Source organism: Rattus norvegicus, chromosome 1 (genome assembly GCF_021556685.1).
Source record: "Rattus norvegicus strain SHRSP/BbbUtx chromosome 1, alternate assembly SHRSP_T2T, whole genome shotgun sequence".
Taxonomy (NCBI): Eukaryota; Metazoa; Chordata; class Mammalia; order Rodentia; family Muridae; genus Rattus; species Rattus norvegicus.
The window spans coordinates 211,706,164-211,847,146 of NC_141534.1; the positions used below are offsets into that span (position 1 = coordinate 211,706,164).

The window sequence follows — 140,983 nt, forward strand, 5'->3', positions numbered from 1 at the left end:
AGAACCTGTCTTTAAAATAATAAAGAAAAGAAAAAAGAAAATGGTTCATCAGAAGCTCAATGAATGAGCAGGCCCAATCGGCAGTCACAGGTGCTGGGTGGAGGGGCTGCTGGGAAGTCATGAGTCACCAAAGTTACTGGAATTGACATCAGCTAGGTTTCTGGTACTTTCAAGAGAGCCACAGAGGGGCATACAGTGTCTGGAGACAAATAACTGGTTAGTTCTCAGCCATCCCAGAGAAGCTGCTTTTTATTCAGGTTATGTGAGAACCAGAGTTATGCTTTAAGTTTTTATTACTGTGCTGAAGAGACCTATGAAACAAAAATGCCTCTAACCTCTAAGGCCCACCCTGCCCAGGGACAGATACCTCCTGAAGTCCTGGAAGCTAATATTTATGGAAGATGGTTGTGTTTATAAAAAGATAAGGAGAGGAGGAATATGTTTTGGTGGATGTATAATGAGGTGTGGGGGAAGCAGGTACCTCCGCAGGCCCACGCTAAGGCATCCCATCCCACTGAGGGACCAGCCACAGGATGGTATAGTATAGAATAGAGTTTATTCAGGGCATGGGGATGGGAGTTGAGAAGACAGTATAGACAGAGAAAGGCAGATGGGGAGGGAGAGTAGAGGAGTAGAGGCTGGCCATGAGCATGTGGAGAGAGAGAGAGGGAGGGGAATGGGGAGAGAGGGGCTCGAGGACAGAGCAGGGGCAAGAAGGCAAGAGCAAGAGAGAGCAGAGGGGGCAAGCAGCCCCTTTTATAGTGAGTCAGGTATACCTTGCCTGTTGCCAGATAACTGTGGGGGTGGAGCTTAGACAACATGCTAACAAAGATAACAAGTCATATGTTTTGCACCCCTAAACAAGTTTGACTTAACTGCACCCGGTGTGCTTGATCACACATGTAGGTGGGAGGTATGCAGGGGGAAATACGTCAGGATGTATGCTTGTCCCTGATTGGATGTAGACAAAAGAGGTACACAGGCAGGAAGTTCATCTGATGTATACTTAGCCCTGATTGAACCTGATGGGAAATAATGTAGCCTATGGCTTTTGGGTTTGCCGCCGCCTCCTCCTCCTCCTCCTCCTCCTCCTCCTCTTCTCCTTCTTCCTCCTCCTCCTCCTCCTCTTCTCCTTCTTCTCCTTCCTCTTCTCCTTCTTCTTCCTCCTCCTCTTCTTCTCCTTCTTCCTCCTCCTCCTCTTCCTCTTCTTCTTCTTTTCCTCCTTCTCCTCCTCTTCCTCCTCCTCTTCCTCCTCCTCTTCCTCCTCCTCCTCTCCTCCTCCTCCTCTTCCTCTTCCTCTTCCTCTTCTTCTCCTCCTCCTTCTCCTCCTCTTCCTCCTCCTCCTCCTCCCCCTTCTTCTTCTTCTTCTTCTTCTTCTTCTTCTTCTTCTTCTTCTTCTTCTTCTTCTTCTTCTTCTTCTCCTTCTTCTCTCTCTCTCTCTCTCTCTCTCATTGATTCTTTGTGAACTTCACATCATGTACTCCAATCCTACCCCTTCATATATGCCCTCCTCCCCTGTAACCTTCACCCCAAAAGAAAATTAAAAAAACCAAAAACCTTCATCTTGTTGTGGAAACTGTAATGTGTCACAGAGTATATACCCTTTTGCCAAAAAACATCTTCATCTGCAAATGTTCATTACAATGATTGGTTGGTCTGGTCCAAGGCCTCTGGTTTCTGTTACACCATCAATACTGAATCCTCACTGGGACTCCTCTCTGATATCCTGTTGCCTTGTGTCCTGGGTATCCTGCAGCTTCGTATCTGTAAGACTGGCCCCTTCACACACTCTAACAGTTAATAGATGGGGGTAGATGTTGGGGTGGGTCAACTCAGGGCCTTGAATCTGGGTCAGTTAGCTAAGTTGGTAAGTCACCAGCTCTTCCACTTCCATACTGCCAAGCCAAGCTCTCCAGTACTACCCCAGCTAGGTCACCTAATGCCACAGCTGGCAAGGGGCAGGGCCAGCTCTCCAGCTCCCACTTCAACAGGGCCAGCTCTATTGTGCTGCCCAGGTGAGGTACAGGACCTGCTCTTCCAAGTGCTGTAGCCAGTGAGAGGCAGCAATAGCCCTCCTGCTCTCACGACGCCAGAGGCAGCTCTCCTGCCTGCCCTAGGTGGCAAGGGGCCATAGGGGAAGGACATCTTTCCCTCACCCACAATACCACACAGTACATGGGTGGCAAGGGCAGTTTTTCCATGCCCCTGCCACCAGGGCCAACTCAACTGTGCTGCCCAGGTAAGATCCAGGGCCTGCTCTCTTGAGTGTTGCAGCCAGTGAAAGACAGGAAATGCTCTGGCTCAGGCCTTGGACATCAATGTGGTTCCAGGTACCAGCCTAGACCAGGGACATCTGCATGATCTTTGGTGGTAACATGAGCCACAGACATCGACACAGACCTGCCTGTGCTATTTCATGGTTACAGACCAAAGCATAGCCCTTAGCAGCAGCACTGGCCAGGACTTCACCGTGGCCTCAGGTGGCAGGGCAGGCTGCTCACATCAGACTATTCCTCTCCACCTGAAAGACCCTCAGACAGAGGAGACTCTCGCTCCAGTCCTGAGGACACCCACTACTGCACAAACACACGGGACTCAGTCTTGATGTAAAAACAAGAGGTTTACTTTGGGATACCAATGCATTGGGGCTCGACACGGTCCTCACACAGGAGGGATGTGAAGAGCCTCGAACAACGGAAATGTACAGCTTAAACAGTCAGTTAAGGTTACACAGTTTCATTAGCTCAGCTATTTCGGTGCCAAGGATAACTAGGCAGATGTTTCTCATCCTGGAATTCCTGGGACAAGGCCGCACCCATGTCAGCACAGCTATGTCAGTACCAAGGACATCTAACTAGATGTAGGTTTTTTCATCCTGGGGCACAATCTATAGTGGTCAGTCAGTTTCCCGGAGATGTTTCCTGCCTTGTAAATGCCCTGCTGTAAATATGTTCTATACCACCTGTTCTTATGGTCGGGCAGCTTCCTAGAGAGTGGGTGGGAATGTGCTTTCTGTACTTTCTGGTCTATTGTCTAACGTCTAGGGGCTAAGCAAGGGCCAGCTTAAAAGATTCCCATTCTTAAGAAATGGCTGCATTAATATCAAATGGGGATCCTTCACGCCTCTTGTCATAGTTCTTCCCCGTCTCTCCTATCCCTCCACCACATACTTGGAGGTGGCTCCCACTGCAGGGGGCGGTGGGCTCTGTCTTAGTTAGGGTTTTACTGCTGTGAACAGACACCATGACCAAGGCAACTCTTATAAAGACAACATTTAATTGGGGCTGGCTTACAGGTTCAGAGGTTCAGTCCATTATCAAGGGGGGAGCATGGCAGTGCCCAGGCAGACATGGAGCTGGAGTAGCTGAGATTTCTACATCTTCATCTGAAGGCTGCTAGCAGAGTACTGGCTTCCAGGAAGCTAGGATGAGGGTCTTAAAGCCCACACCCACAGTGACACACCTACTCCAACAGGGCCATGACTTCTAATAGTGCCACTCCCTCAGCCGAGCATATATGAACCATCATAGAAGGTCATACGGCTCAGTCCACACTTGAGTTTGCTTTTGTAAGCTTCTGCAAATTGTGCATTTTCTGGTAGCCCTGGTATGGACCTGACCAGTGTCCATCATCCTGGCCAGTATTTAATAAAACTTGATTCAAATTCGGCTCAAAAATTGTGGGAGTGGTCTTATTCTTGCCTGGTGGGATTAACACAGACACAAAACTATAATCGGAAAAGCACAAACTCAAACTGTAAGTTGCCTTGAAACTTAAAATTCACGCTACAAAGTTTTGCCTCCTCACTTGGGCCCATGGGAAACTAAAAGAGGATCCAAGCCAGGTACCACCTCCCACATTCGCTGCTAAGCCAGATGACCCGAGTTCAGAATCCCTGGTACCCACATAACGGAAGGAGAGAACTAATTCCCACAGCTTGCTGTCCTCTGACATCCTCACACAGGTACATGCACACCACTCAAGTGAATACGTAATATGAAATGAAGACTTTAAATTGTGGCTTTCTTAAGTAGTATCAGTTCCTTTGAGGCAGGCGTGACTTGGATATCATATTCTTTCACTTAATATACCCAGGGGGTCTTCCTGTTTCTGTTTTACTTGGTGCTGGGGTTGTGGCCCTGAGAGGGAACCCCCGTACAGGATGATGCCTGGGGTGCAGATGAAGGCGCTCAGTGTGGCAGGAAGCAAGAGCTCTTAACCACTGTGTCATCTCTCTCCGGCTTAGCAGTTTACAGTCTGACACACCTGTGACCTTCATGTTTGTTTGAGTCTATCTTTTCTTTTTCATTTTCGCTTTTGAGATTGGGTTCCTTCTATGCCCAGGCTGGCCTGGAACTCAATATGTAGCATAAATTGGCCTGGAATTCGCAGGAAGTCACAGGTTTCATCTTCAGGGTTGCATGATCAACCAGTTTCTTTCCAGACTCTATCATAGCCTCTGTAAAAAAAAAAAAAATTTGTTGTTGTTTTAAGCCACCAAATCTGTCAGTACGGGTGTAAAGCAGGTAAAGGAGAGTAAAGTGAGCTTTACTCATGAACCTAGCAGCCCCTTAAGAAATATCCTGCCTGGATCACAAATAAGTCAACTGGTGGACCTCTAGAGGAAGCAAGCGTTGTACCCTGCTGCTTCTGGAGATGACTCATGCCCCAAGACCAACACTTTTTCCAGGGCAGGAAGAGGATATGGGGTGGAGGTGGGGGAAGTGGGGAGGGTTAAGACAACAAGTTTCCCAATGTAAGGCCAGTAAGAATATGCCTGCTCCAAGGTATGTTTGAGGGGAAGGATTTATTATAGATGTGAGGGAGCCAGAGGTATCTGGAAGTGTCCGGAGCAGAGAGATAAAGTAGTAGACTAAGTATGACCAGCAGACTGACCCAGATCGCTGCTGGAGGGGTGCGATTTACAGAGGGGTGTTGGCCGACAGACAATTCCACTAGTCTCCACCTAACAGCCAGCTAGTAACAGCTTGCTAGCCTCTCCCTCCTGCCAGGTGTGAACCAGGCCTATAAGACTTCTTGCTATCCCACTCTCTTCCCCCTTTTCACTTTCTTTCTCTGTTCCCACATGTTCCCAGCTGGCCTCTTCTCTCTCTCTCTCTCTCTCTCTCTCTCTCTCTCTCTCTCTCTCTCTTGCTCTCTGCTGTCCTTCTCTGTATCATTTCCTTCCCTTTCTCTCTTTCTCTCTACCTTCTTTCCAGGTCCCTGCTCACCCTCCCTTCCTCCGATAAATTTCCCTTTATACTAGGCATATTGCACGAAGTGATTCCTCAGCATGGGCCCTCTAGGGTATTCCTGCAGCTGCTGTAATTATACTGCTTTATAAATAATAATAAGGACCAAGAGAGTTGGGGCTAAGAGAACACAAGGGGTGGGAAGTTGGGGGTGGGCCAAGAGGGTGAATGGCCAAAATGTCAGGGCTATATAGGAATGAGAAAATGGAGGAAGGAAAGCCTATGAGTCTGAGAAGTTTAGGGTAGGGGTGGGGTGAGAAGAGCTGCAGGTACTGAGTGAGACTGGGGGCCAGCATGCTGTTTGGTGTGCTAATAGAAACCACAGTTTGCCATTTATCCTGAGTTTCTTTTAAACCCACTATTCCAACTTGTTGTGACAAAGGCCTACACAATCTCATTTGTAACTGCTTCTTGACTGAAATCATGATTGTCAGGACACAGGAAGGCTAGAATGTTGGTCAAAGACTGGGAAGAGAGAGTGCAGGCCTGGGGGGCGGGGGGGGTTCTGGTTCTCTCCTACTCAGGTTCTATGGAACCACTTTGGACTAGAGCAGGTAGCTTTGGATCAGTCTGGAAATGTTGGTTCAAGCCAAGGGCTCAGGCTGGTTGGAAATTTTGTCAGATTTGAAGCATCTATCCAGTTTACATCAGTTTTTAACAAGTCTGGGGCTAACTGGCTTTGGTTTGGAGCAGTTTCAGTCTTCAGTTGATTGGAAATCTGGACAGATATAGACTAGGGTCAGAAACTAAAATTAAGGACCTTAGGGGGGAAATCTTTATCTTGGAAGTACACTTAAAATTTCCAGGTCTGTGGTCCTAGAAGTTGGAGGTATGGGGAGGAGAGGGAGGGACAGACGGAAGGAGGGAGACAGGGAGGGATGGAGGGAAGGAGGGAGGGAGGGAGGGAGAGAGAGAGAGAGAGAGAGAGAGAGAGAGAGAGAGAGAGAGAGAGAGAGAGAGAACGCCTACTCTTAAGGGAGTAGGTGGAGAAGCATAGGCTATTGGTTGATAGGAGTATTTTTCAGGAACCTGTTTGACCTATGACAGGTGGATTCAAGTTATGACTCATTGAAGCTTACATGATTTTTTTCAAAAGTTTACAAAAAGAGATAAAAGTTTTAGATATGTTAGCATTACCATTGTTTGTAATCTGTACTGAAATTCACATAGTAAAAATCAGCAGACTTGCGCTTTTAAAAATTTGAGCTTGTGACTATGATAATAGCGATAGGTTTTCTCCAAGGATGAAATGAGCCAATTCAAGTCAAAATAAAGCATAAAGGAAGGTTTATCAGGGGCAGCTCTTGAGCAGGTACTCTGGTCCCAAGTAAGGAGGCCAGGGAAGACCACATGTATGCAGGGAGACGGGGGGGGGGGGGAGAGAGAGAGAGAGAGAGAGAGAGAGAGAGAGAGAGAGAGAGAGAGAGAGAGCCAAAAATATATAGATTATGTAGTGAAGATCAGCTGGTTGGAGAGGAAGCCTAGTCTCTAGACTGGAAAGTTACAATAGGAACTGAGGGATGCTGGGAGAACCTGGAGGCTGGGTCCACTTTGGTATGTTAGGTAGTCATTCAGCTGATTGTTCTGGGCTTGAAACCCAACAAAAAGTAGTCAATACTTTACCAGGGACAGATAAATAGTTTATCAGAAATCCATTGTCGAATGTAAAACTCTGATGGGGGCTAGAGAAATGGCTTAGCAGTTAAGAGCACTGACTGCTCTTCCAGAGGCCCCGAATTCAATTCCCAGCAACCACATAGCGGCTCTCAACCATCTATAGGGGGATCTGATGCCCTCTTCTGGTGTGCCTGAAGGCAGCTATAGTGAACACATATAAAACAAACAAACAAACAAACAAACAAACAAACCTGAAAACTCTGAACTTGGAAGTCTTAAGAATAAAACTAGCATAGCAAGAAGGAATGTGGAACATTTCTCTTTTTTCACATACCTTAAATCACCTCCTCAGACATTTATAACTCATATTCACGTGCCTACCATCACTTTCATAGACCCTCATCACTTATTTAAGCTTTCGCATCCGTAGACCTTTACAACTTGCATTTACATACCTTAAATTACTTTCTTAGACCCTCACAACTTACATAAACATCAAAGATTGTCTTTTCCCATTCCGTAATTCGCTATGAGGCCTAAGTGATTAATTAGTGACAGCAGTCCTTGCAGAGCAAGTTCCTTTAACTAAATGAATAGCAAAAAGTTACATTGAAACCTGTTTTGTGAGTTTGTCTCTTCCAGTGTGAAGTCCAGCAGAGGAAACTGTCTAGTCTTATTTTTACACACAAAATGGAATGACCAGGGAGCTGCAGCCTTGGGAGAGGAGCTGGCTGGTTGCAGCTGTTAAAGGATAAAGCTTCAGTTAGCCGTCAACAGCATCAGAGAGCTGAGAAAGATACATTAGAGTAGGAGGTATAACCCAGTGGCCTCTGGGCAGTTATCCTAAGTCCCCCCCCGCCCCCCATGGCACACAGGACAGCATTAAGTCCTCAGCTGTAAGACCCAGATCTGAGAGATTTTCCTGTGGAGGAGGAACTTGGGAAAACTGACCTATCTTGGTGAGACAGAGGAGGGTAGTCAACCTAGCAGTGGATACGGTTTAGGCACATCCCTGGTGGGGGGCAAAACATGAAACAGTTCTTTGCCCAACAGTTAGTGTTCAGAATACAGGTAAAGTTGTCTATGCCCCATCTTCTTTGGAGACCTTAGGGTTGATGCTAGTAGCTGGAATTTCTGTTTATCACGGGAAGCCTTTTCATTAAATACTTTAAATGTCATATTCAGCAGATCTCTGAGGAGTCTGAGCACCATCTATTAAGTACATTTAATTTTAGTTTCTGTTGCTTAGGTTCCTGTGCTTGCCTCTTGCCATCTGGTTATCTCTGGTGTTAGCTGGTCTTGCTGTCTCTAACAGTGGTTTGACCCTCCTGTAAGCCTGTGTGTCAGCAGTCCTGGAGACCAGCTTTCTCCCAGCAGGATCTGTGTACAGAGAGCTATGTCACAGGGTCAACCAGAAGGACCCTGTCTCAGACTCTTCCTCAGCTCCTGTGTCCTGAGAGCTCCAAGTGGAGCAGGCTCCTCTTGGGCCAGGAATGAGCAGAAGTGGTGGTCTCCCCTGTGCTCTCAGGATTGGCCACACTTCTGAGATCCCTGCTCTCTGTACATTTAATTTTAAGCAAACTTTTAGTTACCTGCTTTGGACTTAACCTTGAAAACATATAGCAAGCTAAATAAAGCTTGTTCCTGTAAATAAATTACATCTATGCTTAGCATGACTATGAGAATAGTTCTGAGATCATTAAAGAATTTGTCTTAATCATTCTTAACAGTTTACAACAAGTTAGTAGCTGATACAAGATTAAGATTTTACGATTTTTATCTCAGTTAAATTTGGGCCTTTAAAGTGAAGACTTAATTGAAGATCCTTTAGCACCAAAACAAAACTTTAGACTATAAATACAGTCGCAAAGACAAAGGGTAGACTTATGTTTTCAAGTCAGTTTATGAATAGACCGTAGTAAAAGGATGAAGCTTGGTTTGAGTACTGCATCCGAAGTCAGCCAGACACCCATTGGCTGAGACTTGAGTATCATTTAACATCAAGCCAAGGCTACACATATGTTTTCTTTCTTTCTTTCCATTTTTTTTCCATTCTAACCTCAAAACCCATGAGACAGAAACCTATTATTAAGAAGCCAGTCTGCCATTATTTCCTCTTGTGTAATCTTAGAGACCACTTGCTTTTGGGTTTCGATCTTGTGATTCTATCTTACACATGTTGCTTGTGGTTTTCTAGGTAAAACCTGCTTACCCAGAAGTGTCAGGGTCTCAGTATCAGCTCGAAAGTCTGTGCTGTGCCTCTGGCCAGTTAGGTTGCTGTTCAAACCGATAAAGTTGCTCTGGTTAAGAAAACGTGGTGTGTCTCAGGTATTGGATTTTTACCTGACTTCACAACAATTGGGAGCTCATCTGTGATTCCCAAAAATTGCTACCCAAGGGCAATTTTTTGAGTTGGAGGCTTCAAGGAAACCTCTGTATTTATGTCTGATTTTCTGGTTCTTGCTTTGTTTGTTTCTGGTCATTCTTGAGAGAAACTCAACATGGTGCTGCTTTCTGAGTCTAGGGAGGATGAAAAACCTTTGGCCCCCTTAGGCCCCCTCTGGTCCCTTTTGATGAGGGATCTGGTTTGTCTGTGTCTCTTGTCAGTCTTTTTGTAGGGCTAGACTGTCTACATTTGTTAGGTCTTACTTTTGCTTTCCGTTTGGTGTTGGAGTTTGTCCTTGATGCTAAGATGGGAATCAGCCATCCAGTTCTCTTTTGAACTTGTTCTTCATTTTAAGGATTTTCAAAGCTTCTCAGTCTACCCTGGCAAACTTGAGACCCTCTGACATTGTAAATGGCCCACCTTCAGGATAGATTGGCTCTCTGAGGGAACTTTCAATTTAACTGTAATTTACTCCACATAGGCCATTATCTTTGGACAACTTTTGACAAATTTGTAGGCCATCTGGTGGCCATTCAGAAACCTCCCAAGAGAGTCTGGCAAAAGCCTTAAGGGACTCCTTACCTGCTGCCTCATTAGGGTCCAAATCTGGGTGTGTGGGTGGAAAAGCAGTCCCAATGGCTTTGGTAGATCCCTTTTGGGTACATTATCCCAGTATCCCATGAAGCCCAGAAGCCCAACATGGAATCCAAATTTATACTGATAGAGGGAGAGAATTGGGAATCCTAGTATCTCGTAGGTGATCATGGAACAATCTACTACTTCTCATAAAGAAAGCAGGGACAAAGTACTATCAGCCAGTATTATGAGGTCCGAATTGAACCTCTTCCAGGACCTCTTGAGTGAGACTCACAGAGGTGGTGATTCATGCAATAGCAAGAGGAGTTTAATCATGTCGGGGTCCTCCCACTTCAAGGGGAGACAACCCTGAGCAGACTCTAACAGGGAGTTATATGCTATGTAAACAACTGGGGCATAATTCAAACAGTTGGGGCAGAATTTGTACAATGTTAACCAGGGTACTATGTGGTTATCCACATTTGGTGGATTGAAACAACTTTCAGATTGACTCAGTGTATTGTTCAAGACTTTCCCCAGGGTGGGGGTCGGTTGGAAGCCACAGGTGGCTTGTTTGACTTGTTCTAGGAACTAAACTAGCTTTTTTTTTCTTCCTGTGAGGGGGCCCTGTACTCAGAGGTTTTTGGTGGGAATTTTTCCATTGGCCCCAGATTGGCCCCAACTCTTGCTCTTTCAGTATAAAATTAAAGGAAAGTCAACAAAAGGGTGGAGGACATTCACTCCACAGTTCCTAACCTCCTGTATACACTGTTGACTATGCTATCACTAGAAACACACACACACACACACACACACACACACACACACACACACACACACACACACACAGTCTTGTACTTAAAAGATGCTTTCTTCAGTATACCTCTGACCTGTAAAAGTCAATCCCTGTTGGCCTATTTAAGTCCCTGTTGGACTGATCTGGGTAATGGTTTAAGCAGACAACTAACTTGGACCTGGCTACTGCAGGGTTTCAAAAACTCTCCTACCATCATTGATGAGATTTCCCCAGTTGAATCTGAGTGAGTACTGACTGAAGTTTCCCCAGGTAACGTTATTCCAATATGTGGATGATCTAATACTGATTGCTGCCACCACATAGACTGGTCACTGAAGGGCTCCTAGGAGCTCTCCAATGGCTGGGATGCAGGGTGTCTGCCAAGAAGTTCCAATTCTGCAGTAGGAAGGCCATGTACCTGGCATTTGACCTCTAGGAAGGTAGGAGGTCCTTGTCCATGTCACATAAACAGACAATCTTAGGAATTCCTATCCCATCAATGAAAAGTCAAGTCAGAATTTTTGGGGTCAACAGGATAAGCAAGGCTCTGGATTACTGGATTTGCTGAATTAGCTAGATCTTTATATGAAGTCACCAAAGGGTCTGAGGGTACCATGCAAAGAGTCTCCAACACCTCTGCCAAGGAAGGATGGCACTTCACCACTGATGGGAGATGAATCTTTCCCTAGATCCGGGAAGGATGTTGGTACAACGATTACATAATTGGATTCATCCAGGTATGACTAAATTGACCAGTTTACTCAACAGGGACTACTGTATCCCTGGCCTGGAGCGGATTCTGAAAGATGCAGTCTCCAGATGTCTTGACTCATGGGTGACTGACCCTATTGGGAGTTCTTGTGCCAAGGGCAAAAGAGAATGGGAAACTGCCTCGGGATGTATTGGGAATTGGACTTCACTGAGATCCAACCAAGTTGATATGGATACAGATATTTTCAGTTTTTGTAAATATCTTTTCAGGGTGGACTGAAGTATTCCTGATTTAAAAAAAAAAGAGAGAGAGAAAACTTTACATAGAGTGACAAAGAAACTGTTAGAAGAACTCATCCCCAGGTGTGGTGTTCCTTAGGATTTGATGATGCACCAGCATGTGTAACTTAGGATGTGCAAGATATAGCTAGAACCTTGGGAGTTAAATGGAAATTACACTGTGCATATCACCCTCAGAGTTCAGGACAGATTGAAAGAATGAGTTTGACCTTAAAGGAGACCTTAACTAAATTAACCATAGAAACTAGTGAGAACTGAACTGCACTCCTCTTTGCCCTTTTAAGAGTTAGAAATACTCCCTGCTGATAAGTTATTTCTCCATCGGTGAAATGAGCCAATTCAAGTCAGATTAGGTTATATTAAACACAGGTTTATTGGGAAGTTGTTCTCAGTGAATTCACCGATTCCAGGAAAGGAGGCCAGGGAAGTCACCATAGGAATGGGAAGAAAGGAGAAGAGAAAGTGTGCATGTGCAGGGGGGGGTGGGGAGCAAGGGAGACCAAAACATCTGGATTATATAGGGAAGAGCCTTTTGGGTTAGAGCAGCCCAGCCCCTGGGGTGGAAAGTTTGGGATTAGGGGCAGAGTATGCCAAGAAGGGACTGGGAGAACCCGAAGGCCAGGTCTGCTTTGGTATGTAAAATATGCACCCCAGCAACTTGTCCAGGGGTCTGAAACCAAACATCCCAGCCTTTTGTTGATGATAAACAAGGGGGATATAATCATCTATGACTTCTTCCTGCTGACACTGGAGCATCGTTATAGGGGTTGAGCCAATAATCTGGATTGTTTGCCACACCTGGGAGGAGCTGGTTGTTTCCCTGCTGTCCAGGCTGTGGGAGCATCTGGAGGTAGGAGTGTGCATGCCCAGTTGAAACAGTCTGTGAGGCCGAGCTAGAGTACCTGTATGTAACTGTTTTGGTCCTGCAGCAACAGGGCTCTCCTACCTGTTGCTGTAAAATTATAAAAAATAGAAGGCCGTCTTTCGCCCCCACTAGGTCTGGCACCACAGCACCCCAGGATATCTGGTAGATATCTTGCCAGAAACACACATCCCAATTCCGTGGTGGCTTCGTGTCTCTAGCTGCCACACACTCTCTTAAACTTAAATTGCTACATGAAAGAAGACACAACAAGCACAATAATTTTTGATCCAATTGATAAGATATTAATTGCCCACCTAAACATATGAGGCCCTATACACATCCACCCCTTAAGAATATTCATAACATCCTGTAAATATACAGAGTGGAATCTTAACGTCAGCCTCCATGTCCTCTCTGAGGTGCCTCCCCCGCCCCGTCTCTCTCTCCCTCCCTCCCTCCTTCCCTCACTCACTCCCCCCACCCCTTCTGTCATTCTAGTTTCCTCCTCTTCCCTCAAACTTTTCCTTCAAACTATCATCCTTCCTTCTCGTCCAACAACAGGCCTCGTTCTATCTTGTACCTGCCTTCACCTGTGTAATGAAATAATCTCACACCTACCAAAGTCCAGGTGGACATCCCTGGGCTGGGCTTCTTCTTGGGGACACAAATGTCTGAGGGCTGTGCAGAACTGACCCCACCCCTCATCTGGAAATCAGAGGAGAGCTGGTACTGGCATGAGAGCAAGAGCTCTGACCCCACCCTTAGCCAAGAGGAAATTTTCTGAGTAGGTGAGGAAAAACAAATGGTTAGAGCAGGAAGAGGGGAGAAGCAGCTGAAGAGGTGAACTCTAGGTTTGGAGTCAAGTATGGTTGGTGGCAGAAGCCTGCAGGAACAAATGATCCATACATGTGTATCTTAGGAGACTATGTAGGAAGTCATCAAACCATCAGCATGGTTTGGCTAGGAGAGGCTGAACCCCAAAGGGGCTCATATATATTCCTCCCTGGTTTCAGGCACCAGATATATAAAATGAGGCAAGACTGCTCCAATTATGGTTAGGGGGAAGGTTTTTATTGTAGATAGGAGGGAGAACACCGCCAGAGGCATCTGGAAGAATCCAGAGTGGAAAGACAGTAGGAAATTAAACATGGCCAGAAGACTGATGGGGGGGTTGGAGAGTGAGAGAGGAAGAGAAGTAAGGACCAAAAGAGAGGGGGAAAGGGAGGGAGAATCAAGAAAGCACATGGCCGGCCGAAATGGTAGTGTTATTACATTACAAGAATGAGAAGCTGGGGGAAGGAAAGCCAATGAGCTGGAGAAGTTTAGGGTAGAGGTGAGGTGAGAAGAGCCACAGGTGCTGAGTGAGCCTAGAGGCCAGCATGCTCTTTGGTATGCTAATAGGAACCACAGTTCACCATTTGTTCTGAGTTTCTTTTGAACCAGACACCCAGGACTTGCCTTCCTCTAAACCGTCACTTATTCTCAAGGAGGGCCTCTACCAGAGCGCTTCACTCAGCAAATGACATCTGTGTTGGGCTGAATAGGTTTGGCCCCCATAGATTCATGTGTTTGAATGCTTGGCCCGTAAGGAAGGGCACTATTAGTTGTTATGACCTTGTTGGAGCAGGTGTGCCCTTGTTAAAGGAAGTGTGTCACTGTGGGGACAGGCTTTGAGGTCTCCTATGCTCAAGTTTTGCCCGGTATGGCACACAGTCTCCCTTTGCTACCTGTAGATCAAGATGCAGAACCCTCAGCTCCTTCTCCAGCACCATGTGTGCCTGGACGCTGCCATGCTCCCCATTATAATAATGGACTGAGTCTCTGAAACTGTAAGCCAGTCCCAATTAGATGTTTTCCTTTATTAGAGTTGCCTTAGTCTGGATCTCTGTGAGGATGAGGCCAGCCTGGTCTACAAATGAGTCAAAGACAATGAGAGCCAGGGCTGGTTACACAGAGAAACTCTGTCTCTCTCTCAAAAAAAAAAAAAAAAAAAAAAGAGTTGCCTCCATGGTGTTTCTTCATGCAATAAAACGATAGCCAAGACAACATCTGTAGAACCATTATCGTCTTATGATACAGCAGACAACAACATCAGACAAATGCCCAGCAATAGGGAAATTGGTAGGAATACCCGGTCTCTGGAATCTAAAAGTGAGAAAAACAAGAAGTTGGTCAGCTCAAGAATAGAATGCTGAAATTATAAGCCATGACCAGTGTGCCCTAGTTGAATTTATTGTATTTTTTTTTAGCAGTGCTGGGGATTGAATTTAGGTTTTCATGCATGCCAGGAAAATACCCTGCCACTGAGGTTCACTCCAAGCCCTCATTTTTGCATATGTTGTTAAACAGGGTTCCAGTTTCATTCTTTCACAGGTATAGGTTCTTTTGCTAGAATTATTTATTGAAAAGGCTGCCCTTTCCCCCACTGAATGTTTGGCGCAAGGGTCTATGTATTATAAAGAATTATTAAAAAATCCCATCAACATAGGAACAAGACAATGTGTGTACAGGATGATTCAGCCACGAAAAGGTATGAGGCCCTGACAGAGCTTCAGTCTAGATCAGCCTCCATACATGATGCTTGGGTATCTCAGTGGTTAAGGCGCTCTTGCAGAAGACCCAGGTTCAGTTCCCAGCATGCACATGGTGGCTTACAACCATCTGTAACTCCAGTCCTAGGTAATTTGACACCTCTTACACACACATGGCACAGGCATACATGCAGCAAAACACCCATATGTGTAAAATATTTTAAAAGAAAACATGATGTTCAGAGACCCAGACACTAAAGTGACATATGGTGACTCTACCTCTGTGAAGAATTCAGATAGGCCAGGCCACTGAGGTAGATCATCCTGGGAGGGTCAGGGTCTAACAGAGATATACTTTTGGGGGACATTCAGTGTCACTTTGATATTCACTTTGAAACAGTTAATGCTATGGTATGTAAATTTTCATTCAGTAAGAAGATAGTCATAGTAATTAAAAACAAACCTGTCTTACTTGAAGCAGACTGACGGCACACTGTGTCGTTGGTGGGGTTGCATTCCTGAAGGGCAGGGATTCCTTGGGGGCACCTGCAGAGAGACACCCTCAGTTCTTCCTGCCAGAACCCTCCTGCCATCAGCAGCACAAGATGTCCAGCAGGCCATGATGCCACTCCATACCACATCACGCAGCAGCGTTATGATCCAAGATCTGAAGCAGTGTTCTGGCCACACTTCTTTGGTGGCCTTGGAGGGATGATGTGCCTTGTACTGGCGCCCTCTAGTGGTCTGAGGACTCAACAACTCCATCTGACTGGAGTGACACTCTTTTTTAAAAGTCTTTTAAAAGATTACTTATTTATTTATGTATGTATATGAGTACACTGTCGCTGTCTTCAGATACACCAGAAGAAGGCATCTGATCGCATTACAGATGGTCATGAGCCACCATGTGGTTGCTGGGAATTGAACTCAGGACCTCTAGAAGAGGAGTTGGTGCTCTTAACCACAGAGCCATCTTTCTAGTCCCAGACACTGTCTCTCTTATTGAGGGGCAAAACCACAGGATTTCCTCAAACCTTGCCCAGCAGTTTTTTTCCCTCACACAGTTTAACCCGGTCCTACCTTCCCAAACCAGCCTTTCCAAAGCCAAACACACCCAAGAGCCCTCTGGAAGACATCACTTAGGAAAACCTAGTCCCTTGCCAGGTGCTGTCTACTTTGTCTCAAGGGACATTAGGCATGGAGATCTCCAGCAAGACGTCCTGTACCACCCAGACCACAAAGTATCCACCGCACAATGTCGCCTGACAAAGTATAATGCAGACTGTCCCTCTCCCTGGACATAAGAGGCTATTCAGGCAACCTACAAAGCTACCACCTACCCAGGCCACAGTGGTACTTACGTGGTACATGGGCAGCAAAACTCTGGAACTTCCGGGTCATAGTAGTAATGACCTGTTTGGCACTGACATACCCGGTCACTGGTGGCAGAGCAGTCGGCCACCATTTCCTGCTCTGCAATCAAGGGAAGAATAGGGCCAGGTTGAGGTGAGAACCCTCACATATGAACACAGACCCCACCGTCACCTGAAAGGCACACAGCGTGTCCTGGTAAAAGCTTCACATCCTCATCACAGATGTACTGAGTGATAAACAGCTCTGCTGTGAGCATCCTCATCCTCGGGCCTCCAGGGTGGTACCCAGACCCGAGATGATGGCTTAGGAGGTCCATTGTTCAGCATCCTGTGTAAGAGCATCCAACTGTCCTGAGGACTCCGTCACTGGTGGTCCTGCTCTGTAGGCCCACTGCTGCCCCACAAGGTTCCCCGTCAGACGTCTCCGAAGGTGCTTTATTTAATGGCCTTATTATTTGCTGAAGAACACCTCGCGACCATGTGAGCAGACCCCTGGAGGGTCCTTGGGCTCTGGGCGTACACCTCTCTCAATTGAGACTTACTCAATGGCTTATAAAAGAAGATAGTTTCCCATTGGGGTATTCCACTTTAACCTTGTGCCTATAGTTCAGTGCACCACAAACACTCAAGCTATAAACGTTACCTCTCACCATTCTCTGAAGCTACGCAGTGTCCTTTCTCAGAGTACAGCAGGGAATATAGGCGGAGAGGGCTCTCAGCCCAGCTCTCTGCAGATGTCTTACAGCATCAGGGGAATCTGTGACTGTGGAATATGGTTCTGTCTTTTTGCTTTGTTTGAGACAATATTTCTCTGGGTAGCCCTGGATGTCCTAGAACTCACGACATAGATCAGGCTGTGTAGAGAGAATGTCTTATGCCTAGATGGATGTGGCACCTGTCAATAATAAGTCTGATGGCCCATGGCTTAGGCAGGAAATAGGAGGTGGAACAACCGGGAGAGAGAAAGAATTCTGGGATAGAGCCAGGAAGGAGATTGGTCCGGAAAGATGTGAGGAGACAGACACACGGTACCTGAGTACAGGTAACCAGCCATGTGGTAGAGTGTAGATTAAGACGAATGGGTTATTTAAAGTTATGATCTAGCTAGAAAAGAGCCTAGCTATATGGCCAAGGTATTTGAAAATATATTTTGAGTCTGAGTCTTATTTCTGGGAGCATGGAGCTGGGAGGAAGAACTGGATCCTAATTTCTCCAATGAGGCTCCACACTGAAGTGACCGAGCTCTGGGGAGCAGAGCTATGTGCCCCTCCCTACACTCAGCCTGCTTCCATCTCTGTGCTTAGTAGATGCAAACGACAGGGATGAAGCATGGGATATTGTAGTATTTGTCACTTAGTTTAACATGATTCGGTGCCATAGGAGTGTGTACACAGACACGCATGCATGCACCCACAGAACAGAATCCTCCCCAAAATGCCAGAGAACAAACCCAGGTCTTTTGCACACTAGGCAAGCGCTCTATCACTAAGCTGCACCGATCCCACCAGCCATTGCTTAAAGTCTGTTTGTTTGTTTTGTTTTGTTTGAGGCAGAGTCTCACATGTAGCTCTGGATGTCTTTAAACTCACTATATTGGTCAGGCTGGCCTTGAACTCACAGAGATCTGCCTTCAGAGTGCTGGGATTAAAGGCATATACCACCATGCTCAGCCTGCTTCAAGTTTCTGAAAAATGTTTTATTACATTTCTGTATCCTGTCAAGACTTCTGCAGGTGTAGGCCTCTTCCCTCCACTGCTTTCCCAGATCCCTGTGCCCTCTGGCCTATTCTTTAAGCCCTTCTCTGTGTCTGAGAACTTACACACATGACTGCTAATTCATGGAGGGGTTATTTTTCTAGGTACCTGCATGTGTTTCCCTACGTTCTGCATTCAATTGATAATTAGGAGGAAAATTATCTTAAAAAAATGGCAGAAGGCTGTGATAATGATTTTTCTGACATTGTTTTTTACTGAGTCCCTCTTACTCATGATGAATAATTTTTGCCTTGGTTTGATTTTGAGACAGGGTCTCACTGTGTAACCTTTAGAACTGCCCTGGTACTGACTGTATAAACAGGGTAGCCTCCAACTCAGAGACCAGCCTCCTGTGTGCTGGGATTAAATGTTGCACAACCGTGCCCATCTGTAAGAAATAAGTTTTCTGCCAGTGGGGACTCTCTGGCTGTATCCTGGCATCCATCAGTCATAAATATTCCATCCCAGTACCAGACTAACATGCTTCTGACGCTATTGCTGGCTTTCACAGCTAGTCCAGCATCTGCTCAGTCATATACTCACCTTTAGTACAGGTGGAGCAAGGTATACAAGAGTTGAGGTCATTAGCACTCCTTGAGAACGATCCTGGGGGACACGTCTCACACCGTCCTTGGGTATGAGGAATCGTGCAGGGCTCCTGGACAAACATACCTGGGGATCAGGACAAATGAGGTAAGCCTTGCTCCAGGTACACAGGGATAAGGGGCTAGGTGGCTTTAGGTAGGCTTAGCGTCTTTAGCACAAGTTCAAAATAATCTCTGGGCTGTCACACACTGCTTGAGGATCTTCTGTAAGGGCTGCTGGCTCCCTGAGCTGTACTCAGTCCTGTGGATATCTGACCCTCAGGGGACTAGGAACCAAGCTAACCTGGGGTGAGTAGAATGACCTCCTGGTTCCCTAGGAGCTCAGCGTCTAAGGCACAAGTAACTGACTTGGGGAACCTCAAGCCCCACGTTCTCCCTTTGAGTAGCAGTCCCAGTGTTCCCAGAGGCAGTTGAGACCTAAGTAAAGTCAGGTCACTTCCATTTACTGCCCCATAAACTTGTCACTTACCAGGAACTTTCTTTCTCAGGCCTCTTTTTGCTCTTGTTGTTGGGATTAATCATTAATATAGGCTTTCACAGTATGGCTCCAGTTGGCTAGGAGCTCATAGCAATCCTCCTGCATTAGCCTCCTGAGTGCTGGGGCAATTTGTCTGAGCTACCATGCCTAGATTTTTTTTTCCTACTTTTTTTTTAAGACAAAGGCTCAATCAAGAGTCCTGGCTGGCCTTGAACTCACAATAACACCATTGCCTCGGTTCCTCATGCCTTTCCTAAAGGCAGGACAGTTTTTCATTGTTGTTGTTGTCCTAGCAGGTTCTCCTGGGACCATTTTGTACCTCTTGGTTCAGGCTCTGCTGTCAAGCTACACGTGTTCAACTGAAGCCAGGCATGGTGGCACATACCCGTAATCCAAGCACGTGGGAGGCAGAGGCAGGCAGATATCTGTGAGCTATAGGGTAGCTTGGTCTACAAAGCCAGGACAGCCAGGGCTACATGAAGGAACCAAGTTTCTAAAAACCAAAGAAGAAGGAGGAGGAGGAGGAGGAAGAGGAGGAAGATGCAGAAGGAAGAAGGAAGAGGAGGAAGAGGATGATGATGAAGAGAAGTAGGGAGAGGAAAGAATGAAGAGAATGAAGAAAAGGAGGAAATGGAAGAAAGGAGGAAGAGAAAGAAGAGGAAGAGGAAGAAAAGGGAAGAAGAGGAAGAAAAGAGGGAGGAGCAAAAGGAAGAGGAGGAGGGGAGGAAGAGGAGGAGAAGGTGATGGTAGTGGTGTTTAGGTGGCTCTGGAATTTCTTTCCTATTAATTGTAAAGAAAACAATAAACTATGGGGAAACGATCAGGCCCAGCAAACATGTGACTCTTATGTGTTCCCTGAAAGACAATCCCAGACACTAGCACACGGTGAGAGACATACAGAATCCACTGGAGAGGAGACTTAGACATGATGGGGTCAGAGCTGCCAGCGGTGGGATGCAGCAGAGTCAGTCCAGGTCTTCAGCTAGGCCTGCGGTGGGTCAAGCCGGGTGGACATCTTGTGTTTGACTCTATTTGGTCATCAGTAAATCTTCATTTACAGAAGTCGATTGTAATTTTAAAGATTTATTTTTATTGTTTGTGTTTGTGTGTGTTATCTGTCTGCACCTATATGTGTAGGTACCCATAGAGAGAAAAGAAGGCACTGGAACTTCTGGAGCTGGAGTTACAGGGGGTTGTAAGATGCCTGATGTGGGTACTGGGAAACAAGCTCTTTTCACTGCTGAGCCACCCCTCCAGCCCTGTTTTCTTCTTGAAACGAACCAACTTGAAACAAGAACATGAGTGACCATAAAAGAATGTTAAAATCAAGCACTAAATTTTGGGATTGAGGCCGACGTGAGTGGCCAGTTTTGGGGACAGAGTACAGTGCCCCTGTAGTGCCTGTCACTGTCTGCAGCACTGGCTTCAAACCTACTTGTCTTCTGGTATCAGGAGATGGCCTTCTCCTGAAGGACTGTCAGGAGGTAGCAGGGGATAGGCTGACTCTGACTGGCAAGGGCTGCCATGCTGTCCCTGCAGAGGATCCAGACTGAGACTGGACTTGGCAAGACTAGTGCACATCTTTATTTACCACACATCTATGTTCTGTATCCAGAGGAACCCCTCTGCTCTGCTCCAGGAAGGAGGGGAGAAACTGAGGCTTACAGCTAGCTATAAGTAGTTGCCCTCAGGCCCTACATGACTCTCCCTACATTGGACACAGACTTGCTCAGCTCTCTCAACAGCTGGGAATTAGACTTTGCAAGGAGAGCTCTGCTATGCACAGGAGCCTAAGGAACAAAAAGCTAAAGGATTTATCTGGGGTGGCAGACCAGGACAGCTTCACTTCAGTGGGCTTGCGTGTCCCATGGGCCTTCAGTCACCATGGCAATCTGGGGCATGACAAGATTTCTGGAACATTTGTATTGACAGATGACAGATTTGGCTACTTGGTGGATTCTTTTCTCTTCTTCCCTTCTGTACCCCTTTTCTTCCACCCTTTCTACCCCCTAACACTAGATGAGAGAGAAAACAGGACGGAGGGGAAAGAGATCCCTGAATAAAGTCAGGGGTCAGAAAGGGGTGACATCATCACTAGACTACTTCCTAAAGATTAGGGGGGTGGGGTTCCTTGGGGCATGTTTGATCTTTGCCATCAGGAAGTCTAATTTCTTCTTGTTGTGGTGGTCATTTTAACCTTTGGTCGCAATGAGTTCTAACTAGGAAGGTGGCAGCTTTTCTGCATATTCTGGGTCCTTAGAGAAAACTCCTGAGCTTAGAGGCTCTTGTGGAGTTACTTCTCTAAATGGGGCCTCCTGAAGAGAGGACTCCGGAAGCCACTCAAGCTTAGGAGGCTCTGAAGCTCGTGAAGTTACCAGAGTCACAAGGCCTCTGCCCAGGGTTATAGAAGCACTAAGTGTGGGGGGTTTGACTAAGAATGGCTCCCATAGGCTCATATGTTTGAATGCTTGGTCACCAGGGAGTGACACTATTTGAAAGGATGAAGAATGTGGCCTTGTTGGAGGAAGTGTGTCACTAGGGCTGGTCTTTGCAGTTTCAGGGGTCCAAATGTTTGCCTTTTTCTGCTGCCTTTGGACACAAACATAGAACTCTCAGCTACTTTTCCAACACCATTTTATCTATTTCAAGCCTACCTGCAGTCAGGCTTCCAGCCCTTGTGATGATGGGCTAAACCTTTCAATCTGTAATTCAGCCCCAAATAAATCCATTCCTATATAAAAGTTGTGGTCATGGTGTTTTCTCACAGCCACAGGACACTTTAAACAATCTCTAGAAAAGAGACTCTGGCAATAAGTTGTCACCTATGCTGGGGTATGGTTACAATATGCAGTTACCTTAGTCACCCTAAGCAACCCCAATAAACTCAATGGCTCACCAAACCATACTCGGGTAAATCACTTCTCTGCTCTGTTCTCAGTGATTATGATCACTTCCTGTTATCCGGAGTGAACAGTTGGGGTTCACATCTCCCCAGAAAAACAAAATTACACAACCACGGTTCCTAATACAGAACACATGCTGTGTTGGCAGGGAGCGAAAGAACAAGGACAGACATTGCCACCAGGACAGAGTGTGACCACAGCAAGCTACTTAAGATGTTCCAGCTCTACTTTCCCTATTGGAAGTGGTGGCAGTGGGGGTTGGAGGTATCCTGGCAGCCATGGCAAGTACAGGTAGATGACATTCACCCTCCAGGCTCCCTTTTCTGAACCTTCCTCTCAGCTGGGTGCCTTTGGATACGAACATAGAACTCATGCCTCGCAGGGTGGATAGTTGGGTGACCCTACACCAGTGAGGCTTTGCTATGACTACTCATACCAATGCTCTTGAGCACAGAGGGCCTCCTTTGTGGGTGTGGGTGTGTGGCTCTGTGTACTTGGGTTAGGAGGCACTTCCTAGAGTTTGAAAGAGTAGGCAGTGGCTGAGTTGAGCTCCCTGATCGACACCCTCCTCATCTTGTATAGCTTCTGGTGTGTTTCAAAGGTCACCCACATCTATGCTCCAGCATTGGGTTCCAGTGAAGAACTCACCTGCAGGACATAACTTGCAGCACAGGTCACTAGACCTGTATTCACCAAGGGCGCAGTTGAAGGAGTTCAGGCTCTGTCTGGAGTGTGATTGTAGCATAGCCATTACCTGTGGGTGGGAGAGGACAAGGGGCAGCTTATATTTATTGGTACCTGCAGAGGATGGTTTGCATGATGGTGAAAAAGGAAGCACTAAGATGGGGCCTCCTTGTGCAGAGCACAGCAGGGACTATCTGATGCTATGCTGTAGCTGATGCTATGCTACAAAACTCTGAAGCTGGGCTGGAGAGATGGCTCAGTGGTTAAGAGCATTGACTGCTCTTCCAGAGGTCCTGAGTTCAATTCCCAGCAACCACATGGTGGCTCACAACCATCTGTAATGGGATCCGATGCCCTCTCCTGGTGTATGAAGACAGTGACAGTGTACTTATGTATAATAAATAAATAAATCTTAAAAAACAAACAAACCAAATTCTGAGGCTTGAAGTTGCCCAGAGAAGGTTGCACAATACATCACTGCCAAGCCTGGTGGCTCTTGGCTGCTTGCACAGCAGTATCACGCCCCCCCACTCCATCCCTAGATCACTTTTAGAAGCTAGCGACTCATGTTCTAGCACAGCTTGTGATCTTCTAGGATCCTGTCATCCGAACCTCAAGCTTTGATGGCTGCTTCCTATGGTGGGGCTGCTTCCAGGTGAGGCACCAGCTGGAACAACTTGCCAAGGGACAAAAAAGTGAGAACCCTGCTTTGTTTTCTGTTTTTTCTCCTTCCTTCCTTCCTTCCTTCCTTCCTTCCTTCCTTCCTTCCTTCCTTCCTTCCTTCCCTCCCTCCCTCCCTCCCTCCCTCCCTCCCTCCCTCTCTCTCTCTCTCTCTCTCTCTCTCTCTCTCTCTCTCTCTCTCTCTCTCTTTCTCCTTAGAACTGTTTATTATTTCATGTATGTGAGTACACTGTAGCTGTCTTCAGACACACCGGAAGAGGGAATTGGATCCCATTACAGATGGTTGTGAGCCACCGTGTGGTTGCTGGTGTCGTCCTCACAAGCTTCATCTTCCTCGCAGCTCTGAGCTACAGGATTTTCTGGTTCATAGATTAGGATGGATCCCCCCCCTCTCTCCCCTCCTCTCTCTCTCTCTCCCCTCCTCTCTCTCTCTCCCTTTCTCTCTCTCTCTCTCTCTCTCTCTCTCTCTCTCTCTCTCTCTCTCTCCCCTCTCTCTGTGTCTCTGTCTCACTCTGTCTCTGTCTCACTTTGTTTCTGTCTCATTCTCTCTCTCTCTCTCTCTCTCTCCCTCTCCCTCTCCCTCTCCCTCTCCCCCCCCCCCACCTCTTTCTGGTAGTCTCCGTCCATTTATTCTGCTGGAATTCTGCCCTTAAATCGTCAGGCAGGATTTTTCTTTTTAGGGTTCCTAGGTTCAATACCTACATCCTGGCATCATATTCACCATCATTTTATGTCAAATCTGACACTTCTCAGCACTGCCCTGAAGGAAATACTATTTTCCCCCTTGAAGATTGCCTGCTTCATCTGTATTTTCATGTAAGAAGGACATGACCACAGGTCAGACAGTGGATTTGTTAGGATGTCTTTATAGTCCATGTCTTTAATCCCAGCAGGTGGATCTCTGAGTTCAAGGCCAGCCTGGTCTATAGAACAAGTTCCATGATACTCAGGGCTACACAGTCCTCAAAAGACAAAAACAGAACAAACAAACAAACAAACAAACAAACAAACAAAAAACAAAAAACCCCAAAACAAGGCCCCCGAACACAGCCCCTAGTTTTTTAAATTTCAATATTCTTTTTTTTTCTTTCTTTCTTTTTTTTTTTTTTTTTTTTTTGGAGCTGGGGACCAAACCCAGGGCCTTGCGCTTGCTTGGCAAGTGCTCTACCACTGAACTAAATCCCCAACCCCTCAATATTCTTTTTTTTTTTAAGATTATTTATTTAATGCATATAGTACATTGTAGCTGTCCTCAGACACACCGTAAAGGGCATCAGATCCCATTACAGATGGTTGTGAGCCACCATGTGGTTGCTGGGAGTTGAACTCAGGACCTCTGGAAGAGAACTCAGTGCCCTTAACCGCTAAGCCATCTCTCCAGTCCTCAATATTCTTTAAGAATAGTCTTTTCTTTATTATTCTTTAAAGAGATGCTATCTTCAATCTTTTTATTTTTGACTTTTTTTTTTTTTTGGTTCTTTTTTTCGGAGCTGGGGACCGAACCCAGGGCCTTGCGCTTCCTAGGTAAGCGCTCTACCACTGAGCTAAATCCCCAGCCCCTATTTTTGACTTTTACAGGACAGTGTCTCATACACAGTTCTGGCTGTTCTAAAACTCACTATGAAGACCAGGCTAGCCCCAAATTCACAAACATCTGTCTACTTCTTTCAATTACTAGAATTAAGGGCATGCACTACCACACACAGCTCACCCTCAAACTTTCTTTTAAGTACCTTCTTTTTGTGGCATTATTTGAGTCAACCATCACGTTTTCTTTACAACAACCTTAAAAAAAATCTAATATCGTCTAGATTGTTTCTGGGGATTTCTGGAGGACAAAATGCAGGACCAAGACTTCTCAGGCAGTGCCATGGAGTTCCAGAGTCCTAGTAGGGAGGGGCAAAGATTTCAGAGTCAAGGGCTATCCCATGTGAAACCTGGATCCCATCCCTGATGCTGACGGATGTGTGCAATCTCTTCGCAGCCCTCAAAGCGCTGTGAACTTGGGCTTTGATTTTTTTTTTTTTTAATCGGAGCTGAGGACCGAACCCAGGGCCTTGAGTTTGCTAGGCAAGCGCTCTACCACTGAGCTAAATCCCCAACCCGCGCTGTGAACTTGGAAACCACCTGAGTAGCATATCTGCTGCTGGCTTGCCCAAGAGATTCAAACGGAGGTTTGATCCCGCGCTGCATCCGTTTTTGCGAAAGCCGCTCAGCAAGAGCGAGCAAGAAGTACTGTTAACCAGTAAAAATCATAAATTGACAGAAAATTAAGTTGGTTGTAACCAAAATGTCATTTACAGGATTGTCTAGTTTTGTTTGTTCGTTTTTCAGCCTTTCTGTGTGACGTGAAACTCGTTATGTAGATCAGGCTGCCCACTAACTTAGGTTTCACTCAAGTTTACTATTAAAGAGACAAGGAGCGATCTCAGGACGAACTTAACAGAGATCAGAAAGGCCCACGAAAGGCACAGCCATCCCTTCCACACAGGTACTTTTGTACTAGTTAGTATTATACTCCAAGACCAGCCGGGCTGGACCCACCCGAGGCTCATAGACGACTGAGACTAGAGCGCAACAGGTCAAGCACAGGAGAAAGTTTTCCCGGCTTTCCGGAAGAGAGGGGCAAAAAAAAGGAGGCGTGTTCCTCTTATCCCGGGGTTCCGGAGCCGACTCGACACGGTTCTCCTGGCTGCCCGCTAGCCCATTTCCCTGCCTCTGCTCCACCCACCCCCCAACCTTCTCCTGACCTCTTAAAAGGCAAGGTTATAGAGGTGTTGATTAGCGGTGCCCAGGCTGACCCTGGCTCTGGCTCACCGCACAGCGCGGTGGCTTTCCTCTGCAACTCGGGGATCCGGTCCCCAGACGCGAATCTCAGCCCCCCCAGGACCGTATCTACTCACTTGCAAAAACCGATTCAGCAGCAGCAGTAGCAGTAGCAGTAGCAAAAAGGACCGGCGACTCCGTTTCAGAGAGAAGACCAAGAAGCCCAATGCGCAGAAGCCAATCATTGCTCTCAGCAACCACAGCACTAGTCCGGCTGCTCAGCCGCGGGACCTTTTATAGAACGCTGGTGTGGCCACGCCTCTCAGCCCCTTGCCATGTCCGGTTGACTAATATCCTGAGCCGGCCCAGCCCACCGCTCACGCCTCCCATCGCTATCGGTGCTTATAGATAACGTTTTCTATAAATACAGATGTAATTTTAAACACCTATGAGGTTAACAGAATCCTACTTGTAAGCAGCAAGCTGAAGTCGGATTCTCGGCTTTCGTTTTTTTCGTTACGCTATACAGCTCTTTATTATAAGTTAATGAAAAAGTTTCACGTGACCTGAGTGGAGGGAGAGGCACGAACTAGAGTTGGGAAAAGACAGACTGCGGAGGATTGTAAAGCTTCTCAAACGCAACAAACAAGAAGAGAGAGAGAAAAGTCACAACAACACACCGGGAAGTTTTTTTTTTTTTTTATTAACTTGAGTATTTCTTATATACATTTCAAGTGTTATTCCCTTTCCCGGTTTCCGGACAAACATCACCCTCCCCCCTCCCCTTCCTTATGGGTGTTCCCCTCCCAAACCTCCCCCCATTGCCACCCTCCCCGCATAGTCTAGTTCACTGGGGGTTCAGTCTTAGCAGGACCCAGGGCTTCCCCTTCCACTGGTGCTCTTACTAGGATATTCATTGCTACCTATGGGGACAGAGTCCAGGGTCAGTCCATGTATAGTCTTTAGGTAGTGGCTTAGTCCCTGGAAGCTCTGGTTGCTTGACATTGTTGTACTTTTGGGGTCTCGAGCACCTTCAAGCTCTTCCAGTTCTTTCTCTGATTCCTTCAACGGGGGACCTATTCTCAGTTCAGTGGTTTGCTGCTGGCATTCGCCTCTGTATTTGCTGTATTCTGGCTGTGTCTCTCAGGAGCGATCTACATCCGGCTCCTGTCGGTCTGCACTTCTTTGCTTCATCCATCTTGTCTAATTGGGTGGCTGTATATGTATGGGCCACCTGTGGGGCAGGCTCTGAATGGGTGTTCCTTCAGTCTCTGTTTTAATCTTTGCCTCTCCCTTCCCTGCCAAGGGCATTCTTTTTCCTCATTTAAAGAAGGAGTGAAGCATTCACATTTTGATCATCCGTCTTGAGTTTCCTTTGTTCTAGGGATCTAGGGTAATTCAAGCATTTGGGCTAATAGCCACTTATCAATGAGTGCATACCATGTATGTCTTTCTGTGAGTGGGTTAGCTCACTCAGGATGATATTTTCCAGTTCCAACCATTTGCCTACGAATTTCATAAACTCGTTGTTTTTGATAGCTGAGTAATATTCCATTGTGTAGATGTACCACATTTTCTGTATCCATTCCTCTGTTGAAGGGCATCTGGGTTCTTTCCAGTTTCTGGCTATTATAAATAAGGCTGCGATGAACATAGTGGAGCACGTGTCTCTTTTATATGTTGAGGCATCTTTTGGGTATATGCCCAAGAGAGGTATGGCTGGATCCTCAGGCAGTTCAATGTCCAATTTTCTGAGGAACCTCCAGACTGATTTCCAGAATGGTTTTACCAGTCTGCAATCCCACCAACAATGGAGGAGTGTTCCTCTTTCTCCACATCCTCGCCAGCATCTGCTGTCACCTGAGTTTTTGATCTTAGCCATTCTCACTGGTGTGAGGTGGAATCTCAGGGTTGTTTTGATTTGCATTTCCCTTATGACTAAAGATGTTGAACATTTCTTTAGGTGTTTCTCAGCCATTCGGCATTCCTCAGCTGTGAATTCTTTGTTTAGCTCTGAACCCCATTTTTTAATAGGGTTATTTGTTTCCCTGCGGTCTAACTTCTTGAGTTCTTTGTATATTTTGGATATAAGGCCTCTATCTGTTATAGGATTGGTAAAGATCTTTTCCCAATCTGTTGGTTGCCGTTTTGTCCTAACCACAGTGTCCTTTGCCTTACAGAAGCTTTGCAGTTTTATGAGATCCCATTTGTCGATTCTTGATCTTAGAGCATAAGCCATTGGTGTTTTGTTCAGGAAATTTTTTCCAGTGCCCATGTGTTCCAGATGCTTCCCTAGTTTTTCTTCTATTAGTGTGAGTGTGTCTGGTTTGATGTGGAGGTCCTTGATCCACTTGGACTTAAGCTTTGTACAGGGTGATAAGCATGGATCGATCTGCATTCTTCTACATGTTGCCCTCCAGTTGAACCAGCACCATTTGCTGAAAATGCTATCTTTTTTCCATTGGATGGTTTTGGCTCCTTTGTCAAAAATCAAGTGACCATAGGTGTGTGGGTTCATTTCTGGGTCTTCAATTCTATTCCATTGGTCTATCTGTCTGTCTCTGTACCAATACCATGCAGTTTTTATCACTATTGCTCTGTAATACTGCTTGAGTTCAGGGATAGTGATTCCCCCTGAAGTCCTCTTATTGTTGAGGATAGCTTTAGCTATCCTGGGTTTTTTGTTATTCCAGATGAATTTGCAAATTGTTCTGTCTAACTCTTTGAAGAATTGGATTGGTATTTTGATGGGGATTGCATTGAATCTGTAGATTGCTTTTGGTAAAATGGCCATTTTTATTATATTAATCCTGCCAATCCATGAGCATGGGAGATCTTTCCATCTTCTGAGGTCTTCTTCAATTTCTTTCCTCAGTGTCTTGAAGTTCTTATTGTACAGATCTTTTACTTGCTTGGTTAAAGTCACACCGAGGTACTTTATATTATTTGGGTCTATTATGAAGCACACCGGGAAGTTTGAAGTAATTCGACCGCTGTGAGTCATCACTGGAGCAGCTGAGGGCTTCTGTCAGGGTCTGGGCGTCTTTGTGGGACCTGCTGACTCAGGACCTCAAAGTACCCAGGACTGGTTGACACTCTCCCAGTGCTGAGGGGAGGGGGAATCCCTGAATGAACTTCCCTGGACTGTGAGTGAGCCCCTCACCCCTTCTTCCTTTCACTGTATTTAGCTCTTAGTACTAATCCGAACTCATGGGACACAGGATATTTAAGGCAACTCTCCTAGCCCGACACAGGAAGTAGAACTCTCATTTCTTTCAGGAACTCAGATCTAAGATGGGAAGCAGAGGGAAAGTGGAGGAATGGAAGTGGAATGTCCACTTGTGGATGCTGTTGTCCCACCGGCCTCTGAGTAGCTTGGGAGCAGGAGGACTTCCTTTTCTGCTCATGTCTCCCCCACTCTACAGGGGGAGGGGAGGTGAAAGGAAGAGGCTTGTCTACCTCGGGCTAGATATTTGTGCCCCAGGTCCTTCTCTGACCCCTGCGCTTTGCTCCTTTAAAACATTTATTATTTTTTAAAGTGTGTGTGTGTGTGTGTGCACGCGCGTTTGTGTGTGCGCATGTGTGTGTGCGTGTGTAGGTGCCTCCAGAGATCTAGAGGTGACAGATCTCCAATAGCTGGTGTTGCACGTGGTTGTAAGCTGCCTGGTGTGAGTCTGGAAATTAAGCCGGGGTCCTCTGCAAGAGCAGCACATCCTTTTAAGAGCTGAGTCAACTCTCCAGCCATCTCTACCCTTGCTCCTTAAAGTGTGATGGTGGGATGTCATACTGCTCCAGGAACTCCCTAACGGGTCAAGGCAGTTGGGAGACCTTCTCATGAGCCCAGTGGCCCTGATGGTCTTCCTGCAGAGATGAAGGGTGCGCGCAATGGAAGTGGGGCTGGTTCAATACCAGGGAGATCTTCTCACCCCTAGAACAGATGCTATCTATTGTAATGTGTATATGCGATATCTCTCCTTGTACTATCTCTTGCCCAGGCTGCCGCTGGGCAGCTTGCTGTTTGGGAATATGTGAGGATTCTGTTTTTGCTCTGCTATTTCTGCAGTGATGATTTAGTAATGTTTAATCACAGCATTTAAGGCTAGAAGGCAAAAGAAAGGCCTTGGGAGGGGAGGGTGGCTCTTGAGCTGGGACAAGAACTCCAGGAATGATATGGAGAGGCCATACCATATGCCAGGCAGTGGTGGCTGGTGGTGCACACCTTAGTCCCAACACTACTTGGGAGGCAGAAGATCACTGAGTTCCAGGCCAGCCTAGTCTACAGATCATGTTCAGCCTGCCTCTACCTACTGAACCCAGTATGAGGAATAAAGGCATGTGCTACCACACCCAGAGCCACAAGTATTCTCACTTACACCCCCAACATTCCTACCTGGATCTCAGGCCAGCCTGAACCAAGACCAGCCACACAGTAGCTCTCAGGAAAACTACCATGCTTCAGCTCCTTGCCCCAGACTCCTTTTCCTCTTCACGAATGCTTGGGCATTCTGCTGCAGCCACTACAGGTGTCTAGGGATTCAGGCTCAGCTCACAGGGTCCTCCCTCCCAGTGTTGTCCTCCAGGAGTTCCAGCCCCAATCCTCCCTCTCTCCTAGCTCCAGCCTCATAGGCAAGATCACCTTCCTGCAGTAGCAGCAGAACCCATCGGCCACAGAGTGGAGACACGCCTTGGGCATGTCAAAAGGAACTGGTCTTTGCCAGCAGATGGGCCTTTTGAAAGCTTGGCTGGATGCCCTGCCTGGACTCAACCATCACCCTGGAGGTGCCTCTGCCAGAGGAACTCGCTTGCCTCAACACCACCCTGTTTTTTCCTAAATCCTTTGCTGTACCAAATCCATGGTGCAAATGACTTCTTATCTAGCAGTCAAGGCAGTTACTTGCTTATTGGAGTGTCTTTTTCTAGGTTTTTAAGATGGACACAGAGAGATATTCCACAACCATTTTATGAAGGTCTGCAAGAAAAACAAAAGAGCAGGCGAGGTTTAAGTCTTGGCAGCTGCCAGAGGAAGGCAATGAAGGAGAGATATAGCCACGTCCTTTCGGTTAGTGTGCAAGAAAGTAGTGGAGGTCTGCAAGGGGCCATGGAGTGTGTGTGTGTGTGTGTGTGTGTGTGTGTGTGTGTGTGTGTGTGTGTGAGAGAGAGAGAGAGAGAGAGAGAGAGAGAGAGAGAGAGAGAGAGGGAATATGAGAATGAGAATTCAGGAGGACATTCCAAATTTCCAGATATATGATGGTGTTGTGAGGGACAGGACCTAGTTCTGCATGGGCTCAAGGTGCCAGAGAGAAGGTCAGGGGTTCAGAGCTCCCTGCCTACACTGGAGACAGAGATGTCTGAGGTGTAAAATGACCACTTGCAGGCATCCATGCTCCAGGATGACTGGCTGCTTTATGGAGGCCCCAGGAGCAGGGTCCTCTAGGGGAGTCCTGGGATGGGCAGATGCAAAGCCACTTGGCTCTTCTTTGATTTACCTCCTGGCACCGGAGGTAGCGAGGCATCCTTAGGGTCCCCTGTCATGGGTATTGTTTGGCCACCTTCATTCCCTCTGGTCTGTTACCTTCCATGTGTTAAGGGGGGGCTACAGCTTCCCTTTGAGGTGGTGTGGGGTGTGTTGTCAGATGCCAAGGGCTACTCTGGATGCCTCAGAACTATCTCAGAATACAGAAGCTTAAGCATTTCAGTAAGGCCATGAGGACTACAGCAGGCTGCCCAGTCTGAGTGTCTCCCTTTCTTAAAGGAATGGGCCCCATCCTTCCCCTCCCTTTCCCAGCCCTAGTAGGTCCCTGGAATGCCCTGGCGGGCCACATCTCTCCCATGCCCACAGTTGCTCCCCGGTTGGCTGATGGGACTCCAGCTCCCAATGGCTCCAGGTGGACTATTTTCTCACTCAACATTGTGAACCTGCATCCACCTTCTGGACCCCTCACTTGGTACCTCAAGACAGCCCTATTACACTGCTTTTTCCATCTCCCCAGAATTTCTCCTTGTTCCCAAGGACCCCACACAAGAGAATATACATGTATTTCCATTTATTTCAAGGCATGGAGCAGACATACCCCCAGGCTGAGGAAGGAGAGAGACAAATGGATACAAAACTCAGAAATGAAGGATCAGATACAGTGGAGATGGCACCAACTAGGTATTAAGGCTCTGAATGTGAGTATGCATAGGTGCCCACATACACACACACACACACACACACACACACACACACACGTATACACAGAGCATCATCCACATAGGGTCAGGGTCTGGATGCAGAGGCTGCTCACTGCACAGAGCTGCCTCAAATATTGCAATTTATATGTAGTCAGAATGTCAACAGGATGGGAAGACTGTATTGGTCAGGGAAAGTGGCAAGCTCGAGCCTTCCTGGCCTTTGGGGTCAGCTCCTGGGCACTTCTGTTGCTTACAAGCTCACACTGCAGTTAGCCAGGGCACTCCTCTGGCTATAGGGCCAATGTGGGTGAAGTAACTACCTGAACGGGCTTCTGTGGAAACAGCTTAACAACAGGATAAAAGTCCCAGTGTCCTGTCCATGCTTGTGTGAGCACAAGGTGGGCAGACTCTCCAGAAGTCAACATTACCACTCAAAGAGCCCTGGGGAATTCTGGGGTCTTCCTTCCTGCTGCTCCTGGAAACCTCACTCTCTCCTCTGCTGTGGCAAGTGGCTGTCCAAAGCCTGCACAGGCCCTCCTGACCCCCAGATATGATGCCATATGGCCAGTGGGGGCTGGCTTGGGAGTGGCAACTCGAGATTACCAGGGGCACGCTGCAGGGCAGAAACCACATTTGGCTTTAGCATTAAGGCCGGTGCTAGGTGGAGGACTCTGTAGGAGAGGCCAGTGCTTCCTGGAGGGTCCTACAGCAGGAGTCACAGCACCCTCATAGCCCCAGGCCCCACCTGTCATCCTCTTGTATGAGGACCCTTCTGTCCCAGTGGCCCTGCCTGTGGGCCCCACTGTCTCTGCAGGCCGGTGTAAAGTGCTGGGTGCCTAGGAGGGAGTTCTTCAGGCATCACCTTGCTGATTCCAAGGGCTCTTATTTGAGGATATAGTTAATGAATAGCTGACATGTCAGGAAGATGCAAAGCAGGAACCAGGAGCGGGGATTCTGCAGGAGGCCGGGGGCCGGCGCCTGCCCAGCACGCACTGTGGATCTCAACATGGCTGAAAGGTGCCTGAAACAAAGGGGCTGTGTCAACACCAGCATGACCACCCTCCCAGCTAATAGGATCGTCTGGTACAAGATGGCGTGTCTGCCAGCTGGGACATGGCTACAAGTGTGGGTGAGAGCTGTTTAGGGAGAGGGGTCCCAGGGCTGTTCTTCCTGGATGTCCATTGTGAGACAGGAGGATCTGGGCTTGGAGACTAAGCTTTTAGCATCCTTCCTGCCAGTCCTGGAGTGGTGGTGAATGGTGTGTACTTCCTCAAACCTGTGTTGAAATCCTGGCCACTGGACTATTTGGAGATAAGATCTCTGAAGAGGTGACTCATTAGGGTGGGCCCTTAATTTAGACTGGGATTCTAAGAAGAGGGTTAAAATCAAGACAAAGGCACACAGGAAATGACTTTGTCTGCAAGCCAAGGACAGGGCACTGGGAAGAACCAGGCCTGAAACTTTCACCTTAGACTTGCAGCTTCCAGAATGTGATACGCTTAGTGTCTTGTTGGCATCCTCAGCTGTGTGTCGACCAGGGACATAGGAACAAGCCCATCAAGCCTGGACTCTGATGTCTGTTCTCTCTGTTTCCTGGGTGCAGAAGTCCTTTTTTTGGGGAGTGGGGAGGTACCAGGTTTCTTTTTCTTTGTCCCCACAGCTTGGGAAAGGAGCAGTTTGAAAGACTGTATTGTTGAGACACTAGCTAGAGGAGTCAACCTGGATTGACTTAAGGATTCCTAGAAACCTGGGCTAGCATCTCCAGGGAGCTCCCTCCTCAGCAGGCACAGCCCACTTCACACTTCCTTAGCCCCGGGTCAGCCTTCTGAGTCTGAGGCTCCCCACTGTGGCATTAGAAGAACTCCAGAGACCCTAGAATCCCCTTTCTCATTAGCTGATTGATATATATTTATGTGACCGCAGTAGGGAAAGCAAACGGGGCCAGCAGTGTTGAGACTCAAGGCTTCACTGATGGCCATCTGCAAGCAAACCACGAGACAAGTACAGTCCACAGAAAAAGAGATGTCGTGTTTGACTCATCTCTCCACCCCTTGTCTCTGACTGTAAGTCAATTTTCCATACACTCTCCTGTGAATTAATAAGGCTATCTTTAGACCTCTAGGGGACTCTGTGACGTGGGAAAACAGGAAAAACTGGCACTTGGCATGGGGTTGCTGCAAAGTTGGCAGAGTCATCACCCTTCCAGGGGCCAGAACATCATCTCTGGCTTCATACACTGACTCCAGGTTCTCTTGTCATTCCACCTCCTCACTTCAGGCCATTGCAGACAAAGGGCCTCTAGGTAGCAGACTTCCCAACGTCCAAACCTACAGCAGTGGACTTCAGCCAATGCACAGATATTTATATCTCCACCCTCCTGCGTGTCCCAGCTCTGACTCATTCCCTTCCAGTTCCATGTCTCTGTCAGCCGATCCTCTAGGTAAGAACAGCAAGTACCATGCCAGTGATGGGGTGTCTGGAAGATAGGCACAAAGCTTGGTCGCCATTCTGCTCCCTCGATCTCTTGTTGGCTCTGCTAGTGACCCATTTTACAGAGGAGCAAGTGGGTTGGCCTCTGACACCCTCACTTGATACCGTGTGCTGATTGGAAATCCACTGAGGTCACTTAGTGGGGTTTCCAGACACTCCCTTTGCTTTGAGGAGCCTCTATACGGGGTGCTGGTGAGCTACAGGGAGCTTGAGGTGTCCGGGAGGGCTGCTATCTGCTTTCACACACCTGGGAGGTTTCTCTGGCCCTGAGGAGCTCCTTGCCCACGCTCAACAGCACCTTCACCAGGGCTGTGCTCTCTCTCCTACGCTGGCAGCTCCCTCCACCTCCCGTGTTCTTACCGATGCAGCTCTTGCTGAGCTTCCTGAATGGACAGCACTGCCTCTTGTAGCATCCTTAGCCGGTGTACCTCTCGCCTGCACCGAGGACACGGGCTCTCATTACCTAAATGTCCAGGATGGAGATAGCAGGGAGAAACACACCAGGGTAAGCTGAGATGTCCCGTTTGACCTAGCTCCTGATTTACCAACCTCAGGAGCCAGACATTGACACAAGAGAGACAGGGAGGAGTTGGGGATTTAGCTCAGTGGTAGAGCGCTTGCCTAGGAAGCGCAAGGCCCTGGGTTCAGTCCCCAGCTCCGGAAAAAAAAGAACCAAAAAAAAAAAAAGAGAGAGAGAGAGAGAGAGAGAGAGAGAGAGACGGGGAAAGGTTAGGAGGGGATGTAGGCTCAGCTAGATGATGATCCACTGCAGATGTGGGGACAATGTTGGGAGACATAGACTTCTCAGTAAGGGCAAAGGAGAAAAGAATCTCACTGGGGCAGAGGTAGAGGCAGTACCAGGGGCTGGACAATGGACAGTGCCCAACCAATCTCTCCAGTATCCTTGCAGCTCAGGAAGATCCTAGCCTTAGACCACTTCCTCCCCATCCCATTTCTGAGAGTAGGTTTCAAGTATGTGAGGCTGGCCTTGAACTTAATGTAGCAGGAGATGACCTTAGCTCTTGATCTCTCACGTGACCTCTAGAGTGTTGGATTATAGCTGTGTACTGCCATGCTGGGTTTATGCTACGCTGGGACTGAAGCCAGGCCTTCATATGTGCTAGACAGGCATTCTACCACTGAGCAACATGCCTAGTAGTCTCTTTTCTCCTTCTAAGTCCTGGCTACAGCCCTCATCGGTCCTGACTGCCTCCTCTGGGAAGGAAGATCTCTGAGGGAGAGGGCAGGGTAGGATGAGCACAGATCTACTATGAGAATGCCTGCCCCTATGTACTCATCTCTGAAAGGCGCTTCCTGGCCCTTCCTATCCTGCAGAGGGGCTGCAGGTAGGGACCAGCTCTCTCCTTCTGCCTTCCCTGGTAGTCAAGGTCCAAGGTGTTCACTAGACAGGGCCAGGACTTACCTAGTGTGTATAAAACTTGAGGAGCCACTTACCAGGAACAAAGTCCTCATCAGAGAGGTCTGGGCAGGACTCAGGTGTGGAGCCGCTGCTCTCAGTGACCTGGCTATGGCCAGAGGGCTGGTCACTGGCTTTGCGGAGCCGCCGGTCAGAGCTAGGCCTCTGTAAAGAGATGATGTTATTATATGTAGTGTCTTCTCCCACGGGCCCTTTGGGGACATGGTGTCCCGTTAATGTCAGGATGCACTAGAGTAGGGCAGTGTGCAGAGAACGGAGTTGAGACTTCGCAGTTGGACACAGATGGTTTGAACCTCCACCTGGCCTGAACTGCAGCCATTCCATCTCGGGGGCCTTGGTTTCCTAACGGGAACATAAAACCGTTTGACTTCCTCTGGAGGAATGAGGGCCAGCCAGCTCTGCCACCATGTTGGCACATGGCCAGTGCTAGCACACCTGGAACCCAGAGCATGCAGCTAGGCCTACCTGGTAGAGCAATTCATAATCTCATCTTATGTAAGGGCATCTCCCTCTCTCTGTTTCCTGGGACTCTCTTAACCCTTTGACATCCCTCCTGCTTTTCCCAGGCTCTGTGCAGGTATGGATGCTGGCTTTTCCTCCTCTTCCCTGGGCTAGTTTGAGCCTGGGTTTCTTTAGCTGTAGAATGGGACAAAGTGACTTCAGGAGGCTGGCACAGAGTCTTGAACTGTGAGGCCCAGGATGCCCATGAACCAAGTATTTTGCATCTCAGATCCCCCCAGTGAAAAGGAAAAAGGAACAATGAGGAGCCTGGCAACAGTGAAGTCCCACTGCCAGGTAGGGTTTGAGCTATCACAGAGATGGGCACTGAGGGAGGAGGGCCAGGTGGAGGGTATGAGGCTCTCAAGGGCAGCCACACCTACAGTTGAGATCAAGCCTGGGCTGGAGCCTTGGTGAGGGGTACTGACCTTGTGCCTGGACTCTGGACTTCCCAGGAAGGCTGTCTGTCCAGACATAGTCTCCCTCTGTAGAGTGTGAAGAATCCCATCTTGCTCATATTGGGCAATGTCCTTTAGCGGGTCCCAAGGGCTGTAGCTGGAGAGTCCAGATGGCGTCCATCAGTAGAGGTGATGACCCTTATGGGAGAGGGTTCTGTCCTAGCCTAGACCTCAGCTTCTCATGGTGACCCAGGGGATGACCACTATTCAGGGGTTACAAGGAAGGCTTCAGGGGGTCTATCTGACCATCCCTCCTTATACCTCATCCCTAAGGTACTACTGAAGGCAGGTAGGGAAAGGAGATTAGAGATTTCAAATCGAGACATGCACACTGGACTCAGTCTGCAGGCTCCTACCCCACCACACAGGCCCCAGGCCATTGTGCTACTCACTCCTCATATTGGTAGTGCCATTCCTGAGTGAGTGGGTCCAGGGTGAACAACTGTGGCTTCCATGGAGTGAGGCTCTGCTGGTGCTCACGGGCACGCTGCCGCTGCGCCTCTTCCAGCACAGACTTCTCCTGGGTGGCTTTGTGCTGGTCACCCTCATGGATGGCCCTGGTGACATGCTGCCAGAGCCTGCAGGTCAGAGGACCAATGAGCTCAGAGTAGGGCAGCTCCATTCCTCGGCAGCTCAGAATCAATCACCCCCTACATCGGAAGGGAGCTTAGAGTGTCCCCTGCTTGGTTGCCTTCAGCGACAAGGGGCTGGCTATCTTGCAGGAAGCCTGTGTCTCCCCGCTTTTGATTCTACAGTATGAGCTGTATTTTCCCTAAGCTGGGCTCCTGCCTGCCACCTGCAGGGATCTTCTTGTTGGCAGCAATGATGGGGCCCTCTCCCACCAGCTGTCCCCAGCAGGATAGGTGATTTAGCATGAGGGGTCTATTCTGGGGCTGCTCTTGCCAAAAGACATCCTAGAATGTGCTACCAGCATTGTGACCCTGACAACCCTCCATCTGGCTATCCCTGTCTGTGGTCAGCAGAGGCCTTACCTCTCAGACTCCAGTTCACTCTGCTCTTCCAACAGCACCGTGTGCCGCTTCAGCCGCTGCCTGCGGACCTCCTCACTAGGAGTCCAGAAGAGCTTGGTGCCTCCACTGGCCTCTTCCTTGATAAATACATCTCTGTCCTGCCCCAGATGGCATAGCAGCATCAGAGCTGCTGGCCTGGTTGGTGATCACCCTAGGGCCTATCCAGGCTTGCCCTAAGGGCTGACATCTTACCCAGTGTCCAGTGAGGCGGGCCAGGACTTCCTCCCCTGATGTGATCTTCCCAGAAATCTGGTTGATGCTGGTGCTGCTCCCAAAGAAAGGCTGCAGGAACAGATAGGTTCCCCATGAGTGGGGAGGAGGGGAGGGCCCTACCCAGAGGCACATCCTCAGGGGTACAGAGTGGTCATTCTCATGACTATGGCTCAGACGAGGCTAAGACCAGAGAAAGATGCCCTCACTCCAGTGCCGTGATCTGGACTCAAATCTATAGAGTCTGACACCCTTAGGATAGAACAATGGGACTTAGGCCTGCAGGCTGTTCTGTGTGGCCTGTGGGCAACTCCATTCTCTCTCTGGGCCCTGTCTGTCCTATGGGGATGCAAAGCATCCTACTCCACTTGTACTTGTCCGGGGCTCTTTGCCTGATGCGGCCGGAGGGGATCCCCACCTGAGCTCACACACTCTGTCCCACCGGCTGCATACATTACCTTGAGTTTGAAGTCCAGTTCAGCTTGGAGATTGTTCTTCTCACACTGTATGGTCACTTTACCTCCCAGCTCCATGGTCATGGTGCCGTACAGGAGCCCTGAAATGCAACTGGTGTTGGGATTCAACCCCGAAAGTCTGTGTCACCGGGCAGGCAAGGAAAGGGTTTGTTAAGAAGGAGACCCTGCCTGTTCCTCAGTACTGTGTCCCAGGAAGGGGCCTCTGCTCTGGTTTGGAGATGCCACACCCTTTGCTGGGTCAGCTTCTTCAGGAGCCCCGATCCCGGGGTCTGACTAATCATATCTGTGGCTGGATTCTGCACCAACCCTGGAACTAGGTTGCATCTGCTCCCTACTGCACCTCAGGATTGTGCAGCGTGCATCTGAAAACCCTTTTCCCTCAGTTCTCCTGTGGTCCTATGGAAAACATAATCTAATATTGAAAATAACCATAATTGTGGTTTGAATGGGAACAGTCCCCGTAGGTTCATATATTTGGATACTTATTCATTATGCTACCTGACAGGGATTGGGAGGTGTGGCCCTGTTGGAATAGGTGCAACTTTGTTGGAAGAAGTGTGTCACTAGGGGTGGGCTTTGGGGTTTCAAATGTCCAAGCCAGGCCACAGGTCACTCTTTTTTTTTTTTTTTTTTTGGTTCTTTTTTTTTCGGAGCTGGGGACCGAACCCAGGGCCTTGTGCTTCCTAGGTAAGCGCTCTACCACTGAGCTAAATCCCCAGCCCCTCACAGGTCACTCTTTCTGCCTGAAGATTAGTTCCAGATGTAGAACTCTCAGCTATTTCTCCCACACCGTATCTGCCTGCATGCCACCATGCTTCCTGCTATGATGACAATGGACTAAACCTCTGAACTGGAGAGCTGGCTGCCCTTCCAGAGGACTGGAGATAGAGTCTCAGGACCTATGTGGCGGCCCACGGCCATCTAAATTCAGTTCTAGGGGAATCTGATGATCTGATGCCCCCTTCTGACCTCTGTAGGTACTGCAAGCATCTGACATTTATACAAAACACAGACAGAAATAAAAGAGACAGCCAGGTGGTGGTCGAGGCACACACCTTTAATCCCAGCACTTGGAGGGCAGAGAATGGGGGATCTCTATGAGTTTGAGGCCAGCGTGGTCTACAGAGTTAGTTTCAAGACTGACTCAGAAAACAAACAAAGAAAAAGGATTACAAGATGGTAAAGAAGAGGAACGGGAAGAAGACAAATGGGGAGAGGGCTTAAGAGATCAGACGGAGGAAGAGGCAGACCTGAGGATCGGAGACCTTGGCAGGTCTTGGTCCTGACAGCTAACAGTTTGTCCCCAGAGGTTTCCACACCACAGGGACTCTTGTAAAACATCTCCTGTCATAAGAGATTGCTGCAGAAGGCCTTCCATGGCCAAGGAAGCATTAAGGACCAACAGCATGGCTCTGGGGGTTCAATGGACACCTCCTGTGTGGTCCCAAACATTCTGCTTCGTGGGGCTGGCAGACTCCCAGCAAAATTACATCGTATCTAGGGCCACAAGCAGTCATTGTTGGCTCCTGGGTTTTGTCTACCCTTTAGATCTCTGTTTCCTTCTGTGGCAAGACTACGATACTCACATTGTTCTCTAGACCTTAGACCCCAGAACCATCCACTGAACTACAACAACACAATTTTTTTGGTTTTGTTTCTTTTCTTTCTTTCTTTCTTTCTTTTTTTTCTTTTCTTCGGAGCTGGGGAACGAACGCAGGCCTTGTGCTTGCTAGGCAAGCGCTCTACCACTGAGCTAAATCCCCAACCCCTCGCTGAACAAGTTTTACTGAGCCTCTCTAAGGCACTGCTGTTGGCCGTGGAGATGTATGTAACTCATGCACAGGGTACGAGGCTCCCAGACAGGGAAGATAAAACAGCCACACTTAAAACCATGGTGGGGATAGTTCTTCAAATCCTACCAGAGTAGCTGTCTCACAGCGAGCTGATGCTTAGCTGCTGCGAGTGCCAGAACCGCAGCAAAACACATGGGCGGAGTCCCGGTAAGATCAGGGAAGCAGCACACACAGCCGAGTGCCTTTCTGGAGCCTGGCATTTCTGTGCTGCTTTCTCTGAGTGCACATCACCCCGCTGCTTTAATTCACTTGTCTCTCTCAGGCCAGGTCCTCATCAGCTCTGCCATAGACTTAGAGACACTCAGCACAGGAACTTGGCAGGTAGGGTGTGGAGACAGAGGCATAAGCCAATCACTGCTCCCCAGATCAAACTGCACTTGTCCAGGTCATACTTTGGGTTGTCAGAGCTATGTATGCCCAGTCAAAGATGAGTATTTTATTACTTACTTACTTACTTACTTACTTACTTACTTACTTACTTACTTACTTAATCTTTTAAGATGTGGTCTCATTATGTGGCTCTGGTCTTGAACTCACAGAGACCTGCGGCCTCTGCTTCCCAAGTGCAGGGATTAAAAGGTATGGGACATTCTATCAGACTCTCTGTGTTTCTTTGATTCTTTGTTTCAAGTTCTGGGGCTTGAACACCAGCCTCAGCACGCTCAGTCGGTGTAGTAGCTCAGCCTTAGCTTCAGCCCACACCAGAGGGATTTCTGGGGTGGGAAAGCTCTTCCCTTTGACATGACAGTGGTAACTCTATGTCTCCGGACCTGGAGGTGGGTAGGAGTCCACTGGTATTATAGTTCTGCGTGTCTGGTTTGGGGTGTGTGTGTGTGTGTGTGTGTGTGTGTGTGTGTGTGTGTGTGTGGTGCTGGGATTGTACCCAGTGCTTCTTCTTTTTTTTTTTTTTTTTTTTTTTTGGTCTTTTTTTCGGAGCTGGGGACCGAACCCAGGGCCTTGTGCTTCCTAGGCAAGCGCTCTACCACTGAGCTAAATCCCCAGCCCCCGTACCCAGTGCTTCTTACATACTAGGCAAGTGCTCTACCACTGATCCACTGCCCCAGCTCCTTTCCTATCTTTTAATTTCAAGACATTGTCATACTTAGTTATCCATCTGGCTTTGAACTCACTCTGCTGCTCAGGCAGGCCCTGAAGTTTGCCTCCACCTCCTCAATAGCTGGGATTGATCACTAGTACAAGAGGAGCCAGATGCAAAATCAAAGAGGAGAAACTAGCAAGCCACCTAGAGTTACACACTCAGCTCTGAAAAGTCACCCATGAGGTGGGGACATCTTTGAATAAGCAGACAGTGTTTAGCATCTGCTGGGGTTGGCCTTAATTGTCAGCTCCACCTGACTTTGGAATCACCTAGGAGACACACCTTGGAGTGTACCTATGTGAGTGCTTCCATGGAGGTTTAACTGAGGAAGGAAGACCCACCCTGGATATGGGTGGCATTCCCTGACATCCTTGGCTGAATACAAAGGAGAAATGAGCCAAGCCCCAGCATTCAACTCTCTGCTTCCGGACTGTGGATTCAGTACAACCAATGGAGTCACCTACCCGTCCCATGGCGATCCAAAATAAACTCATTTCTTCCTTCTTTAGTTTTTTCCAACACATTACAGTAACCAGAAAAGTAACTAATACCATGACCGAGGGCCATCCTGGGCTATTGGTGGGGCACGGGGAATGGCACAGTTGCTCACCTCGGCAGTGGGCATAGGGCATGGTGAGGGTGTACTCCTCCTTGCGGTTCAAAAAGGTGAGCTTAGCCTTGCCATCCAGAAGCGCTGACAGAGAGTTCCCTGCAAAGAAGGTCAGGGACCCGATTAGGACACAGACTCTTAGCATCAGGCCTCTGCAGGACCCCAAAGTCTGAATGTCCTTACAACATATCCCAGAGTTCCCAGCATCTTCAGCTGGGGCACTGAGGGAGAGACACACAACATCTGGGCCTTGGGTATCATAAAACTGTCTAGTTTGCACCCGTTATGCATCCTGAGAAGTCATCTGACTTGTTAGTGGTCTATCTCACTCCACCATGAAATTTCAGGGAAGACACTATGAACCTTTTAGAGCCAGCTTGAGACCAGAGCATAGGTGATAAAGGTGAATGGAACCTGGGTGCAGATGCCACATGCTACCTTTTGCTGCTGCCAGGCATACAGAGGCCCTCAGCACACACCTGCACACTAGTGATGAGGGCAAATAGGGTCTGCTGGGGAAGTGTCAGTGAGGTTCCTGGGCACTGCCAATCCCAGACTCAGAGCAGCACAGGGCAGAGCGTGGCTTCTTTGGCCTGCTTGGGACACTCAAGTGCTTACTACCAGCCAGGTGTGGCTACCAAAACACTTGATGGAGCCCATGCAATGGGACACTGCACTTTGATTTCACTTCTATATATCTACCTTCTGTCTGTCTGTCTGTCTGTCTGTCTCTTCTCTACCTTCCACTTCCATTTACCCACCTTCCCTCTATCTGCCTATTACCTATCTGTCTACTTTCTGTCCATCTACCTATTATCTATCTATTATCTACCTACCTATTACCTATCTGTTTTCTACCCACCAACTTATTACCTAACTTTCTGTTTGTCTATTATCTACCTACCTACCTACCCACCTTCTATCTACCGACTTTCTGACTTTTTAATCTATCACTCTATCCAGCTACCTACCTACCTTCTGTCTGTCTATCTGTCATACATCCACCATCATCCATTTTCGGTACTAGGGATGGAACACCGGCTGTGCGGGCTAGGCGTGCATTCCCACTGATCTGCAGTCCAACCTGCCTTTAATCAGTACAAATAGCCACTCATGGCTCATGGCTACGGAGCTGGGCAGCTCTGTCGGAGCAAGCCCTCCCCCCACCCCAAGCTTCTTCTTTGTTTCCTGGCTCCCCTACTGGTGTCTGCTTTCAACAGAGTTAGGGCCACCCACATGGTCCCACCAGCGGGATTCTGGGGTTCACTGCTTATGGGGTGAAGTCCTCTCCTCACTTCCACAGGCCCAGGCTCCTCCATCCCGTCCCCATCCCCTGGAGCCTCCTCACCGTAGAACTTCGACTTGGCTGTGATGCTGCCGCTCATGCAGAAGCCATCTTTCCTGTTGCTGACGTAGAAGGCAGACACTGGAGGATGGTGAGACACCTATGTAAGAGAGACAGGTCTAGAGATGGCTCCAGAAATTATTATACCATAAAGGATATCTGGGTCCCATGGGCAAGTGGAAGGTAAGGGACACATTCCTATAAGTACCAGGGCAGGGCCTGGATCCCGGTGTCTGGGAACCTGTTCAAGTTTCTGAGTCATCTAAGGGAGCCCAGCACAGGGAAGTCAGGCTGCCCACCCTCTTTCAGGTGATCCTGTCACACCATCATGCCTGCCCTTCTGGGAGAATCCCCATGGATGGTGACCAGGTGCGAAGCCTGTCCTGTGGCAGGGTACAGGCCATGGACAACCCCACTCTCAGTCCCACAAGCCCCCGCCCCCCGCCCACTGCACATACTGAGCTGGGCAGTGGAGTCTTGCCTGTTCTGCTATGTAGAAGGTGTGACTGTTGGTCTGAGGGTGCAGCCAGCAGCAGCGAAAAGTCTCCCCCAGAATGGGATTATAGGGTTTCTTGATGCCCTGTGGGGATCACAAAGACATGCTGGAGGAGCCAAGAGGAGAGAGACGCTTCTGGGGGGGGGGCCCTGGTGGGGTTGTTCCTGCCTCTAGAAGAGGTTTTGGCACCCTTATTCTGCTTAGGGGAGACTATGTTTTGCTGGTGGCTTACAGTTGTGTGGGGGGGGGGGCTGCCTTAGGAATCCCTATCTTCTATTCATCTCGGAGGGGCCTCAAGACCACAGCTAGATCTGACTGTCTCTGACTCGGGCACAGACCATACATAGCTGGGTGAAAGCTTGGGAGGTGGGAGGCTTCCAGGAGACCTTGGTCTAGCCTAGTTTACTGTATGACTCTAGGTTGGTTTCTTCTCTCTGGGCTCACCTGTCTACAACGAGACGCAGGTCTGGAATCAAACTCACTGTAACCTTTCTTGCCTCTACCTCCTATGTGCTAGCATTATATGTGTGAATCCCTGTGTGTGTGTGTGTGTGTGTGTGTGTGTGTGTGTGTGGAGGCTGGCAGTCAACCTTGAATACTGTTCCATCTTGTCTTTGAGGTAGGGACTCTCACTAGCCTAGAAGTTGCTAAGCAGGCTAGGCTGGCTGACCAGGGAGTCCTGGGAATCCTCCTGTCTCTGCTTCCTCTGCATTAGGATCATGGATCCCAAGCACACACTGCCACACCCAGCCCCTGTGAGTCTCAGTAAGGAAATCCGGGTCTTCACACTTGCATGGCAAGCACTTTGCTACTGACTCAGCTCTTCCCGACTCCCCCATCCCCTTTTAAGATGGGGTCTCACTTATGTAGCCCAGGCTAGCCTCGAACCTCAGGAAATCTTCCTGTCTGTGCTTCCCTGGTGCTGGGATTACAGGCGTGCACCCCCCATGCCTGGCCAGAATCTTGGTTGCCAGGTTTATGGACTATGGAAGCCCAGTTCCACCTGGCCCTGCAGGCCTCTCCATAACCAGGGGCAGCTCTGTTACCAGCAAGGTTCTCAAGAGGGGTTTCTCGACAAATCCCATAGCTTTGTAGTTAGGGTCAAGTGCTCCTTTCCTGACACCGTTGTGGTGCTTAGGCTGTTTCCTCAAACACCGAGCAAGGGTCGAGCTAATGAGGACCAGTATTGGGCTCTGAGCTTGAGAAGTCCAGAGGACTGCCCTCCACCTCTCTGGATCTGGGGCCATGGTGGGGATAGCTGGTTTTCTCCCATGCCATGGAGGAGCTGGTCCCACTCATAGTGGGCTGACAAACCCTTTGGCTGAGACCCTGCCCTTTCCACAGGCCCTTCTCACCTTGGGCTTTTTGTAGAAGCCAGACAGGTACCACCGTAGCACAAGCTTGATGCGGCAGTAGGGGTCATCCTCTGCTGCTGCCCTGTGATGGGGTAGAGAGCTCTGGCTCAGGCTGGGGTCCCTGGCTACCCTCCTCAACACCCACCCCTTTCTCCAACCATCCCAACCTCCATCTACTTGGCTAAAAGAGGCAGCCTCATCCCAGCTGACCTGGGCACCCTGCTCCATCCTCCCAGGTAGGCCAGAAGTCGGCAAGTGGGTTTACCACATAGCTAGAACAGTGCTGAGGCCAACTCCACACCAGCCCAGAGGGGACTCTGCACGCTCCGGGCTGTTTGGTGCCCTCACCTCTAGGAAGAACCCTAGATGCTCACACCTTTATTTCCCTCTTCCTGGCTCCATCCCATCCCCTGCCTCTGTGGTCCACAGGGGTGTGGGGCCCCCTCCTATTGGAGGTGCACCTGGAGAGCAGGTCTCCATGGTAGTAGTAATCAGAGAGCTTGCTGAGGAAGGACCGAGGCTCCAACACGAAGGTCGGCAGCACCACACGTGACAGGTCCATGCCCGGCCGCAGCTGTCGCAGCAGCACCCACATCAGGCTCTTGTTCTCCTCTGACACTGTCTCCACCTGGGACGTCTCGTCCAGCTGTGGCAGAGGGACATGACCAGGCCCCATGAGCTGGGCTGTGAAGTCTCTGCTCTGAGCTGCCTAAGAGAGCTGAGGGACAGGGATCCAGAACAGCTCATCTGACCCTTGCCCACTGGATACCATTGGTTGCATGTCCACTCTGTGTGAACGGGTGTCACCGCCCACCCTGGGCGGTGAGCATGCTCCTTGGTAGAATGGGTGCCAGCACCCACCCACACTGGGCTTAGGGGTGAGCAGGTTCTTCAGCAGGTCTGGGAACAAGCCAGCTTTTCTACTCTGGTATCCTTGTCTCCCTCTCACATGTACAACTGCCATAGTACCATTCACCGCATGGCACATCCACAAGACCCTCACCAGAGGCTAAATCCACAGGGTTGCCTGATCTTGTATGTCTGGCCTCCAAAAACCCCAGTTAATAACCCCCTTTTGTCTAGAATTTCCAGCCTCAGGAATCCGGTTTCCCAGTCCTCTGTGTTTGTAGGTGTGCTAGACAACTTTCTGCTACTGTAAGAAAATACCTGGGGCAGTCAAGTTTAAAAATGGAAAGGTTTGGGCTAATCTCAGCACTATGGAGGCTGATGAAGGAGGTGGTATATATGGCCAGCCTCAGCTGCAGAGTGAGTTTTAGGCCAATCAGGGCTACACAAGATTGTTGGGCCTCAGTGCTTTGGGCCTCATCATGGAGGCAGTAAATCATGGAGGAAATACTTGGCAGTTCAAGTGCTCATGGTCAGGACACAAAAGAGAAAAATGTCTGCCTATCAGAGGCCACAGCCCCAGTGACCTAACATTCTCCTGCTAGGCCCCACCTCCCCAAGGTTTTATCACCTCCCAGCTGTGACAAGCTGGCAACTGGACGGTCAACATTCACTATGCAGATGACAGTACAGGTGCCTGACCGGGGTGAGGGGATCCCAGGGGCTGGGTCATGCTAGGTGTATGTAGGTCCCCAGAGTGTCTAGGGGCCAGGCTGGGATCTTTCCTAAGCTGCCTGACTACTCTGGCCACAGGCCATCCCAGCCCAGAGAGGCTGTCTATTTGGGGCTGGACCTCACATCACCCCTGCATCTCATGTTAGGTGGGCAGGGGAGGGTTGAGCGGGTGTCACTCAGAGCCCTGCCGTGTCCCGTTTCCACTTTGAGTTGACAGGGCTCTCACCTCTCCCAGCTCCTCCTGGACCTGCTCTACATACGTGGTTCCCCTCCGTGGCCCACCAGGGCTGTCCAGCAGGTCACTCCCACTCTCATTGGTCTTGCGGCTGTGATCCTGGGTCTCAGCATCTGAGTCGTCAGCATTCTCTCTCTCTGACTTGTCTGAGAACGCGTCATTCTCCAAGGCTGACCCATTCAACCTGAAGGGCGGAAATGCCCGTGGGCCCCCAATTCCAGGCAACACCCAGAACCTCAAACACCCACCTGGGTACCCAGCCTCTTTCACTGCAGGGACATCACACACTGCCTTATACCGAGTGACCTGTATTTGTACTACTGTTCCTGTTTCGTCAGTAAGGATGCAAAGACTGGTACCCACAGGAGAGAACAAGTCTGTCACCCCAGCTGACCCATCTCCTGCTGCTTAGGGAACACCACGCAGATCACCTCTCACCCAGCTCACTCACGGGAACAGGTCTTGGTCTGGGATGGTGGCCGAGGTGGGCAGTCCGTAGAGGGAAGAGGGAGAGGCATCAGGTGAAGACCCCTGCTCCCCATCTCGGCCCTGCTTGCATGTGCTCAGTCGAAGCAGGCTGGAGCAGCGAAGGGCCAGCTCCAGGGCATCTAGCCAGCAGCGGCCTAAGGGACACAGAGGGAGTCTAGTGAATGGCTTCCCTTCTACTTCCCCACCAAGGAACCTTAATCTGCCTGTTGTCTGAAATAAGCCTTCCGAAACTAATCTCCAGACTGTCTTTTAGGCATGAAACTTCTAGTCCCACGCCTCACTCCACCTCACTGGGGTCTAGATAAAGATCTGCCTCCCTCACAGACCCCAGCCTTGCTTGTAGCCATCCTAGCAGGAATGAATATATACTAAAGAGACAGTTGTGCCCTCCCTTCAGCCATTAGATTATTGAAACAGCAGACCCTAAGGCACTGAGATTTTCTCAGGAGTCTCACACTGAGGAAGAGAAAGGCTGAAGTCTGGTGTCAGACAGAGGGCAGTTTGTCTCCCAGAGACCTCGCACAGGTCTGAGAACTTGTCAGACCACCTTGCAGGAGAGACTGGAGCTGAGACAGGGATGGTCAGCGACGGGCAGGACCACACCCCGATCAGGACTCTCAGCTCTGCACTCCTCCTGCCCTCTGTTGAAGCCTAAATTTCACATCAGGACCCCGAAGATAGACTTGGGGGTCTTGGGTGAATATATCTTGGAGTTGCCAGGCCTCTGGCTGAATCAACAGCTCTGGGAACATGTGCACACATGAATCCTGTGTTGACTTGAGAGCAGAGGCTGGGCAGGGGTCTTACAGGCTAGTGAGGAGTCACTGACCAGGTAACTTCAAGTGGTAACAAAAGACAGGACTGAGGGGTGGCAGGGGTGAGGCAGGGTCTCTGTTTTGGCCCCGAGGTCCTGCTTTCTTCATCACAGTGTGTGTGCACCTGGGTGTAGAACTTGGGTTAGACCGGTATCATACCACTGTTCTCAGGGGTGAGGCGGGGTAATGGGAGGGGCTGTTAAGAGATATGGGGAGAGGGACCCATGCAGGTGACACCAATGTCTCAGTGTGATTACTAACAGCAGCGCTTCCTCCCACACCTCAGAGTCGTCTATAAATGATATCATGCATGCCCAAGGGACTCATGAGTGAAGGTCCCAGCTCAAGACAAGATGGAGTTCTTGATTCCTAAGCTTGCATGCTGGGTGGCCCTGGGAACTGTGGGCTTCTTTCCCTAACTTAAAGCTACAGAGCCTTTTGTTTGAGACCTCAGAGGCTCAAGGGGACACCTGGTACTCTGGAGCTGCCCTTCTTGCTGAGGGATATCTGAGATCCTGCTGGGCTTGGCTTGGTTTGAGCACAGTGCTACCACCAGTGACGCTGGGCATTTGTAGGGACAAGGAGGGGGTCATGGGAAGTTACACAACCCAGGATGAGAGCTGGTTGTAGAATTGGACTTAGGACCCAAATGCACATTTTGTGGCTGCCACAAAAGACTTGACGTCCTGAACGTTGCACAGCCTTTGAGAGCCATTCGAAAGCCTCTGCCTCTGCTTGCAGGAAGCAAGCATCCTGAGATACATGAGATTGCAGATAACGTTCTTTTTGACTGTGGCCCCTGACAATCAGGGCTTCAGTTCAGACTTGTCATCTGGTGGCTGGCTTACTGGTCACAGACCCCCAAGGTGTGCAGGCTCTGTGAGGGCATAGGTTGCCTGTTTACCCCAGAGCCCAGCAGGTTCAATGACAGAGTGAACAAGAGTTAAAAAAAACCAAAAACCAAAAACAAACAAACAAACAAAAAACCCCAAAACAAAACAAACAAACAACAACAACAAAAACCTGGGAGGGAGCGCAGATATAACTTTTGACCACCAGGAGGCATTATAGCACCAGCAGTTAAGCCATCTGCTGGATTCCAAGCCTGGATAACTGGGCCCTAGATCTCAGGGCCTTCAACCTCCAGCAGGGGGTGCAGCCCTGAGGCTTTGTTAAGGAGCCACAGCCTGGCTAGAAGCTGTCACTTGAAGGACTTCTGATAATGGGGCTACTGCTTGGAATCTGTTACCTAGTTCAGAGAATCTGGGACTCGGGGAAGCCCACATTAATATCTGTAACCTATTTTTGACAGAATACCTCTAGGCTGCCTGTGACTTAATTTACCCATCAAATTCACAACTGTCACTTGATTACTTCCATGTAGCCCTAGGGTTCCCACAGCACTGGGCTGACAAGTACAGCTAGTTCCTTTTAATCTGTGGGAAATCTGAGGCTTAGCTGTGAGAGGGGTATCACTGTAAGGTAGGCTCAGTCTATGTCTGACTTTAGGACCCCGGGGAAGCAGAAACAGGGCAGGTGGCACTCACCGTCTGATTCAGAAGCTGCCCTGAAGATCAGGTAGCTGCTCGGGAGAGGCTGTGTGATGGAGCCCACAGTCTCGCCCTTGGGGCCCTGGAGGAACAGAGACAGGGTCAGGCACTGGGGACAGGAGGGCTATGAGGAAAGGGGTAGCTCACTCCTCATCACCAGCAGCCAGGCATTGTGATTTATACCTGCATTCTCAGCAACTGAAAGGGCTGCCACAAGTTTAGATTAGTCTGAGCCTCAGAATGGGCTATGAGTCAGGATGAGCCATAGAGTAAGATAAACCCTGTCTCAAAACCAAACCAAACCAAACCAAACCAAATCAAACCAAAACAACAACAACCCAAACTGCGCAAGGCACTACATTCCTTTATTCCCAGGCTCAGGAGGCAGAGGCAGGTAGATCTCTATGAGTTTGAGGCTAGCCTGGTCTATGGACTATGTACATTTTAAGCCTGCCAAAGCTATATAGTGAGACCTTTTTTCACCCCATCCCCAAATCCAAAACAACCCTAAACTCTGTCATTTCTCTGAAACCCATGTATAACCAAGTTTTCACTGGGGACCCATCCCCATTCCGATCAGCTCTTCCTGAGCGATCCTGGTGATGACAGATGAGGTCTGAGCCTGGGACAGTCCCTCCTTCCCCTCCAGACATGTATACCCCACTCTGCTTCATCCCTACTTCCTGAAGCCTGTCAGAGGACAGCCAATCCTCCAGGGATCCCATGCTAGGGCTCCCATTTTGGAATTGTGGTCTCAGGAGAGCTCTTCAGTGTCCCTGAATCCCCACCAGGATGCCCTGTGACTCAACTCACCTTCACAGCCCACACAGACTGGTCCAGCGGGTGGAAGAGTTTGAAGCAGAAGCCATCCTTCTTGGAGGGGCGCTCGATAAGCTCACAACAGTGCAGCAGCACCGTGCCCACCCACTGGCCCACCTTGGGTGTCTTGTAGATGAGCAGCACCCCAGGCTTCAGCACACACCACAGCTTCGTCCAGCTCTTCAGGGTCCCCCGGATCTGCAGAGGAATTCACAGTCAGGGTCACCCAGGGAAGCTGCTCCCTGGGCCATCTATGCTGCCCAGTGGTTGACGATCAGAGGCAGGGACTGGGGTGATGGATTCCTGAAGGCCCCAAGAACTAGGAAGAGGATCCCGGAGTTCTGAGGGTAGTGTGGTCCTCACGGCACCTTAATTTTGGACTACGGCCTGCAGATCTCTGAGGAACGAGCTCCGCTTTGGGGTCATTTGTTACAGTAGTCAGGGGCCACTTAGACAACTTCACAGTGGCAAACACTTAGACTTGTCTCCCAAGCATCATGAATGCCCCAGTCAATAGGAGTCTCTGGGAGTGGCGGCAGCCTACCTTCAGACTGTCAGCCATGATGACCACGCTGGGGTCAGTCAGGGCACTGAAAAGCTGCTTTGTGGCCCGCTTCTTCTCCTGCCGGTAATTCTCCTTCTGTGCCTGCAACCAGAGCAGATGTGGGTCGTGAAGTGCATGGGCTGCCCCAGCTCTCCCACCCTGGCAGGGCACAGAAGGGGGACATAGGGGGTGTGGGTGTCCCCTCTCTCCTCGCCCTAGGCCAGGCCCACCTTGAGCGTGTCCTTCTTGGAGACCCTGGTCGTTGGAGAGGTACATTCCTTGTCAGATCCATTGCATAGCCTGTACTCGGCCTGCAAGAGAGAGAGAGCATGGTGCTGGGGTTATCAGGGTACAATTGGAGCTGCCAGGACAAGGGCAGCAGAAGGCAGGGGTCCCAGAATGGCCCAAAACGAGGCAGTGACCTAACACCAGCATTCATCTCTGCCTCCTGATTGTGGGGGCAATAAGAACGACAGCCTCATCGCCGGCAGCCATGCCTTCCCCACCCCGACCGTGATGGACTGTACTCCTGAACTATGAGCCAAAATAAGTTCTTCTTCCCTTAAGGAACCTTTATTAGCATTTTATCTCAGCAATGAGAAAAGTAATAGGGTGGGGTTTGTAAACCAGAGTTTTGGTGGCAGCTAGGACATGATGGTGTCAAGCTCCTGGGCTATATGAGCCGTATCTCCTACAATGCCCAGGATGGCCACTCCTCTCATCATCAGGGGCTCATCTCTGGGCAAGGGCAACAAGGAGACTGTGGTAAGGATGCTCACTGGCTCTGGGGAGGTATGTTTTGAGGGTCACTGTATAGGCCTTGCTTGAAGCTACAGCTAGGAGCCAAGCATCTGTACCTGGGCCCACAGCTCACTTCCTGGACCCAGAATGGTAATCTACAAATTATGGAGCTGGGAGAAGCCACAACCCCACAGATGGAGAAACTGAGGGCCGGGGTGCAGAGCCAGAACTGTTTGGGGATGGCAAACTGTGCCCTGAACCCCACGTGCCACCTGTTGATGTACGTGGTCCTGGCAGGCGATGTTTGAACTCACTGAGAAGCTGGCCCTGGGAATAAGGCTGCACACGACCCCCATTTCAGACCATGTGTTTGCCTCAGTGTCCCCCAAGGCCTCTGGTCTACAGATGGCCGCCCCTCCCCGACTCTGTGACGGGGAGGGAAGACAGGAGTCCTAAAGAATTCAAGTGCTGTGCTCTTGAGAACAGCTGGAAGGTGACCATTTCTCATGGAGGCAGTTACTGTTGTTCAGTGTAATAAGTGTCTACAGTGGGAACAAGGAGCCAGAACTCAGCTATGGACAGAAGGCACAGTTGGGAACTGCAGTTGACTGCCTCCACATCCCCAGGCGGTCACACTGGCCGTGTGAGCCCGGTGGTCCCTTTGTTCACTCTATCCTGCTACCCCAATCACTCCTGCTGAGCGTCGAAAACTCCTGATTTGATATTTTTCTGCCTGCTGCTTCTGTCTATCGGCTACCTCCATGTGTTCTTGGACTTGAGCTTGCTAAATACTTAATAAATGCCCTCATTTAAAGCCCAAACAATGGCCATCGGCTGACACGGCCCATTCTTCTGCACGGAACAAGCTGATGTGTCTGGAAAAAGAAAATCAAATGACTGTTTTGTGATGTGAAAATTAGAGCTCGAGAGTTAGTCTTAATCGTCAACTTGACAGAACGTAGAAGTGCCTGGGAAGAGTCTCCGTAAGGACTCCATGGATGGGGCTGGCCCATGATTTTCTTAGTTGGCTTAGCTGAGGTGGGAAGGCCCACCCTGAATATGAATGGCACTGTTTCATGGGCCGGGCTCTGGACGGAACAGAAAGAACACAGTAAGCTAAGCTTGAGCCCACGGACTCGTCAGTGGCTCTCTGCCCTTGACCATGGGTAAAGGTGACTAGTGTTTCGGGTTTCTCCTGCCTCATCTTCCCCAAAGTGACGGACTCTGACCTAAGGAAGGAAGGATGATGTACTTGGCTCTGAGGGCTGGCTGGGAGTCTGTAGGTTAAAGACAACTTGCAGGAGTAAGTTTTCTCTTACAGTGCAGATCCCAGGGATCGAACTGAGGTCCTTGGGCATGGTGGCAAGTGCCTTACCTGCTGAGCCGTCTCATTGGCTTATATATGCATATTAAACAGAACAGATCAGCTGGGTGTGGTCTTACACACCTCTAATCCTAGCACTCAGGAAGCAAGAGAGGCTGACCTCTATGAGCTGGAGGCCAGCCTGGTCTGCATAATGAATTCCAGACTAGCCAAGGCTACCCAGTGAGAGCCAGTGTCTGTCTTGAAGACAAACAAACCAATCACAACAGCTCAGGTCACTAGTATTACCCGCCCCACAGCAAGGCTCAAAAGCAATGTTGTAGCCAATAAGAAGACAAACTTGGATTGAGCATGGCAGTCCCTCTTGTTCAGAGGAGCATCCTCTTAGCCACAAAGAACATTCCAGATGGCCAAAGGGAGTGCAGTCTTTGATCTGAGGAGGACGATGATGCCTGTGCCAGGTAGCAGGCCTCTAGGGACAGCCGTGTTGGGACTCTGCAGACCGCTCCCCAGCCTGGCCTCTCCTCTCCACACTTCTCTTTCTCAGTCCCTGAATGGCCTGCCCAGAATGAGGACAGCTCTGACCACAAGGGTGTCAATGTGCAGGGCTTGACTTGCACAGGGCTTAGACAGTTCCAGCTTGCAGACAGTTCTGTGGTGAGCTGTTTGTCCGAGCACCCTTGTGGGGCAGCTAACTCAGTCCCTGCTCAGACTAGCAGCTGGTGTTTCTCAAGAACTATGAAGAGATGGACGAATAACACAATGGTTTAGCTTAAAGCACTATTCTGATTGTGAGCCTATCCTTTAATGACTGAGCCATGTCTCCAGCCCAGCAATACTATTCACAGGAAGATATGGTTCAGTGGTTAAGAGCCCTTTAGAGGACCCTGGTTCGACTGCCAGCATCTGAAATTCTCTCTGGCCTCCTAGGACACCAGGCATGAAACATCCACACATAAAAATAAGTCAATCTAAAAACCAAAAATACCCACTGTTTAGAGTCAAGAGATTGACCTCTGCCATCAGCTTTTCACCAGACTGGGCTGAACCAGCTGTGCTTGTTTTAGGCCAGAGGAAGAAGGAAGGCAGGCCGGGGGCCTGGGGCAGAGCAGCCACTGCATCCTGGGAGGCAAGGCGGAGGCCACTCTGAGGGAGTAGTCGAGTCGGCACAGAGCCTGCTGGGCATTGCAGAAGGGATTCTCCCAGGAGGCCATGCTTGGCATACTGCCTCCACACCAGAGACCCCCAGTCACACTTGTGTCCTCATGTATACAAGGTAAACAGGAACACCTAGGAAATGGGACGGTCCCCCAGAATTGGGGCTTTTGAAATCTTCCTGGGACTCTGCAGCCTACCTATAAAAATGACTTAAAACCTGGAACTGGAGGCTCAGTGGGTAGAGCTCCCACCATACATATATATGCAGGCTAGAGTCTGAATCCCCAGAAAGAAGCCATGTAAAAGCAGGACAGATGTTGTGACCACTTGAAATCCCAACAATTGAGGGATAGAGTCAGGATCCTGGAGCAGGCTGGCTAGCAAGACAAGCCAGAACTGTTATCAGGAGAGACTGTGCCTCAATAAATAAAGTGGAAAGCAACAGAGGACACCTGATATTAGCTTCAGGCCTCCACATACATGCAAACACACACCCCATATACCATATAAATTACACATTCCACACACATATATACATGCAATAAAATAGGACAAACTGTAACAGAAACAGCCTCCAAATGAGAGACTGTTTACAAACAACACATCTGAGAAGGGCTGAGCAGCCGGAATATATAAAGAATGCTTAGGGCTGAGCAGCCGGAATATATAAAGAATGCTTGGGGCTGGAGAGATGGCTCAGCGGGTAAGAGCACCCGACTGCTCTTCCAGAGGTCATGAGTTCAATTCCCAGCAACCACATGGTGGCTCACAACCACCTGTAAAGAGATCTGATGCCCTCTTCTGGTGTATCTGAAGACAGCTACCGTGTACTTATATATAATAAATAAATAAATCTTAAAAAAAAAAAAAAAAGAATACTTGCAATGCAACAACCCGATCAGGAGATAGGTGGAAGACTCACAGATGCATGTGATGCCATGCTGATCTGAGTCAACACGGAAACCAAGCCATACTGAGATGCCAATCAGAAAGGCTAGAGTCAGAAACAGAATAGAAACCACCAGTGCTGGCTGGGGAGGACTGAGGGAGGGCAACTGTGGCGTGCCGGTGCTCGACAAGTGCATGGGAGTTCCGCAGTTCTTCAAAAGTTAAACACAGAATGTGTTAGAGGTTCATAGTTGCCTTAGCATTTGGCAAGTTCACAGATGACTGTAGCCCAGATACATACGCGCATGGGTACCCACGGCAGCTGTTAATACAGCTGAAGAGTGTGGACTCCACCAGGAAGTGGCCGCAGAGAGGACAGTAGAGTGTAGAAGGAAGAACGGAGCCTAATAGCTTGGAAGGTCTCCCTTAGCCGAGCTTCCTACTCCCCAAATAGTCCTGGCTGGCAGGAATCCCATTTTCAGGTTCACTGGGCTATGCTAAGCACCTAATAAGACAAGAGACACAGCTGACTGAACCTCATGCAAATAGGGCGCAGCCTGAGAGCTGAGGCTTTTCCTCATGTAAGTAAGGGGACCTCAGGTTCAGCCAACACCCTGCCATCCCTTGACCTAGGCTCCCTGCCTCCCGGTCCTCCCTCAGCCAGACTCTTACCAGTGGCACCTTCGTGGCGGAGCCTGGTGTCAGGGGCTCTTCATCTCTGGGTTGTGATGGGCCGTTGGACTCCATGTCCCTTCCTGGAAGACAGTGGATAGGCAGGACTCCTTAGAGAGCAAGAGTGCCCTAAACCCTGCCTGGGAGGGGCAGGAAGCCAGTAAAGTGGTGTGGCCCTGAGAGGTGGAGTGAGCTTCAGTAAAGGGTCCCAGGGGCTCTGGTCAGCCCACACAACCGCAGAGAGGAAACAGGGGAGGAGCTAGAGGAAACGAGAGCAGTTGAGTGTGTGTGTGTGTGTGTGTGTGTGTGTGTGTGTGTGTGTGTGAGACACTTAGGCTCTTGGATCACCAAGGAAGCATGGCACCTAGGTTCAGAGGCACAAAATACAGAACTCTGGTAGTCCTGTATGTAGTCTTGCTCCAGATTAGCTGAAGAGGTGGGAGGGAGGCTTGGCACCCAGACCCCTGCCCAGCCTCTCTGTACTCTGCAGCTTGAAAGGAGAGAGATGATAGTGGGGTGTCCTGAAGCCAGCCAGGGGTGTGATTTGACCTCTCTCACTTGCTACCTGGGGGAGGAGGGCCCGTGGGTTAGAACAGAGGCCATGAATCTGTGGTGAGGTGAAACTCTCCCTGTTGGAGCCACAAACCAGGGATGGGTATGAGGGGAAGGAACAGCTAGGAGACTAGGGGCTCTTCAGACCACCTCCCAAGGGTGCTAGGAAGGGCTGGGCAGAGCTGAGCAATAGAGATATTCTTTCCGGAAAAGCCAAGGCAGTGACAAGAGAAAGTATTTCTACTTATAGGTCAGAGAGCAGCAGCCACTTGAGGTCACCTAACATCCCAGTTTGGTGACTGCCTCTCCCCCATGTGACTGAGCCCCAGGAACTCCTACTCTCTGCCCATACAGTCCCCTAACTCAGGCCTTGGGGCTGGGTGGGGGATGGGCAGTTGCCCACTCTCAGAGGCCACATGTGGGAAGGTGCACTCTGAGCAGGGAGGAGGAGTTATGATCCAAGCACCGAAGAGAGCAGAGGTTTCACGTCAGGGGAGGCAGGTCAGCAGTAGCTCTGCTCTTTGCTGCCACACATATCCTGTCCACACCCCTGCTCCTGAAACCTGTCATCTCTTCCATTCCTTGAAGAGGGCCTGGAGCCTCCCAGTTCCTATGCAGCCCAGTCTGTTGTTCCACAGCTCAAGTTTCCAGAAAGTGATCACCAGCTGAGGCTTGCCACTACCCGCTTACCTTCCCACCTCCCCTACTGAAACGGATTGGTCCTCTCCTCTCCTTCCTGTTCCTGCAGCCTAGGTGAATGAGGGCTATGAGCTACCAGGCATCAACCTTCCCTGTATCCCAGTGACTGTCTAGAGTGCTCTCCCCATTTGGCCTCAGTTTCCCTTTCGGGTGGCTAAGATTGTTGATGATTTCTAGATCTCCTTCCTTGTCATGGCTTTCTACTTGTCCTCAGGGAAGGCTGGTGTCTTCTCCTCACTCTGTATCCAGCAGTGGGAGGTAAAGGAGGAAGAGGGGAGAGGGGAGAGGGGAGAGGGGAGAGGGGAGAGGGGAGAGGGGAGAGGGGACAGGGGACAGGGGAGAGGGGAGGGGAGAGGGGAGAGGGGAGATAGAAGAGAAGAGAGGGGAGAGGGGAGAGGAGAGAGGGGACAGGGGAGAGGGGAGGGGAGAGGGGAGAGGGGAGATAGAAGAGAAGAGAGGGGAGAGGGGAGGGGAGAGAGGGGACAGGGGAGAGGGGAGGGGAGAGGGGAGAGGGGAGATAGAAGAGAAGAGAGGGGAGAGGGGAGAGGAGAGAGGGGACAGGGGAGAGGGGAGGGGAGAGGGGAGAGGAGAGAGGGGATGGGGGGGGGAGGCTGAAGTCCTCTGGAGCAGTATATAATTCTACCTCTCACTCCTTAGAGGCCTCTGAAAGGAAGGGCTAAATTCTCTAATGCCAGCTGCCACCCACAGGTTAGAGAGGGCTCTAACCTGGGTGGATGGGCACAGAGGCCATCAGTTTAGCAGCCATGAGAACTTTCTTTGTGGTGGGGCCCAGATTCCAGGAGCCAGAACTTTATCTGCAAGTGGCATGGAGGTAGCAAGGTCTGAAATGTTCTCTCCTGGGATTCAGAACCTCTTGGAAGGGGGACATAGGTGCTAATGTTGTCCTCATTTTATTAACTAGTAAACTGAGCCCCAGTACGTGGTCTGCAGGCACTCAGCCAGATCAGCAGGGCTAGGGTAGGTGCCTGTCTCCACAGCCAGTGTTTGAGGTAACTGCTCTTTACCATCCCTAAGCTAGAACCTCACCAGCAAACTTGGTCCTTCGGTGTGCTGTGAGCCTTCGGTGTGCTGTGAGCCTTTTACCCACAGTGACCAGCGACCATTCGTATGGGAGTCTTTCTCACTGGCCATGAAGGTACTGGATGGGGTGGGACACTGGCTGAGTTCTCAAACTGCAGAGTCAGGGGGACCCCAGCTCCCCATGGCTTGTACCAACCTGGGGTGATGGGACCAAGCTCATTTTCACAGCCCAGAAGCAGGTTCCGTGGGAGTTTCCGGGGGTCAGTCTTCTGCGGAGTAGAAGCTGGCGGACATAGCGAGAAACGGCGCCGGAGAAAGGCCTCCTCCTTCATGGTGTGGGTGCTGGGGGGCTTCTGAAAGGAAGGAGCAGGGGCATGTGGTCAGGCCTCATCTAAGACCAGGGGGAATGTTCTGGTGTGTCCACAGAGAGGTCAAGGAAGAGCAGACCAGGGCTGGAGAGATGGCTCAGCCATTAAAGGCTAGGCTCACAACCAAAATTATAAGGAAGAGCAGACCAGGTGGCCCCAAAGTGTGAGTAGGCAAACTAACAGGAGACTGGGGTGTCCCTGGGTCTGCTTATTTAGGACATATGAGGTCCCTGGCTCTGCCTGAGTGTCCCTGGTCTTGTGTGGTCCCAGGACTCAAAGTACTGAACACTGAGAAGGTACAGGTGTGCTCCCACAGGTTCACACTAGCCCATGACATCACCTCCCTGCTAGAAGCAGTCCTGGGACCAGGAGAGGCCACAGAGGAGGAACTACAGGCAGCCTCACTACACTCTTAGCCACTGGCAATGTCTTCAGCAGGTCACGGGTCCTCACAGCCTCACCCTAAACATGGCCTGCCAGCTGAGAACAGCTGGTCAGCCACTTCCCAAGCCTTTCCCTGTCGGCTGAGCAGAAGGCATCCGATGTCGGCTACTCTTATAAGTAAGAAAATCCAAGCTCTGCTCCGGAGTCTCCTGACAGGGGCTGCCAAGCAGAGACGTTTTGTCCTGCTTCATCTGTCTGCTTCCAAAGACAGGTTCTTCAACAGACCCTGACAGGCTCCCCACTTGCCCAGCTTTCTAGGGACATGGCCTGAGCCTCCTTTGTTGGCTAATAGCTTCCCCTTTTCCAATGGCCTGATCCCAAATACACATAGCCTTTCCTGCCAATCTTGGGGACCAGGTGGGATTCAGGAATGGGCAGGTACCTGGGGTGCCAATAGTTCCAGACGTTTCTGTCCACAGACCAAAGCCCATCTTTGTTCTCTGCACATTTCATTACTCAGCTAAGATCTTAGATAGGTAGTTCCAGGCCCAGGGCAACTAAGGCAAGCTGGGCCCTTGGGGACCTGCAGGAGGAAAGGGGTTCATGCCCGGCAGTGTGACAAGGAGTGCCGACATAACTGGTCTGTCCTTCTGGAAGCTTCACTTTCTTTAGGGATTGAATGACACAGGCTTGGGGAAAGGTTCACAGCCTAACTCCACCATTCTTCTTTGTGCCCCACCCAGCCCTTTAGAAATGCCTGCCGTCTGAAGGCCACTGTCACACACTAAGTGTGATGGAGGTGCACCTCACAGGCCAGCCAGGTCTCCTAGTCCCAAGCTCTGTCCACCCTGTGCTACTCACCCTTTCACCTACTGCGTTACAGCCACAGCCCTGGCAAACGCTGAGCCCAAGCCTGAAGGACCTCTGTGTGGCTCTGCTCTGCTCTCGTCTTGCATCCCCACCCCTACTGCACAGGCTGGGTTTTGTCACATTCCACTCAGAAGTGTCCTCCGGGTGACCACTCTTTGGCTGCAACTCTGCACATTCTCCGCATAGCACCGGAGGCTCCTAGAAACCCTCCCTGGCAATGCTTTACTCTTTGTTAAACTCCTGGGCAGGAGAGATGCTGTTTGAGCCTGAGCTCACTCCTCAGAGCCTATAATCCCAGGTCTGAGGACGCAGTGGACCCCTGGGGTGTGTTGGCCAGCCATCTAGTCAAATCTATAAGGCCCTAAGCTAAGGAGAGCCCCTGACTCAAGATTAAGGTGGATGGCTCCTGAGAACGGCACAAGGTTGACCTCTGGCTTCCCTATGCATGGAGACACATATGTATACACATACATGCATACCCTGTGCTCAACTGCACACTGGTTCTGTCTTGTCCACCACCCGATCCCACCACCCAGGGCAGCAACAAGTAAGGAAGCTCCCGGATGGGGACCTAGGACCATGGAGGGCTATAGATGACGCTGGCTGAAAGTACCAGAGTAAGGCTGGGTTCCCTGACTAGCATGCTCCCTACACTGGGCCCTGCTTATGGAAGAGCTGCAGAGAGGTAGTCAAGACAAAGCTTCCTTGGAATGACTGAAGAATAGGTTGAGAGGCAGGGACCGTCCTATAGACAGGTGGCCAGGTTGGGGGCTGTCATACACACTGGGCCAATGTCCTCCTCCCAATAGAAGATCAAGGTTGACAGGTCTTAGGATCTCAGCCCCCATGTATGCCCACCCACGAAAGCTTCAGGGAAAGAGAAGGGCTAGGAGAGGAGAGAAAGAGAATACATGGGAGGGAAGGAAGAAAGGATGCATGAGGAAACACTATGCTGGCTACAGCAACAGAGCTCTGGGGCTGCGGGGTAACTCGGGAGGGCTGTGCTGCCCACCTCTGGCCCGTTTGACCCACTGGGAGGTCTCCTGGACTTTGACTCTAGATACCAGGGGCTCCAGCCAGACTCTATGGCTCTTGAATTCTGCTTACCCAATACCATAAGAACCCAAAGTGTGCTTGCCCCCACCATCATCAGTGACTGAGGTCAGCAATGCTACCTTTTAGACCTTACAGTCACTCGGAGTCATCTGAGCCTAGTTAGTCCCTGCCCATAGCTGCTAAAGCCCCTCCTTGCTCTGCAAAAGATGCCATTTCTACATTCAGTTGTGCCATCCTCTTGCCTTCAAGACCCTGAAGTCCAAGTGCAAAGGGGGGCTCATGAGACCCAAGAGCAAGAAGCCCAAGGCAAACTATCTGCACAGGCCTGGGGTCATGGTCAGAGGGAGCCCCGTGTGACTCAAGAGGAAGGAGCCCAAGGCAGGCATACAACATACATGCAGTTGGATGAGGTCATGGGCAGAGAGGGCCCTGTGGGACCTAGGAAGAAGGAGCCCAAGGCAAGGATATAACGTACTCATATGTGCGCATGGAATTATGGGATGGAAGTCTAGAGTGGTATCCACTTCTGCCCACTTCCCTAACCTAGAGACTCTGATCCCCCAAAATGAGATTACACAGAAGGCCAGGCAAAAAGACAGAGGACAGAGCAGTGGCTAGGGAATGGGGTGTTAGGCATATATGGCCAGCATCTAGTTCTGGCCCAGGCCTGAGAAAAAGACAGCAAGCCAGGAACACAAGGAAAGCCCAACAGGTCAAGGGCAGGTCTTCTCCTTGCACAGTCTAAGCCAGTCACCCCCAGAGTTAAGGCCATAAACCTTCATTATGCAATAAAGTGTGGCTGGAAGGCCTATCTGGCAGACAGGCATGGAACCCGCTACCCAACACCTCTGCTTTGTGAGTGAAAGCTTTACCTCAGCTTGGGATAGACTCTGTGCCTACAATAGATGGCCTTCCTGTTCAGCGTCAGCCGGACCTTAGCCTACAAAGGCTGCAGGTGAAGCAGCCACCTATCTTCCTCCTGCTGGTGTTGGCAGAATGGCTTTGACGACCACACTCACATGGCCACCTGGCCTGGCCATCCAGCTACCTTTCTGTCTTTGCTCTGTCTATAGTCAGAGTTCACAGAAGACAGGGACATACACACGTCAGAAAGAACTTGGCTTCGGAATGGAGACATGGGACTCTTAGAACAATGTTCTGAATGGAGGATGGGCTGGGTGTGCCTGGAACCCTGAGGTTTGATGGGAGAAGTAGGGGGAACGGGGGTGAACTCCTGATCCACAGAGAATCAAAGCTCAGTGTCTAGTTAGAGACTGTGGATGCCATGAGGCCCAGGTAGGGCCTGTTTGCTGGCCACGCCCAGGCAAATGGGGTGAGTGTAGGCTTGCAGGCTCTGCATCTTGCTAGGGAAGGAAGAGAAAGGGGTGTGTGGTGGGTGTTACCATAGCCACCCTAGTTGGTTTATGTCTGTTCTTCTCTCTACCTAGGTAGCTGAAGTGTGCCTTTGCCTCCCCAGGATCCTCTATGGGTCTCTCTTCTTCCTTAGAGAATTAGCTCTTCCACAGAACACTTCCTCAGGCCACTGTTCTGGTTCCTGTGTTTTCCTACAGTTCATACAGGATCTGTGCTAGGCTGCATTGGGCTTGTCTGAGGGGCGCCTCCTGTGCTGGTTTGACTACATAACCCTTCTGTGCTCCACGAGCTGGGTTCGCTCATGGCCATGCAATACTGCAGAGAGCTAGCTCATGGATGGAAAGTGGGCTCAGGAGAAGCTGGAGTGGCTTTTATAAGGAAGGTTCCTGAAGTTCTCTAGCAGGTCGGCAGACCCATCCCCGAGGCTGTGGGGAAGTGATCCTTCTTGCTTCTCCCAGTGAGGCAGTGCTCCCCCCTCCTAACAGGGATAGACACACTGCTGAGACCCAGACATCCCATTCCAGACCCTCTCTGGATCCTTCCCTATCTGTACCCTGGACTCACAGGCCTGGAGCTTTTTGGGATCCTTGGTGTTATGACAGTGTCTGTAGCTTCCACTGTGCTGCCACAGCCACAACTAAAGTACATCCATGTGTCTGAGCCTGGGAGCAGCAGAGGCTTAGCCAGAAGACTTAGAGCTCCCAGTGGGTGGCCATCTGTCCTTGACCTCAGGCACCTCCTGGTCCCTTTTCTCAGGGCTCTCTCCTCCCCAGCTGAGTATCATAGGCCACCTGGGACTCAGGAAGGTGACAGGGCAAGAGCAAGGGGAGGAGTCAGTTCCAACTCCTACCTTGGCTCTGCCTTCCACATGGGGCCAGATAGGCTCCTCTGACTCAGTTTCCCATCTAGAACATAGAAACCTGATTGGTACCAGGGGTGGTGTTGCCTCCCAGAGCAGACAAGACAGAGCCAGCACTGTCTCTGCTCCGTTAAGCCCAGGCCCCTGTGGACAAAGATCTGGAAAGTGGGCAAAACCTCTGTGAGCTGGACACCTCTCACAGAGTGGAGACACTTTGACCCAGGCTATCTACTTAGTGAGCATACTCCTCCATCTGAGCCACTTAGTCCCCAAGGAGGATACCCCTCCCAGCTGGGTCACCCTACCAAGAACGAACTAGCTCACTGCCCTCCGGCTAGCTTCCAAATGGGAATCTGGCCCCGATGCACCACTCCCTCCATTGCTAACAGACGCCCACCTTTGTCCAAAACAATGGGATCTTTGTGGAGAAAGGTCAAGGCCACACAGAAGGAGGCAGAGATTTGAAATCTGGGCCCAGGCTTGTCTGAGCCTCAGAGAAGGAATTGATGAAGTCGTCCAGTCCCACACCCCTTTCCCATTCCACCTGCACGAAGATGGGACGGTTCTGACCTGAGTCCGTTCTGCCATCCTGCAGAGGACTGGGGACCATGAGAAGGACCACATACATTCATTCTGCAGCCATGTGTGGAGCGTCTTTCTCTGAGTGGGGCCATGAGGCACCTGCAGCAGCCAAGTGCACCATGGATGTCTCTGTGGTCTCAGGGTAGCTTCCTTAGTCATAGGCTATGAGGACCTGCTGGGGGCAGTCAGGCTAGGGTCCCTGGAGAGAAGTAAGGCTTTAGCTGCTGGGATTCTATCATTGGTAGAGGTCTTCCTCTCTGTGTATGCGCTGATGTTTTTGTCTGAACTCATTAACAGCTGTTGGGATGCAAACCCTTGGAACCAGTTCAGAAATGAAGGAATGTGGCCTGCAAGCCCAGCTTTACTGCAGATTCACTGGAGAGTTCTCCAGACTCTATAGAATGACTGAAAAGCCCTGTCCATACCATGTCCTACCCAGTCTCTTCTGGCCCCATCCAACTGAGAGGAATCTTTGATTTTGTATACAAACTGCGATCGGGACGATGCTCTCGGTGGTTATGTAAGCTGGCATGGGGCACTATGGAGGATTAGAGGAAGGACACGGGAGAGTCCAGCCAGGAAGAGGGGCCAACCAGGGGTCAAGAACTCTGCCCCACTTTCAGCCCAGACTTGCTGTGAGCCTCCACACATGGATGGGAGGAGGACCTGTTTCTGGGGTAGGCTCCACTGCAGTCAAGACCAGTCCTGTACTAACTGGGCATGCCCAAGAGGCGCTCACAGGGGTCCCGGTGTTGCATAGACACCCCGAGTTTAGCTCAGCATGCTTCCCCCAGTGGGATGGCTCTGAAGAAGGTCACTTCTACCCTGTGTGGGGGCTGATTGAGAGACAAGAGTCTGCCATTGGGTCACCCAGCAGAAAAGCTGAGTGCTACCTGCAGTTACCTGCTTACCTGGTCTAGCCCCTCACTTTTCTCATGTAGGTTATACTACCTGGATAGACCGCAAGAAGACTGGAGGAGACAAGATAGCCTTAGCCTCTCTTGCTTCCTTCCTAATAGCACCAGGGACCCAATGTCCACAGGACACCGACTGCCATTGTACGGGATGACTGCCTGTACATCCCCACTAGGGACTTCTGCCCCAGAGAGGCTCATGCTTCCTGGATATGGTGGGTCTCTCTGGACTCTGGACATGGCTTCTACCTCTCAATCAGAAAGAAGGATAGATACTAAAGACCCAGCAAGCCACAATCTCTAAGATGGTAGGTTGTCTGGCTGGCTGTGTGAATCTGGTGTCTGAGCCCCACCCCATGATCTAAGGCTCCCTGGCTGCCCCACATGGCCAGAAGCTACCCCACCAGTGGGAGGGATGTAACAAAGCCAGACTGTCCTGATGTCAGAGAGAATGGGGAGGGTCGGGTCTCTTCACCCCTCCGTGCATGGCTGCAGCTGGTCCTATGGCAGGTCCATAAATGTTACTGACCTTGTCATGTAGTCCCTGCTAGACGACCCTAGATCAAGTAAGTAACTACTGGAGACAGACACCCCACAGTTACATCTGCTTCAACTCTACCTGCTGAGTGACAAAGGACACAGAGGAAAACCTGGAAGTGTTGTGGGGGGATGACTAGCCCAATGTCAAACACTGAACAATACCTAGGTCAGATGCCCACTCAGGCCCTAGTGGGACTTGGGGGGCAGGACTGGTAGAGACCAAATACTAAGTTCTAGTCTGGTGCTAGGCCCAGCTCTGGATCAGGCCAGGAAGGCCTGTACCATATACTACAGGCTACACCAAGGTTACCTCCCACCTTCCCTTGACCCCTGTGCCAAGAGTCACCCTGCTTAAGAGGGCTGAGGGAAGACTTGTGTCGTTGTGTATCTGGGCTTCAGTGGAACTTAAAACTAATAACCAACCATCCAAAAAGCATTAGGGCAACTCCTGAGGACAAGGACATGCCCCTCTGGGGTTCGGTCACACAGCTCCCCTCTTTGTGTCCACCTGGCTTCAAGAACTTCATAACTACTTGTTGGCCTGGTCCTAGTTTGGGACAAACTGTTCCCTCCACCTCTCCAAGAGTTCCTCCTCTTTGGGAAAGAAGGTTCTAGATCTGGAAACCGAGGAGCTCCTCCCTCAGATGAAATGAGCAATGGCTTCCTCACTTGCTGTGCCCCCTGGTCCCATGACTTAACCCTGTGCGTGTGCTCCTGAGCCAGGCCGGAGTGTGACTCGTCACCTGAGAAGCCCCTCCCCACTTGGGCTTTCTTTCACTTGGGGGTGGCCAGAGTTCTGGCTTCCTCCATGCAAAGCTTTAGACCCCACATATCCTTCTGCCCTAGTTTGCGGGGTCAACCGCACAAGCCCCCCTCTGCTGTCCACACAGTGAGAGGCTTCCCAAAGGGGCCCGGTCATTCTTACCAGTGGACACAGGACCAGGGAGTCTCACCGAAGCTCAGGTTGGCAAGGGGAGAGGGTGACGCCGTGAGAAGTGAGCTGCCTACGAGGCAACCTGTCTCTGGGTGTCTAGGTTTGGCAGGTTCAGTCTCATCAACAGCTCTCTCGGGAGCCACCCCTGCGTTCCTGCCCCTGCTTGCTGAATATGGCAGATGCCAAGCAGGCAGCAGGCCCTTCCCCTTTTCTCTGCCTCTCCACAGCCTAGGGCCAGCAGGATCCTGGGTACTTGAAGCAATAAAGACCCTGGAGATTTATAGATGGCCCAGGAGTTAGAGTAGTCACGAGCAAACATGAGGACTAGAGTTCGGGCCCCCAGAAACCCATGTAAAAGCCAGGTGAACATGTGCCCACCTATAACCCCAGCCTCAGGAAGCAGAGGTAGGGGGATCACACGGCAAGCTGGAGCCTAGCCATACCTACGAACTCTGGGTTTGATTGAGACCCTCCCTCAAAAACCAGGTAGAAGAACAGTCAAGGGTGATTCCTGACATCAACCTCAGGCTTCCACATGTAAGTGCACACGTGTACACAGTCACATGTACCCACAACATAGGAAAGATCTTATATGCACATGTCTGTACAACACATAAAATGGGGGTGGGGACGAGAAGAAGAAAGGGGTCCACAGGCTCCTAGGACTCTCTTCTGACTTCTCTCACTTAACAGAGATGGTATCTAAGGCACGAGCCACCACTGAATCACACAGGATCATGTGGCTGGCCCATGTGGGGCAGGCCTTACTGACTCAGCCACGCCCTACAGTGACTGCCAGGGTCTGTGAGGAGCACCAGAACAGGATAGCCCAAGAGGTGCAGGACCGGGGGCCCACTGCTCTCCTTGTCCTGATCTGCCCCAGGACCCCTCCCCATTCACTGCCTAGTTTCCCCACCTACATCCCTCCCGAAGTCTTCACCCTAGGCTCTTAGCTCCTTTCCATTTTATAGATGGTGAAACTGGAAACAGGGAAACTGAAGCCAACTGATTCCTAGTTTGATTCAGAGATGGGAGCAACCTGCCCTGCTAGCCCTACCTCCTGCACTCACCCGAGGCCAGGGTCTCACAAGGCTGTGGCCTCAGTCCTCAGTTCTTCTTACTGTCCCAGTTACTAACTGGCAGCCTCGTGGGCTTGCGAGTGCAGGAGAGTGGCTACAGGAGGGTGACTCCCTCAGGGGCCCTTGTGGATAAGTAGCTGTGACAATTCGACACCATACTGTATTATGCTGTGGTTAGTACCTTAGCTGGCCCTTCCCTGTGATTTGTGGAGAAACTGGTTCTGTCAGTCAGGTGAAGCTACAGTGAGAGTTACAGGCAGTTCTGACAGGTGGGTGGGGCCCAGTACTACCGGGTGCCATTGCTCCACCACACCCTACCAAGGCAGGAACAGTGTTTGTGTGAGGGGTGACCAGCCTGTGGGCCTTGGTTCCGGTTTCTCTATTCATAGGCGCCTAAACCCATTCCCCAGCCCCAAAGGCCCACAGGACATAGCGGGGTACATGGCTTTTCAGGTAGAAGAGTGGACTGACCAGAGAACATGTCCACTCTGGACTATCTCCATGGAGGGCTCGGCATGCTATCTGGCAGGGGCTCCAGAGACCACTGTGTAGCAGCTCTTTCTCCATCTTTAGCCCAGTCTTGTCCTCTCCTCTTCTTCCTTGTCAGAACGCACCAGAAGTCTTACGGCAACCCCTTCCAAAGAACTCCACCCCTACTCCCATTACTAATATGGATCAGAGCAAAGATTGCTTCCTCCTCATCACAAGAACACACCTCTGGTCATCCCACCACCTGTCTCAGGGTACCTAGGAAACCACAAGGGACACCCAGTTCCCAGCCATGGCTGCTAGGCCAGGCCACTAGTACTGAGACACAGATGGGTCCAGAGACCTCCCTCTGGTTGTCCCAAGTCCCCACAGCCATCAGGGCTAAGAAACAGTTCCAAAGGAGAGGTGAGAAAGCTTGGCTTGTCCTTGACATTCCCAGGCCTAAATTTGGATCTGTACACTGACATGCTGGTCACACTCTGCGACGACAAGTTCTAAACCAGAAGCACAGCCACAGGCCCCGTGAGCAGCAGGCGACAGGTGACAAGAGAAAGGGACACGCAGCGGGGAGACGCAGAGGGGAGATGCGGCAAGCATGTGCAGGCTGTGTTGTGGAGACTGTGATGGGTTCCTGCTCACACCACCTGCTCAAGCTCCCAACCCCAGATGCAGATGAAGTCTGATACACTATTCCTTCCTTTCCCTTGCCTTTGGAGACCTCCTCCTCAGGAACTGAAGCCTTCCAGGCACACTGCAACCAGGACCCCAGCCTTCTACTGATGGAAATAAATAGTCTGGGGGGGGGGCTTCCTCAGTCTTGACATCAGCTTCCCCCAAGAGGAGATGCATTCTTTCCCCAGGATAGTTTTGACAAAGAAACACAGACAATGGCTTAAAGGTTTATTTGCTCATGAGTGTAGAGGCCCCAAGTCCAAAATCAATGTGCCAGCTGAATCACAATGACCCCAAGGACTCCAGGAGAGGGATCTGCCTTGCCCCTATACCTTCTGGGCACCCCAGGCACCTCCTGACTTGTGGCTGCATCTCCTGTATGACTCATTGGTTCTCCATGGCAGACTTCTTACAGAGACCCTCATTTACACATGGAAAGGCCCTATCCAAGTGAAAGCACCTTCCCAGGCACCAGGAACTATGGAAGAACAGGGTAAGAGGAGCTCATGGCCAGAGGGTACAGAAGGAGATACAGCCTGAGTTCCTACTGCCAAGGTCCACATTTTCTTTGCTTCCACTATTATGCCAACTTCACCTTACCTAGACCAGGCCTGGGCTTGCTCTGCTAAAGGCTTTTGAGGCCTAAATGTAGCAGAGTCAGGGTCTCGGGGCACCTATGCCCAAGGTCCGTCTTTGCATGTCTACCCTGAAATGATACTACCAACAGCTCCACTCCTCCAGCCTCCACAATCCAGCAGGCATAGGCTTTTCAGGGCTTGGGACCAGCCCAGAGAACAAGTAGCAAGCGGCCCCGGCAGCCCCAGCAGGCACGCAGCAGCAGGAGCAGCAGCAGCAACAACAGCCACAGCAGTTACAGCAGCAGCAGCTACAGCAGTTAGAGCAGCAGCAGCAGCAGCAGCAGCAGCATGGGACTAGTCCATTAAAGGTGCATGGCTAACCTAGGCTCATAGGCCTTCATTTGTTCCTAGGGTTACGAATAGCAGGCGCTGCCAGGATGCCCACTGTATAAACAAAGGGATAGAGCTGTGTCCTTTCTCTGGCTCTGGAGGCCCCACCCTAGAATAAAGGTATGCTCCAGGACAGATAGCCTCCTGTGCCTGGTCTAGCTGCCTTTGATCATCAAACAATCTGTCTCCCAACGACTATCAAGAGATGGCCAGAACCTCACTTTGGTGCCAGGCAACTGGGAGCCTACAGGGCAGCTGTGGTTATTACTGCTTAGCTCTGTACGGTAGCACAAGGTCCTTGTTTCCTGCTTCCTCTCTTTTACCCTCTCTCCCACTGTCATTACCCCCCACCCCCCCCCACACAAACATACACACACACACAAACCCCACATGCAAATGTACACACATACAAACACACACACACACAAACATACACAAACACACACCCCACATGCAAATGTACACACATACAAACACACACACACACACACACACACACACACACACACACACACACCCCACATGCAATCGGACACACAAGCCTATGTATGTGCATCAGGTCAGAGGTGTCCAGGCACCTGAGCCATAAGCTTCTGCTTCTTTCTCAGGGTGGTGGTCCCCTGCTAGAGGGCTCTGCTGCTGTGGCAGGGCAGGGGGCGCTGCATGGCTGTGAGAGGCAATTGAAGTAGCTTCCCCCACAGAAAGCCAGTGAAGACCTGGTCTCAGGAGTAGAGTCCTGGGTCCTCAGGGAGCAGACAGTGCAGTTTGAGTTTCCTTGTTTGGACAAGGGCTTTTCGAAGACTGCTTTTCTGTCCCCAAGTAAACATGCTGACGCAATGGCTGCTGTTCCCTTCCAGGTTGTCCTCTGGGGCAGAGGACTAGACTAAGTATTCCAGATCTCAAGAGGGGCCCAGGATGGACAAAGAGTGATCCAGGCACATGCAACATGCTGACGCAATGGCTGCTGTTCCCTTCCAGGTTGTCCTCTGGGGCAGAGGACTAGACTAAGTATTCCAGATCTCAAGAGGGGCCCAGGATGGACAAAGAGTGATCCAGGCACATGCAGCATTTGCTTAACACTTAACACACAAGAGTGGGCCAGAAGGGACGAGGGAGCTCAGGTCTCTAAGGCAAGATAGCGTGAGATACTGAGACCCTGTGCCTAGCAAGGTGAGGTACAAGATCCCTCAGGCTCCCTCCCCTCCTGGGGGCATCTCCCCATCAGTCACACCAGCCCTCCTTTCCAGCTCCTTACCCAGTGCCTGGGCAGCCTAGGTCTTGCTCCTTTGAGCCTTCATTCCCTCCCAGCCCCCAGTCTAAGGGCCAACAGGACTGATTGCAGCTACGAGCAGCTTCTGCAGCATTACCCACTCCTTTCTCTGCCGATTCCTTCAACTGGGTAAGCCCAATTGGCTCTTAGTTCATCTCCCCCAGAGTCTCGGGAGTTCCTGACCATTGTCTCTCGAAAACATACATCTAAGTCCTAATCAAGAGTATGGTGTCAGGCAGTAGTGGCACGTGCCTTTAATCCCAGCACTTGGGAGGCAAAGGCAGGTAGCTCTCTGAGTTCAAGGCCAGCCTGGTCTACAGAGTGAGTTCCGGGATAGCCAGAGCTACACAGAGAAATCCTTGTCTCGAAAAACCAAAAAAGTAAGCTAAAATAAGAGCATGGCGTCTTTGGGTTGGCAGGTCACCAGAAGGCCTGGGGTCCTATTAGAGATAGGACAGAAATACAGACACATTTGTCCTGTAGAGAGTGATGTAAAGATGTGGAAGAGTCTAGAGGGTTGTGGCCACAGGTTAGAGAGCCTGGGTCTCCAGAAGCTAAGGAAGTAGAAAGGCCACTCCCTGGCGGTCCACAGAAGCAGCCTGCTCTCATCTCCAGCCTAAGGAAAGACTACACAAGAAGGGATTCTGTTGTCTTGATGCCCAGCATCTAGTCCTCTGTAGTGGTGGCCCAGGATGGCAACATACCAGGTGGGGGACCATGACCAAAGGGAGTGGGTGGTCTCCACCCACGTATGTGGCGTTAGAAACCTCTGCTCTCAGCCACACAAAGGCCTTAGAAAGCCACTGCTGTGGGCTGGAGAGATGGCTCAGCGGTTAAGAGCACCCGACTGCTCTTCCAGAGGTCATGAGTTCAATTCCCAGCATCCACATGGTGGCTCACAACCATCTGTAAAGAGATCTGATGCCCTCTTCTGGTGTATCTGAAGACAGCTACAGTGTACTTATATATAATAAATAAATAAATCTTTGAAAGCCACTGCTGTGCAAGGTGACCTACTGCTGCATGTAAACCCAGCTGTATGGCCTGTCCCATCTCACGGGCCCCCAAAGAGCCCCCATCCTCTCCACACAAAGAACAGGGGGCTGGAGGTGAGTTCTCATCCTGACTCCCTACCCAGTACTAACCCGATGCTCCTGTTCCTCTTTAACCCACTGCTGCACGCCTGCCTGGCAGAATCCCGGAGGGAAAGCAAGCTCCTCAGAGAGCTTCTAGGGATGCTGCAGGTGCCATCCCATGCCCAAGAGTGGAACTGGTCTCAGGCAGTGTCGCACACTGAGATGGCTGAGCACCTAGCAGTTGGGATGCAGACTGTTTTCCCCCAGACCCCACGGGCAGGGCCCCTGGCCAGCTCCTAGGCCCTCTGCCTGCTCCTGGGGAAAGACTCACACTCAGAACTCCCAGAACCTTCCCCTGAAGCCCCTGCTTTGCTCCCTGACGGACTAGATGAACCCCTGTCACCTGTGTTTCCTGATGACACTGGCAGTTTGGGTGGTCTCACCCAGACCTGTCAGGGAAGAATGAGATGTTCTTGATGCTCTTTTGGTCTCTTGATGCTGTCCAGGAAAAAGGGTCTGGCTCTCAGACCTCCAAACTTGCTTTCCCCTCTATCTGTTAGAGACAGTGGTCCTGGCAAAGCCCATGGTGGTTGAGCTCTGGTCAGGAGACCGCACCAGCACTCAGAAGTGGTTGGGCCCAGCCTGGACTACACAGTAACAAACAAACTCCAACTCTCGAAAAATTACAAACTAAAAACAGACAGTAAAATATTCAGTGGCTACAACAGAGGCAGGCTTTCTGTTCCTGAATGTGATTTAGTTAGCCATGTGGCATAGCAGATACTACCAGGCATAAGGGCACTCACTTGTACTTGCGAAGCAGAGGCAGGAGGATCGTGAGTTCGAGGCTAGCCTGGGCTAGATAGTGAGACCTAAGTAATTGGGCCATTGAACAGGACTCAGTAGTAACCTGTGGTCTTCTCAGGTTAACACACAGTGCTCAGCCGCACTCCTCCAAGGCTCCTCATTTGGCCCAGCCATCTCAACACTGTGGCTCTTTATCCATACTGCTTGTCTCAGAACTCTTTCTGCCTTGGAGAGGCAGGGAAGCTCTCTTAGACCGGACCCCAGGAAATCTGTTATATACCAGGAAGGGTATCTGCTAAACAGGGGCCATAGTCCCTAGCCACAATGGCTCCTACTGGATTCTGATAATGAACGTGATGCTAAGTCTTGACCATAGGAAGGACAAGGTTTGGAAGTAGCCAAGGCTGCTTTGGGGTCTTGCTCCCCACTGAGAAATCCCAGGGCTTCCTGCTGACACCTGTTAGAACATGATTGGCTTGCTTGTGTTTCTTAATTTTTAAACGTTTTGTGTGTTGACTGTTGTGCCTGCATGTATGTGTACCACATGCATGCCTGGTGCATGTGGAGGTCAGAAAAGGGTGTCAGAATCCCTGGAACTGGAGTTAGAGTTGTGGAATGTTGTGAACCGCTAAGTGGGTGTTGTGAATGGAACCCAAATCTTCTGCAAGAGCAGTTAGCTCTCTTGATCACCAAACCATCTCTCCAACATCTGTCACCCCATTGATTGCCAGGGTTCAGCTGATTTGGCCAGCTAGACAGATGTTCCAGATATCCCCCCCCCCAATGGCTCTACGTGTGTCCCTCAGGAAGCTGCAGTGCTCAATCCAAGAGGACAACCTTTCCTGAATAGAGAAGGATGGATCGCAGGCTGCTAGAACCTTCAAACGAGCTCTCAAGTCTTGCACACATTTCTAACACTACCACTTCTCTGTTTCCCCAGGCAACAGTGGGATAGCCCCTCCCACAGGAAGTTTAAGGAGTTTGGAGTTTAGCGGCAGCACAGACTCAATCCTAGAACACTGTGCCATTTCCTTAGACCTCGGTTTATGGCACGAGTATCACTTTGTGTGCTGGTTCTAACCCCAGACTTGTATGCAGTGGTGACCTGAGGAAGCCCTTGTCACCTCTGAGCCTCATCTGTGAAGAGGGCATGAGCAGAGGGTTCGGGATGTGGTAGAGTCCTCTCCTGACATGCATGAAGCCCTGGGTCCCATCACTAGCACCTCATAATCCAAGTGAGGTGGAATCGGCCTGCAATTCCAGAACTCAGTTAGTGGCCATCTTTAGCTGTCTAGTAAGTTGGAGACCAATCTGGGCTACCTGGGACCCTCTCTCAAGAAAAAAAAAAGTAAAAAAAATTTTAAAAAATGGGCCAAATGGCCTACGAAATGACCCTAGTCACAGGAAATAGGTCATGTCTTTATTTCTTTTCTTTGTGAGGCAGGGTTTCATTATGTAGCTAGCCCTGGCTGGCTTTGAACTGGATATGTAGACCAAGCTGGCCTTAGACTCACCTGCCTGCCTTTGCCTCTTGAGTGCTGGGATCGAAGGCTTGCGCCACCACACCTGGAGGAAGAGGACTATGCCCCATGTGCACCTTAAGGTTTCGAGGGGCTGAGTCCATGGTGCCTTTATATCTGCTTCCGCTGATCACGGAACAGAGTTCAAAGCTTGGATCCCAGTAAGATTATCAGTGTGATCTGGGCAGAAGCCCCAGTGGCTTGCAGAGGCTCCTAAGATCCACTACGGCTGAGGACAAACAGCAGCACCCTCAGTGGGATGAGGCCAGGGACGATGAATGACCGCTGTCCGTGGGCACAGGCGCCTGCTGGAGATACACAGTCTGTTCCCCAAATAGGCGAGGTTTGCAAATAAATGGGAAAACAGACACAGGTTAAAAATAACGCATGGGGTGAGGGGGGTTATTTGTGTGCGGTCATTCATTACACTGAAGTTTACACCAACGGAAAAGCTCCGGCTGCTGGGTCACACAGGCGCAAGCTGGGAAAATTCCCCAGTGATCCACGTGTCCAGGCCACAAGGGATGGGCCGTTGTCCACCAAGGCTGCCTGGGAGGAGTCTTTCCCCTTACATTGCACTGGAGCTCTGGGCTGAGCTTCTGAGGGCACAGGCTCTGGCAGCAGGGAATCCTGGGGTGTCTCTCTCCTTCTTTATCTGCAGCATTCGCCGGAGTGACAGGGACTGAGGGAGCCTCAAAAACCCAAGGGTGCCTAGGGCACTCTACCAGGGTCTACAGAGAAGGCACAGAGGACCCAGGGAAGACCCCAGTCCTCTCATCGCCAGTGAAAGGCAGGAGGATGGGCCTTAGAGGCACATGATCTCCTCACAGAGTGGAGGCAGAAAGTACTCAGGAAAGGCAGAGCACTAATTGCCCTCTAGCTTGTGGATTCTGGCCTGGGAATCTATGGTTGACAGGAGGCAGGCAGCCCTAAGGTAGAAATGACCAGTGAGTGGCAGGACACGACTGAGGAGCCTTGCCTGCTCTGTACACAGGACAACCTGTCCAACAGACTTCCTGTTCACTCTTCCAGTGTGAGCCCCGAGTGGTCAGTGCTTGGGTCTCCATGCTCGTTTAAAGCTTGACCCATGGCCAGCCGAACCTGGGCTTTCTGGGCAGACAGAAAACAGCCACAGTTTGAACAGGTAAATGCTGACAAAACTGGCATGTGTTTATGGGTACAGAAGGCTGTGATCACATCAGACACACATGCAAGGCAATCTGGCACCTCAGGCAACAGTGGGCCCTGTGCTATCATCGGCTCCATGGAGAGCCTGCAGCCCATCAGCCAGACTCTACCTTTCTGGATTCTCAGGGCCTCGGGGAAGGTCAGGCTACGTTTTTGGGTTTTAATTGACAAGCTGTATTGGCCAATTGGAAATGCTGAAGGCCTGGTGAGCATCTGAGGTGGGGACAAGCCTCTTTTTCTACAAGCTGGGGATGGGGGGGACCACACTCCCTCTAATCCTCCCTTCTAATGGATAGGAAGAATCGGGGTCTTCTCCAACAGTAGATGAATGCGTGTGGTAGGTAGAGATCCCAGGCCAGGAGTGTCAGGGACGCACTCCAGCTGAGATGCAACCACATCCCAATTCAACAGTGATGGGCACCCCTTAACCACCCATCTCTTAGAAGATGCACCCAAGGATACCTGGGCACAGTATTCCAGCCCGAGAGAATGGAAGCAAACTAACCATTTCCACACAAAGCAAGGGAAACAGGACGCTCTGTAACCACAGAGCAGAGGCCAGCTGCCCAGGCAGTGCAGCCCTATCTGCAGTCTCTGAGACACGAGCTGAAGGAAGGGGTGAGCAGAATGAAACCACGGCACTCTGGAGGCTGAGGCAGGAGGGTTGCAGTGAGTTCCAAGGCAGCCTGGGCTCCAGAGTGAGACCCTGTCTCCCAACAGCCAAGACCAACAAAACAACAACAGATTGAGAATGGACCACGCGTAACTGGAGCCAGAGAACGGTGTCTGCTCATGAAGGTCCATCATCCAACAGCAAAGGCACCAAAAGGATGCCTGGGAATGTCGACAAGGACACCCTGGAGCTACAGTAAGGTGCTGTAGCTGAAGAACTGTACCAGGACCTTTCTTTCTCCCTCGGCAGCATGACTGATCTCTCAGAACCAACCTGAAGCAAATACAGACAAACATGGATGCCTCGAGAAAGCTGGCACACTCTGACTCTCGAGGCTGGCATGGCTTCGACTAGTTTATGTGGTTTCTGTGTTTAAAGCTTTCACGGTGTTTAATTATTAATCGATGTTTTTATTAATGAAAGGAAGTGCTTCTCCCCATTCTGAGAACCCATGTCATCTCTAAATAAAGCTGTGTCCTGGTCCAGTCCTGCACTCACAGCAGACCTAGTTCATGCTCTCACCATCTCAGCATCCCCACAAGCCTGGCAACATGACAGCCCATTTCACAGATGAATAAGAGAAACTGAGGTCTGGACACTCAGGGTCACTCGGGGTGGGAGCTTCATGGCTAATGATCCAGAGTCTATATGCCTCAGTGCTCAGCAAGACACCTAAACGGCATAGACATGTCACCCAGCAACCATGGGACACTTACTGGCTAGAGAGAGGAGTGGGCTCCTCTAAGCTTGGACAGAAGGAAGTTGGGACCAGCAGCAGGGAGATCCTAGCCCACTGGGTAGGTGTGTCTAACTTTCGACATTAGGATAGGACATCGTCATCGACAAAGTTCACACTGGACAACAACACAATCGAATTACAAGAACAAAACAAACAGAAACAATAGCAGAAGCCAAGCTCATGCCCCAATCCAAACACAATGCTTTAATAAACTTTGAGCTTTTGTCTTGGGCTATATCCATTACACTCCTCATCCTACGAGGTGCACAGGCCACAGGTTTGACACATCTGAAAGAGGGATGAGGGGGCCGGGGACTATGAGATGGCTCACTTGGTAAAGAAAGGCACTTGCCAGCAGGCCTCATGACCTGAATTAAATTCCAGAATTTACATGGTAGAAGGAAAGAATCTTCTCTCACAAGCTATCCTCATGTCCTCAGACACTATAGCATGTTTCCCTCCCCTCCCCTCGAAAAGTTTGTTTTGTTTTGTTTTTTTTTTTTTAAAAGAAGGAAAGGGCCGGGTGTGGTGGTTAATCCTAGAAACCAAATGGCTGAGGCAAGCAGCACCCTAAGACTTCAGGACCAACCTGGTCTAAACAGGGAGTTCCAGGCCAGCCAGGACATGTAATAATGAGACCCTGTCTCAAAACAAACAAACAAACAAACAACCCCCCCCAAAAAAAACCCAAAACCATAAAAACAAAATAAAAGAAAGGAATGAACTATTAAGTTAGACTAGTGATGGGCCACCCTGAAGAAACAGGCTAGCCTCCACTGATGTGGGTGCCCAGAGATTGAGTGCTAAGCCCACCCCAAACCTCTTGAATCTACTACTCACCTGTTGGGAACACCGGGTCAATGTCCCAGACAGAGACAGGGACAAGCTTTTCATCCAGGGCTGGACATCTGAGAGGACAGAGGGATGCAGGCAGCAAGAAGTCTAGCTAAACCAGTGCCATGTACAGGGCAGGTCCACAGAGCTAGGCTGGTGCTCAGGCTGGTTAAATAGCCACATGGCCTCCAGCACTAGCTGCCTCGAGTCATACTGAAGGAATTGGGGTGAAGATGGCTGTGCCCCTGGCCACAAAGGACCACAACTTCAGTTGAGACTACAGGAAAAGTGGCCCAGGCTGCCCAGGTTAAGGTCTCTTGGGAAGGTGGGCACTGGCAATGGTGGACGCCGTCAGGGAGGGTTTGAATTGGGAGAGAGCCCGCTGGGATACAGGGAAGAAAGGACAGCAAGGATGTGCGTCTGACTACCTAGATTCATGGAAGCTGGACTAGTTGACAGACACTCTTAAGCAGCCCACCCAAGCTGTGCAACCAATACGTCCCCTAGGGTGTCCGTCATGGGAAGTCCTCTGTCCCCAAAGAGCCTCTACAATAGCTTACCTGCCTGGCCACCAGCAATGACTAACAGTGGCTACTGAGATGAGACCAGCACCCAACCCCTGCTCCAAGCAGCGTCACCCTTGGGTTAACATGCTGGGGTTGGATTTCTGGGTCAAAGCAACAGCCTCTTTACATCCCAAACTCCCTATCAATATGTAGCCGAAATGCCCTCCTCTTCCTAGCAGCCTCGCCTGCCCTTTGGGGACCTGCTTTCCAGGGACTTGTCATTCTGTTGCTATTCAGAGGCAGAATCTAGGCTTCTCAGCAGCTGGGGCCCACGCTTTCCTGCAGGTGCCAGGCCCAAAGTGGAAACCCAGCATAGCAGAGCGCCACAGTGGGTGAGGGCTCCCTTCAAAGCTGGCTGCTCTGTCCCTCTGCTCACAGAGGTCAAAGGATGCCACAGGGCATCAGGTAAAGGTTTGTTCATCGTGCTGGTACCTGCTTTTCACAGCTGCTTCTGTCCTGGTCCAGGGCTGCAGGACAGTGGGATGGGGCTATGGGAAGGTGGGCTTTGTCTCCAGTGGCAGGTACATTGGCCATGAGGAAGCCACAGAAGGCTGCGGAAGCCAGACTCGAGTTCTGAGTGACACTGAATATGCATCTGTCTGTGCCGGTGTGTGAGAGTCGGTGGGAGGAAGGAGTAGGGAGCAGCTTTCAAACTCTTTAGAATAAACAGAAACTTCTGTGCATAAAACATGATGTGGCACTAATGAGAGAGTGGCATAAGGAGCAGTGTGTGTGTGTGTGTGTGTGTGTGTGTGTGTGTGTGTGTGTGTGTGTGTGTGTGCGCGCGCGCGCTGCTCTGTGGAGAACCTCTGCTTGAAGAAGTTCTTGCCTGGACATCATGTGCTTACAGGAGTCCCTGGATCTGCTGGTTAGGGGTCAAGTCAGGTAAAGGAATCTTAAGAATAGAGAACTTGATGCTGGGTGAAGGTAACCTTGCCTTCCTATTAAATGAGAGCTGGGGCATCAGCAACCCGGATTTACCCAGGGAAGCCTGGGAAGGGCTGGAGAAACAGGGCTCAGGATCACGCATGTAGAACTATGGGACTCAGAACTGCCAGGCCCTTCCCACAGCCAACTCTTCCCAGGGGACAGGGCATGCTCCCAAGGCCAGAATGGCCTGGGAACTGCCACCATCCCTGCCTGTCATCTTGGAGACTGAACACCAGCCCTGGTACCCATGCCTGGGCTAATGAAAGGTCTGGAAGGGCTGACTGGTAGGCAAATGGGGGTCAGAGATAAGAGACATCGCAGTTCTCTAGCCCTTGGATCAAGGGGTCTCTCTGGACCTGTAGGTGATGGCAGGCATTCCCTAGACACTGGTGTCCAAACAAGCGCCTCCCACGGAATCACTGCCTTTCACAGGTTGGGTGTCCACCACCCACACAGACAGCTCAGGACAGCTGAGACTGAGGCTAAGGTCATAAGCAGAGAGGGAGCTGTAAAGGGACTTCCCTTGAGTCCAGAGATACACACAAGGACAGGCAACTTGAAGACAAAGGACCATCGTGGCAGAACACTTGGGGTACACTGTTTCTGTAAGGTTCCCACGGCCAGGCGTTTCCATTCGCTCGTCCCACCCAGGCCCCTGTGAGTCTCAGAGCCCAGGAATGGTACCGGGATCTGACTGACTTGGGTGGTTCTGGCATCTGGGATTGTGGCTGGTTGGAGGAGCCGGAGTGGTCCAGAGCTGAGCAGCCCCTCACTGTCCTGACTCACCCTTCCAGAACAAGGAACACAAATGTTACGCCAGTCCTTGCCCCACAGGCTGAACCCCTGAACGGAGGTGACTTTCTGATACAGCTGAGCACAAAGTTTGTCCTATACACCAGAAACCTAGTCTGCCTTCTCCCCATGCCCTGTGCCTAGTGATCAGCCCCAGGCTCCTCTACCTCTGTACTTGGGGGAGCAGCACTGGCTGTGATCTATGGACCAGAATCTGGGAGGTGGCTTCCTTCCTACCCTGAAAAAGAAGGCAGAAGTCAGGGTTCAGACAGGAGCCACCTTAGCCTGTGGGTGGAGACCACTTCCCAGACCTGATTCTCTCTTAAGGGACCTGAACTCTCCACACTGAACGCACCCAGGGAATGTGCGGGATCCCCACAGCATCACTGCCCGTGTGGCACTGCCTGTAGTCCTATTCATGTTCTCCCAGGTTGGCTGTGAGAACCTGCCCCTGGGCAGAAGGGAAAAGGTATAGGTCATCAAACCCTCTCTGCATTGTTCCTGCCAGGTCCTGGAGGCCTGGCTTCCTTCTATGCAGGCACTCTGTGTGCCCACTGAGCCCTGGAGAGATCGTTCTGTCACTTTACAGGTTTCCAAACTCCCCAGGCCTTTGACCAGGTAAGGTGACTCCACACCAGGCCAGCAGGCTGTGGGCAGGAGATCTCTTATGTCTCTACTTAAGTTATGAACCCCAATGAGTTAACTCTTCCTTCTGTCTAGCTTTGAGGGAGGGGCAAAGGCCACCTGCACACACCACATAAAGATACAGATGTCTTCTGCTCCAAGTCCGATCTGCAGGAATCATTCCGAATTCAGAGGTTGGAGGCTGAGAGGCAAGAGTCACATACAATACCATAGTAGGTCTCCGACCTCCTGATGCTGGGAAGGCACGGGAGGAAAAGGCAGGATGAGCAGCTGGCTTCAGACCTGCCACTTCTGGGGATTTCCCTTCTAACCTCACACAAGTACTGAAGGCTGACTGTGGGCCAGGCCCTGGGGAGTGAGCCTAGCACTCACATTCAGACAACAGACAATGATGCGACCCTCTTGCATGTGACAGTATCCTCTCACGGGATGCCTCTGGCCCAACTGTTCTCTGAATATTTAGGCATCCAATTAAATAAATCAAGATAATTTCAGATATAGGTACAAACTGTTAAGAAGGAAACATGAGAGCAATTGAATTTAAAACAGACACTTTAGGACAGAGACAGAGGGTGTCTGGGGAGATGCGACACCTTTGGTGGAACCTGGATCAGATGGAGTTTGCCATGATCAGATCTGGGGGGAAGCTGGCCACAGAGATTGCAGCCAGTGCAAGGCCTTGGGGTAAGAAAACCAGGCATGCAGATGAGTGCCTGGGAGTGAGGAACGGGGCAAGGTGAAAGCTGGAGACAGGGAGCAGACACAGCTCCCTTGTGACCACGAGCTTACCCAGAGACCCATGGTGAAAAGAAGGGCTCTGTAAGGTCAGATTACACTCTCTCTCTCTCTCTCTCTCTCTCTCTCTCCCTCTCTCTCTCACACACACACACACACACACCCACACACACACACCCCTTGGCATCTCAGACTTGGAGTAAGTGCTCTGTCTCTAAGTCCAGGTGTATGAAGGCCGCACACTGTCTGCTGGCTGGTAGGTGTGATGGGAAGGGAGAGCCTGTGAGCTGGGAACAGTGAGGCCCCAGGCAGGAGCTGGGCAGGTGGGAGGCTGGGAAAGTCCTGTAAAGCTTGAGCGTAGAGCCTGAGTGGCTCTGAGCCTTGATAAAAGGCCTTTGTATATTCTAGGCTCTTCTACACTGGTCAATCTACACCGGTCAGCCAGGCTCCTGCCTTGAACCATAAAGGCTTCCTCTTATGTCTCAATGACCTGGACAATCTTGGTAAGGCTACATCGACTAGGGTGACCCTAGGCATGACTAGGTGGCTCACCCCCACCTTTCTCAATGGGTTTCAGGCCCCTCCCATCCCACAGGTCTGTCATTGCCCTCGTAAGAATCCCTCTGTGGGCCAGCCCTCCGCACGACTGCCTCGAATCATCCCTTCTTTATAAGGTATGAGGGTTCCCCAGCTACTTCAGTGGACAAAGAATTCTAATCTGGTGCCTCTGTTTTGCCCTAACAGCATCCCAGCCCCTGCCCTGATGCCATGATTGGTGCCAGTCCCCTCAGCTTAGACATCAGAACAAGGCAACCCAATACCTCTGTGCGCATGCTCCTGAGCCCAAGCTTGGAAACTCGATGCAAAGACCTTCCCAATGCGATGACAAACCTGAGGCCTTTGTCCTTGACCCCAACACAAAATTCCTTATCAATGCTTCTCTAAGGAGTGGTCAGTAAACCCTTAGGCATCTGGACAGGTTAGGAGTTCTTCATTTTTGAGCTGAAGGCTCAGTAAGTCACATGAGGATTCACAGGGGATGGTAGTTTCCCTGCATGACAGCCTTCTGCAGCGACAGGACATCCCAGGGCAGGCAGTATGGCTTTTAGTGGGCAGCCTGAGGAAAGACCAGCTTCACGGCCCTGCCCCACCCAACGCTGAAGAGGCTCACCTGCACTGCATAGCCAGCCCTGCAAACAGCCTGCAGCGTCTCTAGGGAGACATCCAAACTCGGTAGTCCCCCATGCTTGAGGTCATTTGTTTCTCAGCATCAGAATTCAAGCTCCCAGGCCTCACTGAGAGTCCTGCCTGTTTCCAAGGAGCAGCTCCACGGTCTGACCCACCCTCTTCTTGAATAATAGATAGGAATGAAGGTGGGACACACCCCTACTACCTTGAGCAAGCTCAGCACCAGTGTGCCAGGGGTGGCGTGTGTCTACTTGCATGTGGCTGAACCCCAGAGGGCTCAAGGCCCCAGTACAGCTCCTAGACACAACACTCCCCAGCACGCGCCACTTCTGTCCCACTCTCCCCACCCCCTCGTGCCAGCCGTATCTCTATTGTAGCTCAGAGAGCTTCTTGGAAGAAACCTGGGTGACAAGGGAGACTGACCCTGGACATCTTCAGCATGGCAGACACAATCAGGGTGTGGGGGAAGGGATGCCTTAGGCATCGGCAGAGAGCCCAGAGCCAAGCTTGGAAGGACTCACACCCCTTGGCTGGGAAGGAGAACCCCTCTGATATCCAGGATGTGCTGCTGCTGGGGTTGGGCCTCAGCACAGCAGTCTCCCTGAGACAAGGCACAGCACTGTGGGGGAGTAGCCTCATCCAGATGCTTCTTCACCCCTCTCTAAACACTGCCTGGCGAGGCAAACCAGACAGACGCAAACACTTGGTTCCTTGGCATCCAGGCCTGGTGTTAAAAGGCCCTACTCTGCTGCCCCACACACGTGCAGGCAGACAATAGATCTGCAGTCGGGAGTCTGAAAGGGACAGCCAGATGTCACCACTTGCCATCCAGATCACCCTGATTTGTCTGACACCTGCAAAGCCCTCTGCGCTCCTCCAAAACCCCACCAAGTTCAAAATCTCTGTAAGCACCGCCACCTCCATCCATGCTGCTGCTTGAGCAAAGATATTGGGGCAAAATGTAGTAAAGACAGACAGCCACTTGGCTGTTGTTGGAGGGAGAAGGGGGGAAGAGGGACACAGACAGACAGATGGATGATGGGTACACGGAAAACAGACTCAAAAGTGCAATATCCACCCTAGGATCTTTCCCACTTCTCCAGGCCCTGATACCAACACTTCTGCTCCTGTGACCTGACAAAGGTGTCTTGTAGAGGCTGGAGCCAAAGGTAGACACAAATAGGAATCTATAAGTATAGACAAGTGGGTGGCAAGTCCCAGGGAGAGAGCCCAGGAGAGCAAAAGACAAAATATTCAAATCTAGTTCAAGTCTGGTTCTAGTAAGCCAGGCCCAGCCTGGCACAAGGTGGGTGAGGGGTAAAGAAGCCCCCCTTGCCCCTAGGTTGGGGGCATCTACCCACACCCTAAGGAGTCACTCACAACTGGGATCAGGGACTTGGACCTAAAAAGCCAGGATGTCTGAGGTGGGAGGCAAAGCCAGCTGGACCTGTGGCTGGGAGGGGCTCAGGTCCTACCCCACCCGGGTCGCAGAAATCCTCAAGTGCCGCTCAAGTCATCAGGACAATGCCAAGCTCCCTCCCTTTCTTTAGGGGCCCAGTCCTATGCGAGGCCAAGGGTGGACAGAGTCCAAGGGCAAGGTGGGTCAGCAGCCACTTGCTCTGCGGACCCTGACGAACCATCCTGGGAATCAAGCCAGGGAACTGAGATCTCAGACCCAAGATCTTACAGGACCTCTTAGAGACCTCTTCCCTGCTATTGCTGGGCAGGGGAACAGACCCCTCTACTCCCAGGGTCGGAGGCTGCCAGACTCTCCCACCCATTCGCCTAGTCCTGACTCCTTTTAGCTTCACCAAGTGGGAAGCGGGGCTGGGCATGCCGCACCCACACGCGGGCCCCACCCGCCACACAGAAGTCCCCACACACTCAGGCTCCCCAGTCAGGCGCTGTTTCCCATACGGGCTGCTGTCAGGGTCTACTCAGATGCATCCAGGGGCTCCCCCAGACCAGCCCCTTTTAGGACTCCCCGACTCCCACGCCGGCTCTGTGGCCCTGCCGCCTCTCAGGCCTGCTAAGTCCCCTCCTGGCCTTCCCCGGTCTTCCACCAGCCCCATCCTTCCCGGTCCCCAGCAGCGGAGCTCCTACCGTGCTGGTTGCACTCAATGCTGGGCCGAGCCGGGCCGCGCTGGGCCCGCGAGGGGCTCAGCTGTCGCTGAGCAGCAGGAAATACCAGAGGGCTGATCCAGGCGAGGCGGAGCGAGGGAGCGGAGGGCGGAGGAGGGAGGAGAGCGCGGCGGACGCAAAACCCCGGGTGGACCAAGGGCGGATTGGCTGCTGGGGAGGCGCGCTGGGGACCCAGTCCCTGCCCAGAGCCTGAGCCTCCTCCCCGGTGCACGCTCGGGGCATAGGAATCCTTAAGTATGCACAAGTCAGTGGCACCTGCGCGCCAGGGCTTGGGACACCGCCCCACAAATAGCCGAAGGAGGGGAGGGTGGCGGTAAGCAGAGATAATCTTGGGAGGGGTCTTCTATTTGAGAAGCATACCTGTTTTCGATGCCCCTTCTCTTTCCAGAACATAAAAAGACCCCCGGAAACCAACCCCCCCACTGGTCTCATCCTACACACGGGGACCCCTTGGTCACCATCCACAATTCCCACTACGTTTCTTTCAGGATGCCTTGGCTGAGAATCTGACTCTTGGGGCTGGAGAGATGACTCAGAGGTTAAGAGCACATTCTGATCTTCCATAGGATCAGGGGTCCATTCTCAGCACCCAGGTCAAGCTGCTCACGGCCACCTGTAACTCCAGCTCCAGGAGATCTGACAAGCTCTTTTAGCATCTACTGGCACCCACACCCATGTGAAATCACACACACACACACACACACACACACACACACACACACACACACGCACAGAAATAATATTTTTTTAAACTGACTGTTGTGAAAACCAAGTCCTCCCGTCCTTTACCACTCCCCCAAAACTTTCCAGACTCCTCAATCCTCTTGTATTTCAAAGACACTTTCCTAATTTTATACCACTCATAGATAGGGGCTGATCTTAGAGGTCTCCAGTCCCACCCTCAACATGAGTTTTTTGGGGGTGTGTGGAAGGGTCCTTCCTGCAGAGTTCCCAAGGGCCACCCAAGCAGAGAGTTTGGCCTGCCTCCTCCAGATCCCTGGAATCAGGTAGGACACAGAAGAGTGTAGAGGTTTCCCCAACAGAACCTCCAACCTTAGGAACCCCAGTGTCAGTGTGGGCAGAGCCCAGTGGGCGCTGTGGCCAGCAGCAGTGTGCTCCCAGGTTCTGGAAAACCACTGCTGCTAAAATCCACTGGGCAGGGCTGTGGCGGGGAAACCTGGAATAGCCAACTTCCAGTGTCTGTTGACCTCTTGTGAACTCAGCCTCAGTCATGCCTACCCTGCTAGACAGGGGCTAGGGTTCCACCTGGTGGGCAAGTCCCAGCCTCTTGTACACAGGCAAGAAGGTCAGGTGGGCTCATTCTCCATTCACCCTGGGACCATCCCTGCCCAAACCCAGTCACCTGGCGAGGCCTTCGGATGCAGAACTGCTCAGACAAGATGCTCAGGGCCATAGTGGAACTGCCTTCTTGAGATCTGAGGAGTGACTCTGCCCTTCCAACAGGACTGTGTGTAGTGTAGGCCGCCTCACAGATCGGAGACCAGCCTGCCTGATAGGTCTGCCCCAAGCTCAGACAAAAAGCTGGGTGTGGCTGCTAGAACCCAGTAAACCAGCAGTTGCTAGAGCCAGTCCTCGGGGGACTCGGAGAAGAAAACAAGTCCCCTATCCCCTAGGGCAAGGTCTCAGCAAAGTTGCCTTCACGTGTCGTTTGAATATGGATTATAGGAGCCAGATTACTGGCCCAGTGGGCGAGGTTATGCATGGCAGCAGGAAGGGTGGGCTGAGGAACACAGACTGAATGAGATTGCCCCAGTGCCAGATGGCCAAGGGAGGACTGAGGGAAGTGTCCCAGTGTGGTTCAGGTACAGGTGCATGGCTGGAGCTGGGCTTCCCAGAAGTCCTTGCAGGGCTGGAAAAAGGCAATCTTGTGAATGAGGACAGGTTCTATCTAACCTTGCTGCTACTGAGCAGGGCTCTGTCAGGAAGAACCCCATTCCTGCAGGGTCTTTGTCTGCTTTGTTTTAGACAGGGTCTCATGTGGCCCACGCTGGTCTCAAACTCAGTATGTAGTTGAAGATGAGCCTGAACTCCCAATCTTCCTCCCAAGTGCTGGGATTACAGGTATGTGCCACCACACCTGGTTTTGCGTGGTGCCGGGCATAGAACCCAGGGCCTTCTACATTCCAGGCACACACTCTACCAGCTGAGCCACATCCGAGTTGTCCTCCTGAGTGAACCACCTTTTCTTTAACTGTCAAGTGAGCGGCATGTGTGTGGTAGAAGGTGGAGGAGACAAGGGCAAAGAGTCTTGGAGCCGGGCTGAGGAGGGGTTGTGTGGGCAGGGGCAACACTGATTCGTTCCAATGCCTAGGAAAGCCTTGAGCAAGTTTGTGCAACTCTCCATGCCTCGGTTCCCTCATATGTTAGGTCGTGATAATGAGAGCAGCCCCCACCTCCAGCTGTGCAGGGAGGGAGAGCTCCTGGCATCCAGAAGTCAATGCAGCACAGGCAGTGGAAGCAGCAGGTGCCAGGACTGAGGAGGCTACGCCCTTTCTGTTCATGGGATGGCCAGGGCGGCCAAGTTGGGAGAAGGGCATGAGGTGAGGTCAAGGATGCTGGGAGGTTTATCTTGCCTGTGCAGATGTGCACATTTTGGTTTTATTTTGACTGAAGTGAACTAGATAGGGATTCTGGGAAAAAGGAAGGATGGGCTTATTTGTGTGTGTGGACATGGAGGCCACAGGTTGACTCCAGGGTGATCCCCCAGGTGCTGTCTACTTGGATTTTTGAGGCAGAATCTCTTATTGGGACTTGAGCTTACCAATGAGGTGAGGCTGGTTGGCCAGCAAGCACCAGAGAGCCCTCTGCTTTAATCTTACCAATGCAGGGATTACAAGTGTGCGCCACCATGCCTGTCCTTATTTATTTATTTATTTATTTATTTACTTACTTACTTACTTATTTATTTATTTATTTATTTATTTATTTAAAAAAAACTTGAGTTCTGGGGATCAAATTCAGGTCCCCCTGCTTGCATGGCCACCATTTTATCAACTGAGCTGTTTCTCCAGCCCACTGATCTCATTTTTGTTTAGGAAAAAAAAAAATCTGTCCCTTCAGGGGACAAGCATGGCAGCAGGAGACTGGGATGTGGCTTTGTGGTGGAGCACCTGCCTGGCATTAGTGACCAATAGTTCCATGGAAGAATGGAACTCTAACCAGTCTTGTGTGAGAAGGTCAGGTAGCTAGAGAGATGCCTCAGTGGTTAAAGGCACCTGTTGTTCTTGCAGAGAATCCAAATTCCTGAATTCAGCTCACATTGGGTGGCTCAAAACCTCCTGTAACTTCAGCTTCAGGAGATCTGGTCTTCCCATGCAAGTATACTCAAGAGCACAAACACACACACACACACACACACACACACACACACACACACACACACACATGCACACACTACTAAAAGTAAAATAAAATCTCAGCACTCAGGAGGCAGGGGCAGTTGGATCTCTAGGAGTTCAAGACCAGCCTGGTCTATACAGTGAGCTCCAGGACAGCCAGGACTATCCAGTGAAATCCTGTTTCAAACAACAACAAAACAAACAAACAAAGCAAAATAAATATTCAAAAAGGAGAGAGACTGAGGTTGACGAAGACCCAGCCTGTGGCCTTCGGGATAGGAAGGGAGGTTCCCAGTTTAAGGTGGGGGATGGGGAGAGGAGCTACAGTGTCTAGGATGGAGTTAGGGTTCCAGGTGGCTTCCCCCCAGCCAGCTGGTTTTGATCTGTTTGTGCCTCAGTTTCCCCATTGTCCTTTGAAGGTCATACAAATACGGATGTCAGGAAGTACTAAGTCTTCATTGGGGTGATTGAGGGGCACATGTTTTCTATGTCAGAGCATCTTGTCAAAAGATTTGGAGCTTGATGCTCGAGGGTGACATTGAGGTAGACTGTTCTTTTGGTAAGAGATTTTATTCAAAGACTTACTAACACCAAAGACAGACAGACAGACAGACAGAAGCATGGTGAGGCTCTGAGGAGCATTCAGGTCCCAATGCCACAGATAAACAGCATTGTGGGGTTCTGATGAGGTTTTCAGGCCCACAAGGGAGAGTGATTTCTCCTTTTACAGGCCTCAGGGGAAGGGGGATTTTTCATGGAGTTGGGCTGTCTTTGGTTTCTGGTGGGCCAGTATAGGGGAGGAAGGGGGTCCTTCACTTCCAGGAATGAGAATAACAGGTGGTGACGAGGTGGGCCACCCTTTGTATTGGTGGGGAAGTGATACCCATAGTCTTATGAAGGCCTGGGGTCTGGCAATCTGAGCCTGTAAATGTCCTTGGGTGGTCTGGGTTGTTTCTTGTTGTAATTAGTGTGTGTGTGTGTGTGTGTGTGTGTGTGTGTGTGTGTGTGTGAGTCGCACACATAAGGACTGTATTTACAGTGTCTCCACTGCTCCGGATTCTCACATGTGTCTTCTGTAACATGCACTGCGCTTGACCTTATCTGCCAACCACAATCTCCTCACTGTCAGAGCTGCTTCCTTCTCTCCAGGAGTCCCCTTCCCTGGAGTGTATTCACAGCAGACGCTCAGAGTGACTGAGAGCTTCTTGACAAAGAGGTGGAAAAAAAAAGAAAGGAAGGAAGAGAGAGAGAGAGAGAGAGAGAGAGAGAGAGAGAGAGAAAGGACCACACCCGGTGCCTGCCAGGCCTGCTGGTGCTCACCTGTACTCCCACCACTGGACAGGCCAACCTGGGCTACAGAGGGATACCCTGTTTCTAAAACAATAGGAAGAAACATAGAAACAAGCACAAAGAGCCAACCAAGTCCAATCATGTGTGAATACCATGCCCATGTGGCATTACACACGCACGCACGCACGCACGCACACATGCACGCACGCACTCACAGGCTCCAACTGCCAACATCCAGCACCATTGCTGCACTCTGAGGAAGAAAAGCCACACGATCCTCCGATGGGAGCAGAGTGAGCATTCAGCAGAACTCCGGGGTTGGAGAAAGGGCTCGGTGACTGAGACTGCATACCAGCTCTTCTACCTCAGTGGCAGAAGCAGGATGGTGGGAACAGCATCATCCTTTGGAGAGCATTGAAATAAGACACAAGCACCGTGCTGCTGCCGAGGCTCTGAGTAGACCCGTAGCAAATATGGCCGCTCCACCAAGCACCAGAGAAAGCAGAGAGCATAACCGAGTGTCCAGGCCGAAACACTACCAGGACTGGGAGAACGAGGCAGCTAAAATTGTCTATCACCAATTAAGACATGGATTCCACAAAAGAACAACACGTAAGCCAACAGTGCAGCATCCAGTTCATCTCGAGCATTTCAACAATCAGTCATAAAATAAGTGTTCTGGTTTCAAAAAACAGTAAAAAAACAAAAAACAAAAAACAAAAAAAACAAAAAACAAAAAACCAAAAAAGCCAGGCGGAGGTGGAGCATTTAATTGCTCTTGGGCTCAGGAGGCAGAGGCAGGAAGATCTCTGTGAGTTCAAAGTCAGACTGGTTTACAGAGCCAGTTCTAGGACAGCCAAGGCTACACTTTGAAACCCTGTCTTGAAAAACTTAAATAAATAAATAAATAAATAAATAAATAAATAAATAAATAAATAAATAAAAAGAGCATATTCTATTCTCATAGAGGACCCACATTCAGTTCCCAGCATGCACACCAGGCAATGCCCATCCACCTATAACTTCAAGCATGTGAGTACCGCAGGCAACAGAGGAACATCAAAGCTTTCTCCTTGGGCCAGGCCCAGAGCGAGGCTGTCCATGGTCTCACTGCTCTTCAGCAGCACTTGGGGGTCCTGGTCAGCTCAGCGGGACAAGAAAAGGGTTTAACCAGTGCACATCCCCAGCACTGCAAAACTAAGCACAGCACCCAAAACTTCCTGGTGCTCAGTGGCAAAGCCCTTGCCCAGCATACAAAAGGCCTGATGTCTTGCTCTATTTCCCTGTTGCTGTACTAAACACCATGACCAAAACAGTTTAGGGAGGGAAAGGGTTTGTTTGGTTTACAGGCCACTGCCCATCATAAAGGGAAGTCAGACAGGGCCTCAAGGCAGGAATTCGGAGGCAGGAACTGAAGAGCAGACACCATAGATCAATGCAATTACTGGCTTGCTCATCACAGCTTGCTCAGCCTGCCTTCTTATACAGCCCAGGATCACCTGACCACTGCAGACCTGCAGACAGCGGGCTGGACCCTCCCACACCAGTCATCAGTCAGAATCATGCCCCCAGACTTGCCCACAGCCAATGTGATGGGCCAATCCCTCATTGAGATTCCCTTTCCCCAAGTGACACCAACTTGTGTCAGTTTGACACAAACCTAACTAGCACATCTGGCCTCCATCCCAGCACAGAAGAGGAGAAAGAGGAGGAGATGAGTAGGAGGAGGAAGTGGAGGAGGGGGAGGAAAAAAGGGGCAGGAGGGGCATCTAGGCACACAAGGAAGGGAGAAACAGTGTTGGCTCTGTTTGTAAGGAGCACACTTTTCTATGTGAGACAACCTACACAATAGACAGAATCCCAATCCCACACTCAGAGGTGAAGTTCAGTGTGTGTGTGTGTGTGTGTGTGTGTGTGTGTGTGTGTGTGTGTGTGTAAGTACTAGGAAGGAAGACCCCAGGAGCCCTCCACAATATGGTGTTATTGAAACATCTACATACAGTTAAGTTTGAGAAATACTCAGGTCCAGTCTAACCACGCAGCTTCTATCTGCTTACTGTCCCAAAAGTTTAGTTACAGATGAAACAATCAGAAAGCTCAGCAAAGCTCGGCGACTGTAGTCAAGTCAGCAGTCACCATTGCTAAGATGCTCCTACAGTGGACTCAGCAAAATCCCAAGACAATCTCAGCAGGGTTTATTCTAAGGCATACCAAAAGGCAGCATTCATCACCGTGTTATTTGGGACAGCCTAGGGGTGCATCCACAGATAGCGGTGAGGAAAACAAGGCGTGTTCAACAACAAATGAGTGTGCACCGTGGAGCTGTAGTCAGGCATGAAGAAGAACTAAATGTCATTTGCAAGAAAGTGGGTGGAAATGGAGATCACATCAAGCAAAATAAGCCAGACTCGGAGAGACAGATGTTGTATGTTTCCTCTCATATGCAGGTTAACTTCAAATGGAAAAAAAGAGAAACACACGAGGAGCTGGAGCGGTGGCTCAGTGGTTAAGAGCACGGCTGATTCTACAGAGGATCCCAGTTCAGTTCCCAGCAGCTTCACAATGGTATAGAACTCCAGTTCTGGGGTAGAGGGTGGGGAGGGGTGGGGTGTCTGGTGCCCTCTTCTGGTCTCTATGGGCACTACACTAATGCACAAACACAATTACAAATAGTAAGAATAAAAGGTTAGCAGCTTATTCACACAGGAATAGTCAGTGTTCATTAGCAGTTCAGTAAATAAATTGTAGTATTTAGATAGAAATTTCATTTGCCAGCATAGGTGAATACTGGAGGCACTGAACATATACAAGAAGTTGCCTGACAAAAGAATATTACTGTGCCAGGTAGGTGTGAACACAGGTAAAGCTAATCTCTGTCATGGAAGCCTATGATAACTCAGTGTTGATTGAGTAAGGCTGGCTTGGTCTGCCTGCTTTCTTTCACTTTCATTTTCTTTCTTTCTTTCTTTCCTTATTTTTTAGAGGCAGGGGTGGAGGCGGGGGAGTCCATTTAGTTCAGAAAGAGAATTTATGACAAGCCAATGTGTAAGTTGGTGAAACAATGAGGTTTTTTTCATTTTAATTTTATTTTTAAAAATCTATTTATTTTATGTATGTGAATACACACACTGTAGCTGTCTTCAGACACACCAGAAGAGGACACCAGATTCCATTATAGATGATTGTGAGCCACCATGTGGTTGCTGGCCAATTGAACTCAGGACCACCGAGCCAGGACCTGCTTTCTTATACAGCCTAGGATCATCTGACCACTGCAGACCTGCAGACAGCGGGCTGGGCCTTCCCACACCAGTCACTAGTCAGAATCATGCCCCCAGACTTACTTGCCCACAGCCAATGTGATGGGCCAATCCCTCATTGAGATTCCCTTTCCCCAAGTGACACCAACTTGTGTCAGTTTGACAAAATCCCTAACCAGCGCATCTGGCCTCCATCCCAGCACAGAAGAGGAGAAAGAGGAGAAGAGGAGAAGGAGGAGGAGGAGGAAGAGGGTGAGGAGGTAGGGGGCAGGAGGGGCAGCTAGGCACAGTCGGAAGGGAAAATGACATCGCCTTTGTTTTCAAGGAATATATGTTTGGCCTGATATACGAGTTTGTTTATTACTATGATGTATTGAGTTGTGTTGTATCTACTATCAATGAAAACGTTTATTTGTAAAAAATCTTTATGAGAAGACATGGAATTAGAAGGGGGCCGAGGTAGGTGTGGGAAGTGAAGGGGAATCTCTAACATATACACAACGTTAACAGCATGCGTACACACAATGTCATACACACACACACAATATTAACATCACAGATGCACACAATATTAATAAAAACATCTTCAAGACCTGAACAACCAAACAACCCCCAGAAGAAACTCATTGTTTTATGCAAGTGACCGATATTGATGATTCCTTGAAATTTTATTATAATTGGTACTGATGCTGTGCCGAGGGGGCACTGTGTGTGTGTGTGTGTGTGTGTGTGTGTGTGTGTGTTGGTGTGTGTGTGTGTTGGTGTGTTGGTGTGTGTGTGTGTGTTGGTGTGTGTGTTGGTGTGTGTGTGTTGGTGTGTTGGTGTGTGTGTGTGTTTTGGTGTGTGTGTGTGTGTGTGTGTGTGTAGCTCAGAAAATAATTTCTTCCAACTTTATGTGAATTCCAGGGATGTAACTCATGCCTGCAGGCTTGCAGGAGAGAGGGACAAACATCTCTCTCTGTTGAGTCACCTCAACTGCAACAATTAAAACAATTTTTCGAGGTAGCCAGACCCAGAGACAATGTGGTGGCTAAGATGAAGCGCCACTTTGGGAGGATCTGAATTTGGTCCCCGGCATGGTCACTGAACAGCTCTCGACAACCTGTAACTTCCAAGGTGTCCAATGCCTCTGGCCTCTACAGGCACGTGCAATCAAGTGCACACACTCATATGCATAATTAAGACTAAAATTAAATATTTTTTAAAAAAAGAATGGCTTGTATAGTCTTGAAAGAGTATAGTGTAAAGGGCTCTTGCCACTCGACTTAAGGACTCACCGAAAACATGCAAGAATCAATTCTATGCAGTATTAGTGTTGGCAAAAGAAAAGACGCAGATTAACAGACTGGAGCTGAGGCCAGAAGTCCATGGACCATTGGTTTTGGACACAGACACAAAGACAGAAAAGGCATTTCAGTGGAGAAAAGGCAGGCTGCCAAACAAAAGGTGCTGTGACAACTGGCCTTTTCTCTGCACACAGACAACCTGGATCCATTCTGCCTTCATTTAGAAGAATGTCGGCCAAAACCATGTAAGGAGAATTTGTGTCCAACCTGTGGAGCTACTGGGAGGTGGTGAGACCCCCCTAGGAGGTGGGGCTAGGATGTGCCCTTGAATCGGCTCTTGGGATCTGCAGCCCATTCGTTCCTGGCAAATTGGATCACAAGAGTATGTTGGAGCAACAGCGCCCCCACGTGTCGCTGAAAGGAACCCCAAGCCAAGCAGCTCTGGCCTTTGGAAGGCAGATTGGCAGTTTTTACATGCATGCCTCCAGGAGACTTCCCAGCACTGCGCCCACCCAAGCAAATTGACATCTGCAGAGAAACGTGTGCATTTTCTATGGCTTCGTTCACAGATGCCTGAGGCAGAAGCAAGCTGGCAATGTTTCAGTGTGACAGAAGAGTACCAGGGCAGTGGGCAGAGCGGACATCCCCCTTCCTCTCCCCAAATGCCTTCCTCCACTCAGCCACATGCAGGAATCTCATAAGTTCGCTGCAGCTGGGAAGAAGCACAAAGGAATGTCTACCTCCTAATAGTTACAAACAATTTCTGGAGTGTGAGGGAAGGAGAGGGAGAAGAAGAGGAGGATGAGAGGGAGGGGGAGAGGGGGAGGGGAAGAGAAAGACACAGACAGACAGACACAGACAGAGACAGACAGACAGACAGAGACAGACAGACAGACACAGACAGACACAGACAGAGACGGGGACAAGGTGGACCCCTCAAGACCCCAGCATTGGTCTTAGTGTTCAGATTGTTCTGCAGTTGGACTTTGGTGGCAGTTACACCACTGTGGACACACAGCCACACACTGTCAAAATGATGTGCGTGGACGACCATCGTACTCGCATGTGACAGTCTGCTTTAAGTGCTAACTTATCACAACCTAGAATCACCTGGGAAAGAGAGAATCTCAATGATCAATTGTCTACATGACAGCTGTGGGTGGGGTGGGGTGGGGGCATTTCCATGGGAATTGTCTTAATTAAGCCAATCGGTGCCACACAGTAGGCGGGAGCCCCTGGACTATGTAAGACCAGAGAAGTGGAGCTGAGCACAAGGGAATGAGCCTGCATTCACTTCCCTGTGCTCTTGACTGGGGCTGCCTTGACCTCCCTGGTATCCTGGACTATGAACTGCAATTGTAAGCTGAACTAAACCTCTCTCCCCTAACTTGCTTCTGCCAGGGTATTTTATCACACAGCAGAAATGAAACCAGAACAGCCCAGAAAGCCACACTGAGGGAGTGATGGGAAGAAATGTCAGGGACAGGGAATTGTCTTTCAAAGGCACATGCACAGAGGGGCCGTGGTCCATACAAACAAATGCAGAGGGGCCATGGGAACCGATACAAGCTGAACAGTCGGCAGTGGAAAAGCCCTGGAGGCTATTCTGCTTCAGGTCAGACCTGGCCCTGTCCAGAGCAAATTCCATCCCAGGAGATCTTGTGTTTGTCTAACCATTAAGACCCAGCTCTTTGGATGTGGGAAGGGACCACAAACATTGGGACACCAGCAGGCAGATCTGTGGTGGCTGTCTTAGGTCTCAGGAAACAGGGGTTAGGCAGGAGAGAATAGATGTAGCTACTTGGCATTTTCAGTCTCTGACACTTAGGCCTCAAGAAAGCATCCAGCGGGACCATGAGTGTAGCGGGACCATTGGCTGGGTGAGAGACCTGTTAGCGTAGGAGTAGCTGGGTAGTAGGGCTCAGGGCTGCTCTCTCCTGGGCAGAGCAACTCTTGGCCTTGACAATCCTAGGCCCAGGTATACAGAAAGGGGATGGATGGTATCCTGTCCTTTGGAGGCCATTTAAACCCCAAGATAGGCTGGTAGATATCAGTCCTTGATGTCTCATCCTGCTAGCCAGAGAGGAAGGGACGTAGGGCAGCCTGGAGTGATGCAGGTGGGACTGTGAGGCTCAGAAGCAGGATGGGGAATGAAAGTCCTGAGCCTTTGTGAGCCCATGACTCTGGTCTCAGAAGGGAGGGTCCACTTCATTCCTGAGGTAGAAGGGACAGGAGGGTACAGGTGAGAAGAACATTTATGAGGCAGAGGACAGAGAAGAGAAGTATATCCAGCCTGGTTTTGTGCAGGGAGGAACCCCAACCTCCAAGTGCTTCCAGCAGGACGTTTTTTCTCTCTACTCTCCTGCAGTAGTGTGTGTGTGTGTGTGTGTGTGTGTGTGTGTGTGTGTGTGTGTGTGTTTGTATGTGTGTGTTTGTGTGGGTGTCTGTGTGTGTCTCTGTGTGTATGTCTGTGTCTATGTGTGTCTGTGTGTTTGTATGTGTGTGTTTGTGTCTGTGTGTCTGTGTGGGTGTCTGTGTCTATGTCTGTGTTTATGTTTGTCTGTGTGTTTGTATGTGTGTGTTTGTGTGTGTGTGTCTGTGTGTGTGTGTTTGTGTGGGTGTCTGTCTATGTGTATCTCTGTGTGTATGTCTGTGTCTATGTGTGACTGTGTGTTTGTATGTATGTGTCTCTCACTGGCCTAGAACTTTCTAGTTAGGCTTGGTTAGGCTGGCTCACCACTAAGTCCTAAGGATTCTCTTGTCTCTACCTCCCCAATGCTGGGGTTACACTGCGTGCCACCATGAGCAGTTTAAAGTTGGGTTCTGTGATTCCTCATACTTTCACAGCAAGAACTTTGCAAACCGAGCTCCCTCCCCAGCCAGAATTTGGGATTCTTATACCTTCCACCTCCTATAACTCTACCAGAGTCGCCTGGAGTGATGGAAATAGGCAAAGTGGCCTGGGGTGGCTGCCATCAACCACACACCGATGCAGGCCGAGGACGTCATAGACAATCCAGAAACTCACTTCAGCACATTTAAATGTCAGTTTGAACAGCCTCAGGTGGGGTGGTTACCAAGGCACACTTTGCTTTGTGACTGGGACCTTGGGCTCAGTTGGGGCACCAGTTTGCAGGTGGCAGTTATCCAGACTTGCTACTGAAGTTGTCCTACTGCCTAACCAAAGGTACACACGAATTTGACTGATCCCTGTCGAGATGCATGAATTTTCCCAGAACTAGAAAAAGCCACCCTAACATGCAGGCAGAATCTGCTGGCACACAAAGTCATGGTAAACCAGTCTTGGCAAGCACGGTCAATTGACTTTTGATAATGGTGTCAGAATGACTCTGAGAGTTAGTTAGGCAATCTTCTACTAGAGAGGAACAGAGTCTGGCTACACACTGAGGGGTGCCCCCCCATTCTACCTGTCACGCATAACTAAAACTAAAACACACCTAAAACAATTTAAGCGTACTCTCCCTGGGGCTAAGCAGGGTGGGGCGGGGTGGGGTGGGGGTGGCTCACAGCCACCCTGCAGTTGACAGGGTTTCTTTGATCACTCTTTCCGCAGGTTAAATGATTTGCTGTGTCTGTCACTGAGCAATGCTGCTGGCTTGCAGGTCCTCTAGGCTTTGAGAGCCAGAGGGAGCACGTCCACAGCATGTTTGTATGGACTGACCACAGACAGAGGTACTTGGGCTCTGTCTGCCCAGAGACCCATCATGCCTGGTGAGGGATAAGAACAGAGAGCATCCTGACCCTTCACACAGGGCTTGGTCAACTTGTTGGGGATTGTCCTGCCGTTGGGCCTCTTTCCTCACAAAGGTGGGATGAGCTATAACTTAAGCCGGCTGGACAGGCCTGGCCTACACCGGAGGCCTATGCGTCCTTGCTCTTTTTCACACACTTGATAAGGGCGGCTGAGGTGAGATATGGTGCTGAGAGGTATAGGGCACCAGTGACAAGGACAAGTCCCAGGTCTGGAGAAATGCAGAGTTTACTTGTCCTAAGCCTTTGGCTCATAATCCCAGGGAGGCAAGTTCAATGTTCAGAAGGGTAGTGAGCATTAGCCTTACAGCTGGCCAGTGCCCAGATGTGACATGAATGTCAACTGTACGTCCCTGGGGAACACACCTGGTGGTGAGAGAGGCTGAGTCCTACCTTCCAGACTGCTGTCTGGGGAAACACAGGAAGATGGATGGGTAGTCTGCCGGGAGAGCCCTGCCTGCCTGCTGTCTCTCCAACAGCTGCAGCTCCCGTGTCTCCGGCCTCTTGTGGTACCAGGGAGCCTCAGTCTGAGGTGGTCCTGAACAGTCCCTGGGTCTGGAGACAGGGCCAAAAAGATGTGGCCATCACCCACTCCTAGGAGAAACAGAAGCTGATGTGACAAGGACAAACAATGGGCCAGCCAGGACAGCTGTCCTCAAAAGGACAGCTCCTGACTCAGCCAAGATGTGACTCTCACCAGATGGAGGTGAAAGATGGGGACAGAGCTGCAGGTCACCCTGGCACTGGGTGGCCTGCAGGTTTCTGGCTGGCAGGCCTTGGATGTCCTTGTCCCTGCTCCAGCTTCACCCTAGGGAATGTGAGGAGGAGGTGGGCTGGGGTTACCTGTCTTGTCTGAGTCATGCAATGGTGAGGTCTGGAGGCAGTGAGGATCCAAACGGACTGTATAAGCTTGTGATGCACGAGGCCTGGGGGTGGAGCTCTGGCTGAAGAGAAGCAACAAGCTCAAAATTGAGAGGCTGGGACTGTCAAGCCCTCCCTAACCCCCATCCAGGTAAGATTTGCTCCTCCCCAGAAGCCACCAACCCAACTGCACCCCCATAGTCACCCCTGCTCCTGGCTTCTGTAGCTCATAGATCCTCTACCCCAGACATGGCTGTGGCCTCGTTGTAGAAGTGGGGCTTGCATTGGTCCTCATCAGCCCGAGGATCCAGGGGCAGCGGGCGGGTTTTCTCCTATCTTCTCACTTGAGTGGCTGCTGGTTTCACTTCTCACCCTGTTGTGTCCCTTTCCTCCATGGCTGGAAGCACAGGCGTCCTAGATGCTCAGCCCAATTGTTATTCTTGTCCTTGTCCTCTCCTGCCCGCCAAGGCCAGGAGCTGGCCAGAGACTAAGGATGTCGAGGAACTGGGAGCCAGATCCCCGAGGGACAGCGCATGGGGCCCAGCCTCCCAGGCACCAACAGGTGCCTGCACAGGGTCCAGCCTGGGCTTAGAGCACAGTAGGTCTCACTTCTCAGAGACAGCAGCCCCCGAGGTAGAGCACAGCACACAAGATCTAGCCGGCTCCTTCAAGCAGCCCTTGTTTTTGAGGTATCTTCTTGTGGGGAGATTGTCCCTATTGAGACCCGAAGCTCAAGGACATTTTGCTAGTGTGTCCCGTGGACACTGTGCCTGGGGGCTATATTGCCATGTTATAGGTACCCAAACTCTTGACTCCTCAGCTGGATTTGTTGACGAATGCTCATAGTCCCAGAAACTGGGAGGCAGAAACAAGAGGGTCCGGAGTTCAAAGTCAGTCTAGGCTAAGGTCTGAGACTAGCCTAGGCTACACAAGACTCCCTTCTAAAAAAGATAACAACAACAACAAAAACCAAACAACAAAAATCTGCACTTCCAATTTGTCTATATGCATTGTCACATCTCCAGTGGTCACCATCATCCTGGCCAACACATAAAACATCTGTCTCGATACACACCCAACAAACAGCATATACCTGAAAGCATTCTGTTTTCATGAACACCGTGGTGGCCACTGTGATTGCTACTTTTTACGGATGGGAAAAGCAAAGCAGAGAAGGTTACAAGTACTCACCCCAGCTGAGAAGCATCAAGACGGTCATCTAAGCCTAGGTCCTCAGAACATGACCCCACCCCACACACTGCCAAGAGTTTGCTGTCACTTAGACCTTGCCTTGCTCTCCGCCACTTATCCTACATTGGGGGGGGGGGGGAGTGAGCTTCATGTAGGGGCCGATGACAAGGGTCAGAATAGCATCTATTGCGAACTTGAGACCTCCCATATCTTAGTTTTCATTTTCTGGGGCTGACCAATATCCATCCTAGCTACTGGTCTCAGGGCAAGCTCAACTCATAAAATAGAATAGTTCAGCTAGGGGGCTCTCCCTGTGGCTTCCTTGGGTCCTTGGCTGGTCACCAGGTGTCAGGCCAGCACTGGACCTGCCAGCTTGTCACCTGAGAATATGCCCTGTTGCTTGGGGCACCCTATGGCTCAGTAGAGGAACAAAGAGGCAGGGAGGGAGGGGTAGGAACAGACAAGGAGGGCAAGGCAGCTGTCATCTGGGCTCCCCCTGCCCTGCACTGGTCCTGCTTGGTCCTCTGTTGCCTGGCATGTGTGTCCTCATAGGGATGGTGGAACAGCAAGTCATGGAGTTGAGGACTCTTTGCTGTCCTGTTAAGGGAAGGATATGGTAAGGATAGCCCAGTGGTTCAGGTCTGGGAATAGACTGCCTCAGAGGTAGAGAGCATCACAGACTTGGGAAACGGTAATGACTCCATTAGCTAAACAGGGGGCTACCCAGAAAGGCACTGTAGGGGGAAAGGGGCCCTGTGGCAATGAAGGCCACAGCACCCCAAATCCTGCTAAGACCTGAGCAGTGGACAGCTTGGACTCCCAAAACCCATGGCCTCAACTTTAGACTCTTCACCACACCTAACTCCCCTAGGCCCATCGGTTTATCTGTCTTCCCAGAATGAGTGGTGGCTCTGGGCTCTCTGGATTACATCATAGGTTTTGGCTACAGTTTTAGTGATTTGGTGCTGCCAGCTCCCCTAGGCATGGCCCTCGAGCCTTTACAGGGAGCCTGCTGTCCTCCTGTTCAGGTCCTGTGCTGCTGCTTCTCTCAGATGGGGAGACTGAGGTCCAGGATGGCTCTGTGTCCCTCTCCCCCAAAGCCAGAGTCAGGATTGTCTCCAGCTTTAGGTTCCCCACCTCAGGTGCTCAGCTGCCATATTTGTCTAAAAACAGGGCTCGGGTGGGGGTGCTGGGCCTCTCTTTCATGGTGCTCCAAAGACTCTGGGACCCAGTGATCTCTAGTGGGCAGGACCCTTGGCTGGCACAGGGAATTGATGCAGGAGTGGAAAGCCCAGTGAATCTGAAGAGCCTCCAGGAACCAGAGCTCCCTGGTAGACAGGCAAGCAGTTTGTGTGGCTGCCTCTTGCAAGGTGTGTTACATAAAGGCTGGCATAGATCGAGCAGCAGCCGTCACCCTCATTCCTTCTGGGTTTCGGCCATGGAAAATGACAACTCCGACTCTCCTAGAGCGTGAGGCCCTGATGGCTCCATCCCGGTCTCAGTCCTCATTAACCATCACCCAGAGCCCCGAGCTCCTTTCAGTCTAGAACTGCAGAGAAGGCCTGTTTCTTTGCAGATGCGGTGAGGGACGGGGGTCATCCAAGAGCCACTGGCACCTGTTCCTCTCTTGGTAGTTCTCGTGTGACCCCCGGCCTCCCTTCACTGACCAGTGGTAAAGGCCTTGGGCCAGTCTTGCTCTATACAATGCGCTCTTAGAAACCCCTAGAGGGGGGCTGGGGATTTAGCTCAGTGGTAGAGCGCTTACCTAGGAAGCGCAAGGCCCTGGGTTCGGTCCCCAGCTCCGAAAAAAAGAACCAAAATAAAAGCTGATACTACCTCTCCCCACACATGGGCACTGAGACATCAGACCAACGGACAATGGGGGCAGTTTGTCCCTTCATATCAGGCAAAGGCTGACTTCTCTCAACCTTCCTAAAGCTGCTACCCTTTAACAAAGTTCCTTATATTTCAGTGACCCTCCCAGCCATAATATTTAGTTGCTACTTAATAACCAATTTTGCTACTGTTATGACTATCTGATATGTAACTTCTAAAAGGGTCATGACCCACAGATTGACAAAACAGCTTCTCTAGGGAGCCTGCACCAGCCAGTGTTCTAGGAGCCCAGCGCCCTAGATGGTCTCAGCCAGGGAAAGTCAGCCTGCTGACTCCCAGGTGGCCCCAGGACCCTGTCTGTACCTAGCATGCATCTAGCTGAGTTCTTGGCCAGTTCCTGTCATAAGGAGGTACATCTAAAGAGCACCTCAGTATTGTTCCAAATCTCACCAATGCAATACTAAGTTAGGAATTTAGAAACTCACACACACAAAGGAACTTAGAAACAGTTCCTTTCTTCTTAGAGTAAGGTAAGCTGGAAGTCTCAGTCTGGGAGAGGGCTGCCCAGGACGAGGCATAGGGTATGAGGTCTCCAGGCACACTTGTGACCAGCCTGTTGGGCTTCCCTGCTCAGGAAGTGTATGCAGCCCCCTCACTCTCACCACCCTGGCAGTAGTCCTGGCAGTGGGCGGTAGCAGGAGCCATCCAGACAGGGAGCAGGGCACTGTTTGTGGGTGCAATGCAGCATCCTGTCCAAGACACCTCGGGGCTGCTGAAACCAGCTGCCTGCTCCCATCACGCCTGCTATCAGCCTTTGAGGCTGAGAACTGCTGGGGGACAGCAGACTAGAGGTGCCCCTCCGACTTCCGGGTCAGCTGACCAGGTGCAACTCCGGGGAAACTTCGAAGTCAGCAGAAACCCCTACAGGGTCCCCAGACTCCTCCCTACATGGCTCCAGACCCTCGGATTCCCAGGGCATCTCAGCAGTGTAGCCTCAGGGATGAGGCAAGACTGCTCAGGGTGGGTTGCGGGGGAGGGGGTGTTGCACACTCACCGTGCAGCACGGCATGAGGGCACAGGGCAGAAATCTCCTCGGGGCTGGTCCTCAGTTCGCCTCACTCAGCTATGCTATCTCCAGTGGGTTGGGTCACCAAGTGGGCTGGCCCCTCCTCTAACTAGCCTCTCAGAGCCAATGGCAAGCAGGACTCGACTGCCCCGCCTCCAGTAGAGGCTCTTCCCGGCGGGTTGGCAGCCACAGCAAGTGTGGAGCTGTGCAGAGGGCGTGTGGGGCACTCAACCCAGGGCTGAGCGGCTCACTGCAGGGATGCACCCTAGAGACTTACAACTAGTGACCCACAACGGTCCCGTGTGTGGTGTCAGGGACACCTGTCCCCTCCAGCATGATCTCCTGTAACCTTTCTCTGGGCACCCAGCCCGACCTGGCTGCAGCAGGAACTGCCTTGGTGAGATCTGCTCTTACCTAACGCCAGGGCTGTCTCTTCTGCGACTGATTTGGGAAGGGGCTGCAAGAGGAGACATGGCTCCTTAACAAACACCGAAGGCCCCACTGACAGGCACTCAACACCTCTATGGCCTTTCTCCTCCAGGGACAAAGCCTGAGGCACAGAGAGGGAGGGTGGGCCATCTTAGGTATTGTATTGCTGTTTTGCACTGTGCGGGCATCAGCTCCTCCCACCACTACGTCCAAGGTTTCTCCTATCCTTCCCTCTTTTCCCTTTCTCTTCCCTCTCCTTCTTCCTCTCCTGTAGCTGTTTGGACAGAAGCGCCATGCGTGCCCCAGAAAGGCTCCTCAGGGGTGGTTGTGGGGTGTTGGGGCAGTTAGACAATCTTAGTGTCTCTCTGCTGAATCTTTTTTTTCCGGTTCTTTTTTTCGGAGCTGGGGACCGAACCCAGGGCCTTGCACTTCCTAGGTAAGCGCTCTACCACTGAGCTAAATCCCCAGCCCCCTCTCTGCTGAATTTTAAAGCTCAGTAGAACCATCCCTGGCCCTCCAGTGTGGATATCTGCCTTCGTGTGTCTGTGGGTGCCAAAGACTTAACTTGCTTACTTTTAGCTCTGCCTCGGCACAGACTCTGAGCGGCAAACCCTAGGGCACCGGGAAGAGTGGTCAGGTGGCAGGATCATGGTGGCAGAGGTGTTCAGACAGGTAGGCTGCCAGGCTTATCTACTCTGCATACCTCAAAGAGGAAACAGGAAGCCTTAGAGGCCGCCAGCCTGACAAAACACAGACTCTCTCTGTGCTTCATTTTGCCCATCTCATAAGGGTCAGGAGGGCAGGCAGTGGGCATGACCTTTGGAAAGAGATGAGTGAAGTTTATGATACAAAATTTCTTAGTAAATACGAGGAAGAGCTCCTCTCTCACCTGCTCTCAGACACTCCTCCTGGATGGTGTCCTGTTGCCTGGAGCATAGGTGTGGACACTGACTTTCCCAGAGGCTTGTCCCAGCCACTGGGGAAGGACTTCTGGAGATGGGGGCTTCATATCTATCACACGCATCTTGAGGGCACTGTGGCAGAAGGACACTGGCTTTATGGACAGGCAGGAAACCGGAAGCAGGGTGAGGCATTCACTTTGTCCATCTTCTGAGTTCTTGGGTTTCTAGGGCATCCTGAATCTAGTAGCTGAGGCTGGAGTCCTAGCATCTACCAAGAGGACACCTGCAGGTCTTCGCTTTGTCTGACAGCAGCCTGTGCTGCCTCCCTCTCCCCTCCTTCCTTCCCTCTTCGTCCCTCCCTCCCTCTCCCTGAATCCCTCTCTGTTTTCCCACTTACTTCTTCCTTGCTAATCTTTTTTGTCCCTTCCTCTTCTCACTACTTCCTGTCCTTTCCTTTCCTCTATTCGGCATTGCCTGGACACCTAGCAGACGTATTGGGCAATCACGACAGTATCAAGTTAGAAGCGTGTCTCCTGGGGTTGGGGATTTGGCTCAGTGGTAGAGCGCTTGCCTAGGAAGCGCAAGGCCCTGGGTTTGGTCCCCAGCTCCGAAAAAAAGAATAGGAAAAAAAGAAGAAGAAGAAGAAGAAGAAGAAGAAGCGTGGCTCCTGACTCCATGACCACTTGAACTCACATTTGTCCTTGGCAGGCAGTGGGTGATGATGATGATGGTGGTGGTGGTGGTGATGGTGGTGATGTTGGGGGGATGGTATGATGACGATGGTGGTAGTGGTAGTTATGACAACAGTGGTGATGATGTTGACGGTGGTGGTGGTGATGTTGATGATGATGGTGATGATGGCAATGGCGGTGATGAGGAAAGCAAAATGACGGTGGTGGGTAGTGATGTTGATGGTGGTGATGTTTTTGATGATGGTGATATGGTGATGGTGCTGATGGTTCTTATGGTAGCAATAGTGCCAATGGTGATGACTGAGGATGGTGTGATGATGACTGGGTGAAGGCTGTGTAGTGGCAGCATGTGGCCCCTGCTAGTCTCGCCCTTACCTGAGGAAAGATCTGTCTCCCAGGTCATCTTCTTTTTCCTGTTATGTCAGGTCAGTTCATCTAACTTTACCCTTCCAAAGTGTGGCACTGAATAGAATTTTGCAGAGAGAAAGGAGGAAATGTTTGGGGTGGGAAATAGCCCACCCCAACTCTACTCCAGAGTGGCTGTTCTGTGCTGGGTGGGAAGTCAGCCCCTTTCCCTGTGCATACTCTAAGCAGCCCCATCAAATAAGGCACTAATGAAGATGGCGCCCTGCCAGGTCCTGCTAGCTCCACGGGGAGGCCCCATCTGTCTCTTTGGCTCTCATGCCTTTGGCGAGACTGGGTCTACCTACCTCCCCACAGGAAGCTACCAAAGATCCTTACTCATCGTCTCCTAGGTACCTCCCGCAGACAGCCTCTTCCAGGCCATTAACTGCTTAGCCACCTGTTAACCCATTCCGAGACAGGGCTGGGGCTATCGCTGCCAGGCCCGGGCCTCTGGGCAGCTTAGGTTCCGCAGGTCTCACATAGCAGGTACTCTGTAGAGCCAAGGCTCTGAGCATCGCAGAAACTGAAGAACAGGCCCTGATTCCATCACTGATGAGTATCAGGTACATCAGGCCCTGGTTGGGCCTCAGAGTTTCTTCACCTATTAGAGCGATGAGGCTAGCATGAGTAGATTTCTAACCTGGCAGGGAATTCTGTGTGGACAGTTTGTTACACATTAATCATGAAGGACAGGATGTGGTGAACATATCTGTAATCCCAGTACCTCGGAGGCCGAGGCAGGAGGAATACAAGTTGAAGGTCAGAATGATCTACACAGGGAATTGAGAGCCAATCAGGGCTACATAGCAAGGCTATATTTGTTGCTATACAGACGGGCTGTAAAGTTTTCACCAACCTAAATTCAAGGGCAACCTGTGACTCAGTTCATCTCGGCATTCACGGGTCTCTCCTGAATACCACAGGGCAATCAGGCCAGGAGGAAAGCACCTTCTGAGGTGCCTCAGGGGATGTGTTCACAGGTAGCTGAGCCCTTATGACCTCCAAATCTCTCAGTGACCTCCCAGTAACCACCCACTCAGCCCTTTAGACACACCAAACTATAAAATATCATCGTTCTCTCTCTCTCTTTAAGGAGCCCAGAGAGTCTGTGTATCTCTTTATGTGTCATTGACCTTCCCCTCTAGGAGCTCCAATGTTTGGCATTTGCTGTCTTACTGTCTGTGTCATATTTTTCTTAAGAGGCAAATATAGGAGCCAAGCAATGAAGAGCACTCTCTGCTCAATCATGAGGATCACGTGTGTGTGCATACACACACACACACACACACACACACACACACACACAAAGGAGGAGTTTTCTGAAGGTGTCTGTCAGAAAAGTACGCGCCTGGAATATTCTTCTTGCCAGAGGTTTCAATATGGCTGGACAGCACGCTGGTGGCTTATTTCCCTGGTGTTTTTGGTAAGGTTTGAATGTTACCCTTTACATGTGTATGTTGTAGGTCTGGGTGTTATGTCTCTGCACTGTGTGCATGAAGTGCCTATAGAAACCACAACAAGACACCAGATCCCCTGAAACAGGTGGTTGTGAGCCACCTTGTGGATCTTGGGAACTGAACCAAGGTCCTCTGGAGATACAGCCAGTGCTCTTAACTGCTGAGCTGTTTCTCTAGGCCCAGGGCTAGACTGCTTTAAGAATGACGATGGAGGAAGGTTATTTTCTGTTTTTAAATTTTTTCATTTTAATTATTAAAGAACCATCATAAAATGTACAAAATAATGTACTCTTTGGAAGCTTGGCTCTCTCTCTTTTCTTGAACTGTAGGTTAAGCTGGCTGGCAGGTCAGGGTGGAGTCTGCAGAAAAAACTTGACTGAGCACAGTCCTAGAGGTATCCAGAACCGGGGATGGGACAGGCTCTGGGTAGGACCCAAGGCCCCCTGCTGGCACTGTGATGTCTCTTGGGAACACCTGAGGAGCAGAAGTGCCCAGGAGGCAACAAATTGGGGTGTCCCTGGGCACAGGACAGACTGGGTCTATTTAATGATGAAACACCACCACCTTGTGGCCTCTGTGAGTAGTAACACCAGGTTGGAAAATTGGGGAGGCCACAAGCCCAGTGTCTTTACCTGGATGGTGAGGTTTAGTCAGGGAATGTTGGGGTGAGGGAGGGAGAAAGAATAGTCAGATGAATCCCATTAGTGGATGCGTCCAACATAAGGCCTCATTGCCCCCAAGAGCAGAGAATGCTCCCCAGAAGCCGATGCTGTAGTTCCAGTCACCTGACCCATCTATGGCAGGAGGAAACAAAGCTCCCGGTCTACTAGGATGGTGGGGCAGTTTTCTCAGGCAGATGCTGTAGGGGCAGAAGGATGTAGGACACATGCCCTTCTTCATGCAGCCACCCCTCTGTATGTTCTTGTCTTCTTTGCGAGTTCACTATGCAGCCTGTCCCCTTTCCCTTCTCCCCTGCTTACAAGAGGTAGCCACAAAGTCCCCAGGACCAGGGCTGGACCATGGCAAGGGTTTGAGCAAGACTGGGATCCCTTGGCAGCTATGAGGGCAGGACAGGTGGGTGTATGAGTCACTATCTACACTCGGAGCATGGGCAGGGATATCCCCCCACTACTTGACTGGGACTCTTCCCCTAGAGCCCTGCTTAGGGCTGCCAGCACTGGCTCCTTCTTGTGCTGCCTGCCCCTCAGGTAGTACAAGAAGGGCTTTGCACTGCTGTCAACGCAGGCCAGGAGGGTGGCCAGTGGGAAGAAAAAGGGAAGCAAGAATTTTATGATTGGCCGCAGGCACCAGTAGACAACCAGGGGCAGGCGACAGAAGAGCAGAAGGACCCCGAAGAACTGGGCCAACTTGCAGAACTTGGGGGGTGGCTGTAACGAGCAGCAGTTCTCCGAGACTAAGAGAAACTTGCATACCCCAAACACCGAGCCAGCCAGCAGCGCAAACCAGATGACGCTGACCCAGTGGTACTTGAGGCAAACCAGCAGATTCATTCCATTGAATAGCAGGCCACAGGCATTGGCTGGCAGCAGCACGACCGACATGGTCACGGCCCAGACCATGAGGCAGAGGACAAATGAAGTGTGCCTGGGGCGGCAGTTGGGGCTGCAATATGAGGGTAGCATGTAGGAGAGGCAGCAGTCCACACTGAAGGCAGACAGCAGCCAGAGCCCTACAGCAAACCAGAGGAAGGTGACCGGGAAGTGCAGTTTGAACTCATGGCCCGACACGATCTTGGCAAGAGAGAAGGCAACTTGGCAGGAGAGGAAGAGGAAATCAGCAGCGGCCAGGTGCAGCAGGTAGGTGTTGAAGGGGCCCTTCTTGATGTGCAGACCGAGGTGCCAGAGCAGCAGCGTGTTGCCCGCCAGCCCTGCAAGACTGACGGTGAGGCTGAGGAAGAAGAGCACTCTGTTGATCGGGCCCCAGATGTCGAATATGGCCCAGATGTTGAATGTGTCCCAGAAATTGAATATGGAGAGCATCCTGGCTGGCTTCCGTGGGTGCTCCGGGAGGCCCCTGCAAAGGGTGACAGGGTTCACTACCCAGTCGCTGTGCCCCTAGTGTGAAAGGCAAGAGATCATAAGCTTCCAGAGTCTGAGTTGTCTCAGGCCCCGTTCTGGCTTTATGTGAACTTGGCCAGGGTAACCCCTAACAGCTTCCATGCTCGGAGGCACCATTCTCTGCCCTCATCCTGGTTAGGCAACCCTTCCTGAGGTAGGAGCCCCCTGGCAGAGGCCCACCACATTCAGGCCAAGGGGCCATGGGTGGAGGGACTCCCCTTTCTTTTTAACTGGTACTGGTCTGAGGGCTCTTCCTCCAAGGCTCTAATCACACACACCCCAGGGTCTCTGATAGTGCCTGGTGTGACCCCAGAACACTGAATTCCTTGCTAGGTGAGGCTTCAGGGGACTTTCCCCACACTGTCCTTCAGGAGAATGACCTTAAGTCTACACGGTCCTGTGGGACTGTGACTAACTCTGAAGGTTCATATTAGAGTCTGGGACATTGACCATGGGTCTCAGGGCCCCAGGTCTTCTTGGGGAACAAGTAGGAAATCTCCTGGGGGTCTCAAGGAGGTGCATCTCAGAGCAGCACCTCTTTCCACAGGGCCCACAGTGGACCTTGTCCAAGGTACAGGGATGTACCAGATATGTGGACCCAGGTTCTGGAGACAAGAAATACTAGGGAGGACCATCAATAGGAAAGAACAGATGGGGGCTTGGAGAACGGGGTGGGGGAGTGAGAAGGACAGATGGATAAATGGAGAATAGAGGCAGAGATAAAGAGATAGGGGCATTCATGGGAAGACATAGTCAGAGATGGAAAGAGACAAAGACAGTGACAGAGAACACCGTGTGTACTTTGTGTATGACCCTCATTCCTGGACTGGACTGTGTCCCCTACCCAGGATACCACCCTAGCTATCTCTGCATTCACTGAGATGCACCCTACATCAGTCACTGATTCCTCTCACAGGACCAAACCTTCTGCACTGTCCTGATAAGTATAGCCTACCGTCTCATCACACCAAGCATCCTTCCTGGTACCTCCAAGGGATGGAGGTTCAACCTACCAGCCCAGCTGTCAGAGTCAGAGTGCAGGTCCTCAGGACCTTGAAATTAAGGACTGGTCCTTCACAATCATAGTGGTGGCAGAGGCAAGACTCTTCCTCTCCGTGAGCCCTCAGGGTGTTAATCCAGATGTCTACTCCTGTGTGGATTCTGGCTGGTAGAGGAGGCAAGGCTAGATCTGAAAGGGGATGCAGTGGGTGGGTTGGGGCATCTTCCTCATCCTTGTTTTCTAATGGACCCGGAGCTATGAATTCCAAGCCTGACCCTCAACTTCCAAGGCTCCCTTAACTGCCTTCCCCATACGGTCTTTTTCAGAGGACATCCTCAGAGCCACCAGCACCCCCCTGAGAGCCAGGCAGACAGGTATTGTAGAGGGTAAGAGAAGGGGTACTCCATGCTTGGAGGAGCAGGTAGAGGGGCAGACTAACCTTCTTACCTGCTGGCTGCCTGCTGACAGTGGCTGTGTTCAGCTCGCTCAGCCCACACTTGTTGTCTTTGAGCTCCTCCTGGACCCTTAATCCGCTCCTGTCCTCTGAGGCTGGCTCCTGCCAGTTCCTTAGAAGTGGGCGGGTGTGTCACCTTTTTACAAGAATCAAAGGAATGACCTCAAACAGAGCTGTTAGTGTGGAAGGCTCCTCCTCTTCCTCTGGGAGATATAAGCAGAGAGCCTTGCACAGGGCCTGCTCTGGAATGATCCCTAGCCTTAGGTGCTCAGGACCAAAGAAGAGATGGTACCTGTATAGACGGATCAGTAAGTAAAATGTTTGTTATGCCAGCATGAGGGCTTGAGTTTAAATCTCCTGCACCTGTAATAAAAGATAGGCATGATGGTGTATGCTTGTGACCCCAGTACTGGGAGATGGGGACCAGAGAACTCATGGGACTTGGTATTCATGTGGCCATGCCAGTCAGTGTGTTTGGTGCAAAGTCTTATCTTTAAAAAATAAGGTATTGGGCCAGTGAGAGAGTTCAGTGGGTAAAGGTGCTTGCTGCCAAGCCTGACAACTTAAGTTCAATTCCAGGGATCCACATAGGAGAAAATTGATTCCTAAAAGTTTCCCTCTGATCTGTATACATGTGGTGGCATATTTGTGTGCAGACACACAGATAAACTTAAAACATATTTAAGCCAACTGTGGTGGTCCACAACTTTAATCCCAGCACTTGGGAGGCAGAGGCAGATAGATTTCTGTAAGTCTACACAAAGTTCCAGGTCAGCCAGGGCAGTATAGTGAGATGTCTCAAAACAAAATTAGCACGGAATTTAAAGCGTTTTTTAAAGTGGAGAGTAATTAAGAAGTCACACACCCAGGGTTGACCCCTAGGCAGCACATGCACCTGCACAGATGTGCACATAAACTCACATGACTGTTGGAAAAGAACAGGGAGAGGCAGGCAGAGCTGGGACTGCACAGTGAGGTATTTTGGAGAATTTACTGGCAGGGGAAGGTTCTGGGGAACTGGGCAGCCAAGCATTGAGTGGATTAAGACAAAAGTATGCTCTCAGGCCTGAAGATCTCTGGTTTATCCTCAGATTTCATCAAAAGCCACGCGCATCCTCCAAGTCATCCAGCACACGTGCTTTCAAGGATCTGTGTTATGATTTTCTAAGGAAATATACAGGAAAACCCATCTTATGGTGACTCACACAGCTGTGGCTCAAGATGGCTGCCATTATGTCAAGCCAGGTCCATGCTCTGTTCTCTGTGGGATGCACCCTTTCAATACACACAAGCACTGTGCAGCCCCAAATCTCCCCAACTTTTCATTGTTCAGGTGGGGCTTTGTTGTTCTTCTTCAGGGCTTTGCCCTTGAGGATTAATATAATTGCCATATTGTGCTGGTACTGTGAGGTGATCTTCTGGCTCTTTAGAGGTATCCACAGCAGCAGGAGAGCCTGTGCACCACTGAAGCAGGCAGCAGGGAGTACTTGGCACCTTTCCTATGACAGAGTGGGATTGGATAGGGCTTTGATCTTGATTTTCCCATGTGCCACAGACTTGATATTCTCTGTGGATGAGGTTTGGCCTGTGGGCTGTCACTAACAGCTGCTGTGTGAATGTGACCAGAAGCGCATGTGTGATTTAACACCTCAGGCTCTGGGCTAGAAAGACGGCTCAGGAGCTGAAGGTCTCACTGCTCTTCTGGAAGACCTGAGTCCAGTTCCTAGCATTGAGGTTCCATGATTGAACCAACTAAAGGGAGAACGGACTCATCCTGGATGTCAGAATGGGGACTGTCTTCCCTTGTACCCATGTAAACCCCAATGTGTCTTATCCCAAGTGTTCTGAGGTCACCAGGCTACCTGTTTGCTCTATGAGACCATTGGGTCATGTTTGGCATGAGTGGCAATCTGTTAAACTTCTGAGACTACCCAGGATGTCCTCAAGTATCTTTAGGTCCAGAGAAAGCTAAGGTCAGTGTCCTCATGTGATTAAACCTACCTCCCCAACCCCCAGCCCTGACACAGTGCTGCCTGCTGACCAGGGTACTCATACCTGGAATCATTCATGAGTCATATGACCCCAATGCCCTTCCCCTTTCCCCTACCCCCAATTTAATTTACGTGTGTGTGTGTGTGTGTGTGTGTGTGTGTGTGTGTGTGTGTGTGTCGTGTGTCGTGTGTATTGAGGTCAGAAGATGACTTGTAGGAGGCAGCTCTCTCCTTCCACCATATGGGTTCTAGAGTTTGGAGTCAGGTTGTCAGGCTTGGTGGCAATACCCATTAAACCGTGTTATCACTCCTGTTGCACAGCATTATCCTCCCATCCTTTAAGCCAAACCTCTGCCATCTTTATGAGGACATCTGTATCTGTATGACAAGAATCATTCCAGATGGACTTGTCAAGTTAGAAGTTCTCTCATAGAAAGAGGGACTAGGGATGGTCCTGGGAACCTTACCTCAGTATCCAGTCAACGTCCCCCAACCCCAGCCATGTGGAAACATTTCTTCCCAAACTGCAGGTCTTCAGGGTCCAGAGTAGAGTGTGTAATCAGGAAGGCTGCGGGGAGGGTTTCCATCTGCAAGTCCATTATGCATGACCTGCCAGCCTGGCCTATGCTCTGTACATAAGCCAAATACATTCTTTGTTTCCCCCATTGAACTTGGTTGTTGTTGGGACATTAGAGGGACAGGGGCAGATGCTTCTTGGTTCCTTTCAACAAGCAGAAAATTCCTGATGTTGCCCCCAAATCTTTACAACTTCTCCATTGTTCAAGGTGGCCCTGGTAGGGTTTGTGTTGTTATTGTTGTCCTTTGGTTAGTTTATTTTTGGTTCAGTATACCTCATATGACTTGTTACACCGTGTCTTAGGTGAGTGGTGATCTGTGGCTGGCCTTATCATTACTACAAGCATGCGGTACTCATGCATGGAAGAAAAGGGGGCAGACTTCCCTGAAAAAAAATTATGTATGAATGAGCTGGAGAGATGAGTTACTGGCAACTATGAGCTGACATGTAGGTGTTGGGAACCAAGCCCCCTGGTCCTCTACAAGAGCAGCAAGTGCTCCTAATGGCTAGGCCGCTGAGTTGTGTTTAGTGATGAGGAAAAAGCATTTTCCCTGTAAGTTTGGGAAAAGACAGCTCTGCCCGTCTTTGTGGTTCCGTCCTAAAGAAGGCCTTGGCTATGCGATGAAACAGCAGGCTATGACGAAGGCTGTGCAGGAGAGGAGGCCATGAGTATTTGCCAACCTCAGAGGTGAACTGAAAGGATACATGTTAGGGGACAGACAAAACCAAGTCACCGTTAACAACTGGAAAGCAAAAGTGAAGAGACCATGTGCAGACAGCACCCAGCGAGTTTACAAAACACACACCATGACACCGGTATGGAAAGCCAGGAAGGATAGCCTATAGAAAAATGAGTTACAGGGAGGCAGAAGACTAGACCACATCCATAGGTCAGGAAACACCATGGTTGAGATGCTAGGTTTGGGCTGGACGATGATTCTGACAGTAAAGTGCTTGTTACCCAAGCATAAGGACCTGAGTTCAGATCCTAAGCATCTGTGTAAGAAGCCGAGAGTGCTGACACTGTAATTCAAGAACTGGGTGAGCGAGACAGGAATCCCTGACGACCACTGGCCAGCTACTTCGGCCAAACCAGAAATAAGATGGAGGGGCTGGAGAGATGGCTCAGCGGTTAAGAGCACTGGCTGCTCTTCCAGAGGTCCTGAGTTCAATTCCCAGCAACCACATGGTGGCTCACAACCATCTGTAATAGGAGCTGATGCCCTCACCTGGTATGTCTGAAGACACTGACAGTGTCCTTACATACATAAAATAAACAAATAGCTATATAAAAAGGAAATAGGAAGAAGATGGAGAATAATAAAGAAACTCCTTGGGGCAGCAGTCCTGGTGGCAGGTCCACACCCTCAACACCACACCCAGACCCTGTATAGAGTTGCTGGAATCAGGGAGGCCTGGGAATTTGGCTACACAGAGAGCAAACCTGAGCTCTCGAGTCTGTGTCAGTTATCCTGTCAAGCTGATTAAGAAGCTCCCAGATCTCATGGCCAGCACTGTCCACTTCCACCAGTCCTATCATTTATTCCCTTGACATTATTCTCCTCTGAATACCTACCCACCCAATCATCCATCCATCCATCCATCCATCCATCCATTCACCTACCCATCATCCATCTACTCATCCACCCACTCATCCATCCATCTATCCATCCATCCACTCACCCACTCACCCATGCATGCATCCACCCATCCATCCATCCATCCACTCACCCATCCATCCATCCATCTACCCACCCACCCATCCATCCATCCACCCATCCATCCATCCATCCATCCATCTATCACCCGCCTATCCACTGGATGTGTGCTTCCTGGCTCCTCCTCTCCATCCAGGGTCAGCCTGGCTGCTTCTTGCTGGCTCTGAGCCCTCAGGAGCAGACCTGCTAGTGAAGGATGCAGAATCAAGCTGGCAAACACACTAGCTATAGAGGAAGCAATCTCACATCAAACTTTCTGTGGCGGGGTGTGTGTATGCACAGGTTGGGGGAGACCAGACAGGTAAGAAGAGCTAAGGACAGATTTCTGACATCAGGAGCCACAGCACCACAGAGCCAACAGACAGCACCCTAAGCAGAGACAGAGACAAGCAACAAGGTGGAGGTGCCAGGTCAGGTGGGGCAGGCTGCACAGGGCATCTCTGCCTGGCATGGGAGGTGATGACTTTGGTCTTAAAGGTTAGGGTAGGCTACCTGCTGCTGAAGCCTGGCTTAGCTGTCCTGGCGACCTTCTGTGTCATCTGCAGATCTGGCTGACAGCTTCCAGGTGACACTCTAGGGGTCGTCCAGCTACAGAGGTACCAGAAGACAGGAGCCTAGACAGGAGCCTAGACAGGAGTCAGGTCTGTCTTGCATTTGTTTCAACTTATGCCAGCCCAAGAGCAGCCTTGACACCGTATGTGAGTCCTACTAGGGCTAGGATAGTCATGGCTGCTGCCTCTGGACTTTGCTAGCAACCTCAAACCCAGCAGTGGCCTGGGAAGCACCAGCCCTGTGCCCCACATCTGTCTAGACCAAGACGTCTATCATATTCCCCAGGGCTTTCAGCTGCTGCCATATTCACCTGTCACCTCTGGCACACAGATCAACAGCCCTGCAGGGCTCAGGATCTGTGTCCTTGGGCAAGAAAGATACAACTGACCTCATGTTTGTTCTCTCTCCTTATCCCAGGGACAAGCCTTCCAGGAAGGCACCACTCTGTTCTTCAGAGTCTAGAGTGAAATGCATGAAGAAGAGGCAGCTCTTCCCCACCCTGCCTACCCAGAACAGCCTCCTCTGCTGTGTCCTCCACACACCCCTCCTGAACCCATGCTGACCTTAGTCTAAGGGTCTCATGTGTCCCAGATCCCCTGTTAGAGCCACTCCAGTTCAGAGGGCTCCATCTCAAGCTTCATCCGAAGGACCTAGTGAAAGACTCTGTCCCCCCCCAATGTAAATGGGTCCTAAGGGACAACGATTTGAGTTTCACCCCTGGCCTCCATGTACATGTGTGTGCACTGCACACACATCCACATGGGCATCTACAGAGAGAGAGAGAGAGAGAGAGAGAGAGAGAGAGAGAGAGAGAGAGAGAGAGAGAGAGAGAGAAAGGAGGAGATTTCTGAAGGTGTCTGTCAGAAAGGTACGCGCCTGGAATATTTTTCGTGCCAGAGGTTTCAATGTGGCTGGACAGCACGCTGGTGGCTTATTTCCCTGGTGTTTTTGGTAAGGTTTGAATGTTGTCCTTTACATGTGTATGTTGTATGTCTAGGTGTTATGTCTCTGCACTGTGTGCATGAAGTGCCTATACAAACATAAGAAGACGCCAGATCCCCTGAAACAGATGGTTGTGAGCCAACTTGTGGATCTTGGGAACTGAACCTAGGTCCTCTGGAGATACAGCCAGTGCTCTTAACTGCTGAGCTGTCTCTCCAGGCCCAGGGCTTGACTGCTTTAAGAACGATGACGGAGGTAGGTTATTTTCTGTTTTTTTTTAATTTTTTCACTTTAATTATTAAAGAACCATCATAAAATGTACAAAATAACGTGCTCTTTGGAAGCTTGGCTCTCTCTCTTTTCTTGAACTGTAGGTTAAGCTGGCTGGCAGGTCAGGGTGGAGTCTGCAGAAAAAACTTGACTGTCCTAGAGGTACCCAGAATGGGGGTGGGATGGGCTTTGGGGAGGAGCCAGGGTCCCCTGCTGGCACTGTGATGTCTCTTGGGAACACCTGAGGAGCAGAAGTGCCCAGGAGGCAACAAATTGGGGTGTCCCTGGGCACAGGACAGACTGGGTCTATTTAATGATGAAACACCACCACCTTGTGGCCTCTGTGAGTAGTAACACCAGGTTGGAAAATTGGGGAGGCCACAAGCCCAGTGTCTTTACCTGGATGGTGAGGTTTAGTCGGGGAATGTTGGGGTGAGGGAGGGAGAAAGAATAGTCCAGATAAGTCCCATTAATGGATGCGTCCAACATAAGGCCTCAGTGCCCCCAAGAGCAGAGAATGCTCCCCAGAAGCTGATGCTGTAGTTCCAGTCACCTGACCCATCTATGACAGGAGGAAACAAAGCTCCCGGTCTACTAGGGTGGTGGGGCAGTTTTCTCAGGCAGATGCTGTAGGGGCAGAAGGATGTAAGACACATGCCCTCCTTGTAGCTCTGGGATCCTCCTTCACGCACCTGCCTCTCTGTCTGTTCCTGTCTTCTTTGCCTGTTCAGTATGCAGCTTGGTCCCTTTCCCTTCTTGCTGGGGGCTGGCCCTGACATTAATCTTCTTTCTGGTGTTGTTTCTTTGTGAGGCAGTAGAGGGGGAAGAGCATTGGTGGAGGGTAAGACCTTGTCTTACGAGATATTTAGGGTTGCTGTATAATAATAAGTTTGCTTAGTCTAAGTTACTATGTTACTGTAGCTGATTTACTTGTCTATGTCTAAGTCACTATGCTCTGCTACTGTAACTGACTGGCCTTCTGTGTTCCTCTGAGGCCAGAAACTGCAGTCTCTGGCATTTAGCACTTCATTCTAAAACAGCAGGAGATAAAGTAGAGGATTAATTACTAGAGCCTTTTCCCTTTTGTCCCTATGCCTCTTGCTTGTCAGGCTAGGCGGAAATTTGGAGCAATAAACTTCTATTGAACCAAGAGAAATGAATAGCGCTTGCAGAAGGAAAAACTTCTACATGGCCAAATATGCATAAACATATATGATTTCATACACGGATTCATAAATGCACATTTATACATTTCCACTCATCAGTTAGGCACAGCTTACATACATTATCACAATTACCTTCTTACACAAACACATGCATACATTCTCACAATTACATACTTACACAGACATCCATACTTACATATGCATATGGAGAAAAAGACCAAGCACCGGTGCAGAAAGAACTCCCTCATTCTGGATGAAAGATGAGCTCCAATCTTTATTACATAGAGAAAGAAATCGCTTCTACCCTTTCAATGCTAAGTGAATTAAACCCAAGTTTGTAAGAGAAAAGGCTTTTAATAAGACTAAGCCTGCCTTGCTATTAAGAAATGACCAGTCTGTCCCAGGTAAGGAGAAACCTGCCTGCACCTTCTGTTCTCTCCAGCTTCTTCTTTTTTCCTCTTTTCTTCTGCATTCTGCACATTGCTCTTTTATGTTACTTATAGTTTCTAAGTTATTCCTCTCTTCATTTCTTCTCAGTCCAGATCTTTTTAGCTCAGTTCTACTTAGCTCAGTTCTCTTTAGCCCAAACCTGACTCTTCAGTTCAGTCCCTCTCCAGCTCAGTCCTTCTGTGTATCTTCTCTTTGTCCTCAGCACTTAAACATCTTTCCAAATCCATAATCACATGTTACAAAGTTCATCACAAGTTCATATGAAAGATCAAACATAAATTGAAATAGAAGTTTACAACCGAGAATGTTTACATGAATATCCATCAGGAGTAATTATCTGGCTAACCATTCATCACCAGTGTCAGCTCTACAGGTTCACTGAAGGTCTAAAACCATACCTAAGTTGTTAGTGAAGTTTGTATAGATAGACCCAGTCAATGTTTTATCCTTTGTCCTTGAACCTGTAATAAATCATTTGTTCTCTTTTTATGACCTTGATAACTGTATTACAACCTCTTGGAATGGGCTCTGAGGTGGGAGAAAATCTGGTTACTATCTAAGAGCAATTAACTAGTGACACCAGACTGGAAGACTGGCAGAGTTCTCACTGCAGTTTTAATTGTCAGAGAAAGACTTAATAGTGGTCCCACTATAAAAGAGCTTAACAATCACGTTATAATTTTAGGAATTTTTATAGGATCATAGTAAGACTTAAGAAGTCATCTATTTGTCTATATAGCATCACTAAGAGACAGTACATCTTCGTACATCTGCAGAGATCTGCTCTAAAGGGATGTGCTATTACTCAATGATTGTGATATATGTCTAATAATAACAAGAGGAAAAGCATTTTAATAGCAGGAATCTTTCCCAAAATGAATCCCTTACAGCCTTGCTTAATAAGGGCGAACCAGTCGCAGATTATATAATAATCCGAGACTGGGCATCTCAGGGTGATCACCTGCTAGTTATTAGCTTGTCCTGTTATGGTTCCTGACACCTTCTCCCCTGCTTACAAGAGGAAGCCACAAAGTCCCGAGGACCAGAGCTGGACCATGGCAGGGGTTTGAGCAAGACTGGGATCCCCTGGCAGCTACGAGGGCAGGGCAGGTGGGTGTATGAGTCACTCTTTACACTCGGCTCATGGGGAGGGATATCCCCCCACTACTTGACTGAGACTCTTCCCCTAAAGCCCTGTTTAGGGCTACCTGCAGTGGCTCCTTCCTGAGCTGCCTGCCCTTCAGGTAGTACAAGAGGGGCTTTGCACTGCTGTCAATGCAGGCCAGGAGGGTGGCCAGTGGGAAGAAAAAGGGAAGCAAGAATTTTATGACTGGCCGCAGGCACCAGTAGAAAACCAGGGGCAGGCGACAGAAGAACAGAAGGATCCCGGAGCACTGGGCCAACTTGCAGAATTTGGAGGGTGGCTGTGAAGAACAGCAGTTCCCAAAGACTAAGAGAAACATGCTTGCACCACACGCCGTGCTAGCAAGCACCCCTAGCCAGACAACGCTGACCCAGTGGTACTTGAGGCAAACCAGCAGACTCATTCTATTGTACAGCAGGCCACAGGCATTGGCTGGCAGCAGCACCGCCAGCATGGTCAGGGCCCAGATCACGAGGCAGAGGACAAATGAAGTGTACCTGGGGCGGCAGTTGGGGCCACAAAAGGAGGGGAACATGTAGGAGAGGCAGCAGTCCACACTGAAGGCAGCCAGCAGCCAGAGCCCTACAGCAAACCAGAGGAAGGTGACCGGGAAGTAGAGTGTGTCCTCATAGCCCGACGCGATCTTGGCAATAGAGAAGCCAACTTGGCAGGAGAGGAAGAGGAAATCAGCAGCGGCCAGGTGCAGCAGGTAGGTGTTGAAGGGGCCCTTCTTGATGCGCAGACCGAGGTGCCAGAACAGCAGCGTGTTGCCCGCCAGCCCTGCAAGACTGACGGTGAGGCTGAGGAAGAAGAGCACTCTGTTGAACGTGCCCCAGATATTGAATATGGAGAGCATCCTGGCTGGCTTCCGTGGGTGCTCCGGGAGGCCCCTGCAAAGGGTGACAGGGTTCACTACCCAGTCGCTGTGCCCCTAGTGTGAAAGGCAAGAGATCATGAGCTTCCAGAGTCTGAGTTGTCTCAGGCCCCGTTCTGGCTTTATGTGAACTTGGCCAGGGTAACCCCTAACAGCTTCCATGCTCGGAGGCACCATTCTCTGCCCTCGTCCTGGTTAGGCAACCCTTCCTGAGGTAGGAGCCCCCTGGCAGAGGCCCACCACATTCAGGCCAAGGGGCCATGGGTGGAGGGACTCCCCTTTCTTTTTAACTGGTACTGGTCTGAGGGCTCTTCCTCCAAGGCTCTATCACACCCACCCCAGGGTCTCTGATAGTGCCTGGTGTGACCTCAGAACACTGAATTCCTTGCTAGGTGAGGCTTCAGGGGACTTTCCCCACACTGTCCTTCAGGAGAATGACCTTAAGTCTACACGGTCCTGTGGGACTGTGACTAACTCTGAAGGTTCATATTAGAGTCTGGGACTTTGACCATGGGTCTCGGGGCCCCAGGTCTTCTTGGGGAACAAGTAGGAAATCTCCTGGGGGTCTCAAGGAGGTGCATCTCAGAGCAGCACCTCTTTCCACAGGGCCCACAGTGGACCTTGTCCAAGGTACAGGGATGTACCAGATATGTGGACCCAGGTTCTGGAGACAAGAACTGCCAGGCAGGACCATCAATAGGAAAGAACAGATGGGGGCTGGGAGAACGGGGTGGGGGAGTGAGAAGGACAGATGGATAAATGGAGAATAGAGGCAGAGATAAAGAGATAGGGGCATTCATGGGAAGACATAGTCAGAGATGGAAAGAGACAGAGACAGTGACAGAGAACACCCTGTGTACTTTGTGTATGACCCTCATTCCTGGACTGGACTGTGTCCCCTACCCAGGAGACCACCCTAGCTATCTCTGCATTCACTGAGATGCACCCTACATCAGTCACTGATTCCTCTCACAGGACCAAACCTTCTGTACTGTCCTGATAAGTATAGCCTATCATCTCATCACACCAAGCATCCTTCCTGGTACCTCCAAGGGATGGAGGTTCAACCTACCAGCCCAGCTGTCAGAGTCAGAGTGCAGGTCCTCAGGACCTTGAAATTAAGGACTGGTCCTTCACAATCATAGTGGTGATAGAGGCAAGATCCTTCCCCTCCATGAGCCCTCAGGGTGTTAATCCAGACATCTACTCCTGTGTGGATTCTGGCTGGTAGAGGAGGCAAGGCTAGATCTGAAAGGGGATGCAGTGGGTGGGTTGGGGCATCTTCCTCATCCTTGTTTTCTAATGGACCCGGAGCTATGAATTCCGAGCTTGAGCCTCAACTTCCAAGGCTCCCTTAACTGCCTTCCCCATACGGTCTCTTTCAGAGGACATCCTCAGAGCCACCAGCACCCCCCTGAGAGCCAGGCAGACAGGTGTTGTAGAGGGTAAGAGAAGGGGTGCTCCATGCTTGGAGGAGCAGGTAGAGAGGCAGACTAACCTTCTTACCTGCTGGCTGCCTGCTGACAGTGGCTGTGTTCAGCTTGCTCAGCCCACACTTGTTGTCTTTGAGCTCCTCCTGGACCCTAAATCCCCTCCTGTCCTTTGAGGCTGGCTCCTGCCAGTTCCCTAGAAGTGGGCGGGTGTGTCACCCTTTCACAGGAATCAAAGAAATGACCTCAAACAGAGCTGTTAGTGTGGGAGTCTCCTCCTCTTCATCTGGGAGACGGAACCAGAGAGCCTTGCACACGGCCCTGGAGTGATCTCTGGTCTTAGGTGCTCAGGACCAAAGAGGGCTTGAGTTTTTATCCTGAGCACCTGTAATAAAAGATAGGCATGATGGTGCATGCTTGTGACCCCAGTACTGGGAGATGGGGACAAGAGGACTCTTGGGACTTGGTATTCAGCAGGCCATGCCAGTCAGTGTGTTTGGTGCAAAGTCTTATCTTTAAAAAATAAGGTATTGGGCCAGTGAGAGAGCTCAGTGGGTAAAGGTGCTTGCCACCAAGTCTGACAACTTAAGTTCAATTCCAGGGATCCACACAGGAGAAAATTGATTCCTAAAAGTTTCCCTCTGATCTGTATACATGTGGTGGCATATTTGTGTGCAGACACACAGATAAACTTAAAACATATTTAAGCCAACTGTGGTGGTCCACACCTTTAATCCCAGCACTTGGGAGGCAGAGGCAGACAGATTTCTGCAAGTCTACACAAAGTTCCAGGTCAGCCAGGGCAGTATAGTGAGATGTCTCAAAACAAAATTAGCATGGAATTTAAAGCGTTTTTTAAAGTGGAGAGTAATTAAGAAGTCACACACCCAGGGTTGACCCCTAGGCAGCACATGCACCTGCACAGATGTGCACATAAACTCACATGACTGTTGGAAAAGAACAGGGAGAGGCAGGCAGAGCTGGGACTGCACAGTGAGGTATTTTGGAGAATTTACTGGCAGAGGAAGGTTCTGGGGAACTGGGCAGCCAAGCATTGAGTGGGGTAAGACAAAAGTATGCTCTCAGGCCTGAAGATCTCTGGTTTATCCTCAGATTTCATCAAAAGCCAGGCGCATCCTCCAAGTCATCCAGCACACGTGCTTTCAAGGATCTGTGTTATGATTTTCTAAGGAAATATACAGGAAAACCCATCTTATGGTGACTCACACAGCTGTGGCTCAAGATGGCTGCCATTATGTCAAGCCAGGTCCATGCTCTGTTCTCTGTGGGATGCACCCTTTCAATACACACAAGCACTGTGCAGCCCCAAATCTCCCCAACTTTTCATTGGTCAGGAGGGGTCTTGTTGTTCTTCTTCAGGGCATTGCCCTTGAGGATTAATATAATTGCCATATTGTGCTGGTACTGTGAGGTGATCTTCTGGCTCTTTAGAGGTATCCACAGCAGCAGGAGAGCCTGTGCACCACTGAAGCAGGCAGCAGGGAGTACTTGGCACCTTTCCTATGACAGAGTGGGATTGGATAGGGCTTTGATCTTGATTTTCCCATGTGCCACAGACTTGACATTCTCTGTGGATAAGGTTTGGCCTGTGGGCTGTCCTAACAGCTGCTGTGTGAATGTGACCAGAAGCGCATGTGTGATTTAACACCTCAGGCTCTGGGCTAGAAAGACGGCTCAGGAGCTGAAGGTCTCACTGCTCTTCTGGAAGACCTGAGTCCAGTTCCTAGCATTGAGGTTCCATGATTGAACCAACTAAAGGGAGAACGGACTCATCCTGGATGTCAGAATGGGGACTGTCTTCCTTTGTACCATGTAAACCCCAATGTGTCTTATCCCAAGTGTTCTGAGGTCACCAGGCTACCTGTTTGCTCTATGAGACCATTGGGTCATGTTTGGCATGAGTGGCAATCTGTTAAACTTCTGAGACTACCCAGGATGTCCTCAAGTATCTTTAGGTCCAGAGAAAGCTAAGGTCAGTGTCCTCATGTGATTAAACCTACCTCCCCAACCCCCAGCCCTGACACAGTGCTGCCTGCTGACCAGGGTACTCATACCTGGAATCATTTGTGAGTCATATGACCCCAATGACCCCCCATTTAATTTACGTGTGTGTGTGTGTGTGTGTGTGTGTGTGTGTGTGTGTGTGTGTGTGTGTGTGTAGAATGTGTATTGAGGTCAGAAGATGACTTGTGGGAGGCAGTTCTCTCCTTCCACCATATGGGTTCTAGAGTTTGGAGTCAGGTTGTCAGGCTTGGTGGCAATACCCATTAAACCGTGTTACCACTCCTGTTGCACAGCATTATCCTCCCATCCTTTGAGCCAAACTTCTGCCATCTTTATGAGAACAGTTGTATCTGTATGACAAGAATCATTCCAGATGGACTTGTCAAGTTAGAAGTTCTCTCATAGAAAGAGGGACTGGAGAGGGTCATGGGAACCTTACCTCAGTATCCAGTCAACGTCCCCCAACCCCAGCCATGTGGATACATTTCTTCCTAAACTGCAGGTCTTCAGGGTCCAGAGTAGAGTGTGTAATCAGGAAGGCTGCGGGGAGGGTTTCCATCTGCAAGTCCATTATGCATGACCTGCCAGCCTGGCCTATGCTCTGTACATAAGCCAAATACATTCTTTGTTTCCCCCATTGAACTTGGTTGTTGTTGGGACATTAGAGGGACAGGGGCAGATACTTCTTGGTTTCTTTCAACAAGCAGAAAATTCTTGATGTTGCCCCCAAATCTTTACAACTTCTCCATTGTTCAAGGTGGCCCTGGTGGGGTTTGTGTTGTTATTGTTGTCCCTTGGTTAGTTTATTTTTGGTTCAGTATACCTCATATGACTTGTTACACCTTGTCTTAGGTGAGTGGTGATCTGTGGCTGGCCTTGTCATTACCATTGGGTAATACTGTGGGAAATGTAAGCAAAATGTGGTTTTTTCCATCAAGGGATTACATGGGACAACATTTCCTTTAAATGTTTAAATTTGCAAGGATATCAAGTGGCAGAAATTGAGACTCCTCCAGGCTCAGCACTTTTGAACTCAAGGCTGCACTCGGTTCAAAACCTCTCTCTGCTTCTCTACTCAGTTGCTCTGGTCAGTCAATTACAGAAGAATGATAGACTGGGTGCTGACCAAGGGCAGTGAGGCACAGGACCCTTTATCAGGAATGAAAACACAGAGTGTGCTTGCCCCCTTCAGCAGGACTCAAGCTTTTGTCTTGCTGAATGCTTTAGATTGGATCATGTGGTAATTCCTTGGGACCCTGGACCTACTTCTACCAGTATTGATTTTAGATTTCTGAGGTAGCTTAAGGAGATGGGGGTTGGGGCTGGAGAGATGGCTCAGTGATTAAGAGCACCTGACTACTCTTCCAGAGGTCCTGAGTTCAGTTCCCAGCAACCACATGGTGGCTCACAACCATCTGTAAAGAGATCTGATGCCCTCTTCTGGTGTGTCTGAAGACAGCTACAGTGTACTTATATATAAGGAGATGGGGGTTGGCAGAAAAGAAAGCAGTTAGCCTTGGCAGAGAGGAGTGTTTATTTCAAACCATCAAGGGCAGATGCCATGGGAAAGGGGTGTCTGTCAAATGGGAAGGGGGTATTTTGGGTTTATATAGGAGGTTTGGGGAATGCACTTGCTAGGTCCACATGCAAGCCTGCAGTTTCTCTCTCCTGGAGTTGTTTGTCCAGAGAAGGTTGTTTGTCTCTAGAAACTGCCTTGTCCTGGCTATGAGAGTGAGGGCCGGAAAGAGCTGCTGAGTTTGGCAATGGCAATGAAGAAGAAGGAGTTGGAGTCTCAACATGGGGCCTTGGTTGGGGTCTGGCAAAGATTGTTCAAGGTTTAGTTCAACATACCCCAGAGATAAGGAATGGGCCAGAGAGGATCAGGTTTCCAGATATAGGGCTGGAGTTTGTGGGGGAAGTGTCTTCCTGCTGAACAGGAGCACAGGTCTAGGGGTGAGGCAGTTTTGTAGGCAGAGTCTAGTTCAGAGTCTGTTTAAGAAGGGGTCCTCTGGTCACTCAGCAGTAGAGTCATAACAAGATCGGTTGTGATAGATCATGTCACTGTTGTCATGCTTTCCTGGAGAGACTTTTGAGAAGTAATCAGTAGAGAGCCAAAAACAGATGATTTGGTTATAGAGTGAAGCTGAGAGATTGCCCAGAAAGTAGAAGGAGTGGGAGTGGGGTGGGGAGGGAGAGTTGGATAAGCCGGTGAGAGGAAGCGAGGATAGCATCACAGTGACTGGTCCTGCTGTCAAGAGTGTTGCACCAGAGTGAGCCAGTACGAGCAGTAGGAGGCTAGGGAACATTAAAGGGAGGGACCAGGAGGACTAATGTAAAGAATTGTATCTGCCTGGGAGTCAAAGTCTTTGCAGCCAGTGTCTCCAGTGTCCAAAATGTCCTTTTTCAGGTATATCAGAATCAAATGGAGCTCTTCTAGGGTAAGACCCATGAAAAGAGATTATGTGGAGTATTCTGTTTGGGTTCAGGGTGAAGTCTGGTAAATAAACTTTTAAAAAACAAGGTAAAACCATAAGGGTGCAGCTAAGGAGCAAAGCCATGATCAAGGAAAGGCCAGAGTGGGAGGAAACCAAAAGCCCATACATAGGAGGAGACTTGTGGTTGAGTGTTTTGGTCTGGTCCCTGTTGAGCAAAGCCCAGGCCAGGAGGAATTGAGTCAGGCTGTACTGGGCAACAGCTCCCATCCATAAATAATACCTTTGTCTCAGCCTGACCATTCCTTTCCACCTGCAAGACCAATGTGTCCATACTGGAAACAACCCACTGGTCTCCCAGTCAAGCTACAAAAAAAAAAAAAAAAAAAAAAAAGCTCTAACTTCCTAGCGACCACCTGTATACATGTATAGGCATATATACACGTCCCCAACCACTCTGTTGCACCTAATCTTCAATAGTTGTAAAGGTTGGAGCCCCGCAATACTCCAATAGAGTGGTCTCAGCCTGTTGAGGTCAAGTGTTGGTTTCTCTGCTTTTTTTTCTAATATAAGGTACCTAAACCGGGGACACACTTAGGGTCTTCTGGGCAGAAAGTCCCCCCTCTTTCCTCCACAGGGTCATTCCTCTGTGACCATGGACACCTTCTAAGCTTACTATATAGGTTAACCCAGTCTGACCTCAGACCTCTGGTCTTTGTGGTTTCTGCCTCTGGGGATAGTGTAAATCAGCTGGACAGAACCTCAGTTCTTGGGACTCTATTGGTGCCGTGTATAGACCCAACTTAACTCCAGTCCTTTGCTCTCCTCCGAATCTTCTCCATGAATCTTCCTCTGACCACTTCCTCCCAGACTCTCTGATCTCCAGAGAAGCCTTTCACCATTTGATCACTGCACCCCTGTACCCAAATTCTACAGGACAAAGTAACTGCCTGCATCTGACTCAGAGATGTGCTGACCCAACCAAACCCTCCAGGAGCATCTCCCTCCTTCTCCAGATCTCTCCCACGTTTATCTGACTGTGTGGCTCCCTCACGTCTTATGAGTATGAGTATGAGGCTCCTAACCCTAGGGTTCCTTTCATCTTTCCCTAAACGTGGGGACAGCCAAGTGGGATAAGAGTCTCCACCAGTCCTGCCTATAATTTCTAGTTCAAACCAGATTTTTTTTTTTTTTGGTTCTTTTTTTTTTCGGAGCTGGGGACCGAACCCAGGGCCTTGCGCTTCCTAGGCAAGTGCTCTACCACTGAGCTAAATCCCCAACCCCTCAAACCAGATTTTTTAAATGGGCTCTAAAAGCTCCATATTAGTGAGTTTCAGCCTGTCAAACTCATTTAAGTATCTATTCGAATATGGCCGCAGTACTCTCTCTCTGTCTCTCTCTCTCTTTTTTTTTGTTTGTTTTTTTTATTTTTGGTTCTTTTTATTTTCGGAGCTGGGGACCGAACCCAGGGCCTTGCGGTTCCTAGGCAAGCGCTCTACCACTGAACTAAATCCCCAACCCCTGCAGTACTCTCTTAACGATGACCCCACACAACTTGAAATCTCAGTTGCAATGTTCTTACAGACCTAGACAACTTTCTCAAACAAAATAACAAAGGGCCCAGGTTTCTAGACCACTAACTTCCCCTCAGACCCCACTCATTTCAAGCCTTCTCATCCCTGTCACCCAGCTCCTGCTTTCAATCTTGGCCAAAGCTGGAACTTAATTCAGCTCAGAAGGAGACTGGAGATAGAGGCTACACTGGACCCCAATGCCAGTGTTTCCTCTGGCTCTCCAAGCCTGCTTCCTTTAACTGAGCTAGGATGGTCTTTTTGTTCTTTGGACTTCTTTATGCCTCTGGTCTGCATTTGTTTCTGCCCCTGGATACTCTAGCTCTTATTTCTACTTTTTAGTTACTTGTAAGGCTTTTCAGGTTGTCTGTTCTATGCTGGGTTGAACAAGAATGGCCCCCATTATTATATTATATATATTATATTCATATATTTGAATTGTTAGTCATTGGGAGTGGCACTATTTGGGAAGGATTAGAACGATTAGAAGGTGTGGCCTAGTTGGAGTAGGTGTGGCCTTGTAGGAGGAAGTGTGTCACTTCATCACTGAGGGTAAGCTTTAAGGTTTTGAAAGCCCATGTCAAGCCCCACCCCCTTTCTTTCTCTCTCTGCTTTGGGATCAAGATGTAGCTGTCAGCTACTGTTCCAGCATCATACATGCCTCTATGTTCTCTGTCATGATGATAATGGACTAACTCTCTGAAATTGTAAGCAAGCCCCCAATTAAATGCTTTCTTTGCTAAGAGTTGCCATGGTTATGGTGTCTCTTCTCAGCAATAGAACAGTACCCAAGGCAGTCCCCATCTGCACACGCGTGTGAGCGCGCGCGCGCGCGCGCACACACACACACACACATACACAGGTACACACACACACACAGGTACACACACACACGTGTTATGACTATGTAGAACACTGGGTTCAGTTTTATAGAGATTCAAATGCCTATTGGATATGGATAATATTTTTGAAAAATTGTCACTGGCTGATTTACTTTACTGAAAAAATGCCTCTGGAATTTGGTGTGTCACTTCAGACCCAAGAATATTTATCTCAAAGTTTCTGTCCTGGGTCAGGCTGGACCCTGACTCTGTGACAGGGAGAAAGAGAGCAATAACACAGCCGAGGGAAAAAAGATGTTATGTGCTTGAGACCAGTGAAGAGGTAAACTATTTTAAATAGAGCCTACTATTGTTTATCTTGAGGTATAAAGGTGTCTATAATAAAATCAGCAAACAGGACGCTCGTATGTGGAAAGGATAGAAGGGACTGTCTGCCCATCTAAAATAGCGCCACAACCTCAACGTCATAATTTACCAGCTAAATCCTGTTACATGATGTAAACTTAACAGGCATTTCTAGAAAGTTACAAGTTAAGTACAATTACATTAATAATATGTACACTATACTATTGCATTGCTGTCTGCGTATCATTTGGATTCTGCCTTCTTTGATTGTATTGTGTCTTCTACCCTGAGCGACTGGCATGCCCAGAGCTACACTGTGCCTGCTTAAAACAATGAAACCGAAATCGTTAAATGTTCCTAGTTCTTCAAGGAAGGAGCTAGGCAAGGTCATTGGACATTCATTTGTGTATCCAGTCACTCCTCCCTGCTGGCTGTGTGCAGTTAGCCCCTAGTTGCATACAAACTGAGTTTTTCTGAATGCACAGGCTAAAAACTAAAAATGGGGAGGAGATCCCCTGATGCAATAATAAAAAGCTATTTTACATACTGAGTAGAGGCCCAAAACACTACCTAACATCTCCCTTTAGAAAAATTTCTTAGAACAAAATTCCACCACAAAAATTTATTTGTTATGTCTGTGACATCTCTACTGCTATGCCTCATAATATTTTTAAATAGATGATAGTTAGAAATGACTAATGTAAATATAAAAATGTAAAATGATTAAATGTAAAATTATGAAATCCTAATCTTACGAGAGTTGTTTATTGTAAACTGTTAAAGATGGTTATTACATGCAAGATCAGCCATCTTATAAATGATCAAATCCTTTAATGTGCTCAAAATTGTGTTTGCGGCAGTCACGTTAAATGTAATTCAGTTACAGGAGCAAGCTTGGAGGGAGAGACCAATTCCCCATTTTATAGTCTTCTGTATATGTTGTCAAAGTCAAGTCTAAAGCAAGCAAGTCAAAACTAAGTCTATTTAATGTAAGATAGTCACCAAAATCAGAGGTAGCTTTTAAATGGTAATGAAAGGTTAAGTGCTGGAGTAAATGGTGTAAGTTTGCAATACACTGGTGTGGCAGGGCATTTCGAAGCTCAAGAGTACCCTTACCTTTGGATGGAGCACGACCCATGACAGTAAATCACATGACTCTTTAAAGGATAAGCATGCGTGGGAAATAAGACCTTGCTGGTGTCTGCTGCTCCTGCCTCTGGTCCTGGCCAGTTCCCAATGTGTAGGCCTCCTTATCTATAGGAAGATGAATTACTTCTCTTGTGTCACATGACAGTGACAATGGATTCCCTTGTCCAGTGAAGGATCTCAGTCTGCACCAACATCCTAAACGTCTAAACAACATGGAGACAAATAGCAATTACTCTGCCCTCAGTATATTCCAGCCTGACATAAGAGGATGCTGGGAACAGGGTACCTAAGTCTACCACCCAACTGGTACAGGACCTCCATCATATTTCAATTGGCCATGCCCTGAGGGACCAGTCATAGGGCGGGTGTAGTATAGAATAGAGTTTACTTGGGGGCATTGGAAGGGAAGGTGTGAAAGGAGTAGAGGCAGAGAAAGAAGAGAGAGAGAGAGAGAGAGAGAGAGAGAGAGAGAGAGAGAGAGAGAGAGAGAGAAGAGGCCTGCTAGGATGCTAGGAACACCTGGAAAGAGAGGTGGGAAGGGTAAGGGGAGAGAGGGAGAAAGGGGTCTGAGAGAGAAATGGGACAGAGAAAGAGAGGCCAAACAATCCCTTTTATAGCAAGCCAGGCCTACCTTTCAAGTCCTTGTGTGGCCTTTACATTGACTTAACAGCCTGATCCTGTCTACCTTGGCTGCAGTTCCAGCATCTGTAGTCAGACCTGATGACATGGGCCTCACAACACCCCTAGGAAGACCACATTCCCTGAAAGATTGAGACCCCTTGCACAGAATGGGGTGTTAGCACCCTCCCAGCCCCTGTGCCATCTAACTCCCTTCTTTCCTGTCCTCTTAGAGTAGGAGTGGGGTTTTGTGTGACTTGTGTCTATTAACTGTGATAAACACTCCCACATCTCTTGATAGCCAGTGAGACCTAGCAGGCAACTCCTAAGTTCAGCCACAGGCGTTAGGATATGCCTTGGACCCTGTCTTAATTAGGGTGTTACTGCTGTGAAGAGACACCATGACCAAGGCAACTCTTATAAAGACAACATTTAATTGGGCCCAGCTTACAAGTTCAGACGCTCAGCCCATTATCATCAAAATGGGAGATTGGCAGCCTCCAGGCAGACATGGGGCTGCCGGAGCTGAGAGTTCCACCATTTGTTCCAAAGGCAGCCAGGAGAAGACTGGCTTCCAGGGAGGTAGGGTGAGGGTCTTAAAGGCCACACCCACAATGACACACTTCCTCCAACAAGGCCACATCTCATATTGCCATACCCCGGGCCAACCATATTCAAACTATCACAACCTCCTTGCCGGTTCTCTAATTTTTTGTCTGAAGACCTGCCTGAGATGCTAGGAGACCCCTGAAAGAGAGGCAGATAGTACGTGACACACTGTTGGAGGGTTGTTAGAAGTGAGGGTCTGCAAACATCACAGCCAGACCAGTTGGATCCCACACTTGGGGTCAGCTTGGAGATGCTGTGTATCCAGCAAGAGCTGGATTGTACCTCCTGGCTGCTGTACGGGTATGGACTCTGGTGCTTTTTAGGGTGCTACAGAGGTGCACACGAATCTGGAATTTCCTTGCACAGGCCAGTAAGTGGCTGGTAGCCTAACCTTTCTGTCTCTGTGACCTTGAGAGCGTGGCCTAACCTCTGCCTCTGCTTTCCCAACTTAGTGGACTGATCTCACATGAACAGCTCTGTCCTCAGTGCATTGGCTTTCTTTTGAAATTTTTACTTTATTTTATATGTTTGCTTGCCTGTATGCATGTACGTCTGTTGCCGCATGTGTACCTGGTGCCCCGATGACCCAGAAGAAAAGGGATTCCCTGGAACTGGAGTTACAGACGGTTGTGAGCTGCCATGTGGATTCTAGAAGTCAAACCTGTGTCCTCTGAAAGAGCAATCGTGAGTGCTCTTAACCACTGAGCATCTCTCCAGACCCTTGTACTTGACTTTTGACTTTCAAATGCAAAGTGTGTGAGTGAGTGCATGCTTGCCTGTGGTGTGTGTGTGTGTGTGTGTGTGTGTGTGTGTGTGTGTGTGTGTGTGTGTGTGTGTGTGTTGGGTCAAAGGCAGCCCTGAGAGATACCCTGTTCCATTCCAGTAGCCTGCCACTGTCCTGGTGGCTACACCTAGTACAAGTACCTCCAGATTTTATCCCATCAGCCTGTGCTGGATGTCACCTCTAGGCCACATCTCCTGCCTCTGGCCAATGCACATAACACATGAGGGGGCTGATGTCTCTGTGCTATTTTGGGACCCTAAAAACTGCAGCTTCGGCTCCAACCTTAACACACCACAGTGAGTCAGGGGCAGAAGATGTGTAGACAAGAGATAGTGATTTGATGGGCCAGGTGGAGAATGTCAGCGCCTTGGGTGCAAAGTTGTCCCTGCCTATTTAGCTCCTGCCTTGGGAGCTCAAAGCAGGGGTGACCCAAGAGGATAAGAACCCTGTAAAGAAGGAGAGGTGTGGGCTCTGCATCCAGGCCTGTAGCTGGAACCATGAACCAGTACATAATAGTCTCTAGGCATTAGCAAGCTCTTACAGCATCAGAGAGATGACAGATACCAGGGCAGCCTGAAAACAGAACAAGACCTGGGATTCAGAGGTGCTCAATTCCTAAGGAGGGGTGGCTGAAGCCAAGGTCTTCCTGTTCTCCTTCCCTTGGGCTGAGGGCCAGCCTGTCATACCAAGCGGGGCCTGCATCTCCTCACCGCCAGGGCACAATCCCCCAGACTGTGGCTCCTGTTTGGTCCTCTCCATCTCTGGAATTCCATGAAGTCTATGTGATATCACACCCGTCACTGTGTGATCCTTAGCTTTGTGTAGACTCCACACCCGAGGATGTCATTAATGGACCTCAAATTTTAACACAGACTCATTTAAAGAACCAGACCTGATGTGTCTTAGTGACCATCTGTTGAGTGGTATGGAAGCATGAAAGCCAATGAGACCCCAACTACATCAGGTGCTCACATGGCCTCTCTGGAGATGGCCCTGCAGGCACCAAAGGGGCTGGGCCTTGGTCAGAGTAGTAAGGAGCTGTGAAATACACAGCTCTGGAAACAGCAGGAGATAGAGGCCAGAGGAGGCTGGGGCTTGAAAGCACTTCCTGACCTTTAAGACAAAGAGACAGGTGAGACATGAGTTAGCAAGGCCCTGTCAGATCTTGGGAGAAACATTGTTTTTTCTTAGCATGTAACAGGGTGGAGTGGGCAGTTGGGTGTTATTTCAGGCCACTAGGCTGCTGTCTCTGCTCAGTCTATGTTCTGATCAACATAGGCTGGGTTCCTTCATGTTCCCTGTGGGCCATGGGAGGGACCAGGCTTACAGTGGCTCCCAAGAATGTCTGGCTGATCCAGTGATGACATCACAACAATGTCTTGTTCCTGAGAAATCTGTACTCCAGAGAAGCTCCTGTGTTCCCAGATTCTGAGGTAGATGAGCCATGATGGATGCCAGCCTGGCCAGTTCTCCTAGACCCTGGGCCTCTCAAGGTCTAGCTTTACCAGGAAGGGTAGGTTGCGGAGTCTGGCTTTGAGGTCACACTTGGTAGAAGTGGTGTTCAAGATGACTGGGGGTCTTTTGTGGGATCTTTATTGCTCTGAGAGCAGAAGGGGAGAAGTGGTCAGGATGGGAGCTAGCTGCAAAAACAGGATGGTCTCTTGGACAACGGGAAGAGCAGGCATGCCTGAGTCTAGAGAAACAATCAGTGCAGGCAATTGGAACACACACACACACACACACACACACACACACACACACACACAAGCCATAGTGAGTGGAGTGAGCTGTTCCCATGGTGATCTCAGGGAAGGATGCATATGTATTTGGAGATCTCTGGGAAGAGATGTTTATGCATGAAGTCCAGTGGAAAAGAATTTTGAGGTGTCCCACATCCATCTGGGAGGAAGGATGGATCCTGAGGGCCCCTGATCTGACTGTACCCCAGGGTGGCTAAGAGGTCTGAGTAGGTAGGAGACATGGGCACCCTGGGTAGGCTATGACAATCCAGCAAGGCAGATGATATATGTACTAGTTTGCTTTCTATTGCTGTGATAAACTCCATGACAAAAAGGAACTCAGGGAGGAAAAGCTTTATTTGGCTTGTTTACACTTCCAGGTTGCTGTCCGTCACTGAAGACGGTCAGGTTTGCACTTCCAGGTCATTGTCCATGACTGAGAGCATTCAGGGTTTACACTTCCAGGACACTGTCCATCACTGAGGGCAGTCAGGGCAGAAACTCAAGCAGTAGCAGAAGCAGGAAGCATGGAGGAAAGCCATTTACTGACTTGCCCCTAGGCTCATGCTTACTTAGCTAGCTTTTTATAAAGCCCAGGCCCATGTGCCTGTGGGTGGTTCTGCTCACAGTGGAGTGAGCTCTCACACATGTATTAGCAATCAAGACAATGCACACAGGCCAACCTGACCAAAAGAGCTCCCTAGCCAAGACTCTCAGACAACTCTGGACTCTGTCAAGTTGACAGCTAAAGCAAACTAGGAGTAGAGAGATGGTCTGTGCCATGCTCCGGGTTGTCTCAAGCAGACACGGGGTTCTCGGAACCTCAGAGACTCTGGGCTAATGTCCAGTTGGGTAGACACCGGTAAGGCTGGCTCAGGGAGAAGTGGGTGTCCAGAGGTCAAAATTGGACTTGAGGACAGGCTACTTCCCTGCCTGCTCTCAGTTCTCAAACCGAGGAACTGAAGTTGGGAATCCTGTACTGGAGGCAGACAGACAGCCACACTGGCTCCTAAGCTCCAGCGTGGGTGAGGAAAGGCCCTCGTGGGGGATGCAAAGGAAGAGGAGGACCAGCACCCCAAGCTCCTAGTCTCCTGGCATCCCCGAGTTTAGACTTGCCAGAGATTTTGAGATGAAGGCACCATACCACAGGGTGCATCCCAACACAACCTGAGTGGGGTAGGGGAGTGAGTCGCCAATTCTGGGATGCCAGGCGGGTTCTGATGTCCGTGTCCAGTCTCAGGAACAATTTTATTCATGACAGAGACCAAGTGTCCCTCCATCTGTGGGCCTGGTCCGAGTCAGGATTACATCCACACAGATGTCAAAGGAGACAAGTATGTCATGAATGTGGGTCTGGAGTGCTGATGAAGTAATAAAATCCTCTTGGGAATTGCTGCTGGACACAACTCCAAACACTGCGGTTGTAAGTCAACTGACTGTATTCAGTGAGGAAGTAGAAAGGTAAGGGGTGAGTCAGTGCGATGATACATGGATGGTGGCAAATCCTTTCAGGGTCAGTGGGCTCCCAAGCCACCCCTGCCTAGATTGGGGTTGGGGTCCCATTCATCTCTGTGCTCCTGACTAGGCAGGAGCTCAGGCACCTGAGGAGGCCTGCAGCCAGGCTGCTTCCTCAGAGAACCCCTGCTAGGTAGGTAGGCTCTGTCCAGGAAAGAGGTTGAGGAGAGAACTGTCCATGTGCGGAAGCCGTGGGCTCTCTCCTCCTAGGTAGAGGTGCATTGGAAGGGGCTTGCTGCCCATGCAGAGAACCTCACTTTGAGATTCAGATCCCAGAGCCACTAGGTTTCCTGAAGTGTTCGTGCGAGGTTTATATCCTCCAGTGGTCTCTCTCCTTTACACATTTCCCTCTGTGCTTGGTTTCCTGAGGTGGGTCTTCTAAAGCTTATTTTTAGTGTGTGTGTGTGTGTGTGTGTGTGTGTGTGTGTGTGTGTGTGTGTGTGTGTGTATGCGTGCGCGTGAGAGAGAGCACATGCGTTTGGACTCACACACATGTATGTATGTATGTATGTATGTATGTATGTATGTATGTATGTATGTACGTACGTATACCACATGCATGCAGTGCCTGCAGAAGCCAAAAGAGAGAGACAGATCCCCTGGAACTAGAGTTACAGATATGGCCCAGTCAGGGGTTACAATCTCTGAAGCAGCTGGGATGGCAGGCCTGTGCCAGCTTTGCTCTCTGGCTGTGATGTGGAGTCAGGAGGATGCCTGCTGCCATAGTTCAGCCACTTATTCCTCTGTACCTAACTGAATGTCCAGTTTCAGTGTCATTTATGCCTCACCAAAGGAAGGAGCATGGGACGCCGAGAAAAGTCACCACACACTCTAGCTAGGAGGATGCTAGTGGTAGAGGGACAGTTGCCCACCACCATGACTAGCCTGTCTCATGCCTGCCCTGTGTCCTCACTGTAGCCATGGAATAGGGGGATGGGTGGCCGTGGAAGCAGCTGTCATGAGGTGGTCCTGGAGCTCTGCCTAACATGCACCCCCCCCCAGGCCCTCCACGGACACATCGCTCTCTATCTGCCCATTCCCAGAATCCTCCCAGGGGACACATGACTGGGTCATCAGCAAAGATGCCCCTCCATTGTCTTACCGATGGAGCTTTGATCCCAGGTTTTACCTACGTCAGGCAGTTCCCATGGGCTGGGGCTGCAATTGTGACCCACTGGTCTTAGACAGTCATGTCCACAAGTCCCCCTTGGGAAGCCTCTCTCACAGCCCCCAGCTCAGCCTCATCCCCCAGTGCCCGCTGGAGCACCAGCCGGAGGGGTTCCTGAAACCTCTGGCCAGGTGTGCTGCCTAAGAAAAAGTAGATGGCAGGCTTGGCCGCACTGTGCACACTGGCCATGAAGAAGCTGAAGTGATAGAAGTAGAGGGGTGTGTGCCAGGACAAGTTCTTGGACAGCCAGAAGATGCCAAAGGGCAGGCCGCAGAAGAGGAAGAGCAGGATGACCAGCAGGACCAGGGTGGGGAAGCCCCGGGGCTGGTGCCTCTCTGGACCTCGTTCCACCCGCAGCAGCAGGAGCAGGCTGGTCACACACATGGTGCAGCACAGGGCAGCCAGGAGAACTGCCACTACCAGCCACAGCATCCCACACAGGTGGTAGCTGGGTGCTCCGAAGAACTGGGTGCAGGCGCCGCTCAGCAGCAGGTCCAGTAGCAGGCAGAGCACCCAGATGAATGCACACACGCAGGTGGTCAGGTAGCGTGGGCGGCGGCACAGGTACCCGGAGGGGAAGAGAGTGGCCAGGCACTGCTCCGTGCTGATGGCCACCAGGAGGCTCAGGCCCACAATGTAGCAAAAGAACCGCAGCATGATCAGGCTGATATGGACGAATTCAGGGAAGTTCAGCTGGTCCTGCAGCAGCTCAGGGATGATGGCCACCATGTGGCAGCAGAGGAAGATGAGGTCGGCGCAGGCCACATCCAAGAGATAGATGGAGAAGGGATTCCTGTAGACGTTCTGGTTGAGCAGCCAGAGGGCCACTCCGTTGCCCAGCAGCCCACCCAGGCTGAGGAGCTCAGTGAGGGACAGGATGGTCAGGTTGAATGCCATGTCTCCCTGGGTGCTGGGAGAATGCGTGTGCACTCTCAGGGACATCGTGGCTGATGTCTGCGGAAGTCTGTGTCGAGTTTCTCCAGACGCCCCTGCAACTGTAACGACACAGGCTCAGGAGCCGAGCCTACCCTTGCCCGCTTCTGAGGACCCAGGCTTGGGAACAGTAGGTGACAGAAATGGTGACAGCCCCTGGAGGAGGTGCGCACTTCTCAGTTCTGTCTCAGCACCTTACCTAACCTCCCTCTCCAAGGCGTGAGATAGAAAGGTTTCTGTCAGTTGTCCCAGGGGCTTGCTCATACTGCATGCTCTGTGCTTTCCCTGGAGGGCCTGGATGATCTGGAACATGGGGAGACAAAAAGGGGCCCAGACCTGTGGCTCCCTTTGTATAGGAGACATAGGACCTGGAGGGATGACTCTGGAGGTCCCCTTGTGTTTGCCATCTGCATAAAAACTCTCAAATCTTCTAGGCCTTTCTGGAACATTCCATGAGGGTGTATTGCCAGTGGGCTCTGGACCCTCTAGCTGGCCATGGTATCTTATAGGCAAGGTAGGCCCAACAATCTCAATCTCTCTCTCTCTCTCTCTCTCTCTCTCTCTCTCTCTCTCTCTCTCTCTCTGTCTGTCTGTCTTTTTCTCTCTCTCTCTCTCCTTTGCCCTGTGCCCACAGCAGACAGTACTCCAACCCTTCAGGGAGGCCACTCATTCGTCCCTTTCCTTCCTTGAAGGGGAAGAGGCAGTCGTCTGAAGGTGAAGCTAAGCAGAGTCTCACCTCTGCCTTCTTTGCCTGAGGCAGTGGCTCATGGATGCTAAAGGGTGGGGCTGGAGAGTCCGTACAATCCTGACTTATCATGGGGGGGGACAGTGCCAATGAGGCAGATAAACTCCATACCTCACTAGAGACCCAGACCTCAGAAGGCCAGCATGTCCCTGTCCCGCCCATCAACTGGGATCCCCTGTCTTGTCCCAGCACCTGCAGTCATCTGTCCCATCCTATCACTGCCTTCAGCTTTTCCTTGTGCTTTGCAGAGACAGGACAAGGCCTTTTGCTCCCCAGAGATTGGCTGGAGCCTTCTTCCTGCCTTGGTGCCGCTGGTCCTCTGGTCTCCGTTGGGGAGTGGGGATGTCAATCCCTAGGTGGAGATTAAAGGCTCCACTCGTGGCTTTGTGTTCTATCCCAGCTTGCAAGGCACTGAGGGGCAACGGGCAAGGGTATAGGGAGTGCAGTGGGGTGATTGGAGTCTAGCTAGTGGGGCTGGGTTCTCTGAAGTACCGTCATCCCATGTTAACCAGCCCTAGGCACACATTCCACAGGGGAAAACACTGACCATGGCCCCAGGCATTCCTGCTCTTACTGGTGGGTCAAGACAGTGTCCCCATGCCTAGGAAGCCTTGGAGGGGTTGCCATGGTCAGGGGGAACACTCAGAAGTGAGACCCCTGACACAAGAACCCTCTCAACCACTCACTTCCACACACCCATGCACTGAGCTGCTTCCAGGACCCCAGGGAGACTCTGGCTCTGAAGGAGCGGGTGGTCTTCCCAGCCTTGAGGTTCGGCCATCTCCCTCCCTCTCCTTTTCCAGCCCGGCCTACTCACTTACCTCTGTACCTGAAGAGGCCTGTCCGTATACCAAGGGCCTCAGTGCCAGTTAGAAATGAGGACTAGGGAGAACACAGTCCTGCATACCCCAGGGAAGGCCTGGGAAGGAGGGAAGAGGAGAGCACATGGAAAGTGAGGTGGGCAGGGAGAGGAAGAAGAGAGGGAGGGGAGGGAGGAGACAGGCTGAGCATGGGAGCTATAGCCACACCGGGGAATGATGACAATGGCAACAATACAGAGGTGACAGACAGAGCAAGGCTTAGCCAGGCCTGGCCAGTGTCCCTTCCCCAATAGAGCCCTGTGTGGGGGCTGTGTGGAGGTCACCTGCCCAGCTGGAGGTTGGGGTCTCAGGGCTGGGTAGCAGGAAGGAGCTCTGTGGGTGGAAGCAGGGAGAAGGAAGACAACAATGGAGGAGAGATACCCATTTTCCCCTTGGAAAAACAGGAGGCTGGGGTTGGACATAGGTGTGGCTCTGCCTTCTGTAGATTGGCATCAGGCATGCCCTGCCCTGGCTCTGCTCTCGTTGGGGACAGTGAGGATTGAGGATCAGTGCTAGGGGAACCGGCTCCTGGATCTCCGTGGAGTAAGACCCATCCTCCTTTCCCGCAGAGGACACAGTAGTACACGGGGGACTGATGGGACAGGAGCCTCACCACAGGTGGGGGGAAGGTGCTGTTTAACTCAGCTTCCCTTCTGGAGTGGCCCAGAGCTGCCTGCAAGCCAGATGGCACAGCCCAAGTCAGAGGATGGAGGATAGGCCAGCTGCTCCTCCCCCACTCGCCCAGCGGCCGCGCCCCCATCACCCAGCAGACATCCAGCTCCTGGGCGGGCCCCAGAGCTCTGACCAGTATCCCGTGGCTGCTCACCGTTCTGCGTCTCCCTGCTCCACCCTGAACCTTGGAGGAACTGGCCAGGAAATTCCTGGCCAGGCGGAGGCTCCAGCTGCTGCCGGAGCTGCTGAGATAGATGCAGGCGGGCGCTCAGACTCCGCGTCAGCAGGCTCCTCAGTGTCACATGGTGTTGGAGGGGCTAGGGCTGGTCAGGAAATAGCCTCTCTAGGGACTTTGTTCGCAAGCTGGGTTCAACTTCGGCTCAGGTATGAATGGCAGGAGACAGCCAGCTCCTTCCTCCAGTCTTCCTGAGCAAGCCTGGGACTCAGAGAAAATCGGGATAGTCAGGGAAGCTCAGACACGCCCAGCAATGACCTCACGGGCTCTCCTGTCTAGACTCAGACACCCAGGGGCCCTTTAGAGACCACTTCTGTCTACTGATGACACAGAGGGGCCATCATGTGCCAGGCCCTAGAGACCCTCCGTCTCTAATGAGCAGAGTGCGGAGGCTGTTGGCCCTGGCAATTCCAGGCAACAGAGCAGTGGGAGGCCAGGTTGTAGCTGAGGCAGAGGGTGATGGCTGGTGTGTGTACAGTCTGCAGCAGAGAGAGGGACAAGAGACAGTTTCACATGGGTGAACCCTAAGAATTCAGGGCTCTCTGATCATCTTAAAACCACGAGTTGCTGGTCACAGCTGGTGTTTAATAAGAAAGAGCATGCACAGGCCCTAGCTTAGGATTTCCAGAAGTGCGGGCCCTAGCAACTCTCTTTTCCACCTGAGTGCTGGGGGGAAACTTTAGATGTATGGGAGAGTCCCAAGAGGAACCCAACATTCACCAAGTGCAAATGGTCCTCATGGCAATGATGCCTGTGTCCCTATTGCTTGTGGAGCCAAGCTGGAACATGTTTCTGACAGTGACCGTGTCCCTTAAGAAATCTGGGCTGCAAACCTGAAGTTCTGGCATCTCCCTTCATGACCACAGGGTGACAGTCACACTCAGGAAATCATGGTGTCTGATGACTGTTGGCAGCTGAGTCCTGAGGGTGTCACCTGTTGGGATGTCTCCAAGCTCCATTCCCACCTGCCTTATCTGCTGCTGGGATTCTATACATCTCTGCAGGGTGCTGCTGGCTTGGCTGGCCACCCTTGAGAGGCTGTGCCAGCAGAGGGCGCTAGAGAGGAGAAGGGTCCCATCCTGTCTTGTGTGGGCACATCTTCTGTTTTGTTTGTATGAAAGTCTCCTTTAGCCCAGATTGGCCTTGAACTCTCGATGTGGCCAGGAATCTCTGATCC

At 50.3% G+C, this 140,983-nt stretch overlaps 5 protein-coding genes across 22 annotated transcripts; all 5 read right to left on the reverse strand.

Moving 5' to 3' along the window:
* Positions 1–14,336: 14,336 nt before the first annotated feature.
* Positions 14,337–26,545, reverse strand: Tnfrsf22 (tumor necrosis factor receptor superfamily, member 22). Of its 6 annotated transcripts, none has more exons than XM_087608337.1 (7): positions 26,416–26,545; positions 25,246–25,398; positions 22,796–22,901; positions 18,705–18,833; positions 16,396–16,507; positions 15,507–15,580; positions 14,337–14,648 (listed from the first exon to the last, which is right to left on the reverse strand). In XM_087608337.1, exons 3-7 carry the CDS (start codon positions 22,896–22,898, stop codon positions 14,572–14,574), a joined length of 495 nt encoding a protein of 164 aa, XP_087464463.1. In that variant the 5' UTR covers positions 22,899–22,901; positions 25,246–25,398; positions 26,416–26,545; the 3' UTR covers positions 14,337–14,571. The 6 variants fall into 6 exon arrangements, with proteins under 6 accessions (XP_087464463.1, XP_087464459.1, XP_087464452.1 ...); XM_087608333.1 differs by having other exon boundaries at positions 15,498–15,580; XM_087608326.1 differs by lacking the exon at positions 25,246–25,398.
* Positions 26,546–32,307: 5,762 nt separating this feature from the next.
* On the reverse strand, positions 32,308–86,768 carry Osbpl5 (oxysterol binding protein-like 5). 6 transcript variants are annotated; one of them, NM_001015024.2, is given in 22 exon segments: positions 32,308–33,473; positions 35,303–35,405; positions 36,398–36,524; positions 37,307–37,433; positions 37,729–37,914; positions 38,329–38,465; positions 38,560–38,649; positions 39,036–39,133; positions 42,616–42,714; positions 43,964–44,060; positions 44,442–44,540; positions 45,812–45,893; positions 46,273–46,457; positions 47,619–47,811; positions 48,079–48,250; positions 50,479–50,563; positions 51,295–51,498; positions 51,845–51,946; positions 52,075–52,155; positions 56,628–56,710; positions 59,116–59,272; positions 86,477–86,768. In NM_001015024.2, coding segments are annotated over 22 exon segments (2,697 nt in total). In that variant the 5' UTR covers positions 86,528–86,768; the 3' UTR covers positions 32,308–33,334.
* Positions 86,769–107,139: 20,371 nt separating this feature from the next.
* On the reverse strand, positions 107,140–110,495 carry Mrgprgl1 (MAS related GPR family member G like 1). 2 transcript variants are annotated; one of them, NM_001447246.1, is given in 2 exon segments: positions 107,140–108,993; positions 110,444–110,495. In NM_001447246.1, a coding segment is annotated over 1 exon segment (906 nt). In that variant the 5' UTR covers positions 108,919–108,993; positions 110,444–110,495; the 3' UTR covers positions 107,140–108,012.
* A 7,417-nt stretch (positions 110,496–117,912) lies between these two features.
* On the reverse strand, positions 117,913–121,695 carry Mrgprg (MAS related GPR family member G). Of its 3 annotated transcripts, none has more exons than XM_087562096.1 (2): positions 121,641–121,695; positions 117,913–120,150 (listed from the first exon to the last, which is right to left on the reverse strand). In XM_087562096.1, the coding sequence occupies exon 2, from the start codon at positions 120,114–120,116 to the stop codon at positions 119,247–119,249; it is 870 nt and encodes a 289-aa protein (XP_087418222.1). In that variant the 5' UTR covers positions 120,117–120,150; positions 121,641–121,695; the 3' UTR covers positions 117,913–119,246.
* Positions 121,696–134,017: 12,322 nt separating this feature from the next.
* Mrgpre (MAS related GPR family member E) lies at positions 134,018–139,956 on the reverse strand. Of its 5 annotated transcripts, XM_087579144.1 has the most exons (5): positions 139,726–139,856; positions 139,513–139,572; positions 138,861–138,958; positions 137,494–137,597; positions 134,018–137,356 (listed from the first exon to the last, which is right to left on the reverse strand). In XM_087579144.1, the coding sequence occupies exon 5, from the start codon at positions 137,301–137,303 to the stop codon at positions 136,374–136,376; it is 930 nt and encodes a 309-aa protein (XP_087435270.1). In that variant the 5' UTR covers positions 137,304–137,356; positions 137,494–137,597; positions 138,861–138,958; positions 139,513–139,572; positions 139,726–139,856; the 3' UTR covers positions 134,018–136,373.
* Positions 139,957–140,983: the final 1,027 nt, after the last annotated feature.

What these genes read in the sequence shown, in the direction of transcription:
- Tnfrsf22 (XM_087608321.1), bottom strand. Translation starts at nt 26,523, where the DNA reads ATGATTGGCTTCTGCGCATTGGGCTTCTTGGTCTTCTCTCTGAAACGG. An exon ending in CTGCAAGTTATGTCCTGCAG is followed by an intron (nt 18,834 to 22,795) that starts GTGAGTTCTTCA and finishes CCTGATCCCCAG; the next exon opens with GTATGTTTGTCCAGGAGCCC. An exon ending in TTGCTCCACCTGTACTAAAG is followed by an intron (nt 16,508 to 18,704) that starts GTGAGTATATGA and finishes CCTTGATTGCAG; the next exon opens with AGCAGGAAATGGTGGCCGAC.
- Osbpl5 (XM_087573561.1), bottom strand. Translation starts at nt 59,251, where the DNA reads ATGAAGGAGGAGGCCTTTCTCCGGCGCCGTTTCTCGCTATGTCCGCCA. An exon ending in CCTTCTACATAGCAGAACAG is followed by an intron (nt 44,061 to 44,441) that starts GCAAGACTCCAC and finishes TCTCTTACATAG; the next exon opens with GTGTCTCACCATCCTCCAGT. An exon ending in TGATGAGGACTTTGTTCCTG is followed by an intron (nt 35,406 to 36,397) that starts GTAAGTGGCTCC and finishes CTGGACATTTAG; the next exon opens with GTAATGAGAGCCCGTGTCCT.
- Mrgprgl1 (XM_087583467.1), bottom strand. Translation starts at nt 108,918, where the DNA reads ATGCTCTCCATATTCAATTTCTGGGACACATTCAACATCTGGGCCATA.
- Mrgprg (XM_087562096.1), bottom strand. Translation starts at nt 120,116, where the DNA reads ATGCTCTCCATATTCAATATCTGGGGCACGTTCAACAGAGTGCTCTTC.
- Mrgpre (XM_087579133.1), bottom strand. Translation starts at nt 137,303, where the DNA reads ATGTCCCTGAGAGTGCACACGCATTCTCCCAGCACCCAGGGAGACATG.